This window comes from Lynx rufus, unplaced genomic scaffold, assembly GCF_022079265.1.
Source record: "Lynx rufus isolate CCGP_SWC_20201006 ecotype Redwood Valley unplaced genomic scaffold, mLynRuf1.p SCAF_1, whole genome shotgun sequence".
In the NCBI taxonomy this organism is placed as follows: domain Eukaryota; kingdom Metazoa; phylum Chordata; class Mammalia; order Carnivora; family Felidae; genus Lynx; species Lynx rufus.
In genome coordinates, this window is record NW_025814823.1 from 193,314,254 (window position 1) to 193,458,432 (window position 144,179).

At 43.6% G+C, this 144,179-nt stretch overlaps 2 protein-coding genes across 6 annotated transcripts; one reads left to right on the forward strand and one right to left on the reverse strand.

Annotated features, from left to right (window-relative positions):
* Positions 1–64,372: 64,372 nt before the first annotated feature.
* MFAP3 (microfibril associated protein 3) lies at positions 64,373–82,942 on the reverse strand. Of its 5 annotated transcripts, none has more exons than XM_047092183.1 (3): positions 82,904–82,942; positions 70,958–71,421; positions 64,373–68,705 (listed from the first exon to the last, which is right to left on the reverse strand). In XM_047092183.1, the coding sequence occupies exons 2-3, from the start codon at positions 71,250–71,252 to the stop codon at positions 67,912–67,914; spliced, it is 1,089 nt and encodes a 362-aa protein (XP_046948139.1). In that variant the 5' UTR covers positions 71,253–71,421; positions 82,904–82,942; the 3' UTR covers positions 64,373–67,911. The 5 variants fall into 5 exon arrangements, with proteins under 5 accessions (XP_046948139.1, XP_046948156.1, XP_046948146.1 ...); XM_047092200.1 differs by lacking the exon at positions 82,904–82,942 and adding an exon at positions 79,426–80,200; XM_047092190.1 differs by lacking the exon at positions 82,904–82,942 and adding an exon at positions 76,906–77,621.
* Positions 82,943–84,275: 1,333 nt separating this feature from the next.
* Positions 84,276–116,252, forward strand: FAM114A2 (family with sequence similarity 114 member A2). Its single transcript, XM_047092229.1, has 14 exons — positions 84,276–84,348; positions 87,851–88,095; positions 88,883–88,982; positions 89,416–89,508; positions 90,754–90,845; positions 91,903–92,037; positions 92,548–92,706; positions 93,318–93,441; positions 98,857–98,936; positions 106,666–106,788; positions 107,280–107,419; positions 108,948–109,020; positions 112,757–112,810; positions 114,915–116,252. Exons 2-14 carry the CDS (start codon positions 87,865–87,867, stop codon positions 115,014–115,016), a joined length of 1,506 nt encoding a protein of 501 aa, XP_046948185.1. The 5' UTR covers positions 84,276–84,348; positions 87,851–87,864; the 3' UTR covers positions 115,017–116,252.
* Positions 116,253–144,179: the final 27,927 nt, after the last annotated feature.

Here is a 144,179-nt window from a genome sequence, read left to right on the forward strand (position 1 = left end):
TCACTATTAGTCTTTCATGATACCTTTTGAATACAGAATGCAGGATAATTGCTTGATTCTTTCCATTTCTTCACCAATTTTCAACTTTCCAAAGTTGATGATCTTGGGGTGCCTGGGTGGCCCAGTTGCTTAAGCATCTGACTCTTGATTTTGGCTCAGGTCATGATCTCACAGTCCTGGGACTGAGCCCCGTGTTAGGCTCTGAGATGAATGTGGAGCCTGCTTGGGATTCTCTCTCTCCCTCTCTCTCTGTCTCTCTCTCTCAAAATAAATAAATAAACATTTGAAAAGAATTGATGATCTTGCCTCCTCCACGGTGTTCAAGCAGTCTTATTTTGTCTTAACGTCATAACGAATCCATGGATTTAAACATATGGAATGTGCACTAATCCATCGCAATTATTATCCTTATTAATGCCCTAATTATTCCATATTTGGCTGGTGGAAATGTCTTTGTCAAGTGGATTGCTGGTCCCTTTGACATATCCCTAGTAGTTTTTGGTAGTCTTGTTTTCAGGAATAAGATGTTCTAGGCTCATATTGTGCAGTTTTTTATTATCTCTGACCTGAATCAACCACTTTCCAAGAATCCCTAGTTCCTTGTGGTGGGAAATGGTATTTTAAGACCATAGTATGGTTATTAAGGGAGCTTATTGGCACTGGCTGGCTATTATTTTTAAGCCTTTTCAGTAGATAGAGCTTGAAAAACTTTTTAAGGATAAAGTACGTCATGTGTTCAAAAGCAATTCTTTCTATTTAAATTCAGTACTTTAGGATTTTTTTACTTAACCTTTTTTTTACTTAACCTTTTAAAAATTTTCCACCAGTGTGTCCTTTCTCCTAAGTTGAGAATCCAGGTCCTCAGTGACAATGATAATGATAGCATTAGAATATCACTTAACTACTCATTTTCTTTATCCCACAATACGGTTTGAAAATGACAATACCAACAGTATCACCAACAATGTGATCACTGGAGAGAGCTTATGGTTTTTCTCTTGCAATTATTTTTGTCCTTGGAGTGTATACTATTAAGGATGTAGAGTCAAATTATTGTATTTTAAAGTCACTTGGAATATTTCTCCATAAATGGTTATGCCACCAAATATATATTTAATTAAGTTCATTTAAAATTTTTATTTCTATTTTTTAAATTGAGCTATAATTTACACAGTAAAATGCTCAGATCTTAAAGTTTTTCAAATGGTCTTATGTTTGATGACCCTTGACAAATGCATATACCCGTGTAACTCATACCCCTGGCAAGATATAAATTGTTCCACAGATCAGAAAGTTCCTTTCTATCTGTGAAATAATAACTATATACAGATACATATATCTCTCTCTATATATTATATATATAGATATCTGTTTCCAGTTCATGAGACAGAGCTTTTAAAAACCTTCTAAATAGGGGTTCTAGGAACACCTTTTATTGTAATAATTTAGTCTTCAACCTCAGTTCCTAACACAGAGCTCCTAAATCCCTTGGGATTTTCTGGGTAATAGGAACAGCTTTTATCCTGGTAAAGCAACTCTTGGTGAGCTCCTTGATGGGGGGGGGCTTGTCACCCCAGGAAACATTTTAAATGTCACCCCAGGAAGACCAACCCATAATTAGAAGCTTGGTACTTGCCGCCCCATCCCCCATTCTCCAGAGCGGAGGGGGGCTGGATATTGAGTTAATAACTGATCATACCTATGCGATGAAGCTTCCATAGAAATCCCAAAAGTATGGGGCTCAGAGAGCTTCTAGGTTGATGAACACATCTATGAGCCAGGAGGGTGACACACCCCAACTGCACAGAGACAGAAGCTCCCATGCTTCCGGACCTTGTCCAAAGCATCTCTTCATCTGGCTATTTGTCAATATACTTTACAATAAACTGGTAAACATAGGTAGCTATTTCCCTGGGTTCTGAGAGCCGTTTAGCAAATTGTTGAACCCAAAGAGAGGGCTATGGGAACGTAAATCATAGCCTAGCTGTTGTGTCAGAAGTACAGGTGACAACCCAGGACTTGCAATTGGCATCTGAAGTGGAGGCAGCCTTGTGGGATCATCTGACACTAAATCCAGGTGGACGGTGTCAGAACTGAATTGAGTTGTAGGACATCCAGATGGTGTTGGAGAATTGGTCCTTGTGAGGAAAACCCCACATATCTTGTGTCAGAAGTATTTCAAGTGTGAGAATAAAGGAAAACCGGATTTTTTCCTAGACATCTGTCATTCCTTTACCCCATGCTCATCCCCAAGCAGCCATTGCTCTGATATCTTTCACCATAGATCAGTTTGCCTGTGGAATTTTACATAAATAGATTCATAGAGTGTGAACTCCTTTATTTTTGGCTCCTTTCACTCAGCCTAATGTTTTTGAAATTCATCCATGTCGTATGTTTCAGTAGTTTGTTCCTTTGTATTGCCGAATAGTGTTCCATTTATGAACATTTCATCACTTATTTACCCATGCTTCTGGTGATGGACAGTTGAATTGCCTCCCAGTTTCGGTTATCATAAATAAAGCTGCCAGGACATTTTCATGCATAGTTTTTTTGGGAGTACTCCTATGTATATACCTAAGAGTGTAATTGCTGGGTAGGTGCCTATTTACCTTTATGAGAAACTGCCAGACCATTTTCTCAAGTGGTTGACCAATTTTACAGTGTTTTCAGCAATAGATGGTAGTTCTAGGAACTCCACATTCTTGCAACATTTGAAATTGTCAATCTTTTCAATTTTATCTGCTTGAAGGACTTACAGTTATACCTCATTATGGTTTAAATTTACATTTCCCTAATGATTAATAATACGAGCACTTTTTCAGTTGTTTATCAATCATTTGTCTATCTTCCCTTGGAAGGTGTCCAATTGTTTTGCTACTTTAGAAAAACTGAATTGTTCTGGCTGTTGAGTTATAAGAGTTCTTTACATATTCTAGATAAAAATCCTTTGGTAGATATTTGTATTGTGAACATTTTCTCCTCGTTGTGGCTTGCTTTTTTATTCTCTTAGTGGTGTCTTTTGATGAGCAGAAGTTTTTGATTTTGAGAAAGATGAATATATCAATATTTTATGATTAGTGTTTTCTGTGTCCTGTCCAAGAAATCTTTGACGACTTCAGCTTGATTAAGCGTACTATTTGCAAAGCATGTCTTTCCAGATTTCTTTATTTTCAATCTTATCTTTGCTTGCTTATTTATTTATGCTTTTTATATTTAAAGAGCATTTCTTGATGACAGCATGTACTTGGGTCTTGCTTTTTTTTAATTGATTTTTAAAATTTCTGCCTTTGATTGGAGTGTTCGGTCTTATTTAAATTTAATGTAAAACATAGTTATCGATACGGTTAGCTTGGGGCCTATCATCTTGCTATTTGCCTTATATTTGCCCATATGCCCTTCCTTTTTGCCTCTTTTCCTGTATTCTTTTAAATTAATTATTTTCACTATTCTATTTTATCTCCTCTGTTGGCTTTCTAGCTAGACTTCTCTGTTTCATATTTAATGGTTGATTTATGAAAACAATATGCATCCTAACCTGTCATAGCCTAGAGTTAAGATTGTATCAACTTCACACGTAATATAACAAATTTACACCATGTATATTTCCACTTAACCCCTACTCATCCTTTCTGTGATTAGCATATGTTTTGCTTCCACATGTTATAAATTTCAGAACACATTATCGCTTTTGCTTTAAACCACCCATTATGTTTTTAAAAATTAAAAAAATCAAGGAGGGAAAGGGCTTTTATATCTCCTTACATATTTACCGTTTTCAGCTCTTTGTTTTTTTCAGCTAGATCCACGTATCATCTGAAGAACCTCAGTATTTCTCCCAGTGATGATCCACTTTGTTCTTCTGAAAATGTTTTCAGTTTGCTTTCATTTCTGAAGATTATTTCCCTGGATATAGAATTCTAGATTAACAGCCTTGTTTCTTCCCCTTTCTCTCAACACTTTCAATATGTCATTATATATTTTTTTCCTTGACTTACATTGTTTTTAATAATAAAAAAAAAGGTAGGTAGTTTTCCATTTTTATCCAGCATATAATGTATCTTTTGGCCTTGGCTGCTTTTAAGATGTTCTTTGTATCTTTCGTTTAAGCAATTTGATCCATATGTGCCTACATGCTCTGCTCCCCGTGTTTATCCTGCATTGAAGTTCAAGCTCTTTGAAGTAAACTGATATTTGACAAATTTGGAAAAAATAAATTGGCCATTATTTTTTCAAATATTTTTTCTTTCTTAGTCTCTCATCTACTTCTGGAGCCCTAATTGCACACATGTTAGACTGTATGATATTATCCCAATAATTAGCTTTTTAGGTTTACTTTGGATCGAGTCTATTGTCATAAATTCAAGTCCATTGATCTTTTCTTCTGCAGTGCCCAATTTAGCTTATCAGCTGAATTTTTTTTTTATTTCAGATATTTTACTTTTTGGTTCTAGAATTTCCATTTTTTTTAAGTTTCCATTTCTATACTGATATTCCTCCATAGTTTCACTCATTATATCTTTCTTTTCTTTGAAATAAAAAAAACACAACATTTTCTGGCTCCCGGGTGGCTCAGTCAGTTAAGCGTCCAACTTTGGCTCAGGTCATAATCTCGCAGTTCGTGAGTTCGAATCCTGAGTCAGGCTCTGTGCTGACAGCTCAGAGCCTGGAGCCTGCTTCAGATTCTGTGTCTCCCACTCTCTGACCCTCCCCTGCTTGTGCTCTCTCTCTTTGTCTGTCTGTGTGTCTGTCTGTCTCTCTCTCTCAAGAATAAACATTACAAAATAAAAAAATAAAAAAACATATTTATAATAGCTTATTTAAATTTTTTTTTCAACGTTTATTTATTTTTGGGACAGAGAGAGACAGAGCATGAACGGGGGAGGGGCAGAGAGAGAGGGAGACACAGAATCGGAAACAGGCTCCAGGCTCTGAGCCATCAGCCCAGAGCCTGACGCGGGGCTCGAACTCCCGGACCGCGAGATCGTGACCTGGCTGAAGTCGGGCGCTTAACCGACTGTACCACCCAGGCGCCCCTATAATAGCTTATTTTAAAGTGTCTACTAATTACACCACCTCTGTCATCTCTAGATATGCTTCTCTTAATTACTATTGATTATTTTTCCTAGTTGTACTCTCCTTTTCTTTTTTTTCCCACATGATTAATAATTTTGATTGTATGGTGGATATTGTGGATGCTATAATGTGGAGTCTAGGATTTGGTGTCTTCATTTAAAGGGTTTTGAAAAAAAATATTTTTCTGGCAGCCAGTTAATTTACTAGTGGATCAGCTGGATCATTTAAAAGCTTGTTTTTAAGCTTTGTAAAGGTATGTCTATAGGGGCGCCTGGGTGGCGCAGTCGGTTAAGCGTCCGACTTCAGCCAGGTCACGATCTCGCGGTCCGTGAGTTTGAGCCCCGCGTCAGGCTCTGGGCTGATGGCTCGGAGCCTGGAGCCTGTTTCCGATTCTGTGTCTCCCTCTCTCTCTGCCCCTCCCCCGTTCATGCTCTGTCTCTCTCTGTCCCAAAAAGAAATAAAAACGTTGAAAAAAAAAATTAAAAAAAAAAAAGGTATGTCTATAGCCATCCTTACTCTGGGGCTATGGTAGCCCTATACTCCAGGGGGTGGCTTTGCCAGTATCTCAGTTGAATGCCGGGAGGGTTCAGTAGGGCTCTCTGCTCTGGATGATCACACATCGTATGCCTCCCAGAAATGACTTTTGGAATCTGCATTCAGCTCACTGTTCCTTTGTAGCTGTTCTCTGCCAGGATTTCTAGAATCCAGTACTGTGCATTTACTCTTTGTATTTAGCTAAGACTTAAGGGGACTCCTATGTAGATTTCAAAGCTCTTTCTATGCATAAGGCCCTCCTGTCTGGTACCTAGTCCTGCAACTCCCAACTGACTCAGCAGCTGAACTCTAATGTCTACCCCCTCATCTCAGCAAGACTGCTTTGCTCTGCTTGGAGTCCCCCTCCCTGTGCTGCATGGTCTAGAGCAATACCTCCAAGCAGAGAGCCAGGGCAATTTCTCTAATGGATCCCAGTCCTCAGCTGGCTGGTGTGCAACATCTAAAAACAGTTACTTTGTTTCCTTTCCGTTCTGTTGAAAGTCTGGTCCAGTCTCAGTTATACTGTCATTGCCTGAAGCAGAAGTCGTATTTAAAAAAAAAATTTTTTTTTAATGTTTATTTATTTTTGAGAGAGAGAGTGAGACAGAGCGTGAGCGAGGGAGGGCCAGAGAGAGGGAGACACAGAATTGGAAGCAGGCCCCAGGCCCCGAGCTGTCAGCACAGAGCCTGATGTGGGTCTCCAACCATGAACCGTGAGAACATGACCTGAGCCAAAGTCAGACACCTAACGGACTGAGCCACCCAGGCGCCCCGCAGAAGTCGTATTTAAAAAAAAAATTTTGGAGCTTCCTTTTCTAATTCAATTTGTCTTACAATTATATAGAATATTTACATGATTATAAACCAAATATACAAACCAAGATTTGTTCATAGAAGTCTAGCTGCTGCTATTCCTGTACCTTCCACCCTATAGCCTCCATTCTGCTATACATCACAATTAGAAATAATATTTATGGTTTATTTTCTATTCTTTCTTTTGATAACATAAGCAGGTATGTGTATGTGCATGTTGGTGCATGTGTGTTTTGTGTTCACCCCTTTTTTAAATAAGGAGTAGTATACTCTACATACTTTCCTCCACTTTGCTTTTTTTCATGGAACCATGTATTCTGATGATCACTCCCTACTCGTATAAAGAGATACGCTCCCTCCTTCATCATGGTTGCATATCCTCAATTGTGAAAGTGACTAACTTGTTCCCATCGGCCTATGACTTTCCAGGTCTTAGCACTGACATTTCCGTGTCTTCCAAATGGATTGGTTGGTCACCCTGTCATGGTAGGAGTATACTATACTTTTTTCAATCAGTCTTGGATGGATTTTTGGGTTGTTTCCAATCTTTTACTACTCCAAATGGTTCTCAATGAATAGCCTTGTGCATGTATCTCTTCATATTTTTGCCAGTGTATTTTTGAGTTTTATTTTTAGAAATGGGATTGCTGGTTCAAAGGTAAATATAATTTAGGTGTATGCAATTTTTCCAGATATTGTGAAGTTCTCCCTCACAGGGATTGTACAGTATGCATTTCCACCAGCAAAGCTTGAGATCCTGTTTCTCCAGAGATTCACCAACAGAAAATTTGTCAGGCTTGACTTTTTCCAATTGAAGAGGTGAGAAATTATACCTGTCTAGTTTGATTTTACATTTCTCTTAGAATGAACAAATTTGAGCATCTCTCTCTCTCTCTCTCTCTCTCTCTCTCTAAGTAAGCTTCATGCCCAGCATGGAGCCCAACCCAGGGTCTGAACTCATGACCTTGAGATCAAGACCTGAGCTAGATCAAGAGTTGGACACTTAGCCGACTGAGCTACCCACGCACCCCTTAGTTTTTCAAGAGAATAAGCACTTGCATTTCTTTCTGGGGACTTTGGTATAATTCTGTAGCCTCTTTCTCTATAGGCTTATTGGTCTTTTTCTTTTCTCATTTTAGAAGCTCGTTTATATATAGATGTGTGAACTCGTGGCATAAGTTGCAGTTATTATTCCCAGTTTGTTGTTTATCTTTTCACTTTGTCATAACTTTTGCCAAGGGAAAAAAATTTTTTTTGAATGTAATCCATTGATCTATATTTTCCCTATTTCTTAAGGATTTTGAGTCATAGTTAGGAGTGATTTCCCCCTCCCCGGGCTACAGAGGACTTCAACAATGTTTTCTTCTAGTGCTTGTATGGTTTCCTTTTCCACGTTTACACTTCTGATCCATTTGGGATTTATCCTGATGTATGACACGAGGAATGCATCCAAGTTTGTCTTTTTCCTATATGGTACTCCAATCACCTGGATATAATTTCAAAGTCCACTCTTCTTCCTCCGATTTGAGCTGTTGTCCTTATCACATATTAAATTTGTGTATGAATGTTTTTTCCCGAATCTCCTATTCTGTTTTATTTCAGTTATAGAGGCTTTACAGCATGTTTCATTATCCAGTAGGGCTGGACCCCCGCTCTCTGTTCTTCTCTTTCAAGATTTTCCTCACTGTTCTTATTTGTTCTTTCTTCCAAATGAACTTTCTAATCAACTTGTTCAGCTGTAGAAAAAATCTGAAGATATTTTTACCACCTAGATTTTATAAGTTAAGTTAGGGAGAACTGTCGTCTTTATAAGGTTGAGACTTCCCAGGACAAAACACAGTATAAGAGGATGTTCCTGACCACCCCCTCAGATGAGGGAGTTGGTGAGATGTTCTGTGCGATTATGTGGCTGAGGACCCCAGCGTCTCACAAATCTTCCTCAGCCGAGCCCATGCCGCCTCTTTCAGGAAGCCTGCCTTCTTTTCTACGGAAATGACCTCTCCAACCTCTGCAGCTATCTTGTGGTTCACATTAAAACCCATAGGATCTGCCTACATTGGTGTACCCTATTTCCTCGTCTGGGCTAAGAGCTGTCTGGGAACTGCGTATGTATTATAAATTAAATAATACTGATAAAAGAGAAGAGTGGAGACTCTGAACTGAGTTCTTCCTGTCAGTTACCTTACAGCCTTTTCTGGAGGTCACCAGCTAGGCCTTAGCGTGCCAGATCGTGCCCATGTGTTTGACCTACTTGGACATTTAAAAAAATTTGAATTAGTTTGACAACCTCTAAAAATTAGAAGATTTCACATAAAAGTATTGATTTTTAGATTCTCTAAAAGGAACAGAAGCCCTGACCATGCTGGGCCACATTCCCACAAGGCAACAACAAGCTAGAGTTGAGTATCTGCTGCCCCCTTTTGGCTAGGCATGAGCACTCCCGTTTCCCCCTGCCTCTCACTTCTGTTACCCCTGTGGGCCTTCGAAGCATCTGAGTCAGGATTTCTTCTCAAAACCACTGGAAAAGGAAGGATTGAAATCCCTGGCCCTGGCACATAGTGGGGGCTCAACAAATATTTGTGGGAGGAATGAATCTCCATTTCCCAATCCGGTGCTGAGAACTTAGCTGACGTAGCAAAGGTCTCTTGACCAGTGGGGAGCAGAGGAAAGGTTCTGCCTTGCTGTATAGCCCAGCGGTGTTTGACTGCCATCCAAGTGCTGGCCCACGTACTCTTTCTCACCTATTAGCTGGTTAATGGCCATGGACTTGGTCTCAAGTCCTTAACTATCTTGGCTGTTCTCAAATGGAATGTTAGTAACTGCTCCATTAACACAGACCCCAGGGAGGGAAGCTTCGGACCTTACAGGAGAAATGGGCCCTGGTTAACTTTATAGCTTCATAGAATTGGGTTTCAGTCTCTTTTTCTTTTTATTCTTCTTTCCATATAGCTCTCCTAGGCCTTATGAAATCTGCCGACAGCTGGCACTCTAGGGGAGCACTGTGAGAGGCAGGGTAAGGTTTGCCCTGGGCTAGGGGGTGCCTGCACCCACTGCTAGGGGTTGCTTTGCCTCTTTGGAGGGAAGAGCAGAGGGCTCCAAGCTCCCCAGGCCTTAAGTCTCCCAATCCCCCAGGATATCAGGGTATCAGAGCTTCACCAGACAATGGCCTTTAAAAAGAGGCCTTTTAAAAGGCCTTCTCCCCCCCCCCCCCCAACAAACAGGTATTGGGCTCCTGTTCTGTACCAACCACTGTGTCACTGGCAAAGGCCTGGGAGAGCTCAATAGACATGTGTTCAGATTCCAGTGGGAGAAGTAGAAAAATAAGCCTGTGAAAAAGGCCAGCTGTCCTGGCAACACCTGGTATGAATGCCTGACTCATGCAGGGATGGTCAGCAAGGACTTCCCTGAGATCTTCCGGCTGAGAGGGAGCTGGAGAAGCATTCCTGGGGGGAGGGAATGGTACATGAAAAGAGCCAGGGGCAGATTGGAGGAGCTGAGAGAAGCTCAGGGGGCTAAAGCATGGTGGGTGGGCGAGGGGCCGCGCAGAGGCTGGGCCCAGCAGCTAGCAGCTAAGCTGGGGGGAGCACTTACTATTTGCCATGTTAACATAACCTTTGGGGAGTGTTGGGGGAACTTCAACTTCACCCAAGGGCAAGTGCCTAAGGTCCAGAGCAGAGAGGATCCAGAAGTGCTGCTTTCTCCCTGTTCTGATGAGGACTGCCAGTGGCAGTGGCCAGCCACCAACACCCCCTGCCCCACCCTCACTGGCCCCAAGGAAGGCAGCAGATTAGTCCTGCCCCAGGCTAGCCCCAAATTCCCCTTCTGGTTTGTAATTGAAAACCAAGGAGAGAGGCAGAATTGTAGCCTTGGCAGGGAACAGTGTAGTGACAGTCCCCCACCCCCACCCCCACCCCCGACCCAGAGACACGTCAAAACGGGGTGGGGGCGGCGGCCTCCAAGGGAATCCCTCCTGCAGTTTGGAGGAGCTTGCCGAAGGGGGAGACTGACAAGTCACTTTCAGCTGGACACTCAGCTAGACACTCGCTGAGTGGCAGAGCCCCAGGCCCAGTCTGCACTGCCATGGGAACCGTGGGTGAGCACGGTGTGGGTGTGGTCAGCAGGGGTCCTGGGAGTTTGGAATGCGGAGCACACAGGGCCTGGCACCTAGGAAGGGGGCAGTGAGAGCTGGAACTGCCTGGGCCAGCTGGGTGAGGAGGGAGTTCAGGACAAGCTACCCCAACATATGGCACCTTGCCTTACGGACTATTTTAAGCTGAAGGAGTCTGAGAAAACAGCAGAAGTGGGAGGGTCACCCTTACCCCTGTCCCTCTCCTCGAGGCAGGTGGTAAAACCCCCAGGTGAGAGTCCTCGCCCAGCCACTGAGCTCCCCCAGCCCCCTTTGGTTGCTACAATTTACAACTTGCTACAATTTAGGTGTGAGCTGCTTGACCTGGCCTCTGTCTGCCTGTACCTGCAGGAAAGGAGCGTTCTCCTCTCCGAAGAGCAAGTGACCAAAAGGATGTGGAGAAGAATCCAATGAACCGGGCTCACTGAGCTCCTTCCAGTTTGCTCCTCTTGACCCATCCTATTCCTCTACGACTGTCCACTCCCCAGCAAACCCAGCATAAAAATATCCAGGTCTAATAATCTCTTCGGGTCTTCGTTTCCTTATGAAGGTTTGCGGGTCACGTAACCCTTATATTAACGTTTGTATGCTTTTCTCCTGTTGATCTGTCAGTTTACATTTCAGACCCGGCCAGGGACCCTGAGAGGCAAACATTTCCCTCCCCTGCAGTGAGTAGGAAAGTAGTACGTGTAGTTTGTGCCTCAAGAGCCAAAGGACTGGGTGGTCAGGGGCTCCTGCAGTTTCACCTGAAGGAGCCTGGAGGTTTCCAGAAGGTGCTGCAGCTGGAGAAGGGTCATCATGGCCTCCCGGCAGGGCTGAAGGGTGAGTGGGGCTGCCCCTCTCTGAGTGGTCCTCACAGCTGCCATTACACTAAGTGAATGCCACCCCAGGGAAAGCCGACATACCGCTGATACAAAGACCACCATATCAGCAGGGACCACCAGCACCTTGAGGAAAGGCACTGACCCTCCAGGAGGCAAGGAACGCCTGCCCCCGACTGCCTGGATGTCAGATGGGTAGCATATCAGCCACCGGCCCTGGACACTGCATGTCAGAGGAGGAAGGAGAGGCCTAGAAGCAGAGAGGGAGGGAGGTGGCTATTGTTCTGAGGTGCAGGGAGGAGGGGGCGGGAATGGGGAGGCCGGGCCCCTGTCCCACTTCTGGTCCTGTCTCTTGACCCATCAGTCCAACCCATGCTAGGAGGAGGGAAGAAATGAGATTTAAACCGAACTTCAGGACTTCAAGTGGTCAGAATGTTTCAGTATCTGCTGAAGCGATCATTACCAAATGGGTAAGGCGGGGGGTTTGACTGGGTACAACTAGAGGCAGAAATAGGAACGGGGCGTCTGGGTGGCTCAGTTGGTTAAGCGTTCATCTCTTGATTTCGGCTCAGGTCATGATCTCGTGACTTTGAGCCCCACATGGGACTCTGCACTGATGGTGCAGAGCCTGCGTGGGATTCTCCCTCTCCCCCCCCACCCCTCCCCCACCTCCTCTCAAAATAAATACACAAACTTAAAAAAAAAGAAATAGGAAAAAACCCATCTCCTGTCAGTGGCTCAATAAATCACTTCTTCGCCCATTAAATCACTGAATTCTCTAAACAACCATAGAAGGCAGGTACCGTTTTTCTTGCAGTCTAAGAGATGAGGGAACCAGGATCCAAGAGATTAAGAAACTTAAAACCACAAAGCTAATGGATAGCTGATCTGGGATTTGAACTCTCACTATTGGATTCTGAGGTTGAGTCCCTGAACAGTGCCACCTTCCCAGAGGAAAGCCTAAGCTGGTACTCCACGCAAGCCTCTTCTCTCTCAGCTACTGTCTGCATAAACCCAGTGACAGGGAGCTTGCTACCTGACCAGAAATCATACTGCATTTTCAGATGGCTGTTGAAATAACACCTGACAGGAGCACCTGGCTGGCTCAGTCAGTTGAGCCTCTGACTTGTCTCTTGATTCCGGCTCAGGTCATGATCTCATGGTTGTGAGATCAAGCCCCGAGTCAGGCTTTGCAAGGGATGTGGAGCCTGCTTAAGATTCTCTCCCTCTGCCGCTCTCCCCTACTTGCTCGCTCTCTCTCTCTCTCTCTGTCTCAAATTAAAAAAAAATCAAAAAGAACCAACACCTTACATTTTGAAAGGGTTTTGTGATTAGCACAAACAGCAGCCATTCAGTATTTATGAGGCACCTCATAAATATGACTTTTCTGAGAAGGGGCCTCGGCAGGGCATTCTTTCATGCATCCTCTGCACATGAGGGATGAAAGACAGACTGTGTGACTTGCCTGAGGTCACACAGAGCTAGGAACACTACCATCTGTGAACATTTCTCGAGTGCCTGTGTGTGCCAGGCACCGTGCTAAGTGGTCTACACAGTCCCATGGGGCTTGAAAACTCCTGTCTAGTCCCCTTTCCACGGCCCCAGCTGGCTTTCCCCCACCCCTGCTCCCGCCTCCCACCCATCCTGTGTGGAGCCAACGGTTCTCTGGTCAAAGGATTGATTCCCTGGCATGGTGAAGGCTTTGTGCTGGGGGGTCTGGGAGTCTTGGAGAGAAGCAGAGAATTTGACTTCCTCCCCTAGTGCTAGCTCTTCGCACCTGCTGACGTGCTGCTGTAGGAGAAGGTGCTGACAGTTCAAAGGCTAGGCCCTTGATTAATATCTCATCCTCCATAAATAAGTGAATAAAGGCACTCCTTTGCGCCCTTCATCGCTCTCTGCATCTTGTTATTGCACTGGCCTGGGGATATCAGACTTCAAACTTGCAGCCAGACTCTCTTGGACCCCTTGGCTTGGCAGTGGTGTCCACCCCCGACCCCAGCTTAGGTCCTGCGGAGCCGTCTTCTCTCTGGACTCACCAGTTGCCTGCACAGCCCTGCCTTCCAGGCCGTCCATCACGTGACAGAGTGGCTAAGCACACGGGCTTGGTGCACGCTCAAATCCCAGCTCTGTCACTTCTTGCCTTTGTGATCATGGGAAAGTTCCCTAACTTCTCCAGTCCCCAGTTTCTTGATACATAGAATGGGGATGATGAGCTGTCACACGTTCGGGAACTTCAGTCAGTGCTGAGTAATGATGGGAAGTGACTGAGAGTGGCCAAGGGGACAGCTTCTCTAAAGAGGTGGCGTGGGAGATAAGACGTCAATGATGAGAAAGAGCGGATTTCAGGAGAATCTAAGGGCAGTTGGTTCGAGACAGAAAAGGAACAGGGAGCGTAATTCTGGGCCAGCCCTCTGAGGAGGGCCTGGTGAGGGAGGGATTGGCGAGGGGATGGGTGGGAAGGTTGGCCGGGCTTCTCAAAAGGGGTATATTAAGGGAAGATGGGGTCTGAAAGGCCAGGCTGGCCGTAATAAGTGGTTAAAGCCCAGGGATGAGAGGATGAGAAGGAGACAGTGGTGGGGTGGGGGGGACTCTGATGCTGTCATGGGGGCCCCATGCAAGTCTCGCCGGGCTGCTGGGTCCACCACAGAGTGGAAGTGGTGGGTCCTGCTTTCTTCCCACAAGGTCCCTTGTCTTCTGTCCCCCACTCCTAAAGTAAAACACTCTTCAGAGAGGGTCTGATTTCAGTCATTTATACAGTGGTACTCTGGTAAGTGTTTAATAACTGGCTGTCCAAACAAGTTAACAAAGAGGCACTGATTTGTAGTTTTTGACAATTGTTGTGATGTGAGTATTCCCGCAGTGGCAGATTTCAAGCTACCAACATAATGGCTCTCATTGCGGAGTTGGGAAGAAAGGACACGATCAGCTGTCATGGGCTGGGATATAGTGGCTCCAGCATGGCGCTTTGTCTACACCTTGAGTAACAGTGAGGAGTATTTATGAAGCACTCACTCTGTGTCAGGCAGAGTTGTGAACACTTTATTTTTTTAAGTTTATTTATTTATTTTTGGAGAGAGAGGGAGAAAGCATGCGCAAGGGAGGGGCAGAGAGAGAGAGAGAGAGAGAGAGAATCCCAAGCAGGTTCCATGCTGTCAGCGCAGAGCCGGACACGGGGGCTCAAATCCGTGCACCCTGAAACCATGACCTGAGCTGAAACCAAGAGTCGGAGGCTAAACCGACTGAGCCACCCAGGAGCCTCATGAGCACTTGATATGCACTAACTGACAGCAACTCCACGAAGCAGGAGCAGTTAATATCCCCGTCACGCAGGTGAGAAACACAGGCTCCGATAAGTTCGGTAACTTGCCCGAGGTCACACACGGGAAATGACAGAGCTGAGACGAACTACTTTGTAGGAAAGTGAACAAATCCTAAGTGTACCACACGGTGGAGTTCTACTCACCTACACACCATGTGTGACCAGATCATGGCACGGAACATTTCCCGCCCCAGCTGGCTCTGTTGTCACCTCTCCCTTTGATACTCTACCTACCAGGAAGAACATCATCGTCAGAATATCATTCTGATTTTAATCACCACGGATTTGCTTTGTCTGTACTTGGGTTTTATGTAGCCGGAATCATTCAGTTCCTAATCTTTTGTGTCTTGGCTCCCTTCTGTCCAGTGTCATGTCTGAGGGGTTCATCCATGTCATGGCATATTTTGGAGGTTTGTTCTGTTGAACGGTCATATGCTATTCCACAGCTATTCCAATGTGTCTCTCTATTCGCCTGTGGATGGTCTTTGGGGTTGTTTCCGTGGAGTGTGCTCATAATCACTGTGATACACGGCCACTCAAGTGTGGGTAGGACTCCGTGAGCCTTCCTGTCTCTGGGGGATTTGCATCATTAGCATGTGGGTTGAGGGGTACCACGGTGGTATTCATTTCTGATTGCTGCTATAACAAATGACCACGAACTTAGTGGCTTAAAGCAACACAGGTTTATCACTTCATAGTTCTGGAGGTCAGAAGGCTAACATAGCTTCGCAAGGCTGTGGTCCTTCTCGAGACTCCAGGGGGAAGGTCCCTTTCTTGGCTTTATCCAAGTTTCAGAGGCCACCAGTCAACCTCTCATCACATCTGCTGTCATCACATCTGCTCCTCTGACTCGGACCCTTGCAATTACATTGGGCCTATCCAGATAATTCAGGATAATCTCCCATCGCCGGATCCTTAACTGAATCACATTGCGAAGTTCTTTTTGCCGTGTAAGGTAGCATATTTATAGGTTCTAGAGATTAGGACATGGACATTTTCAGGGGGCCATTGTTCTGCCAATCACACTGAACTATCTACTGTGTAAGGAATCTTGATGTAATGGAAAGAGGTCTGGGGTAGGGCTCAGAAAACCAGGATTCCAGTCTGCACTGTATATAGGCTCACTATTGGACCTTGGACTGATCCTTCCCTTTCTGGGCTTTGGGTAAATATAAAATGAAGAGCTAGGCCGGATGGTCTAACTCATAGGTGCCTTTCCACCTCCACTTTCCATGATTCCCTACATAAGCTTTAGGCTTGGGGTTCTATCCGGCCTCACTTTTTATCTGCAATGTGGCCTTGCTTCCAGCCGGCAGGGTAAAGGTCACATGCCTTCTGAGGAGGCCTGGGAAGCCTGGAGCAGCTCACCCAGTGTCCACTCCTGTTCTCTTCTATCATATGGCCTCTGGGCCTTTCACCCAGAATGACTTTGAAACCCGGCTATTGATTTTCCTGTCATCTCAGGTCATACCTCCCCATTCTCCGTTTTCCTTGAAGTGGAGGTTTCAAAACCCAATTTAGGGTGGGGTGGAAGACTGCCCACATGATTTCAGGCGCTGGGCTGAAAGAGTAGCTCTTCCAGGAGGGCTGAGGCTGAAGTGCTTGGAAGGAAGTAATAAGGACGCCCTTCTATACTCGCTTCTGATAAGAGCCAGGCTGCTCTTGAATTTGTGGTTGATGGCTGTTCCAGCCATAGACTCCCAGCGGTCACTGAAAAGAGAAAGTGAGAAACCAAATGATTTTCTTTTTGCCCAAACAGGAAACCTGCTTTGTTGAAAGTGAACCAGCTGCGTGTTGGGCCTCCATATTATCTGCTAGCCAAGCAGCTGGTCTTTCCCAGCTGGTACTTTGTAACTGATCACCTCCTCTATCTAGTCTCTCATTGATGTAATCACTTATCAGCACCTGCTTTTTCTACCGTGCATCATAGCTCCTGCATGTACTTCGAAGTCCAATGTCCATTCAGCCAATAAATGTCTGTTGGGTGGCTACTTTACATTGGGCACTTGGCTAGACACTGGGGAGAAAATGACAAGCAAAACAGATAAAGGGCCTGTCCTCAAGGAGTTTATACTAATGGAAGACACAGATGGTAATCATAACCCCACGGAATAAGAAACTACTATGCTTTTTTCATTATAATATGTCATTTACATAATTTAAAAACACGAGCAAGCAAAACTCATTTTACAAGGCTGTATACACGAGTACTTGAGAACCTGCATCAAATACACTGCAGTGCAGGCCCATGACAAAGGCTGGGGAGAGGAAAGGGAGCAGACAGCAGGGTTGAAGGACAAAGGGGAAAAAGTAAAAGTGACAAGAAATAACAAATAGAGGGGCCTTGCTTAGGCCAACAAGAGTGTGCTGTGTACTGAAGAAGGTGAATAACTTACATCTGAGATCCCGTGAAAAATGAGAAGGGGCGCCTGGGTGGCTCAGTTGGTTAAGCGTCCAACTTCAGCTCAGGTCATGATCTCACTGTCTGTGAGTTCGAGCCCCGCGTCGGGCTCTGTGCTGACAGCTTGGAACCTGGAGCCTGCTTTGGATTCTGTGCCTCCCTCTCTGTCTGCCCCTCCGCTGCTCATGCTCTCTCTCTCTCTCTCTCAAAAATAAATAAACATTAAAAAAAATTAGAAGTCATACCTAAGAGTCTGGGCAGACCCGCAGCTCACTAGGCACCATGCAATCTGTTGGGGTGGATCACGGGGGTGGGTCATGGTTGGGGTTGGGGTGGGTGACAGGGGGATCGATCAGCGCTGGAAGAGTTAAATGCCATGAACAAAAAGCTGGGGAAGCTATGAGACCTATTTACGAGAGAGCATGGCCTAGTTTGGGGGTTAGGAGGATGCACCTTGGAGAGAACCTCTGAGCCAAGAATTAACTGGGTGAAGGAGGGGGTGTGATGTAGACAGAGGAATCTGCTCAGATAAAGCCCCGAGGCAAGAGAAGTTGGGTCAGTTTGAGGGCCTTGGAAAAATGTGGGAGGTGAAGGGAGAGGGGAAAGAGAAACGACACACATGGGAAGGTTGGATTTACTAATGCTACACTAAATCTATGAGCAAGTAAACTTCCAGGGTCCCTGTCCAAAAAATGGGTATAGTAATACTTTCCCTGCAGAGTGGCTTTGAGGATCCGCTGAGATAAAGCATGCCAAGTTCTTAGCCCAGACCTTGGTCTATTATAATCCGGATTAAGTGGCACCAGCTATTTTTATGACTGCAAGGTGCACCGTTGCTGGGGGGAAGCTTGTGGGGGAAAAGAGGAATGAGATCTGGTGCCTGCCTTGGAACCGCTTCTCATACAGTTGAGATCAGCAAGAGCTCGTTTCGAGGTGTGTGTTGTAGACTTCCCCTGCTGACAGTGCTGGGGGCGTGAGCCCGGAGGCAGCCGCACCGACTCTGGCGGGGAGTCGGGGAAGGCTGCTTGGAGGGGGAGGCATCTACGTGCACAATCAACATGAAGCACACATAATTCTAGTCAAGTGGGAAAGCAAGGAACATCTCCGCTCCCTGGGAGCATCTGGGATGCAAAGAGAGAGACAGCTGTGTTTCTCACTCTCCCGCTGAAGAGAAGGAACTTGAAGGTGTTGCTTCTCTTATTAATCCAGCTGCGAGTGTGTTCTTAGACCAGCTGTCCTCCCCATCCTGAGACCCTGAGGAACGAGCAGCGAAGCCTCTGAACAACATCATTAAAATGCTTCCCGGGAAGAGACTCAAGCTGAGCCGGTGAGAAGCTCACAGCAGCACCGGTACCAAGGGATGTGAGCTCAGAACGTGAGGCGGGAGTGGCTCCTGTCTAGCTCTGTGCCGGCTTGTGGAACAGTCTCAGACGAGTCCCCTCACCCACGGGCCTAGGCTTCCTCACCTGTGAAACGAGATGATTGGCCTAGATGACCTCTTGATGACCTTTGGGCTTCTGACGGTCTGTGTTTCCAAAAGGAAACTAGGAGAAATGGCTACCCGCCTCCTTTGCTGAGATTTTGGGGACAATCTCTATGAAGAGCAAAGGAGGAAATGGATGCAATCTCCAGGTAATTCTGACTCCCTCTCAAGACTTTTGCACCGGTAAAATCTATGCATTTTCAGCCCAGGTGAATTTGGGAGCCTAAATACAAATCTGGCAAGCTCATTAACTTCTTTACTTCATTTTCCTAATCTAACCCCAGCATGGATAGTTCCAGGAAATATGTGAGTGTGAACAAGTCACTTAACCTTTTCAAGGTTTCCCGGCCTTAAAATGAAGACATCTGGGGGCGCCTGGGTGGCTCAGTCGGTTGAGCGTCCGACTTCGGCTCAGGTCATGATCTCATGGCCCACGAGTTCGAGCCCCGCATTCGGCTCTGTGCTGACAGCTCGGAACCTGGAGCCTGCTTCGGATTCTGTGTCTCCCCCTCTCTCTCTCTGACCCTCCCCCACTCACGCTCTGTCTTTCTCTCTCTCAAGAATAAATAGACATTTAAAAAATTAAAAAAATAATGAAGACATCTGACCCAATCATCTCTGGGTCCCTTCAGCTCTCATTTTCCCTGGTTTTTTATTTATGGCTTTGACCCCTGTGCTGATCATTCATCTCCAGAACAAGTGAGACGCAGAAAAAAGCAACCCAGGTGGGCTACCGCCTCCCTGAACCTTAGCATTGTGATCCGAGTACAGTGATCTGAATACAGTGCTTGATGTACCCTTCGTAGGCCAGCAGAATAGAGAAGTGGTTATAAGCGGGGGCTCTGAGGCAAGGCAGCTTGGGGTCACATCTGGTCTCTGTCACTTGCTAGTTGTGTGGCCTTGAGCAAGTGGCAATCAAACTGAAACCTGCATGATTCTATTTAGAAAAGACTCAGTCTCCTAATCTGTAAAATGGGATTGAATATACTGCCTACTGCTTAGGAGAGTTGCTGTAAGAATTAAATACGCAGTGCTTTCCAAATTTCTATCTACTGCAGGGTAAAACAGAGTTTCCCTGCTAAATAGGCAACAGACCCTTGGCCCCAGGGTTTTGGCAAACAGGGAGCGGTGAGAATTGAGGCCAATGGAGCGTGTATTTTCTCTAAATTTAACAGTTTACTCCAGCTGACTGTAATGTGGTAGGTCTCCGTGTTGTCAGATCACATCCTTTTTCAAGAGAAACCAGAAACTTGGAATTTTATATGAAATTGCCTCATCTTAAAATAATCATGATTATTTTTCAGCACCGTGCAGGTGAGATACAGGGGCGGCATGTGGCCCACAGTTTGCCAGTTTGTTACCTCCATTAAGTGCTCAATAAATGATAGGAAAACAACCCCATTTCACAGATATGGACACTGAGGCCAAGGCACAGAAAGGTGAAACGGTGGCCCCATGTTGTATGGCTGGATTATATTAGAGCCAGGGCTCTGACACAGGTCTTTTGATTCTTAATTTGGTGCCCTTTTGCCAACCACAGGAATCCTTCTAGAACCTCACAGCCTGGATGCTAAGCTGCCTGGGGATAACTGGAAGTCCCATGGGCACTCAGGCTGGAGACAAAATGTTCCCGGCTTCTCTCCCATCTCCTTTCCTGCAGTGCTCGCAGACAGCAGTGGCTTGAGACAGCACCGAGGACCTCAACCACTGTACCTGCTTGAAACATCTGTAGCCCAACGGTGGCTCAAGTCAGCAGGCGGGCGTGTGGTGGGGGAGGTAGGTGGTGGTGATTTGGAGCTTCTAGGCACCAGATTTGTCTCAGATGCTCACTTCTCACCCCAAGTCTTCCAGCTTACCCACTTTTCCTGAAATCAGAGACAGAAAGCGTCTTTTAGTTGCAAGGTGTCTTTTTAAAAAGTTTACAGATCAAAATAATCCTCAATACAAAATAATTATAAGATCTAATCTCCTTTTGTGGTTAAATACTTGAGCTTTAGGAAATTTTAAGCTAAAAATGGATGGCTTTATTTTTAATAAAGATTAGCAAATGAAAATCTACCATAATTCTTGCCAGAAAAATCTAAAGCATTTCTGTCTCTAATTGAGCTTTCAGACGCCCTTCCCCAACCTGCTTCCCCTGGGGCTTCTTCCCCCACTTTGGGGAGGCTAATGGATGTACCTATATTCCTGTCTAATATCTCCCGCTTGGGTCTCAATTCTCAACCTTCATTTCCTTCTCTTTAAATTCTAGTGCAAACCAGCTCAGCCCTCCCATCAGCATCCTAGGCTCTTCCAGTCTCTCTGCCCATCAGGAAGTCCACTCTGCTCTTTCTAAGAACCTTGTTAGGGGTGACTGGGATGTGTGTCATTGGCAAATCACTTCTGGAAACACAAGTTTCCCACTTTGGCAGGAGATGAAGCAGAGACTATCCCGCTGAGGGACCAGCATGGCTTATCAGCCTCAGTCCCAACTCTGTGCTCTCTACTGGGGTTTTCATAATTTCTTTTCCCTCAATTGCTTCCTCTCAAAGGTATTTGCATTTAAACAAGAGTTTGCTCCCCCGCTGATTATTTTCCCCCTCTTTGATTCCATTGCATAGCAGCCAGAGTTGCTGGCGTGTTGGTGTCTGGACGGGCTCCATGGCAACAGCTGGGAGTTGAATGGTGTGAACTTCACCTCCTTCCCTTTGCAGATATGGTTGGCAGAGTAGGCACACTTAGGAGAAATTTCAAGGAAGTGAAAACGGAACTATTTGTCACCTCTGGGTCTCCCGGGCCTGCATTGAAAACCTCTGGCTAGATAGCAATGGGTAAGATTTCTCAGAGAGGAGGGAACCCTCCTGGGTGATGTTTTAAAGTCAAAAGCACACAGTTCTATCTAGGGAGAATGGTGCAGGAAGCAGGAGAAACAAGGCTCCAGTTGTCTTTCCTGACACAGATCTGGAGCACAACCTTGAGCAGACAGGTGATCTCTGGTTAATTTGGGTGCTTTGCACACTGCCAGATGGGTGAGGACCCTCGGAGGCTGTACTCCAGTTCCTTGTACGCTTGGGGGGTTAGCTCACCTTACATTCAAGCAGAAGAGTTCATCAGGATAAATATACAAGCTTTGTTTGTTGTCAAGCAAAGCTGGGTCCAAAACCCACCTGCATCCCATACAAGGCTGTGACTTTAGACAAATAGTTTAACTCTTTGAAGCCTCGGCTTCCCCATGGGATAAAATGAGGTTGTTAGTGGATGAGATTGCTGTTCTCAATTCTTCACACCCCTCTTCTCCCATGTGACCGTACAATGCACACACGTACACAGGAGGGTGGTGGTGGCCTTAGTGGATGGTGCCTTAGCCATGTGACTTGCTTGGGCCAATGGAATGTTATGACTCAATGTGAGCAGAGGCTATAAATGTGCTTCTAAGGTTTGGTATCGTTCTCACAAATATGATCTACCAGGGGAAGAACATGTACGTTATAGTGTCTGGTCAGAATAGAATGAGGGCACACATAGACTGGAACCCAGACATGAGCTTGGAGACAACCTATGACGTGCTGAGCACCTCCCAAACAGGTCTGCAGACCCATGAACTAGAAAATGAAGCTCTTTTTATTATAAGCTACTGAGTTTGGAGAATAGTTTGTTATGCAGCGTTATTGTGGCCATAGCTGACTAATATAGAGAAGTTCCAACAGTGAGGATTCAAGAATAAGCATGCTTATGTTACCTGGAACATGGTGCCTCTGCGTGTCATTGCTTTGTTCAGTCTGCACCAGCCCCAGGGTAGGACTTTGACTTTATCAACTCTCCCTACCCTGGCTTCCCACCCCCACCCGAACCCAGCCCGTGACCTCAAGAAACAACATAAATTTTGCTAACATCTGGTCATCACTATCTATCTGCCCCTCAACTCTGTGCTCTCTCTGAGACCCTCCGTATCACCTTTTATTTTCCAGGCAGTTAGCTCAAGCCTGCCCCCCTCAGTCCTGTATCCTATGCCCATTGCTTAATGTTGTCTCCAGGCACACCCAAGACCATCAACAAGCAAGACTTCAGTTATCAGGACCCATCCTCTTAGCTGGCGTGGCAGACACCATCATTGCTCTGCCAATACCTCTTGGCACTCATTGCTCCCAAACCGCCACCTCTCGTACTCCTTTATGAATACACCTGCGGTTTCTTGTCCAGAGAACTTGCTCAGACTATGTGTGGGCAGGACAGAAATGCCAGGGCGTTGGCTCTGTTAGGTGATGCACAGGAATTGGTAGATAGATCACTGTTTCTTCATCACTTAGATGGGGCAACTCTGAGGTTTGTTCTACACTGTGTCTCTGAGAACCCCAGCAGGTCCGAGCACCATGTGCCTAACAGTGGTCACCCTCTCAGAACTCCCTCTGGTCTTGACTTCTTCACTTCCCTGCCTTTCTTAACCCACTCTTATCATCACTTCCTGGGACCACCTCCCAAATAAGTTACATGCACTCTGATCTCTGTTTTAGGGTCTACTTCTAGAGGAAGATGGGGGTGTGTGTGTACACACCTATGTGTGTAACTGTGTACAAATGCATAGATGATATAAAGAGCAGGTCATTATTACTCTTACTATAAATAATAGTTTTTCTTTCTTTAAATGCAATGCCAGGCAGTCAGGAAGTATTCAATCAATGGTAACCATAATGATAACGATGATAACTCTGGCAAGGGCAAAGCTCTGTGCTTTAGCTGGGGCACACTTGACATTGTTCCCCAGGAATCTTCTTGGTAGACTCTTGTTCTCTGAACACGTGAGCTCATGGATATCTGGTCTGGTCTGGTCTTAGAGTCCCTGGTCTTGTCTTAACAGTAATAATAGGGGTGCCTGGGTGGCTCAGTCGGTTAAGCATCCAACTTTGGCTCATGTCATGATCTCGTGGTTTGTGAGTTTGAGCCCCATGTCAGGCTCTGTGCTGACAGCTCAGAGCCTGGAGCCTGCTTCGGATTCTGTGTCTTCCTCTCTCTCTGACCCTCCCCTGTTCATGCTCTGTCTCTCTCTGTCTCAAAAATAAATAAATGTTTAAAAAAAATTTTAAAAAAACAGTGATAATAACCCGTAACTTCTTTAAAAAATTTTTTTTTACATTTATTTATTTTTGAGAGACAGGGAGAGACAGAGCACAAGTGGGGGAGGGACAGAGAGAGAAGGAGACACAGAATCCCAAGCAGGCTCCGGGCTCTGAGCTGTCAGCACAGAGCCCGACACGGGGCTCAAACTCACTGACCGTGAGATCATGACCTGAGCTGAAGTCGGACGCTTAACTGACTGAGCCACCCAGGTGCCCCTAATTAATTGCTATTCTAAACAAATATTAAAAATTTTTTTTTCAATGTTTTTTATTTATTTTGGGACAGAGAGAGACAGAGCATGAACGGGGGAGGGGCAGAGAGAGAGGGAGACACAGAATCGGAAACAGGCTCCAGGCTCTGAGCCATCAGCCCAGAGCCTGACGTGGGGCTCCAACTCCCGGACCGCGAGATCGTGACCTGGCTGAAGTCGGACGCTTAACCGACTACGCCACCCAGGTGCCCCTAAACAAATATTTTAAAATACAATATTTTTCAAGCCAATAATTAAACAAGAGCTTCAACAGACTGTGATAAATGATACATAGAAAATAGAACAGATAGGAAGGGATCAAGAGGTACTTTTTAGACAGATGATGAGCACCAGTGGCTACAGTAGAATAGGTATCCAGGAGTTCAGGTGTTTAGCTAGAGTATGCAGATGATACATTTCATCTTGGAATCTTAAAACAACCTTGCCAGGTACCTATTTTTATTCCCCTCCTGTCCCAACGAGGAAATTGTGGCTCAGAAATCAGATTACTTGTCCTGTGTACAGAGGAAGAAACTGGAACTTGAAACTAATTGTTTGGAAGTTATTCAGACCTCATTGAGCAGCAGACCTCAAATGAGTAAGTTAGGACTCCAGATGATCACCCCATCCCACCACAACCCCCTAACTCCCATGTTGGGGTATGATTAAGCCAAGAGCCACGGATGACATCCCACCCATGTGCTCAGTGTTACCAGCCAATACATCCAGCAGGAGAAAGGCAACCCTCCCCAGTCCTTCTGACAGAGCCAGCTGGGTGCCTGGAGCAACAGACGTTGCCTGGCCCACCGTAGCAGCCAAAGATGCCAGCTGCCACCTGGCAGCCTTTGGATGATGCAGTGATTCAGGAAAGTGCCGTTGCTAACTCATTCACACCTTGCTGCATGTGGCAGCCCAGTACCACTGGGTGAGCACTTTACTTCCAGACACATTGACTTGATGGGCTGGGGCTGGGCACGCTGGTTCTTGAATATATCTTAAGATGCAGGTCTTTCCACTCCTTGGGTTCTGAGCTCAGGATTCCATCGATAGAACTTATCTGAGTTTGCCACTATGTGAAACGAGCCAGTGGTGGCTGCTGTCCAAAGCTTCCCTTCATGGGAAAACAGAGGCACAGACCAGGCAATGACTTTTTTTAATAGTCATTGCAGTCATGAGCTCTGGCTAGAACCTTCTAAGTCTTGGCCTTCAACCAAGCGTTGAAGTATCTGCTATGTGCCAGGCATTGTGCTAGGTGCTGACAAGCTCACTTCTGAGGAAGAGAGAAACATGTGTGATAGGATCTCCAGGGGGACCCCAAAGTAAGGAATTAACACGAAAGAAGGCAGGCGAGGTGTGTGGGGTCTTGAGGGTCTAATACAAAGGAAATGCTTGAGCTTTCTTCTGCTCTTACCAGTAAAATTTGAGTTTTCCATGTGTCAAAACTCCATAAAATATTAAAAATAAAAAATCTTCAGGGGTGCCTGGGTGACTCAGTCAGTTAAGTGTCTGACTTTGGTTCAGGTCATTATCTCATGGTTCATGAGTTCGAGCCCTACATCGGGCTCTCTATTGTCAGCATAGAGCCCACTTCAGATCCTCTGTCCTCCTCTCTCTGCACCTCAGCCCCCTCTCAAAATTCACCCTCTCTCTGCACCACCCCCTTCTCTCAAAATAAATAAACATTAAAAAAAATACTCACTTATTTACTTTCCGGTTCAGTTTTGTTTAAGTTTGAGCATTTAGTCGTGAAGAAAGGAAACATTATCATCAAGGTCGGTGAGTTTTAGCAGGTCCCTAAACCTCTCTGTTCCTCAATTTCTTCAAAGGGTGCTTAGGAGGACTGAATGAGTCAAAATATATGAAGTGCTTAGAACAGGTCCCTGCATTCTGCTGTAATTCTTTCTTTCCATCCCAGAGGACACCATTACATGGAAATTGCATATGAATGAGAGACTGTAGCAATTCAGACACCTGCAATTTCCAAATCCTGCCCATGGGAGCTACAGGAGCCCCATCTGGCCTCAGTGAGCTGGGGTCTGTGGATGAAGACTATACCACAGTTAATCTGCAGCGCTGCTGTGGGGATCACTGTGGGATATCCTTTTGGTGTCTGAACATGATGCTTATTGTTTCTCAAAAGACAACTATGTGGCCTGTGGGTTGTTGTTGTTTGCCACAGGCCAGTACTTGTCTTGTTTGCCAAAACATACATACCAATAATGCCCCCCCCCCAAAAAAAAGTCCACATTGCAAAACATTGCTATTGACAGGCAGGACACATGTTTAGGCAAAGCAGGGGATAGTAATGACCCATCAGAGTCATTTTCAAAGCCTACTGAGCTGTGACTGGGCTTGGAGAGGTTCTGCAAAGAAAGGTCACCCCTAAGTGGGTCTTGGGTCTTTGATGTTTACTGGCATCTCAGCAGGGGGTGGGGCGCTGACAATGACCTGGACAGGTCAGCTCTGAGTGGAAGTTTGGCTTTCAGAACAGAGCAATAGATGGAAACTTAGAGCCCAAATCTCACTTCCGGGGAGGCTCTGGTGCATGAAAGACCCAACAAGAAGCATCTGGGGGTGGAAGGACTGACAGCCAGCTGTTCCCAGGTATTGGAAGTGGCCACTCCAAGCAAATGAGGGAAATAAGTAGCATTTGGTTGGTGCTCAGGAGACAGAATATCTCTATGTTCTCACAGCCTGGGGGAGGCAGGAGAAGCTTGGTATCTGGGATATGCCAAGCAAAAATGAGTTCAAAACTCAGTTTCGGTGCCCACTGGAGCACAGTAGACTCTGTAGCTGCTCTGTTGCTGTGTCTTCAAGGATGTCATTGTCCCTCCTTCTTCTCAGGATCTTGTTCTCCAGAGAAGTCCATCTGCCTGCAGTTACCCTCCAAAATCCTGCTTAGGACTTGCTAATTGAAGCATGCCACTATTCAGAAGTCTTCAACAACTCCCCAGTGCATACAGAAGTCCAAATCCTAAGCTCAGCACCCACATTGTTTACCCTACTATGGCCCTTGTGTCCCACTACTTCCTTTGGTCCATTATTAGCCACAGCATATGTGCTCACTACAAATAAATCTGTATTTACTATCTTGGGGACTTTGCCAACAGTGTTGCTTCTGCCTGAAGGCCTTTCCTGCTCTTCCCTCATCCGAACCTCATCATTCATCTGACAAAATTTTATTTGGTGTGTCTAATATGTGCTAGACACTGTTCTAGCACTGTTCGAAATGGCGTCAGATTGCAAGAAAGGCCACAGATTCTTTCCCTCTTTCAATCCATGCCCTCTTGCTACGTACCTTTGAGTATTCTCCCATTGTGACTCTAGCCTAGGTCATGTGATTTGTTTTCACCCATAGGATGTTTGTAAGTGCAAACAGAGGCCTGAAAAGTGCTTGAACTCTTTTTGTCTCTCTTGGAAACCTTCTGCCACCCTGTGAATGAGGCTGGGCTAGCCTGCTAGGGGCTGAGAAAACTTGAGAAACAGGGATGATGGCTCAGCTGAGACCAATAAGTCCCAGTTGACCCTTCATCTGTTCATAGATGCATGAACAAGCCCAAACTGATAACCATAGAATCTGGTGCTAAATAGTGATTATTTTAAGTTACATTTTTGGATGGATTCTTAAGCACGATGGTACCTAAAGCAGCTATCAATTGTTCTTGTCAACCTAATATCTCTTACCCTTCTGTTGATAAGATTAACCTGATTTTACACTGATAAATGACACTCTTCTCCATGTTCAGGCTATGCTACATGTTTCTGCTGAAACTAACCCACCTGTTCTCCTGACTCCAGGGACAGTCAATGTATTTCTGACCACCTGGATGGGCACATGGCTTGAATGGTCCAATAAGACTCAGATCTTGAATTTTTGTTGGAATTCTTGGAATAACAATGCTCTTTTCCCAGAAGGGTTGCTAAGTTAGGAGAATGTCACACTCAAGTCCTCACACCCAAGTTCATACAGCTCGCACAGAAGAGAGAACTGACAGATAGTAAGTCTTATAGGCATCACGTGTACCCCTGGACCAGTCTGTGCCTACATTTCCATCTCTCCGTGGGTTTTTCAGTTACACAAGATCAAAAAAAAATCCTCTATTTCTGTTTAAGCCTGTATTAATGAGATCTCTGTCATTTACATCCAAAAGTTTCTTGCTTATACACCACTCAAATGCTACCTTCTCAAGGAAACTTTCCCTTATTTCCCAGTGAGAATGGAAGTTCCTATAGACTTTTGCATAGGGTCAAGAACACCAATTTCAAATCAGACAGACCTGTCCTCAAATTCTGGGTTTGCCATTTGCTAGCTGTAGGTATCTGCCCAGACATTTAATATCTCCAAGTCTGGATGAAACAGCTACTTTAATAGTACACACCTCACAGGGTTGTTGTGAAGAATGAATGAAACTGTGTGTATAAATCACTTGGTGCACATTTAACAATGGCCATTATTATTATTTTTTTTAAGCAGGCTCCACACTGGGCATGGATCTCACAATCTGAAGATCAAGACCTGAGCTGAGATCAAGAGTTAGGTACTTAACCGACTGAGCCACCCAGGTGCCTCTTTTCTTCCCTCTTTTTATGCTGCGAGTCAAATTTTATTAAGGAATCACCCCTGCTCTGTGATATTGGAGGGACAGGATCTCCTCAAGCTCCAGCTGTGGGCCCTTGAATCAGGCCTGGCAAACCAGGGCACTCCATCACCCTGATAATTTGATTTGTAAATAACTTGTGAGCGATGCCAGGTCAATGGGTGTCAGTTCTGGGACTTTTGTTGGAACTATTAAGGAACAGAAGCTCTCTGTACTGGAGTGGCTATGCTAGAAGGATGAGGCCAGGAAGAGTTTGTGACCTCTGTCTTTTAAACAGGAAAAAAAAAAACCCTGACTAGGGATGATGATAATACAGAGGAAAACCAAGGTAAGAGATAGACATCTTTAAGCTGTTCTAACTAGCTGGACTTGAAGACCAATTTACCCCTGGACTTTTTAGTCACTTGAGCCAATATTTTCCCTTTTTTTACTTAAGCCAGTAAGAATTGTGTTTCTGACACTAAAAGAGTGCTAAGCAACCTCTTTCAGTTTCAGGTTTGTCTTCTGCTAAATGGGGTTTAATAATACCTCTCCCATACATATAAGGTGTTTAACACAGTTCTGGAATATTGGGCACTCCACAACTGGTAATAGTCCTTCTCTCTTTAAACTCTGGGAGTGAGGGTGACCACCCCCCTCTCTTTAAAGGCAGCAGCTCTTCCTCTGTTGGCCAGCTGGCTGGAAATTGCCCAGAAGGCCAAAGAGGGGCCAGCAGCCTTTTTTTTCCTTGATGCAAATAGCATCATTTTATCCGGGTGGCTGGAGGAGCTCAGTGGAATGTATATTTGTCCCTGGGCTCTGGTTTCTGATTGCCACCCGGGATGTACCCAGCAGGCAGCCTGCTGTATTCTAAGCACCACAGCCAGATGATAAACCTTTGATTTTTGCTCTTCTCTGCTTCTTGGGAATAATGGGTCCATAATGAATTACATCCCCAAGAATAGCTATAATTGTAACAATGCCACAGAGAGGGAGCTGGCATATCAGCCAGTCCCATGAAATGTGCCTACTTTGTTCCAATCACTCTCTTTGGAATGGGTACCAACTTTGTTTTTCCATCCCAAACTTTTAATAAGCAGTGGGCTGTCTGTGGGAAGTAGAGAATGAAAGTCATACATCTGGGAGGTTTTATTCTTCGTTTGCTTGCTTTATGCCCTGCCTGTACAATTTTCCTGGGAATTTGGTCTCAGGGAAGGAAGATTTCTGAACCCCTTCTTTCCAAATACCTTAGCTGTCACCTGGCATTGTGTCAAAGAATTAACATCTCCCTGATTGTTGGGAGATGAGGAATCATTTGTATGCTGTCCAAGGTGCTGATAAATGGTATTCTTATGGAAGTCTCAGGGGAGACATCTTGGCCCAACTCAAAGACTGCATTGTGCACAGAGAGATGGGTGGTAAAGGCTGCGTAGGAAGCCTGCAAAGGTTGGCAAAAGGGGAGGTCCTTGGCCAGCCTGAGTAATTTCCTGTCAGCATGCCTTCTTGGAATTCCATTGCTATCTTGGTCCTCTTTGAGACCCTGGGGTCTACACAGAACCATATGATGAGTAGTCAAAAAGATGATAAATATGACTCCCTAATATTCAACAGAGATTGTAGGTAAACATAAGAAGAATCAGTATTAATTATATTTAGTAGCTATAGTAACTGCATACTAGCTATGTGCCAACTATGGTATGAAGTACCTGGTATCCATTTTCTCATTTTTTAAAAAAAAAGATTTTTATTAAAATTTTTTTAACATTTATTTATTATTGAGAGACAGAGAGAGACAGAGCATGAGCATGGGAGGGGCAGAGAGAGGAGGAGACACAGAATCTGAAGCAGGCTCCAGGCTCTGAGCAGTCAGCACAGAGCCCGACGCGGGGCTCGAACTCACAAACTGTGAGATCATGATCCAAACCAAAGTTGATGCTTAACCGACTGAGCCACCCAGGTGCCCTCCAAAAAGGTTTTTATTTTTTATTTTTTAATTTTTTTTTCAACATTTTTTATTTATTTTTGGGACAGAGAGAGACAGAGCATGAACGGGGGAGGGGCAGAGAGAGAGGGAGACACAGAATCGGAAACAGGCTCCAGGCTCTGAGCCATCAGCCCAGAGCCCGACGCGGGGCTCGAACTCACAGACCGCGAGATCGTGACCTGGCTGAAGTCGGACGCTTAACCGACTGCGCCACCCAGGCGCCCCAAGGTTTTTATTTTTAAGTAATCTTTATACCCAATGTAGGACTCTACTCACAACCCTGAGATCAAGAGTCAAATGTTCCTCTGACTGAGCCAGCCAGGCAACCCCATTTTCACATTTGATCCTTACAACCCAATAAGTTAGGTACCATTATTTTCCCCATTTTTTTAGTCAAGATAACTGGAACTTAAAAGAAAGATGTATTGACCCAGGGCCAGGGCTGGTGTTCGGCCCCAGAACCCATTCTTTTAACCACCATGTTATGCCTAATGAACATGTTTAAGACCGGGTTCTAGAAGACCCAGGAAGGCCAGTCTCCAGCTCACAGGTGACTTAGAGCAAGCCACTTCTCTCATCCAGGCCTTGAATTCTCCATCTGAGTTAGTGGGTAGCTCTAAGGTTCCAATTAACCAAGTAGCCCTAAGTTAGTGGTAAAATCTCTGCCATTGGAAGCAAGCTTGAATACACCTAGCAAAGCACATGGCAGCAAAGTCACAAAAGGGGATTCACTCACTGGATGCCAATAGGCCCACATGACGTTTACAGTTCTTTTTTCTATATGAGTCTGATGCCAATATGTTCTTTCACCTATTTTCAAATCCAAAGGGCCAATATTTGTGCTCCCTGGGGCTTGGTCTTGCTGATTGCAAGGCAGCTCTAGTTGCCTGCTGCAATTTGCTACAGTGACTCAGCAGGAGGCGGGGGGGGGGGGGGAAGGCACCCATATACTCAGCCTTCCTCTTGAAGACCTCACTTGGCTGAGCATGGGGACACTGGGTGGGAGGGCCCCAAGATAATTGCTCAAAATATATTTGTTGCTGATGCTCTCTTTGTCTTCTACAGACACCACATTTCCGCCCCCCGCCCCCCCTCAGCAGGGTTCTCACTTCATTGAATGCTGAATGCCCATTAGGGAAACTTGTCACTTTCTTATTTGTGGGAAATGTCTGACACAGAAGGGCAGGTACCACTTAAAATGTCAAGGCAGCAGTGCAGCTGGCAGGTAAATTTCTGTGTAAAAATCCACTTTCTTCCTTGGAGCAGGGAAATGATGTAAAATCCTGATTGCAGTTGGACATGAAGACTGCCCTGAGTCAGAGAGGAAGAGGCAAACAATCTCGGTAATCCCCCAGTTCTCTTCCCAGTTTATGATTCCAGTGTTGACTCCCTTGTCCTCACATTTCCAGTCTTCCTACAGGGCACCCAGTTCCCCTCCTAAGGCCCCTCTCTATATTCCCCCATTGAACCACTCCTCCTCCTTCATTACCTCTCCTCCATCTTTACTGCCATGTCTTCTTGGAACAATGTCCTGACTTGTCTTCCTGCCTCTAACTTCTCTGTATGACAATCCATTCTGCATGTAGCTATTGAGCAGCAGCTTCTCCACATATAACATTTCAATAGTTTCTTAAGTATTTACAGAAAACAATTAAACCACATCTTGACCCCCCCAACCCCCAAGCTTAATACTTATTGAATGCTTGCTTACATGGTGCCAGGAACATCACCAGGCACTTCAGGCATCAACTTGTTCTTCACATCAGCCCTATGAGGTGGGTATTAATAGCTTCATATTATAGCTACGTAAACTGAGGCTGAGAAATTAAGTAACCTGCTCAAGAGATCTCAGTTTTTAAGTGCCTGACCCAGATTTACACCAAAGTGGTCTGCAGTTTTTCTCTCTTTTATTGTTACTATTATTAGACTTTAATTTTTAGAGTAGTTTTAGTTTATAGAAAAACTGAGTGAAAAGTGTAGAGTTCCCATATATCCCCTTATCTCCACCCCCTCCCTCAGCAAGTTTCTCCTATTATTAACATCTGTATTATTGTAGTACATTGGATGAGTCAGTATTGATGCAATGTTATTAATTATAGTCCATTGTTTACATTAGGGTCCACTCTTGCTCTTGTACATTCTGTGGGTTTTCACAAATGTATAATGATATGCTTCCACCATTACAATATCAAACAGGATAATTTCACTGCCCTAAAAATCCTCTGTATTCCTCTCTCCCTGCCAACTCTTGGCAACCATTGATCTTTTTACTGTCTCCAACTCTAGACCCAACTGTCTACAGACTCTCAGTAGTTTCTAGCTTCTTCGACTCCCTGGAGGGATAATGCAGGGCAGGATTCAACAAAGTCAGACCCCACTAGGACCACCATTGGCAGGAAAAAGCTTCTTCCACTGATTCAGCCTGGTTCTTATTAGACTTGTGAGTGTCTCAAAACTCTTCATCTGTTTGTCTCGGTCCACAGACTTGGCAGGTGGCTGAGTGTGGAGAGATTCTGACTGTCGGCAGTCAGAGGATTCAGCATAGGGAGCAGGTGATGGGTTGAAGCAGCAAAGGGCTGTTGGGTCAGGGACTCACTTGGGCTGTAATAAGGTAGTCCATGCTTATTGTACCTGTCTGTGGCCAGCAAATCTGTATCATGCTCTTCAGAAGAGTGTCCCCCACAACTAGATATGTAGAGCCGTATTTCTGAAACTTTAATATGCCTGTGGATTTCCTGGGCATCTTGTTAAAGTGCAGATTCTAATTCAGTAGGTCTGGGAAGAGGCCTGATATTCCCCAGCATTCCTGCATTTCTAACAAGTTCCCAGGTGATGCTGAGAGTAGCAAGGATGTAGGAAACAGGAAATGAATTTATCTTGGGTGCACTGCCTGTTTTATCATTGGGCTTGCTGCCTAATTTCCTTAAAAGCTCTGATTGTTTTTTATGCTTCAAAGAAATCCTTGCATCTGGCTGAGTTCAATTCTAAATTCTACCATTAAATAGGGGCATTTTCAACCTGCAATGTGCTCAGATAAAGGCACCTGGGATGGAAAATGAGGCCAATTATTCAATAACCAGTTTTGTCTTTCAATAAATATCTGCTGAGCTCCTACAGTGTGCCAGACACGGTTCTCTTGGGACTCCCAGTCTAGCAGCCAAGGGGACGAAAACTAAGCAAACAATCAAAATAATTTTAAGTTGTGGTAAGTGCATGGAAGGATACTCACAAAGGGTTAAGCTGGAGACTGATGAGAGGGAAGGGAGTATTTTAGAATAAGTGGTTGTATTATTCTCCTACTGCTGCTGTAATCAATCAGTACAAACTCAGTGGTTGAAAAGAACACAAATGTTTCTCTTATGGAGGTCAGAAGCTCAAAATCAGTCTCACTGAGCTAAAGTCAAGGTGTCTTGGGGCAGCTTTCCTCCTGGAGGTTCTAGGGGAGAATCTGTTTCCTTGCCTTTGCCTTTGCCAGCTTCCAGAGGTCACCCAGAGTCCTTGGCTCATGACCCCGTCTTTGTATCATGACAAACTCTATGTCTGTTGTCACATCTCCTCTCTGACTCTGGCCCTCCCTCTTATAAGGCCTGCTATGATTACATCAAGTCCACTAGGATAATCCAGAATAATCTCCCTCTCTCCAGATCCTTAATCATACCTGCAAAGTCCCTTTGGCCATGTGGGCTCCAGGGATTGGGATGTGGACATCTTTGGGTGGCGGGGTTGGGGGCAGGGAGTAGATATTATTCTGCCTACCACAGGGGTCAGGAAGGCCTATCTGATTGAGGAAGTAATATTTAAGCTAAAGACTCAGCACAAATCAAACATGAGAAGCATGGAAGAATCGGCTTTCTCAGTGGGGGAAGCAGCAATATCAAAGAGCTTGAGAGGGAGAGAGCTCTTTAAGCCCAAACCCTGGAGGGAGCCCCAGTGCGGTGGAGCACAGGGGACAGACAAGATGGGGTGCAGCAGACGGAGGGCCAGGAATGTGGGACCTGTGGGCTGTGATGAGGACTTTGGAGTCTACCCCATGTGTCATTAGCAGCCATTGGAAAGCTGCAGCCAGTTTGTGATGTGATCTGTTTAGTGTCTGAAGGAGCACCTGCTACTCAGCTCCAGCTCATACTCGCCACGTGGAAATGTGCACAAAGCCCAGTGTGGCCAGGGCCTCTGACTTCTCAGGGAGAAAATGGAAATCTGGGTGTTTTCAATTACTGACAACCCACTGAAAACTTTAAAAGCACACATGCAAATGAGGTTTGGCCAAGAGCTGCCAGGCCACCATCGCTGAAGCACCTAGCTCGCTGCATGACCTGGAGTGAATGATGGAAACTTCTGGGCCTTGGGTTCCTAGTCTGTACAGTGGAGAGAATGATGGTGGCTCCTGCAGGGGGTTGTTGTGAGGATCCAGTCTGTTAATGAGCAAATCCATATAAAATACTTAGCACGGTGCCTAGAAGCATTCAGTGTGCACATATCCATGTGTGTATGTTTTTTAATTTGAGGGGATTAGAGGAAGGTTTGAAATAGATGACCTTTAAAATTGCTTCTGGCTCTGAGATTCTAAGACGATAAAAGATTCCTCATTAATCAGCCCATATATTTAATAGCAGGAGACCTGTGTTGTCTTTCCTCACTCGGATTTAATTTCCTTACCCAGTATGCATCTCACAGAATGCATGTTTTGTAAGATGACAACAGGCTCCAAGACAACTATGCCAATGGCCAAAACCATTGTGGTAAGGAACAAGCTTCCCTGTTGCTGACTATGCACGATGTTAAGGAGTTAGAGACCTCGTTAGAATTTTGAGATTAACACCTCTGGAGCTCCTGAAAATTCTCACTGTGGTTCCTTCCTTCTTTCTACTCAGGGGAGTAAAATCCGAGGAGGGGATGGGCATGTACACTTCATTGCCACTAGGTAGGTGAGCCTGAAGATTATAGGCTTTTGCTCTGCAAACGGCCTCCTCCCAGGGCCCAGGAGGTATTTTCCCACCCTCAGGGCCCTACACAGAAAAGCACAGAGTAGAGTCAGGCCAAGCCTCGTCCCAGACAAAGCTCCAGGGAGGTGTGGTTGTTACCAGGATCTAGAGGATGCCAGGGGTTTGAATTTTATCAACAAGAGCAATGCCTGCAAATGACAAATAAGTTGCATGCCTTCTCAGAATATCATCCAAGGACACTCAGCATATGCATTCACGTGTACATAGAACTTTGATTTCTTTCTTAAGCTTCAGAAGCAGCTTGGAGCTGGGAAGATAAAAAGCCATCTCTGATCACCAACACATCTCCCTCTAATTGAACATCCACAGCAGGAGACTGAGGTGACAGGGGTGGTCTGGGAGGTCCCCAGTTCTCTGAATAGCAACATTCAGTATCTCTATGGTAGGTAAAATGCTCCAACTGTGCTACTTTTCAGGAATGTATGAGGGAAATTCCCAGCACTGTATCAGCAGTAGGTATGGATTCTGACATTCTTCTTGCCCTGGGCTGGCATTCTTTTACCTTGGCCTGGTGCTCAAGGTTCTCTGTTACAGTTTTTTGTTTGTAAGCCACCAGACTGACTCAGACTCACTCAGGCTAACTCAGGCCCAAAGGGGAGCTAGTGGAAGGCTATGAGGCTGACAGAACCGAAAGAAAGGCTGAGGCCTTGGACAGGGTCAGCAGAGGCATCTCCAGGATCCAGGGCAGAGACGGACTCACTCCTTGGGGACTCCTTCTGGTGAGTTGGTGCCATGGTTTTCAGTCTCTGCATTACTTTGCTCAGGATTTAAAACCCTGAAAGATTTTGATGGTGTGGATCAGCTATCTCCTGGCTGGTGTGTGGTCCACCAGACTATATGCTATGGGGAAGCAGATTCCCCCCCCCCCACCAAAATATTGCTGTACTGCTACCCTTGGACTCCAAAAGAAAGGAAGAAGGCAGGCAAGCAGAACGGCAGTTGTCTATCACAGAGGTGCTACGGGAAGAGGTTCCAGTCCCTCCTGCTGGCCCATTCCTCATGACTCCCAACACCAAATGTCCCTTCTGCTTCACTGTATTCCCCATCTCTTCCACTTCATATTCTGCTCTCTCTGGGATTCTCTTCCTGCCTATGCCTGCATGTTTCCCAGGCCCATGTCACCTGATGCCCCTTCATGCATCAGGGTTTGGATTGAATTACACATGGGTTAAGGAATAGGCTTCCCTGGGGAAAGGGAAAACTTACAAAGCTTAGGGCTGCCATACCTCACAGAGAGAAGTCTAATGGCCTCATAGTGAAGGTCTGACTTCAGGAGGCACCCACTGGCCCCTGCACTTCTCCCATGTATGGAGCAAACGAGCAAAAAACAACCCTGGTAGAGGAACACACAGGCTGCTTGGTACCTTTAGTCCAGACATAGGATACCAACCACTTATAGCTGCCCCAGACTTGAAATTGAGGTACAGGGGCACCTGAGTGGCTCAGTCAGTTAAGCGTCCAACTTTGGCTCAGGTCATGATCTCATGGTTCGTGAGTTCGAGCCCCATGTGGGGCTCTGTGCTGACAGTTCGGAGTCTGGAGCCCATTTCAGATTGTGTGTCTCCCTCTGTCTGCCCTCCCCCACTTGCTCTCTCTCTCTGTCTCAAAAATAACTAAACATTAAAAAAAAATTGAGGTCCATAGAAGGATAGACCCCTCACTCCAGATGAAGGAAGCCATCAGTTCTGTGGGAAGCTGAGTTTGGGTGAACTGAGAGTGATCCTGGCCCTGCCAGCTTGTTACCAGGCAGCCCACATACCCAACTCCAGTGTCACTCCTTTCACAGCCCTTTCACTGACCCACACTCTCAACCCCCAAATCCCACAAACTAGATCTCTCTCATTTCTCTGAATTCTTTGATGGGGCTGCCTTGAGAAGTCATCCTCTTTTTCATGTTTCTGTCTTTACTCATCTCTGCCCAGGCTCAGACCCTTGATTTGAGAGGTCCATATTCCTGCCTCCTCCACTAGACCAGGATCTCTTCAAGGACATCTCCTATAGGTCTCTTATCTTTGCATTCCAGTCACTAATGGGAAGCTTGGCTCATAGAGGCCCTTCATAGAACACAAGGCTGACAAGAGAATAAATTGCAGATTCAGCTACAAGATAGAAATCTACTTAGAGGTGAAATGAGGACAGAACATGGAAGTGGATCCCTAGAAACCCAAGGAGGTTGCATGGAAGGCCATACTACCAGGAGTGGACCAATGGGGAAAACCCTTTATGATATGGGGGTGGAGGTGATAGAGATGGTGTTAAAAACATTGATTCCTCCAACAAATATTCTTGAGCGTCCACTACATATCAGGCCCTAAGCCAAGCCAGGGAAGTCACCAGTGAATTAGACATTTAGGGCCCCCCCCCCCGATAGAGGTAATAGGATATTCTTTAACTTCCTCTAAATCCTGGGAGTAAATTTCCTTTGCTTCACTAAATCCTTAATATTTCAAGATAAGCGGGGTCCTCTAGATTTACTGGTGCGTGGCATTGAATCAGAGGAAAAACTGTACCAAAACATCCCCATATTTCTTAAGAATTAAAAAAAAAATTCCCATATGTTCACATGGTCACATGGAAGTTGAGTCAGAGTTACCCTGCTTAAGCCAGTTGTTATGCCAGAGACACAACAGGGGGTGGCATTGTTTTGACAAACTTAAAAGGCTTCAAAACCCAAATGGCTTAAGTGTAACATGCTGTCTCTGTGAGCTGTCACTCAGAAATTGCTCCAACTATTGATCCTGCAAGAGTGAGGACAGATCAAGGTAAGGAGAGGTCTGGCTTTCAAGTTCATGTTTCTCTTACTCACTAGCTCTGGCCCTGGAGAGGAATGGGAGAGAGAAGGGACTGGTTTATTTTGAAAACCTTGATTTAATCACAAGGAATAAACCTTAGAGATTACAAAGCCCAGGGCCCTCATTCTACGCATATTATGGGTAAGGAACCTTATTAATGACTGCCCTAATCATGTCATTGGCTCAGTTCCCCACACATCTCCACCTTATTCACCCACTGGGATTAAGAAGTCCCAAAGGAGGGGAACATCTCCTTTTCCTACCGGGTCACTGACATATAGTGGTGAGAACTGAAGGCACACATCTGTCAAAACAATTCAGTCAGTTTAGGAATATTGGTTCTTAGTTGACAAATCCATGTCAAAGTCACAGCTGTTTGAATGAGACCAAGAACTACAGTTGATTTAAAAACCTAGACTGATTCCTTATATCTCAGGCCCAGTACCTACTCCTCTGGAATAGCTTTCTCTGTCCCATCAGCCAGAATTTGGCACTTCCTGCATATACCAACCCCATGCATACTTCTGGAAAAGCACCCCATGCATACTTCCGAAGCAATTGTAGTTGCACGCTGTGTCTATTGCTTGTTAGTCCAACTCTTTGAGAAAAAGAGACTATCTTATTCTCTTCATTCTCAAAGAGATAGACTCATAAGCATTTAGTAACTGTCTCGTGAGTTAAGCAGCAAACACTGATTATCACATGCACCCCCATATTAGAGCAGCTATGAGACAAAGTGATGGAAGTATCAGGGGTCAGGTGGGGGAGTTCAGAGGGCCAGAAGGAAAGAGGGCCACAGAAAAGAGAACAAGAAAGAGAAGCAGACAAGGAAAGAGAGGAGTGGAAGGTAACACTGCAGGAAGAAGACACAAACTTAGAAGGAGCTCAGTGGCTCTGAGTACGATTCCAGGAAAACATTGATCAGACCCTGCTGTTCCCTGGAGTTTGTTGCTGAGAGTGGATTCCTGTTATCGCTTCTCTCTGAAGTGCTAATTAGAAGATTAGCCATCGTTCAGAGCTCTTTAGCCACTCTTTATCTTCCACAGCCCCAATCTGAAGGGGAGGACTTCAGGGGAACTAATTTTCTGTACTGATGCCCAAAAGCCAGAATACTACTACAGGAGCTGGATGAAACCAGATTTGGCTCCTTCAGGTGGCTCACGGGGGTTTTCTTTGTTTCTCTGGTTGAAGAGCAAGACCCCTGCATCTACTCTGATCATCCATAGAACTGGATTTCATTCTCTCTGCTCAACCACATCTGTTGCAAAAAGAGAGATACAGAAAGGCCGAGGATGAGAAAGGGAGTTTTGGGTCTGCATCTCCAATTTATTGGACTTTTACCATGTGCCAGGCACTGTGCTCAGCAAATTACATGCATTGTCTTGCTTAATCCTCATCTTTGAAGTAGGCATTTTCATTAATCCCATTCACAGATGAGACAACTGAAGCCAAGAATAAATGGCTTGCCAAACATCAGATACCTGGTTCCCATTAGAGCCCATATTTGAGACCAAGATGGTCTGACTCTAAAACCCATTCCTTTTACCGTGATGCTGCTGAACTACCACCCACTGGGGGGCACAGAGTCACTAGTGAGTTTTGCATGATGATGATGGTGATGACACATGGTTGCTAAATGGTTATTATGGAGAATCAATTTTGTGCCCAGCACTGTACTAAGTGATTCAATAGTTCTATTGACAACCTCCCAACAACCTGATGAGGCTGGCTTTGCGGTTTATTTGTAGATGATAAACTTAAGGCCCAAAGAGACTCAACCAAGGGACTTATCCAAGGTTGCCTATTGAGTTGTGTGGTAGCAGAGCTCAAAATGGAGACAAAGTCTATCTGACTCTAAAGACGATGCTGCAACTCTGAAGAGTTAAACCAGAGGATTTCTTCACTGACTGGAGTTCACTCTGATTCACAAAACTTTCCTGGAGGAAGGGATCTCTAGTGTTCTTTTAGTTCATCCCTCTGCCTTTCGGTAGTTAAGTCATTTATTGTCTCCTTTTTTTGGGTCTTTTTTAAAATTTAATTTAGTTTTTTAAATTTACATTCAATTTAGTTAGCATATAGCACAACAATGATTTCAAGAGTGGATTCCTTAGTGCCCCTTACCCATTTAGCCCATCTCCCCTCGCATAATCCCTCCAATAACCCTCTGTTTGTCCTCCATATTTAAGAGTCTCTTATGTTTTGTTCCCCTCCCTGTTTTTCTGTTATTTTTGCATCTTAAAGTCCTCATATGAGTGAAGTCATATTATACTTGTCTTACTCTCACTGACTAACTTTGCTTAGCATAATACCCTGTAGTTCCATCCATGTAGTTACAAAAAAAGATTTCATTCTTTTTGATTGCCAAGTAATACTTCAGTGTGTGTGTGTGTGTGTGTGTGTGTGTGTATACCACATCTTCTTATCTTCTTTATCCATTCATCCATCGATGGACATTTGGGCTCATTCCATACTTTGGCTATTGTTGATAGTGCTGCTATAAACATTAGGGTGCATGTGTCCCTTTAAAACAGCATACCTATATCCCTTGGATAAATACCTAGTAGTGCAATTGCTGGGTCACAGGGTAGTCCTATTTTTAGTTTGTTGAGGAACCTCCATAGTGTTTTCCAGAGTGGCTGCACCAGCTTGCATTCCCACCAACAATGTAAAAGAGACCCTCTTTCTCTGCATCCTCACCAACATCTGTTGTTGCCTGAGTTGTTAATGTTAGCCATTCTGACAGGTGTAATGTGGTACCTCATTGTGGTTTTGATTTGTATTTCCCTGATGATGAATGATGTTGAGCATTTTTTCATGTGTGGGTTGGCCATCTGGATGTCTTCTTTGGAGAAGTGTCTATTCATGTCTTTTGCCCATTTCTTCACTGGATTATTTGTTTTTTGGGTGTTGAGTTTGATAAGTTCTTTACAGATTTTGGATACTAACCCTTTATCTGATATGTCATTTGCAAATATCTTCTCCCATTCTGTTGGTTGCCTTTTAGTTTTGCTGATTGTTTTCTTTGCTGTGCAGAAGCTTTTTATTTTGATGAAGTCCCAACACTTCATTTTTGCTTTTGTTTCCCTTGCCTCCAGAGATGTGTTATGTAAGAAGTTGCTGTGGCCAAGGTCAGAGAGGTTTTTGCCTGCTTTCTCCTCGAGGATTTTGATAGCTTCCTGTCTTATGTTTAGGTCTTTCATCCATTTTGAGTTTATTTTGTGTATGGTGTAAAAAAGTGGTCCAGGTTCATTTTTCTGCATGTCGCTGTCCAGTTTTCCCAGCACCACTTTCTGAAGAGACTGTTTTTATTCCATTGGATACTCTTTCCTGCTTTGTCAAAGATTAGTTGGCCATACATTTGTGGGTCGATTTCTGGGTTCTCTATTCTGTTCCATTGATCTGAGTGTCTGTTTTTGTGCCAATATTATTGTCTACTTTTGATAGTTGCAATGGGGTCAGGGACTTTTAAGGGGCTCCTTCAAGGTCACACAGCTTGGATGTTCAGAAATGTGTTTCCATCATCTCAAGTCCACCTATGGTGGTTGGGTAATTAAGAGTTGTCTGCTCTTGGGGCGTCGGTTAAGCATCTGACTCTTGGTTTCAGTTCAGGTCATGATCTCATAGTTCGTGAGTTTGAACCCTGCATCAGTCTCTGTGCTGACAGTGTGGAGCCTGCTTGGGATTCTCTCTCTCCCTCTCTGTCCCTCCCAGACTCATAGTATCTCAAACAAACAAAAAAACAAAGGGAAAGAAAGAAAAAAAAGGTTGTCTGCTTCATCTTCCCATGCTCTCTTGGCCTTTCTCCATTTCATTTTCCCACCTGATGCCCAGTGTCCTTTTGATGGTGGTGGGGTCCTAGGCCTGTTAATACTGCCTTACTGCCTTTCTTGAATACCTTTCTCTCACTAGAATTTATCTCTTTGTGTCCCTCCTGACCCTGTCAGGTGGCTAAAGTCAATTTGACCAAACTCATTTGCACTAAAGCATTAATGGCTTATTACAGTGATCTTTCTGGGTAAATGCTGCATTTTCAAATACCTCATCTAAATCCTGGCCCAATGCTGGACACTGCAGCACAGTGGCAGGCAGGCCAAGAGATATTTGGGTGAGGTGTTCTTTCTGATTAGGCAAAGCACTTGACCTACACATGAAGGCAAGTCTTTCCAGCATCTACCAGTTCAGAGAGGTCTTTCCCCATAAAGCTTCAGTTGCCTTAATCTGCAAAATGGGGATGGGGAATTTTGCCTGGAAGGAAGTTGTTGGGTTTGCTGCTCTCTTGCAGCGTTAAGATCAGTCTAATTCCAGAAATCAAATCTGGGGAGGTGGCGGCTGTCAGGCAGCCAGCAAAATTAATGAGAAAATTGGAGTAAACACAATGTGTGTTTCATCGACTGAGGTTGGGAGAAGGTGACTGGGTGCCAGTCTGCAGAGTCGGGCTCTCCGGGGTGTATATACTCAGTATATGTGCCTCTCTGGAGATGCTGTGTGCTCGAAGCTAATGAATTCAAAGGCACGAATGAGGGTTTAGAAAAGAATGCCTCTACCTGGAAAGCTTCTGGAGAACCTTTCATTTACTTGAATCACGTCTTAGATCTGCCCTCTGTGATCAAACTAATGAGGAGTAGCACACACAATAAAGCCCCTCGGTGTGGGATAAAAAAGCCTTCATGCTCAATAGGAATTGCAAGAGAGGAAAAGCAATAAGTGATTGAAGAGCTTCTGTGATTCACTGCCTGGCACAAGCTTTACAAAGCAAGGTTTCTTTTCTCTGCATTGGTGGCTGCGAACATCAGGAACGGGAGAAAGTTGCTCTTTGATTGAATCTCTTGTAATGAGGAGATTCTTTTATAAAGGACGTACACAGGAGGAGCGGCCATTTCCTGACAATCCCCTGGCTTTAATTGATCAAATATTTTTTTATTCTCTGCTTATTCCTTTGAGGGAAAATTGCTTGGCAGAAAACAGGTACAAAATGGGTGATGGGGACCTAGTCCATGAGTCTCGTGCTCCAAAAGTGGGAGCTGAGAGTGAGGAACAAGTGTAGACAAGATAAGAGGGGCACAGATTGTCTTAGTGACTGCAGGGGGTTTCGTGACCTAGAAGGTGAATTAAAAGGGCACGAATTACCTATTAATCTTCATTATCAAGGAATCACAGCACAGTGCAAGATTGCATATGCGATGCCCACAGGGGAAAATGAGTAATATAAATAAGTAAATTGGGCTGTGTTTAGGAAAGTCAACAGGACAAGCCTAAGACAAACAGTACTTACCCTCAGTGTCTGGAATTAATAGGGAGTGGCAGGGACCATGGTGAACGGCAAAGCAAGCTGGCTGTTACCTCTGGAAAGTAGTTGAAAGCATAATCTATTCAATCAGAAACACTTGGATTAGAATTCCAGTTCTCTCTCTTCTTGGTTTTGTGACCATGGGCAAATTATTTAACCTCATAAAGTGAAAATAGGGGGTTAAAAAGCAGCATGAGAAGGACAATCCCTGTACTGGTCGGTTTAGGCTCAGAAGGTATTGTAATAAACAGCCATTGTGATGGATTCAATTGTGTCCCTCCAAATTCATATGTGGAAGCCCTAATCCCAGTACCTCAAAATGTAACCTTATTTAGAAGTAGGAATTTTACGGGGCACCTGGGTGGCTCAGCCCATTAAACGTCTGACTTAGGCTCAGGTCATGATCTCATGGCTTGTGAGTTCGAGCCCTGTGTTGGGCTCTGTGCTAACAGCTCAGAGTCTGAGCCTGCTTCGAATTCTGTGTCTCCCTCTCTCTCTGCCCCTCCCCCACTTGTGCTCTGTCTCTGTGTCTCTCTCTCAAAGATAAATAAACATTACAATTTTTTTTAAAAAGTAGGAACATCACATATATAATGAGTTAAAATGAGGTCATTAGTGTAGGCCCTAATCAAATATGACTGGTGTCCATATTGAAAGGGGGAGGGGTGCCTGGGTGGCTCAGTTAGTTGATCCTCTATTTCTTGATATCGGCTCAGGTCATGATCCCAGGGTCGTGGGATTGAGCCCCACGTCAAGCTCTGTGCTGAGCGTGGAGCCTGCTCGGGATTCTCTCTCTCTCTTCCTCTGCCCTTCCTTCTCTCTTCTCTCTCTCTCTCTCTCTCTTTCTCTCTCAAATTAAAAAAAATAAAATAAAAGGGGGAAATTTGGACACAGACATGCACACCAGAAGGATGCCAGGTGAAGATGGGGGCAGAGACCAGGGTGATGCTTCTACAAGCTGAGGAATGCCGAAGATTGGTAGTAAGTCACCAGAGTGTAGCAGAGAAACACGGAACAAATTCTCCTTCACAGCCCTCAGAAGGGACCAAACCTTGCTCACATCCTGACATCTTGATCTTGGACTCTAATCTCCAGAGCTGTGAAACAATACGTTTCTAGTGTAAAGCCACTGGTTTGCATAGATAGTTGGGTACAGTAGCCCTAGAAAATGAATACATCCACTGAATCCCGATGGCTTAGGACAACAGGTTACATCCTGTATAGGCTGCATGCCCATTTTGGATTGACAGAGGGCTCTGCTCTCATAACCTTTCAAGTACCCCAGGCTGATGGAGTAACCACCATCTCAACGTGAAGCTTCGGGGCTCACCTTATAGGGCAAGAGGGCATGGAAAGTAGAATGTCAGCTCTTAAATACACTGCTCGTGCTTCCAATCAAGTCATATGACCCTGCCTAATATTGAGGGGGAAGGGAGGTCTAATTGTACCATGAATCTGGAAGGAAAAGAGAACTGAGAGTGCTCTGAAAAAGAATCTGGTGAGAGGCAGGGTAGCAGGATGGGATGAGAAGGGACCAAACAAAAGTGTGATTTCAGACTCCATCCCAGTCTCATCTGTGAGGATCCCTGGAGTGTAGATTACACCTTACAGTTGGCCCTGATTTGAGGCAGGAGAGCCGGGTTTTCATGCTCCTGCCCTCATCAGTTGTTGGCTCTCAGGCACTTCCGGTGCTCTGCGAGCCAGGGCAGAGCACATCCAGCAGCCCAAGGAAAGGCCTCTGGAGTAAGCCATGGGGGTGAGTCACTGGAAGTTGGCTGAGGGATCACAGAAATGGTAAAAGGGATACGAGGGGCTCTGGGTGGAGCGCGGGCAGTGACGACTACTACTGATGGCGGCTCCTTGAAAATGGAGGCTCTGGCCCATCAGACAACTTGAGCTGCAGAGACTGCATACAGACAACGTGGCTCTTAACCTGCTCCCTGCTGGCACCAGTGGGAGGCACCCAGGTGGCTTTTGGAGATAGCTCCATCAGCTGTCATTGGGAAGGGCTGGCGGAAGGTCTCAAATCTACATGAATGGCCGGGGGGAAATGTGCATTGTATTGACCATGTAGGATACCCAATGAGGAATGGAAAACAACAGTGTTGTTGAGTGGGGTCCGTGTCCTTATAAAGATGGACGGGGGCGGGAGGGGGGCAATTCCCCTTGACTCCTCTTGCTGTCATCTCCCTGGAATCTGCCTGCCTGCTTCTCTCTTTCTCCCTTTCCCCTTCTAAGTGCTAGAAGGCAAAAAGGCAGAGTTTTCCTGACACCTGCATGAGAAGAAGCACAGGAATAAGACTTGTGGCGTTACACTTGGGTTCAAATCCTGGCTCTGTCACTTACTAACTGAGTGAATTAATCTCCCAGAAGTTCAGGTTCCTTACATACAATATTTTTTAACATGTATTTATTTTTGAGAGAGAGAGCAACAGAGCACAGGCAGGGTGGGGGTGGGGGTGGCAGGGAGAGAGGGAGACACAGAATCTGAAGCAGGCTCCAGGCTCTGAGCTGTCAGTACAGAGCCCAACTCGGGGCTCGAACCCACGAACTGTGAAGTCATGACCTGAGCCGAAGTTGGATGCTTAACTGACTGAGCCACCCAGGCTCCTTACGTATAAAATAGGAAGCAAATACCTTTACTGATTAGGATTGCATTGAAATTGGAGGGGACTTTCAGAGTCTTAATTTCTTTGTCCATACACTAAATTATAATACGATTCATGATAAATGATGCTGGTGCTAAGAACCCCTGCCTCTCAGGATTGATGTGGGGGTTAAAGAACTAAATACAGCAGATTTTTAGCACAGTGTACTGCAGATGGGTTAAAGTACCAGGCCCATCCTGACTGCCTGGCACTCTTAAGTCTTCTTAGAGTTAAGAATGATCTTTCCAGTCTAGCCACTCCTGGTCAGGTTATTTTTCATTTAAGCTTGGAGCCCAATTGAAGTGCTACATTGTGTATTTTCTAATAAAAATCCTTCTCTTTTCCTTCCAGCCCTCGTGAGCTTATGACCACAGGTGTCTCTGGGTAAACAGACACAGGCCTGTCCAGAGGGAGAGAAACCCCATCAGGCCCGGCCTGCTGGGCCCAGGGGGAGGAATAACTACAGACGAGAAAATGTCAAGGAGCTTCTCTTTCTCTTGGTAAATGCCCTGGACCAACCTGGACCTGTTTAATTTTGAGGCCAGAAGCACAAATTGAATCCTGCACCTTATGCATTTGTCTCCTCACCTTTTCCTGCAGGAATCTAGATGGGGATTAATAGGCTCACTCTAAGAGCGAAAGACGCAGGAGTGCCATCGAGTCCTTTGTGTTTACAGGGTTTGAAAGGATGGATCTAATTTAAGTCTAATTTAATCTTGGCTCTGTGAAAGTACGGTAAATTCCAAGCCGGGAAGAATAAACTGGAATGCCATAGAATGTTACAGGTAATTTAAGTCAACTCCCTCACTCAGTAGATAAGGAACCCCAGGCCCGGGGTGGAGGGGAGGGGGCCCTGATGTGTCCACAGCCACATATCAAGCTGCTGCTGGCTGGAACTGGGGCCAGGCTGCCAGAGTCCTGGGCCAGTGCTCTGAACTGTCATTCATTTCTGTGCTGTTGTCATGATTTTGTCATATTTGCATGCCATCTGCACCTTTATTAACATGGTTTCTTTAATAGCTGAATGGACTTTATTTTTTATCCCTAAACAAATTTATTTTGAAAGGAAACTGCTGTGAAGGGAGACCAAGGATCGTTGGCCACAAATAGAAGGCGACTGTAAAAATAAGTGCCAAGAAACGAAGCAATATTGTTAAATTTTAGCAAGGTATGTGAAGAGACCACCCACTCTCTCTGTTGAAAGGGAGATTCATAATGTTAATGAGAATTTTAAAATGAGAGCTTAAAAGGGAATAGCTTTCTTACCAGGGAAGAGGATGTTTTTAAGTGTGTTTGTGGACCAAGTCACATTGTCTCTCATCTCATGAGGGGCTAAATTGATCAGGAAAGAAATTAGGTGTGAAAGTTTCTAAGGGTTCAAATCCCCACTGTGCCATTTACCAGCTACACAGCCTTGAGCAAGTTACTTAACTGCCTTCTGCCTCAGTTTCCTCACTCATAAAATGGGAATAGTAGTGTGTGTGGACCATGGGATTGTTGCAAGTATTAAATTAGATAGTATGTACAAGGTCCTCAGAACGGTACTTGGCACAGAGCAAGCACACAATAGTCTCAGGTATTATTGTAATTACTGTTATTAAAATGGAGATGGTATTTACTCTATGGCAGGATTGCAAACTTTCTTTGAAGGGTCACATAGAAAATATTTTAGCCTTTGTGGTCTATGTGGTCTCAGCTGCGACTACTCAACTCTGCCCTAGTATCCAGCAAGTGGCCACAAGCAGTACATCAACAAATGCGTGAGGCTATGTTCCAATAAAACTCTGTTTACAAAATAGGCTGTGGGCTGGATTTGGCCTGCAGGCTATAGTGTGGGATAGAGGCTGATGGGTATGGAAGACAAAAAGCCAAATGCTTTGTGGGCTATTTTGAATAAAATCTGCACCCATGTGAGGTAGCATCGTATCTCATACCTTTGCCCAAATCCCAAACTTTGGAAGTCACTCTCAGACACCTCAAGTTTAGTTTCTATTCTTACTACCTGCCACCATCTTAACCATCCCCCAAACGGCCATGGGCCTGAGCAGCTCCTGAACTTGAGGTGGTCGGCGTTAAAAGCATGGCCTTGGGAGTCAGGATGACTTGGGTTTGTCACTCACCCTGCAAGGTGGTCATTTTCTTCCTGCATGCGAGGACGTTGCACTCAGCTGGGTGGAGTCATCTGCCCACTTTCCTGCAGCCAATCAGTTGACATCAATTCCACAAGCCTGAAATTTGACTCTAATCCAGAAACCTCAGGGCCAGGGTTTTCTGGACACTTTTCTAGTCTCCATGATAAAGGTGGGGAGGGCTTGAGAAGGATTGATATTGAGTTGGAAATGATGCTATGGCTTGGGTCACCAGACACCCCAGGAGAAAGGAGGGTGTTGTGCTCAGAGACCTTAAGAGAAGGTGGAAAGCCCGCTGGGCTGATCTGCTCTGTCTTTCACTGGTGACCCGTAACTGTGTACCTGGGGAGGTTTTCCCACCTCCTTGTGCCTCACTTGCCCCCAGTGTAATAATAAGAAACAGCATTTATTGAGTTCATACACAGGGCACCGTCCTTTCCAACACTTTATCTCATTTTCTCCTCACAACAACGCTGAGAATTTCAGCCCGGTGGCACTGATGAGTTAGGCGAGGCTCCAAAAGCTCATTTGAATTGCCCAGGGTCGCAGAGCTAGAAGTAGCCCCGCTGGGATTTGACTGCTGGTGTCTCTGGTTACAAGTTTTTTTCAGTGCAAAATATTCCTTAGAGGAGTCTATATCCTCTCTGAGGTGAGTCCACAAATGAGGAGGACGCACATGGATGTTTTAGAATTCTAGAAACAGAGCTAACACATGTTGCACTCACTATGTTCTTGGCACTATGCAAGACTAGTCCTTCCAAATGACCCTATGAACCAGGGGCTAATAGTATCCTCTTTCAGCACATTTGGAAACTGAGGCTCATAGACTTTAAGTAACTTGTCCAAAGTCGCTCAGCTACTAAGAAACATGCTGTGGTTTGAATCCAGGTCAAACTCACTCCCAAACCCATGTTCTTTAAGAGTTTATTGTCCAGGCCAGAACACTTTTGAAAGTGAGTGTTAATAATTATGCCAGGACAGAGGCAGAAACAGGGATGTGTGGTCATCCCAGCTCTTGACCTCTTGGTTCTCCCCATGCCTCAGGACCACCGTAAATGAATCATCATGACACAAAGAAGAATCTACTACAGCCGGCAGCGCCACCATTCTTATTAACAATTAATACTTCTATTGATCTCAGGAAGCATTTTAGGAAAGAGGTAAAGTCCTGTGGAAGTGAGGCATTTGGGATTGGGTACTTAAGATTTTCAGGAAGGGGTGGTTTTAATTGCTTCTGGAGTTGCTACGTCACTGAACAGCTGGGACCAACTCCCCACTTTCATTCCGACTCTGACTGCAGGCAGGCACCTGGTGAAAAGGATAGGTGGGTTAAAAGACTGCTCCAAGGAAATGGAGACTAATGACTTTAAATTTGGTATGATAAGAAGACCACGGAATTTCTTAGATCCAGAAAAGAGACCAGATCATTATCAGGCTATTGCTTGAAACCACACGGGCCTCTAACTCAAGGTGATTATCACATGGGGGTAAGGCTGGTGGCTGTCTCCTCTGGACACCTGGAGGCATGCTGGGGGGGAACTGTCTGCATCAGAATTTCCCTAATTGAACCATAAGGGTCTTATCCCTTTGGGTAGAAGTTTCATTCTTCTACCAGATCAGTTTAAAAATATCCATAGAACCATTTGAGTTCATTATCAGTCATAAACATGGTGGAATTTATTACACATCAGATTTTCCTTTAAAATTTTACAGGTGGCTGGGATGTAGGAAAGGTAAGTTGTGGTAGAGAAATGGATAGAGGGGAAGCTTCAGGACATGGGTTTTTGCCTGAGGAGTTTACCTTAGTGTGAGGCTCCTCACAGCCAGGAAGCAGCAAAACAGGCTCTGGGGCCTAAGTGCTGAGGAGGAGACCGCAATGGGAGGGTTAAGTCCACCTCTGCTGCCTTGACCACGCTGGAGAGAATGGTGAGGTCATGGGAGTCAAAGTGGTACAAGGCAAAGAGGCTGGGGTGCTGTGGCGGCTCTACTAACGTGAGACTCCAGGCAAGTTAATCATCCTGTGACGCCTCATCTACCAAGCATGAAGCTTGGCTGAAAATGAAATAATCTCCGAGGGCCTGTGCAGCTCTAATACCGGATGGGGTTCTAGACTTTGTCACTAAGCGTGCCTAAGTAGGTGCCTTAGAGCTAAGAGGCATTTGATTGGAGTGCAGTTGTGACTCAAGCCAGTGTTCTCCCTCCACACTGTCCCTTCTCCTCACTTTAATTCTCTTGGTGACCAAGGGTGCTTTAAACCTATCCTGGTCCCATTTCTTCTCTTTGATTTCTGGAGAGGGGACGGGGAGGGAGGTCCAGTAAGAACGGAGGGTGACTGGGCAAAGGTTTCTGCTGGAATCCACTCCTAGGGTCCCACCCTGGGGGCATCAGAAATTGCCTAAGAGAGAGCTGAGAAAAGTAGTCAAGAAAAGTAGTCAAGACTACCAACTACAGCAAAGATAAATCGTATATGGACATGGCCCAAGGACTGACCACAAAGTCTAAGAGAACACGTTGGACAATGTCAACTAAGATTTAGCTTCTCAGTGCTTTGTTTTTTTTTTTTTTTTCCCCATCTTTAATGAGTAATCAGGGTGGACTGTTAATATTAAATGGACATCTACTCTGACAGGAGCTGGCTTGGTATGTTATGTATTATCTCATTTAGTCCTTACAAGAACCCTGCAAGGGAAATATTATCTTCATTTTACACAGGAAGAAACAACAGCTGAGAGAAGATAAATCATTTGCCCAAGTTTATACAGCTCAGGGGCAGCAAAGCTGGGAACACACCAGGTCTGTCTGACCCTAAGGCCCAAGGCTGGGCCCCTACCTAATGCTACCATTTTAGGAAGGAGCCAGATTTCACTATCCCTCTAGCTTACTCAACAGGCTTTAGTGCAGGAGGAGGGGGAAGAGGGCAGACTGCCTGGGTCCAAATTTCATTTATTAGCCTGTTACTTGGGGCAAGTTACTTAACTTCTCTGAGCCTTAGCTTTTTTACCTAGACTGGAGGGATTAGAATAGCCCTCATCTCAGAGATGTGTTATAAGGATGAAATGAAAGTATGAAATGAATTTATAGGCCCATAGCAAAGGCTCCATAATTTTAGCCATTATTTTAATTCATGTTATTCTTTTTTAAAAATTTATTTTATTTATTTTGAGAGAGACAGAGACAGGTGAGTGGAGGAGGGGCACAGAGAGAGAGAGAGAGAGAGAGAGAGAGAGAATCAATCCCAAGCAGGCTCCATGCTGCCAGCACAGAGCCTGATGTGGGGCTCAAACCCACAAAGACCTGGGATCATGACCTGAGCTGAAACCAAGAGTCGGATGCTTAACCGACTGAGCCACCCAGGTGCCCCTGATTCATGTTATTCTTAAACGGCACACAAATCAAACTGTGGCTTCCTTGAATTCTACAGATGGGTGGGTCCTCTGATAAATCCTGGCTGTTCTCAAGTGCCATTTGTGAAAGCTAAGAAGTCAGTCCCATCAGCGTCAGAAAACCCGACCTGACATGCGGATGGTTTACAAGGAGCTTTCACAGGATTTCATCAGCACAATCCACCCTCAAGGTAGGGAACACAGACATGCTGACCACTCTTGGCAGGTAAGATGAGTCACACAGCTAGAGGTGGGACAAGAGGCCTTTTTTTTGGATTGGTTTGTTTTTAATTCCCAAACCCAGAGCTTTAATCTACTGAGTCGTAGAGAATGAAAATGGATTCTCTTGGAGCCTTCAGGTGTCTGTAGGTGCACGTGGAAAGATAGATGGCTACATTAATGAGGAATGGGGAAAGAGGGGGCCCTGGAACATCCCAGATTTAGAAAAGAAAGGGATGTATTCAAGCTAGGCTCCTCACTTAACCCCTCTGGAATTCTTGGAAATTTGGTGTCTGGGCTTGAACTTGGAGTGACTACCCCACTCGATCTAATTCCCACCCTGGGCTGTGTCTACCCGGACCAGACTAAAGCCCCTCCCTCAGCCCTTCCCCAGGAGCTGGTGACTATCAACCCCCACTGGGGGCTTGTGGAAATGCGCACACCCTGATGTTTTCCCTTCCAAAAGCTTACTGGGGACTGGTTGCAGCTGATCTCCAGGAGCGGCCTGCCTTGGTGTTGGGCACGCGGGTTTAGGAGATAATAATGTTTCCATGTCTCAGCTGGGCCTGCTTGGCCACCCAGGTGCCTGTCTGCTGTCTCCCACTCAGGACTCTGTTATTAGAAGGGCGGGCTGTGGGAGGAGGGGCAGCTGCTGGCCTTCCTGTCCCTCCTGCAACCCAACAGCGGCCTCTCGTGTCCATCAACAGAACTGCAGGCACTCTTGTCTCGCTTCCTTCCTGGGTTTTCTTCAGTCTTTCTGATTATATTTATTGAGACCTACTGTGTCAGCCATGGTTCTAGACACTGCGGACACACCAGGGAACCAAGCAAAATCCTTTCGCTCGTTACACTTTAACGTATCCGTTGGGGAGGCAGAAAATATACATACACGTATGTGCATATAGATGCTGGATGTTCAGAACTATGGAAAAATTAAGCAGGGAAGAGGGATCCTGAAGGGGAGCAGGGTAGCACTTTTCAATAAGGTGGTCAGGAAAGCCTCACTGATAAGGTGGCATCTAAGAAGGACTTGAGAGATGGGGTGGGGCATCCCGGTGGATGAAACAGCAGGAATGCAAATCCTTGAATGAGGGGGCTCCCTGCCTATTTCAGGGACAAGGAGGCCAGTGGGCTGGAACAGACTGAGTAAGAGAAAAGCAGCAGTCAATACTGTCTGAGAGGCTGTGGGGCCAGATCGGGTGAGGGTTGGGTCCCAGCCTAGCTTCAGTGTCAAGTGGAGGCTTATTAGAGATGCAAATTCCCGGGCCCTGACCCAGCCGTGCGTAGCCAAGAGCTCTGTGAGGGGGTTCCAGCGGTCCATGTTTTCTCACAAGCCTTCCGGTGGAGTCTGATGCTGCTGCCTCTTTGAAACACTGACTGTGGACCTTAGAGGCCATTGCTTTGTCAGCGTGGGCAGAGAGAGACTCTGAAGCAGGCTCCAGGCTCTGAGCTGTCAGCACAGAGCCAGATGCGGTGTTTGAACTCATGAGCTGTGATATCATGGCCTAAGTGGAAGTCCGATGCTTAACCGACTGAGCCACCCAAGCGCCCTGATTTTGAACGTGTGAAGTGTGAGATGTCTATTTGAGAGCCAAATGGAGATGGCTGGGCTGGACATCCAAGTTTATGATCCATCAGGGATAGAAAACGTTTAAAGCCATACAGCTAGGTGAGACTTAGGGAGAGTATAGATAAAACAGAGAAGGTTGAGGAAGACCTAGAGGGACTCTGATGTAGGAAGGAAGGAAGTAGGAAGAGAACCCAGGAACCCCAGTGAGAAAATATTTCAAGAAGGAGAGCAAGGTCAATGGTCACAAGCTGCTGACCGTCCTACAGGATGAAGACTGAGCATTGGCTGCTGGACTTAACAGCATCTAGGTCATGGGGGTCATAGCAACTGGGAACAATGTCAGTGGAGGGGCTGGGAGAGGGTGAAGGCCTGTTTGTAAAATGGGAAGAGAGGAATTGGAGACAGAGGATAAGCAAGTCTTTTGCAAGATTTTGCTGTAAAGGGAGGGTGTCAGAGGAGAACAGGGTCAAGAAAGCCCCCCCCCTTTTAATATGAGAGAAATAACAATATATTTCTACCTTTGTTAGGAAAGATCTTCTAGCATGGGGAGAAATTAATAGATATTTTAATAACAATGAACGTTTATTAAGCACAGTTTCATGCTCCTCGCACTGTGTTTAATGTTACACATGAATTATTTCCCATACAACATTTCCTCCTTGCCGCAATCCTAGAGAAGGTGCTGCTATTACCTCCAATTTCTAGACAACAGAGCTTGAGTGCTGAAAAATGAACTAATGAACAGCCAATGCGATGGGAGACATCCTCGAGTCACCTCCAGAACTCAAGCTCTTTATTCCTGCCTGGCAAACCTAGCTGTCAGGCTCCCTGCACGTGGGACACTCTTGCAAATGCTTCAGAATTTTTGGTGCTCAACTAGAAGAGATGAAATGACTCAGAACTGCCCCAAAGAAACCCACAATCAATTAAAAGTCGTCATGATGATAGCAGTATTGTAAAGTTTCCCTGCCTACAACCGAAAGAAAAGCTTCTGGATATCTTGCTCTTCGCTCTGTCATTCCCAACACAAGATTGCTGTTGCACAGAACTGCGTATTGCCTGGAACATCCTGGGTGTTCAGTCTGGCTGTGTGCATCCTGTTGCACTGTCTGCAAGGCACAGTCTCTTTGATTCCTTTAAACATGCTCCCTTCCTTTGCTACTGGCCTTGATACTCAGATGTCTTCCCTGCCTCTTTCTCTTAGAGGTCCCCCCTCTGCACAACCGCTTTAGGATGCATGACCGGTCCAGCTCAGTATCTGCTGGTGGACATTGCTCTAACAGTCTGTATCCTTGGTAGAAGTAAAAGGAAATTGCTGAATAGTTTCCCCCCAAACTTCACATCCACCCCGAACCTTAGAATGTGACCTTATTTGGAAATGGGTCTTTGCAGGTAGAATGGCAAAGTTACAGATGAGTCATATTGGATTGGTGGGGCAGGGTGGTGGTGGGGCTACTCCAATGACTGTTGTCCTTGTAAGAGAGAACAGAGACACAAGACAGACCCTCAGAGAGGATACCATGTGACTATGGAGATAGAGATTGGAGTGATGGACACAGCCACAAGTCCAGGAACACCAAGGATTCCTGGCAACAACAGAAGCCCAGAAGAGGCAAGGAAGGGTCCCTCTGTAGAGTCTTCAGAAACCCTGATTTCAGATTTCTAGCTTCCTGAGCTGTGAGAGGATAAACTCCTATTGTGCTAAAGCACCATTTTTCTGGTAATGGGTTATGGCAGCCCGAGAAAACTAATCAAGTACCCATTGGTCAGAATTTGGTAGCACAGCTGTGAGATAATGTAGGTCAGTCAGTTTATTTTAAAGATGTGGAAGGTAAAGCCCAAGAAGGGCAAGGGGTTTGTCCAAGATCACACGGCTACTGAATTTCAGGCCCCGTGTCTGTTTGGTTCACACTGCATCCTCTGTAACCTGGAACACTGCCTGGTACCTAATAGGGTACAAATGTTGATTTGTTGAATGAATGAATGAATGAATGAATGAGTCCCTGGATCAGGGTTCCTTCAAATCATGTTCTCGTGACTTGCTAAGCTTAAAACCAACACTACTTTTTCTAAATTGGCAATTCCTTTTCTCCCAGTGTTCAGAATAACACCTATCAGCTATGGATTGATTTTTGTTGTTGAAAATATCAAGGTTTCTTGGAGAACTAGTCAGAGAAAATTTCTAATATTGAACCATAATGCTTTGTAGGTTTCCCTTTACTACCTAAAAAGGACTTTCCTGTTCTACCAGACATTCCTCTTAAATAAGGGCCCAAGTATCCTAAAAACAGTGCCATCTAAAATTTACTAATATTGTACCAACCCATTGAGTCTAGTTATATTTAGCCTAAGGCCTTGGGGATAAATTCTTGACTGGTTGTTCACAAGGATAAAGGCAATATGACTGATAGCCTCCATCTAAGGTAACCATGCTATGTCAGATATTTGTTAAGGACTTTGCTATGTTATTACCTATCTTCACAATAAAGATTAATGATACCTTTCGAGGTATTGATTGTACCTATGTTGTCCCATAAGACAGCCACTTCATGGAAGGAGCTCTTTTTGGAGGTCTGGCATCAGCAGTGACAAGCTTATGGCTTCGTGAACATATAGGAGGATGCTATTCTGTGTTTTAAAACTCCTGAGAACTTATTTTACAGATAAAGTCCTTCAAGTGTGCAAAGATATATGTCCAGAGATATTTGTTACAAATATGTTATAAGAGCAAAAGCTTGGAAAAAACTAAGATTCCCATCAACAAGGAGTGGTTAAAGGGTAAATTACATTAATATAATACCAGAGTCATTTAAAAGAATGAGGCAGATCGATAGGTATTGCTACAGAAAAATGTCCGAGATATAGGGTCTGAACAGTTCCATTTGTGCATGGTTCTATTTTGGTAAGATAAACACAATGATATAAAATACAGATAGGAAGGAAGATGATAAAGAACTCTATAATCTTACTTGCGTAAACTCAAGACAATTATGTAGAATAGAAAGGGAGGAAGGGATAGAAAGGAAGGAAGGAAGGGATAACGTTTCTGGAAGGGTGTATAAAATACTGCTAATATATGGGGAGTATTACCAGGAAGCAGGGTGTGGGAAACAAAGAAAAGATACCTTTTTTTTTTTTTTAACTAAAAGGCTTCTATACTGTTCATATTTTAAAATAATATGCATGCATTAAACTTATCATTTAAACCGCAGTTATTTGAAAATAATAAGAAAAATAGACAGTGTGTGACTTGTTATTAACACCCTCGGGGTCTGCAAAGAGAGCATAAAGAAACCAAGCAAGCAGATTTCTGCACTGATGCTCAGAAATGAAGACAACGTTGGCTCTTAGCAGAATTTATACTGCTACATACAAGCTCAGGTTAATAACATGCTCAGAATAGATAGACCAGGGATAGCAGCACAGCATACATGCGAAACAGAGTTGGCCAAGCTGTTAGAGGAAAGATATTCCAGAGCACAAATGTTGGACAGATGGATGGTGCAAGATGCTTCCCAAAATGTTACTAAGTCTCAAAAGGATCCAGAAAAGTATAACATGTAGCATGAGTTCTTAATTCATAAGAGGTCTCTTTTTTTTTTTCCAGAAGGAAGCACTCACACCCAAATTCTTTCTCCTGTTTTATTGGGCTAATGAGTGAGCCATCCGGTATTAAGCTATTAAGAGTGATCTTAATATTTACTGACTGCTTTCTGTGTGCCAGGCGTTTTAGCCATCACAGCCATTCCTTGAGGCAGGGTTTTCACAAATAGGTAAAGTGATGCCCAAAGGAGTTGAGTAACTTAAGGTCACTTGGTGAGTAGGTGGTGGGGACCCCTTTGGACCTCCTGCCCTCTAAGTTTTGTGCATCTCAGCATTCCCGTGTATGGAGGGCATCATCTTATTCTGGAGGAGAGGAAACTAAGGTCCATAGTAGGGAACAGAATTCCCCAAGGCCAGGGTACAGGTAGAGGCTGAGACAGGCCTGGACTCAGGCGTTTATTCCCAGCGCATGTTCATCCATCATCACAAACTTCTCCTTAGGCCTTAGGTAGATAGCAGATATTTCAGACAACGTTGAACGGAATTCAACTGGTCTCTTACATGAACGATATGTTAATAGGCTTCCAACAATGAGGTTCCTTTCTGAAACTTGCACCTTCCAAACCTGAATATCTACCTCTCGATTTTTGCACTATACCTATGACCCTGAACACCAACTGCTAATTCCATAGTTTGTGGAAGGTGGATTAACATGGCACCACGCTATTTTAACTTCGTCTGAACCAAAAATATGTGTGAAAGCACAAATGGGTTTAGTGGTTACTTAATTTTCTTATAACACATATTTTGAAGGGTAATGTTGACCAGGTTTAAAAACACTTAATTTGTTTTTAGAAGGAAGACTCGAATTCCTAGCCTGGGCCTGTGGGAGGAGGGACCTACAACCGGGCCCATAGGACTCTCTCTGCAGCATTATCAGGAGCGATGCTGGTGTTCTTTTGTCTGCTCAAATGCACTTTGGCTCTCACCATTCACAGCCCCTACACCTGTTTCCCCATCTTCCAGCAACACTCTTGCCCTGAGCAACTTCTTTGTAGGAATCCCCTTAAAGACCCTATCTTTGGGGGGGGGATGCTTTCTAAGCACCAGGGGAAGAGTTTGAGACTCCTGTCCTACTTGTACTTACTTGATCACCGTCATCTTCCCATCAGACTGTGGGCTCTGGGAAGGCAGGGACCACATTCATCTTGTTTATCACCCTGTGGGGATAGTCCCCAGTAACCAAGTTGCTGGTGCTAGATGTTGATTAAATCAGTGACAGAAGAGACAAAACCCTTGCAATACAAGAGATCTCAGAAAGCATAATAGTTCTACATTTCTGTGATTTTGGAGTATATCACTATTTTATATCCAAATATAATAATATAAGCTTATAATGATGTCCCCAAGTTAGTGACAAAAAAGGCTCTGTTTAGTGTGCTTGCTGGAGAAAGTGGCACTGAAATTCATTTGAAGACTATTTCCATTAAAACAGTCAAATTGAAAAAACTCTTCTTACAATGGGAGCATTAACTATCTTAAAAAAAAACCAAAACACTTAGCAAAATACCTATTGATGCCAGATAAACAAAGTATTACTCTACTTTGAATTAATGTAAGCTGTATTTATGAATTTTTATATTACAAATGGGTACATTTCATTTTCCCCCATCTTACGCAGTCCCCAGGAGGTTCACGGGTAATAAAACAAATGAATTTCTTTCTCCATTAGGCTGTCATTGCCACATTCAAATGGCTCCTTGCCCATACACTCCAACATTTTTCTCATAATAAGTGGTAAGGCCTTCAGCTTTCTCATTTATCTTAACCACCTCCTTTGTGTTTTAGGAGAGACAAGTAGTATAATACCTTCAATCTATATCTGGGAAGGAGGTAAGTTGAGTCAAAGATGCCAAATGATTTAACTTCACATAATCATTCAGTATTCACTCATCCATCTTTATCAAGGATGCAACAAATATTTAGTGATTGCCAACTTGGTGCCAAGCTCTGTTTTAGTTGCTGGAAATATGATAGGAAAGAATATACGTAAGGTCCCTGTTTTCATGTAATGGAAACTCTAGATGGAGGAAATAGATGATAGACAAGTAAACAAAGAAATGAAAAAAATTAATACCAAATAGTGCTGAAGACTGAATGTTTGTATCCTCCAAAATTCATGTGTTGAAAACCTACCCCCTAACGTGATCATACTAGAAGGTATAGCTTAGGGGAGATGATTAGGTCGTGAAAGTGAAGCCGTCATGAATGGAATTAGTACCCTTATAAAAGAGGCCCCAGAGAGGTCTGTCACCCCTTTCCACCTCGTAAGGACACCGCAAGAAGGCAACCATCTGTAAACAAGAAAGTGTGTTCTCACCAGACACCCAATCTGCTGGCACCTTGATCGCAGACTTCCCAGCCCCCAGAACTGTGAGAATTCCTGTTGTCTAATCCACCCAGATTATGGTATTCTGAGACAAACAATGATAAACACTGTGATGAAAATGAGAGTTATGTAACCCCAACTCTAACCCTAGCCCTGGGTGGACCTACTGTTACGGGGTCAGGGAGGCCTCTCTGAAATGGGGACAAATGAGCTGAGATCTGAATACCAAGAAGAACCCAGTGAAGGGACCATGTGGGGGAAGATCATTGTAGGTGGAAGGAACAACAGGATCAGAGGTTTGAGGTGGGAGCAAGCTTCGTGTGTTTGAGCAAGGAGGTCAGGATGGATGGGGTGTAATGAGTGAGTTGGAGAGTAGTAAGTGCTCAGCCCAGACACATAGGAAAGACCTACCTCATACCAGGTCTATAGGCCATGGTAAGGAGTTTGGATTCTTTTCTAGAATTTTCTTCTAGTGATGGGAAACACAGTAAAATATAAGCAGAGGATGACATGGTGTAATTTATGCTTTTGAAAGCTCATTCTGGTTGCAGTGTGGAGAATGAATGGCCTGGGGAAAAGAGTAGAAGCAGGGAGTTCAGAGGGGCCCCAAATAGCACAGGCCAGAGTTGATAGTGTCTTGCATTAGGATGGTGTCAATGGAAGTAGAAAGTAGTGGGTGGATCGGATATATGTTTTCTGAAGTGACACAACAGAACTTGCTGATCTACTGGATATGAAGAGTAAGGCAAATTGAGTCAAGGATGACACAGGTTTTTGGCTTGAGCAAATGAGTAGATGGTGCCATTTGCTGAGAGAAGATGGTGGGGGTAGAAACTGATGTGTTCTTTTGTTATCAGGGCAGGGAATCAAAAAATGTTTTGAGCATATTAATTTTGAGATGCCTTTTAGAGATGCCTGGCCAAGTGGAGATGCCAAGTAGGGAGGTGTTAGATCCATGAGTCTGGAAGAGAGCATTGAGAGCTGAAAATAACCATTTGGGAGTCACCAGTGTGAAGATGGCATTTAAAACTTTGAAAGTGGGTGATGCCACCAAGAAGTGTTGGAGAAGGGGCAGGCACACCTCCCAAGCCCTCATCCCTGAGTCCCAAGCTGACCAATGGTCATGGTCAAACACCATAACACAAGAGTTTCACCCCTCCTGTTGCATTAAATTAAACATTTACTGTCTCTCCTACATGAAAGGTGTTACCCTAGGGAATAGGGGCTACAAAGATTGGTGACTAATACATGATGCCATCTCTCAAGTTGCTCACAAACTGGCAAGGAAAGAGTAACTATAATATAAAGGGAAGGATATGTTAGCGTATCTCTAAGGGAGTGGAAGGGTCCTTAAATGATAGAGGAGACAGATTGGGAGCAGATCACGGAGGGTCAAGAAATTGGATTTGTTTTCTGCTTAGATGATAGGACATCAGTAAAGATTTCTGAGTTCCACGATCATATTAATCCATTTCCTTCCCATCCTTGACTCCTTCACCCTTCTGCTTCTAGCCCAAATCTCACCCCAACCACCAAGTGCTGCCTGTCCTCCACTACCACTGACTTTTCGTCTTTAGCTCTTTTGCATTTCTTACCTGGTGCTAATCCATTTAGCAATTGATGACACACTCTCTTTCTGGTGGTTTATTGTAGAAACATCTGACCTTTCTACTGATCTTTAAATTCCTTCTCAATGGGATCTGTGACTTAGATCCATAGTTTCTTGCTCAGGGATAGGAACATAGTAAGTCCTCAATCAATGCCTATTTTTTTAAGTGTCACTTCTTTAGGGAATTCTTCTCTGACCTCTGATTAGATCAGGCTTCTCAGTTCTAGGCTCTCATGGAATCGTTTGCTAGCACACTTCCCAGTTTTTAATTATATACCCTATGTGTAACTATTTGAATAGTTTCTGTCTTCCCATGGGCTGAACTTCCCAAGAGCAGGGATCGTCTCTGATTTTGTTTATGGTAGTGTCCCTACTTTGTGTGCAACAAACATTTGTTGAAAAATTGAAGAGGCATGGCCTTTTGTGCCCAAGGGGTCACGGAGTTTGAGTAGAGTAGCCTCAGGCTTGGTCCAATTGTCTGCCTGCAGTTTCTGAAAGAGCAGAGATTCACAGAGCAAAACTGCTGCACAGAGGGAGTTTCTACTGATGAACTTCCCTTCTGCTTAGGGACAAACTATTTCCCAGGGGGTGGCTCTTCTATTGGAAGGAGGCCCCTCGAAGGCTGATGTATCATCACTTAGGGCACTTGAGTCCTGCTCTTGCACGGCTGAGCAGGAGGCAAAGCAGAGTTCCCAACTGTCAGGAAGAATAAGCATGCTGGCAGTGGCCACATATCTTCCAGGCAGATGGAGCGACATATGTATATTTACATATATATTTCCTAATCAATAGGTTCCAGCGAAAACATGAAAACTCAAGAACATGATTGGCATTTAAGGAACCCTGAAGGAGTTTGATTCCTTAAAGAAAATTAGCACAGTCGTTTTTTTGTTTGTTTTTGTTTTTGTTTTGTTTTGTTTTTAGCTGCAGATGACTTCAGGACAAAATAGTGCTATTGGATGATCAAACATTTCTCCCTAAATATGTAAAATCTCCTCTTCCAAATTAGGTACTTCTAGCATTTCTTCATTAAAAAATGCATTTCTGGGACCAGCCAAAACAGGCTTTGAAATCTAATCATATTTCTGGCCCCTGCCTTCTTCTCTCTCTCTCACCTCACCAGCCACACAGGCCGGCCTATTTCTTCTCTTTCTCTAATAGGCCAACCTTGTTCCCTAGGACCTTTGTCCTTGCTTGTTCCTTTAGCTGGAATGCCTCTTCCACTAACCTTTGAATGTCTGGATCCTCATCAGTTGGGTCCCAGCCCAATGCCTTCTTTGGAGAGGGTTCTCTGACTCTGATTAAAGATACCACTTGCCAGTCACTATCATTGTGGTGTCTCTGGCCCCTGGAGGCGCTTGCAAATAGCAGGTAGTTTCAGTTAACATGTTAATGAATAACTAGATTAAGACAATTATGCCTCAGTAGAATCTTATAACTTGTCTGCCTGCCATTTGAGCCATGTGTATTAGAGACAATATAAGTGATGGCTTGAAGGTTTAGACTAAGATTTACTGCTTCTGATTCTTGCTTTGTTGATGCATGTGAATATCTTCAAGGAACGTGGCTTGCAACTTTATCCACTACAGAACCACATCTTGTTCCTGTAATTCATGGAAAGGTGACCTTGCCGCATATTACCAGCTGCCTACAGCTTCCATTCTTACCCTCCTTTCTTAGTAATAGAACCCTTTAAGGCAATGTATCCAGTTAAAAAAAATACACATATGCATCTCCCCAGGTTTTCTGACAGTTATGACAGGTAGCCATGTAGTCCAGATCTGGCAGCTGAGTAACAGGAGTCAGGTGAGGAGGCTTCAGGAAAGCTGTCATCTTGATAAAAAGGTAGACTCACTGCTATGTGTCTTTGCCCTTTGCCCTTCTAACCTTCCCCCCTGCCTGCAATATAGACATGTTACTGAAGGTGAAGGAGCTGTCCTGTGTAGCAGGTGTTGTCAGTGTTCCATCCATAACCCCTTGACACTCACCATTCCTATATTCAACAGGATATTAGGTCTTTGCTCAAGTTCTTTGCCTCCTGAAAGCTCCTGTGACTCTACTGAGGGCTTTTGCTGGTTATAGGATCATGCCAGCCTGTGTGTGGCAGGTTGAAAGTGCCAGTTAGTGAACTTGGGAATAGCCCTCAATGACAGGTAGGAGCGGGTGCATACATATCTGAGCTTCTTGGCTTTCAGGTGGGAGCTTTGAGGCATGAACTACATACACTGGGGGCAGACAGAACTCCCTGAAGTCCCCAGTGGGACTTAACACCACTTGCCCAAATCAGTAACCCACTCAATGCACCCTGGATTGGCTTTCTTTTCCCTGTCTCACTTCCCTACTCTCCTACCTTCTTGGGATCACCTTCCAAATAAACTACTTGCAGATGAATCCTGGTCTGAGGCCCTCCTGGGAACCCAATCCAAGACATCTTATGACCATGTGGATGAAAGCCACATGCTAAGGGTGAAGAGGAATCTAAAACTAGCCTGAGTCCTTAGTGCTGGACTTGAGCCTTGGAACGACTTCGTCTGGACTTGTTATTTGAGAATAATAAACCTCTTATTTGGGTAAGCCACCACAACTGGTTTTCTATGGCATGCAGCCACATGTTAACTGTGACTGAGAGAGAACTGGAAGAATTTTTAGTTGAGTCTAAATGTAACCAGTCATGGCTACTAACAAGGCTGACACTCTGGATGCATGATTATTGGCCCCTTACACTCTATGGCAGGTTACAGCTAGCACAGTGTTTGCTTACATGTTGCTTTATTTAATCCTGTTAATTTTGTGAGCTAGGTATCGACAACTCCAATTCTTAAGTCCAGAGAGGCCAAATCACATTGTTACATGGCTAGTGGTGGTATCAGGACTCTAAGTCCAGTGACCTTTTGCCATGGGGAGGTAGGAACTAAGTTTTCATCCTAAGAGTGACAGATCTGTGGTATTTAGGTAGTGAGTCGACCTTTACCTGTTCCCTTTGCCTGTCTCCTGAGATCCTGTGCTTTTCTGTCATCACCTTTCACTCCCATGGGACTGCGGGCATTTGCCTATACCAGAGGTACCCTTCCCACGTGCCAAATCTCACCAGACCTTACATATTAATCATGTTTTCCAAAACGTGCTAAACCCTCTTTAGGTCTTTGCTCAAGCTCTTGTCTTTGTCAGGAATGCTTTATCTCAGAAGTGAACAATTGCTACAGTTGGTCTGGTAACTGCATCTCCATGTAACTGTGGGCAAGACACCCATCTCAATATGGCCCATAGTATCAAAAACATGTAGATGCATATTAAGTATTTGTAAAATTAAAATGCAGAGCCATGGTAGAATCCAAGTTGAATTCATTTTGACTCCTGTTTAAAATCATTAACATCAAGTTCCATCACACATAAAAATGAAGATGATAGAAGATTTCAGACAAATGAAATAACAGTCCGTTGAACATTTAATAAATTATATTCAAGCATGACTTTTTTTAAAGAAAGGACAAAATTATAATGTAAGTATTTATTAAAATGGTGACCATTCAAACATCATCTGAACCATACGAAATAATATGCACTTTTATGAAATGTTGAGAACATTGAGAAGCTAGGAGTTTATGTATAAACATGAGCATTTTCAAAATTCCCGACTTACATGAGAAAAGGCTGTGTTCTCTTACTGGTGACTCAGGAATTATGATATACTTGTGTGAGAAGTGCTGGTGTGTGGAGACAAGGCTAGCACCCATGACCGGCTGTGCTCTGGAAAACAAGCATGCCATGCTCCCGTGACACTCTGGGACAAGGGAGACAGAGTCTGATCTAGGGTGAAACTACATGCAGGGAGGACATGGAGAGGACTGCACCAGGGGTTCACTGAGGCTGGAGGACTACACAGAAAGCAGCGTGCTTTGACTTCAAAATGCATGCTAAGCGAGGCAAAGAAGCCAGGAACCTTTTCACCATTCCAGATCAGCAACTCCTAAGGTATTTATATCAAGGTAATTGGTAGTAAATATAAGTGCTCACTGGTTCTGAATCAAGAGTTTAACTATCAAAACAGATTCAACTTTGAGGATAGGCTAAAACTCAACGGGGGTATCAACTCAAAAGATGCCTGTCTGGTTTCAGCTGGCAAAGAATCTATAAAAATGTTGACATATCTATTTTTGGTAAATTTATTTCACAAAGCCATCCTGTCATTTCATAAGGACAATAAGGTAAGTCACAATACAAAATTTATAAATGAGATGAGAGAACTATTTAAATACATTTGTTGAGTAAAGACATTTTCACTAACCATAAAATCCAGTGAAACAAAAGATTAATTACACCACAGTTGTTGTCAAAAGACTTAGACTGTAGTTTAAGTTCAAAAGGTGAAGGATTTTATAAAAACAGAACATGAGACTATTAATTATATATGAAGAGTATTTGATTAGATACAGAAAATATTAATGTGTCGTTTTCTTCCTCTTGGAAGCTAGCTTTAGAAAGTAAGACCAACTCCAATTAAATTCTGACTGCTGTTAATTCTTTACCACTGGCACCATAATCTGGAATATCCAAAGTGATCCAATTACTTTGGCCACCAAATTAAATCACCACTGTGTTTCTAAAATAATCTAACCAGAACAAACTGGAGTAGCCTATACCTAATTGTTATACAGTATTTGTGTAAACATATCGATTTTTTTCATTATTTGTTATATTTTTCCAAAGTCCTATTTCCCAGGGCTGTGACCATTAAATATGTCTATGGTTCCAGACACTCATGTCCATCATGAGAACAGGTGGTGGGATAAATCCATTCTCTTTTTTAACATGAGTCTAGATGACTGCAAAGTCGCTATACTGGGATGGGGCTGGAGGTACTATCTGAAGATTGGAGGGATGTTCAGGGAACAGACCTCAGACAAGGGACTTTTAGCATTTTTAATTTCTCAAAAGAAACAGCCTGGGAAGGCAAAAAGTGTTCTATAATCTAGAGTACGGTGAGGAGCCCTTGCTCTCACAGCCAAATGTATGAAAACAGCATTCCTTAAAGACATGCAGGTTTACGAGCCAAGGCAAGCTTTGGCTAAATGATTGGTAGCTTTTGTTTGGCTCTGGAGGTTTCCATGGAAACAGCCTGAGAGACAGAAAAGGCAGCATTATCATCTTTATCCGTAATGCCATCTGATAAAACTACACATTGATTCATTCACGCTATCCAGAAGAGATGTATTACTTCCGATAAGCCTGGACAAAGGGAGGTATGAGTTCTATCTGGTTACGCTCTCTATCTCTTCGCTTTCCTCCATACGAAACCTTAAATTAAAATCCTGATAAAACCTCCTCTGAACATTTCCCTCAGGAACCTCTAGTTCAAGGAATGCTTCGATAATCAGAAGCCAAATGAAGACACATGAAGCACCAAATGGAGCTCCACAGCCAAGTTCTTAAAAATCATATGACACCAAGCTTCCTGTAGCTGAGGAAATTATTCTGAAGAGTATTTACAATTCTATTGTATCAGGCCTCAGCCAGGCAAGAAATACGGTCTTAAGTGTTCATTATACACAGCTGAATCAGGTGGCCCCATCCATAATTTTTCTCCCTCTTTATATCTAGATCATTTGTGTGTTTGTATATATCTATACACTGGTACCTATATCTATGTCTACATATTTAATATACTCACAGATACCACACACCATTATCTAATCTTATTTCAGGTTAGTGCTTCTCAGAAAGACCACAAAAGCAGTCCTAGCTCAGAATTCTGTATCTGAAATACACAAAAATAAAAACATCAACAATATTAAAAAACAAACCAAACAAGGAGGCATGCAGCCTTTAGCACCATATTTACGATCAAGGAGGGCAAGAGTGTTGACAGAAGTCTCAAGAGGAACCCAGCTCTGAGTTTCCCCCTGGAATGGGATCCCAAATACAGAACCCTATTACAGAGTCCAGAACTTTCAAAAATGGAAAGCCTGAGAAATTCTATGAACAGAAATGTCAAAATCCATGATTTACCAGAAATAGAGGATAGGTGATCTGATGTTGTTCCTTATTCTAAAAGCACTGAAGACATTATTCCTTAAGAACAAATTGCTCACTTTTGGAGATCAGTTGGGAAATCACTGCCAGCTCAATAAACTAAATGCTGCTTCGATAAGTTAAAAAGACATGCTACACTCCCCAAAAGGACCAATGTACTCATGGAAAGTAGTTTATTAATGAGCAGTTAGCTCCCTAATATCTGTGTAATACAGACATGGGTGACACTAAAGAGATTCAACCTAGCACATACAATTGCACACTCCACATGGTGAAATATCTGAAAAACACCCAGACCTCTATGCGCCATGGCATCGGTGTGGGAATCTAAATCACAAAATAAAGTCTAAGCTTGGTCCTTTCCATAAAAAGGACTTAAAGTCTAGGGAAGGGTTTATTTAGAGATGTGCTGATAATTCTGTTGGTTTAAAGGGGACAGGTAAGAAGTTACAAATGACTTTAGATACCTAATGCAAATCCCTCGTCTTATTGGTGGGAAAACTGAGGCCTCAAGATAAGTGTCAGCCCTAACCGCTGGATGAAGCATGACCAGAAGAGAAGCCATGGAACTTTTAGTGTGGTACTTTCTCCATTTTGTTTCTCTCTCAGGCTCCTTTAAATCTTAACACGTGTCACTTAATCAAGCTCCAGAAACATGACTAAGAAATAGATATGAAAAACACAGAAAATTTTACAAAGATTTTGGCAATAGTTCACATTCTGATGTGCTTAATATTAACAAGAGGGAAAACCCCAGTCATCTTTTGGTAAAAATGTTACTTCCTGCATGAAATAAGTTCCTCTTGTGAGAGTTTTCGTAGGTACTGGGATAGCTCACAGCTGATGGCTTTCATATGTCCCATCTTTGGAGTAAGAGTTCAATTCGGCAGATCCTGTATCATCAGGTGGGCTGAAATGACTGCTATCTTGGGAATCTGTATCAATACTTTTGGTTTCTGACTGAAGGTGGACAGAAACCTGAACTGCTATTTCCTGGCCTTGTTCATTCAGAGAACCGTCATCCGAGTCTCCTCCCGGTGAATTACTCCGGCCCATCTCTGGGTTAATGACATAGATGCCACCTTGAGCGTTCAAGGCAGGTCTCTCTTTAATTCTTTCTCCCATGTCATCAGGGTCGTCCACTCGCACGGCCTCGAACATCTCCTCAACGAAGGCCCGACAGTTTAGAATAAGGGGCGGAAGAGGGACGCTTCTTGCCAGCTCTTCGATATAACGGGCAAACTCCATGGTCTTAAATTGTGTGACTTTGGCGAGCTCCAGAGTTTTGGCTGACGTGATGATGGGGATGCGCTTTGCAATCTCAAAGGCCTTCTGCAGCTTCTCGGCCCCTTCAGTTCTGAAGAATTCGTTGATGGCCTTCTCTGTCTTACGAAGATGGCTGCTCATCATGCACAGCCGCGTGACGTTCAAGATGAGGGTGATGGTAAAGGCAATGAGGCAAACAACCATGTAGTAGACACTCATGTCTCCTGAGGTGAAGATAACGCGCAGGGTGACGGAGTAGGAGGCACGAATTGGAGAGGCAGTGAAACACGTGTAGAGCCCTCGGTCATCGAAGGCTACGCTGGTGATATTCAGGAAGTTATCAGAAACCAACCATTTTCCACCTGATAACCCAACAGACACAAAAAAATTACAGCATAAAGAATATTACTGCTAAATATGCCGACCACCTTACCAATACTCCGTCTCTTCATGAGAGTGCCTTAACTCAAATCTTCTATTAGGTTCTGCTACTTGTATACATCACGTAAGAAAGGGCAGACTTTTATGTCCACAGTAGGAATTTAAACAGCCCGGAACTTAAAAAAGGGAATCAAAGTCTTCCTTCCTGACATGAATGGCAAATCAATTAGTAAGCACTCTGGATTATGCCCATTTTTATTGTCATCAAAATTTATCTAAATTCTACAGTTACATTTAGGAGCCATCACTACACTAACATAAAAAAAAAAGAGAAATATGTAGCTATGAATATATTCATTATTCCACAAGCTGCTGTTCTACGAACTTGGGAGCTATGAGAAGGATATCCTATGAATCCAAAGTATGATGAAGTACATACACTCCATTCATCAGCCACTGTACTACGACCACAATGTAAACTCTCCAGCTTACTTGCTGATAATAGCTCAAGATTTATGAACCTTATACTAGACTGACATGCTCTTTAAACTCCTCTCACTAGAGATTCATAAAACTTAATAAAATTTTCCAGGGCTGTTACTGAAAGCATCAATGATAGATGCTAGTGGTTTTCAAAGTAAAGGCAAAACAGGAAAATGAAACTGCCATTCCACTCGGCTGGTCTCCTGCTAACCTAGGCTTTGTTTATGCATTCAGGCTGTAATGATCACACTGACTGAATAATTCAAATCTCACACGCGTTTGGTTTGGATCCTAGAGCCAAAGGAAATAACAGTCTAGACGAATGGGTCCATATGTGAAACCCTAAATCATGTTCAAAATACACATTCTGGGCACCACTCTAGAGATCCCGATTCAATAGATCTACATTCTTCAGAAGCTGATTAAAAATGTTCTGTTCTAACAGTTCAAACTCTTCAATCCCTTGGTGGCCAGTTATTCAGTTTATAGAAAGGTAAAATGTTTAGCGTAGACTTTAAAAGAAAACACCATCTGTCTCTTCTTCCATTTTCCATTCTAATATGAATAAGCAAATATCCTTTATATTCCAAGAGGTGAGAGTAGCTTTCTAGCAAAAAAGACAAGAAGGGCCTTTCCTGAAAGTGTAGCTTGTGAGTATCGCAGAATTTAATCTTTATCCCATTGATTTTCATGGTGATTTCTTTTTGAGGTACTTTAATGCAAGTAGTCTTTAAAAAGATCTTTCCAGCAGAATACCAGTTAAGGAAATAGTGCTCTAAGATGTGTTCACAGGTTTACTAACAGTACAATCAAATAAAAACCTGTCAAAAATGACACCTTGGTCGATTATGCTGTTTGGGCGATTTTTAAGACTGAGAGGCAAAAAATACAAGAGAAGTTCTCCTGTTTTCAAATAAATTAAGGTATAGCATGAAAAAAATTGAGCTGGAAGGGCTTACAGAGCTCCTCCTCAGTGCCCTTCTAATTCTCAGAGGGACTTTAAGTTTTATGCACAGAGCTATAATCTTTAAAAAAAAATCCTGGATTTTCTCTAAAATATTTAGTAACTCATTTCCAAACAAAATTTTAAAATTTATGACAAACTTACTTAAGCTTAGCCAACCCCCTTCCTGTTGTATGCACATAGGGCTACCACACTGTATTGTGCACAATACAGTCTAGGTCAACAGGGTTGTGCGGTGCGTAGCCTGTACAGCTGTCTACAGCAGCCCTGATGTAGTCTACCTTCAATGAATAAGGAAACCAGCTCAGCAAGAGGAGAGACAATAGCTCCTTGTCATCAAGTGAACACCTTAAAAAAAATTTTTTTTTAATGTTTATTTATTTATGAGAGTGTGCACAAGTGAGCATGAGCGGGGGAGGGGCAGAGAGAGAGGGAGACGCAGAATCTGAGGCAGGTTCCAAGGTCTGAGCTATCAGCACAGAGCCGGATGTGGGGCTCGAACTCATGAACTATGAGATCATGACCTGAGCCAAGTCGGACGCTCAACTAACTGAGCCACCCACATGCTCCACATGTGAACACCTTTTAAATTTACAACTATTCTTTCTTCTTCTGGTTAAGCAATTATAATTATTTTGCTTTCTCTAATACCTATCAGAAATACTCCAGGCCTTCCAAAAGTTTTAACTATTCCCTTGGCACCTCATCATTGAGCTTTCTTTGTGGAACATGTCATACAACCAAGAAGACAGAAGTAACAGGAAATGAGTAACCTTGATTAGTTACCTCTGCCTCTGCCGTCCAGTTGCTGTCCTTTTGAGTTGTACCAACGGACATCTTCATAGTGGTCGACTGTGAGAAGACACTCAATTGAAACACTAGTTCCCTCTTTGGCTATGATAACATCGTCTCCTGAGTGGGAACCTGCTGAGAGTTCAAAGCTTGGAGGAAATGATGAATTGAAAGAGCTATGATTTGCTCCCAGTGGGGCCATTTGGTTGAAGCCTACATCTTCCAAAACAAAAGCTGCTGGCACAATAATACTCGCCACTAAAGTGAATAAACAACAATGTGGCTTCATGGAAAAATGGGAGAAAATCCTGTTTAGATTTGGAGAACTCAAAAGCTTCTATACTATAACAAGAGCACGGTGGGTAATTTATGGCTTGGTATTGGAGTTTTCCAAAAAAGTGGGAGATTCCGCTGTATTTTGAAATCTTCAAGATTAAAAGATGTGAGTGGAGACCAACCTAAAAGAAAGCCAGATATAAAGTTTAGCCAACAAAGACTCACAACAGGGTGAAATTCTATGTTCTAGAAAAGAAGAGATATGAAATTGATTAGAATGATTGGCACTGACATCAGAGAGCAAAACAGAAAGAACACCCACCTAAAAATCTCAGAGAGACAGTAGAAAAAAGCACTGAATTAGGAAATGGCAGGCAGACCTAGATTCTGGTCCTAGCTTTGCTACTAACAAGCAATAAGACCTTGGCAAGTAGTATTCTCCCTCAGCCGTTTTCTCATCCGTCAAATCAAAGACTAGATGAGACCTCTCTAAAGACTCTTCTAGTTCTGAAAGGCTGTGATTCTATTTCACTCTGACAAATCTCAGGCAACAGGGAGCCAATGAAAGCTAAAATATTTAGCTTAATGATCTTTTATTTCAACCTGCGTCATTACCATCTGTTGTTATATCAATAATGTAAATCAACTGGTACATTATAATCATGAGCCTGGAGCTCAAAATTTGAGCAATCCAAGTACATAAAGTATTAGCTTTAAATAATGCAGGGATACTTAAGGTAGTTTTTTCGTTTGTTTTAATATTAGAAAGAAAACCGTACTACTACATACACAGTTAATGACTTCTGAGGCTTTAGGATCTCCCTCTTGAGCAAGAATGTTAGACAAAAGAATTTTCCATTAATAGTTTCTTTGATATCAAGAGACAAAATACAGCATATTTAACAGTTTGTGAGAATACCAAGTTTTAGCTCAAAGTCTGCCAAATAAGCTAAGGGAGGAATTGACATCTTAAATATCTACTTGGTAGAAATGCAAATATAAAGTACAGGGAAAGATTGCCAGACAAACAAAATACCATGAACAAAGAACAAAATATCCCAGTCTAAGAGTTTATGTGATTATGATCATCTTCCTGTTAATCTGGTTCCTCTTTTAAATCAATGACTCTCAAAGAAAAATTTCAACTTCTATTTCTTTAAAAGACAGGATGAAATGCCTAGCTTTATTTCTTACAAAGGCCCCAAATAATTAGTTTTGGAAATGACTCCCCTTTATACTTACACAAAGGCTGCTTGATCACAGAACATAAAAAGCAATGGATCATTGTATTTAGCCATTAAACTCCTCAAAGTCTGAATCATAGTAAGTTGTAAATGTCATTTAATTTTCATTAGCCCTTGAAAGGTTGGCTGAATAATAATAATTTTCTAAATCTTGCTATATCTTTAACATTTAAGAACGGACTATTTAGAGTAAAACGAAGGACTTCAGACTTTGCTATACATAGATTGAACACATGTGTTTACTTCTATTTCCTTCCCAAACCCAAGTAAAATGACACTAAAGGAAACACCTTGGGCATTGGAGGGGATTTTGGAAATTATGTGATTTAATCCATTCATGTCAGTGACGTGCTCCTTTAGGCTATCCTATATGTTAGCAGGAGAATCCTGTTCTCTAGTGGGACAGAGTGGTGAGTAGAAACAATGGAAATCACATTTATTGAGTGACTGTCATAAGCCAGGCACTGTGCTGGGCCCTGACGTGTGAGCTCCCAAGCTCTTTTTCAGTACAATACATACAACAACCAGTGGACATGATTTTTGTCCTTTATTCTAGATGATGGGTTCTCAATGGTGATAGGAAACGACTGTGCTGAAAAAGTGCTCCAGTCTTCCCTAGGACTGTCATCAAGAGTTCCTGTGGCTGCATCCAAGTCAGCATTTTCCCAATTTCATTCCTTTCTTCTACTGGCCATTTCCAAAATGTTTTTTTTTTTCAACATCAGTATACAAAATTATTATTATTATTTATGCTTTTTCTTTAAGTCAACTCATTATTTTGCTTTCATACATTTTTTTAATTATTTTTTAAATTTTTTATTTAAATTCTAGTTACTATATGGTGTAATAATGGCTTCAGGAGTAGAACCCAGTGATTCAGCACTAACATATAACACCCAGTGCTCATCCCAACAAGTGCCCTCCTTAATGCCCATCACACATTTAGCCCATCCCCCCACCCAACACCCCTCCAGCAACCCTGTTTGTTCTTTGTATTTAAGAGTCTCTTATGGTTTGCTTCCCTCTGTTTTTATCTTATTTTTCCTTCCCTTCTCCTATGCTCATCTGTTTTGTTTCTTAAATCCTGCATATGATTAAATCATTTATTTTAAAAGGAGAGTCTATATCACATCTGTAAATAAAAGTAACTGTACACATAAACGTGATGAAAACAAAGCAGTGTTATTAACTGCTGTCTGCTAAAGGCTCTGAGCCAGAGGCCTCCTCTCTTTGTCAGGAAAAACAAAACAAATAAAACACCCACAACTCCACTTCATTCTAATACTACCTCATTTCTTATCCAGCCATCCTCCTCCTCTTTCCCACTGGTTCCACCACTGAGTTCAGAACCACAATTTTAGACTAGAGGTATACATTTTCATCTATTCTCTTGCATCCATGGAGCACTTTCTATGTATTACAGACACCGCCTCTGACTTCATGGAGCTCAGTCTGGCAGGGGACATAGACACTAATTACATACAAAATATGGTAAATGTTGCCCAAGAGAAAGTACAGGATGCTACAGAAGTACCCAATGTGGGGAGCTAACCTTGTCACGGAAAGCCTTCTTGAGAAAGTGAGGTGTGCAACAGTACGTGAGGGATAAATAGGGATTGTGAATGGAAGAGAAGTGTCCTAGTAAAGGGAAAGGGAAAAAGCAGAGGGATCACTGGTTAGGAGGTGTTCAGGAGAAAGAGCTACAGGTGGTGTAATGAGAAAGGGTGGACAGTGTGCTGGGTCAGCTTCCTGATTCGGGAAGCAGTCTGGGCCAACAGCAAAACTGGAGGTGGACTTTGGGAACTGGAATAGGAGCCTGAAGTGAGTGAAGAAGACCAGTGTCCAAGATGAAGGGATCAAATAGCCTGGAAGCTCAAGAGTGGGGTAGATCACCTGTAGGAAAGGTCATGTCTGCCCAGGATCAAGGCAGCTAGAGTAGAAGACACTGGAACCAGAAGAAAATGGATTTCCTCTCCCTACTGAGATGCAGCAGCTTTGGAAGAATAAATAGCCTCTATATGGAGGGCTGTGGGGCAAGCGGTGTCCTGGCAGTGTTATTGCTGTGTGGAATCCCTTCATGCAGCTTCCCTGGGTCTCCTCTCCAGTGCTGGCTCTCCATTCCACATGAATCCAGAGTATGCCTGGACGCAGGGTGGCTTTCCCCCAAGCCCCTGTAGCTCTCACCATTACACTACTCACCGGCTTTGGTATGCGCTGCTTGTATTGCTAGGGAGTCCACCCCATCTCACCTATGATTCAGTTCCTTAAGCAAAGGACTATATTTTTATTGCTATACCTCAAAACTAGCACATGTTCAATACATATTTACTCATGGAGATTAGTTTAAATTTGATAGTGCGCGATGTATCTTTGTAAATTGAAGAATGTTATGCAACAGGGATAATTATTCAAACTGACGTGCATTTACTAGCACTTATTATATTCTGAGACGGCCGATACTAACAATGTCCAGACTACTTGAGAGGCATAGTGCCTAAAGGCAGTCCTTAGGTCAACCCCAACTCCCAAAGTCTTCATCGCCATCTTGTCCTAGGAGATAATAGTAGGGATAAAAGATTATAAGCCCACAGTATCTAAGCCAGGTTGACTACTAATATCCACAGAGCTTGTTAAAAATACAGATTCCTGGGTCCCGCCCCAGACCTAGTAAGAACCTCTGGACTTGGAACTTGGAATTTATGGTGTCTAATTAGCTCCCTGGATGATCTTGAGGCAGAGGATCCATGGACTGGCATCCAGAGACTAGGACTACACTTCCTTATTTCCTCTACGACAGCATTGCCTAATGGTGCTGCAGGCTGTTTGAACACTTCCAATAAGAGAGAACTATTACTCACTTTCTGTTACCCTGGATCAACATAATTGCAGGCTTCTGAGAAAGGCAGGATAACAGAGAGAAGTTCAGAGAACAGTCTCTAGAGCCAGATTTCCTGGATTTGAATCCTGATGGACTCTAACCAGCCCTGCAACTTTTGTAAATGACCTAATCTCTCTGTGCCCCAGTGCCCTCATCTTTAAAACAGGGAAAATAATAGTACCTGTTCTTATTGGACTATTGTGAGGCTTGAAGAAAATAGTACATATAAAGCAGAGTCTGGTAGCAGTAATTACTAAATAACCTCTAGTTAATTTTTTTTAAGTTTATTTATTTATTTTGAGAGTTAGTGTGCAAGTGGGCAGGGCAGAGAAAGAGGAAGAATCCTAAACAGGCTCCATGCTGTCAGCACAGAGCCCCATGCTGGGCTTGAACTCAGGAAACTGCGAGATCAGGACCTGAGCCGAAATCAAGAGTCAGACGCTTAACCATCTGGAGCTACCCAGGCGCCCCTCTAGTTATTATTACCGATTGTCCTTTCAGATACTGTGCTAAAATCTACAGCTGATGGTAAAATCATTGTTTAAGATAAATGAAACACTTCTACTCAGAATACTATGCAACCATTTAAAAATCTTGGAGAGGTGGGGCGCCTGAGTGGCTCAGCCTGTTGAGTGTCCCTCTGTTTTCTGCTCACGTCATGATCCTGCAGTTCGTGAGTTTGAGCCCCACATGGGGCTCGCTGCTGTCAGCCTGTCAGCGCAGAGCCCACTTTGGCCCTCTGTCCTCCTCTCTGCCCCTCCCCCACTTACGCTCTCCCAAAAATAAATAAATATTAGAAAAAATAAAAAAAAATAAAAATGTTGGAGAGGGGAAACATTATTATGTAATTTCAATCTGTAACTTTAAATTTCACATTTTTCTTCTGCTCATGGCAAATACTATTCTGCAATAATATGGCTCAAACAGGCACTGTAAACTGAACTTGGAGTCCAGCCAAGATACATTACATTGTTTTTATGCACTCTGAGTTTGTGGCCAAGAATCTTGGTTGTGATGTGCCTAGCTTACCCTTCCCTTTTGTGAGACCTGCCTCTATGTTCTGGGGCCCTGGAGGAAGTCAACCCTTCGGCTGACTAACTAACGAGAAGCTTTGATCTTGGAATTTAGAATTGAGACACAGTGGCCGGGTTAGGGCCAATGTGAGGAAGAGAAGGGGTTGAGGCAGTCCAGTTTGGGCCACATACAAAGAAAAGCAGAGAGACAGGACAACAGGGATGGAGAAAGAGAGAGATGGGGGAGTGGGGGGTGGGGGGTAGTGGAGGGGGAGGGGAAGGAGAGCAGAGGGGAAGAGAAAGAGACTGACTGAAGTGCTGCTCTGGCTTCTGACAAAATTCTGCTTCCTTCCTCCAATGTGACTTTTTTTTTTTTTTTAAAGAAATAAAGATCTTTATTCAGTTTCTTTCAAAATTAAATCCACAAAAATTAAGACTGAGTGTAAAAACAAGAAAGGAAATGGAGAAATGGTTAAGTAGGAGAAAAAAGATTAAATTCAGCAAAAGTGATTAAAGTGTGGCTGTGGCTACCTGGTAATCCTCATTGTGGATTTCCACCTCCTCTCCTCTTTGTACACCTGAGTGCAGTGCTCCAGCTGCCCATGTGGCCACGATTTATGGTTCTGTTCTCTACAGACACAACCATTTGCCTTTACTAGAAGTTTCAAGAAACCTACAGACAGGGTTTAGAAAAACACTATGAACACCCTTAAACTGCCCTTAGGTCAAAGTCTAAGGTGGCAGAAGTAGCCTGGTACGCTGATTTTGTGCCAGGAGAGCAATATGTCTGGTTAATAAAGGCAGACTCAGCCCAGGCACTTCGTGCTCCTACCATGGACATCCCGAACACAAAGTACTTCTAGTCTGAGCTACTAAAAGACACAACCCATTTGCAAATAAGATGCTGTTGAGCAGCTGGGAGAGAAAAAAGTGGCAAAGGTATGGATGGGTCCAAGACGGTGACAGAAGCAGAAAAAAGAGTAAAGGAACAAATCACCCTTAGGATCAGAATAACTCTTCATATTAAATTTCCTTTTACTTGTGTCAGAATCAGTCTGCTACTTTCAACAAAAATTACATTGACTATGACCATGCTACTCATTCTGGTGCATTTTCAAACAGCTAAATCACAGGCCCATCATGTGCAAGATGAAATAAATACTGGGTACTGCAAGGGATGTCCAGGAATTTACGAACTAGTTTTGGGACTTCCCATAATAATATCATACTTGCTATTTCATTTTTTTTAATTAAAAAAATTTTTTTAATGTTTATTGGGGGGGGAGGGGCAGAGAGAGAGGGAGACACAGAATCCGAAGCAAGTTCCAGGCCCTGAGCTGTCAGCACAGAGGCCGACGTGGGGCTCAAACTCATGAACCTGTGAGACCATGACCTGAGCTTAAGTCGGAGGCTTAACTGACTGAGCCACCCAGGTGCCCATGTCTACTATTTCTTAATGCTGCAGCTGACATTTGGAGGCTAAGAGGAAAGAGTTCAAAAAGGAAAATCAAAGTGTCACCTTCTTACAGTTAAAAAGGCCTATGCTATGCTTGTGGGTGAAGTCACTTGGTAGAATGTTTTATTACCTTCCTTCAGCATTAGTAAGAATAATAGAAAGTGATACTCAAATTTAATCTAACTCCTTTTTCATCTTTTAGATACAGTAAAATATCAGCTTTTCTAGGATCATGAATAATCAGAAATTTAGATGATTTTACCTGACAGAACCATTCTCAATATGGCTATATCATAAGAAAGAAAAGAAAAGAAAAGAAAGCGTTTAAGCTGTCATGACTAACAGATTGCCTTGTTGCTGTTTCTGCCAGCTTCTGAGAGAAGAAATATTTCCATCCTGCTCCAATTCTCAACAGGAGTAAATAGGGAAGTAATGTGGCTGATTTCCGTTCTCGTGGCTCAATATTAAGTTGGCTGAAGAAACTGCTATTTGTACAAATAGTTCTGAGATAACACAAAGCAGGGAAACACTGATGCCCAGATGGTATTGATTTTAAGTATACGGAGATATTAATGCTTTATTCTCCATAATTAAATGTGCTCTAGCTTGTATTTACAGCTCATCCACTCTTCTCTGCCTGCACTGTTACACTGGAAAAATGGAGAAGTTCCCCATGCCTGGCACACAATGGTCAAAGTGGCATTCCAAATTGGCAAGGGGGAGAAAAAGCAAATGAAGAATAGATTTTTAGCACTCTTCCATCCTTTGCAAAAAACAAACATAAAAAACAGAGATCTGAAACATAGAAAGGTTAGTAATATTCAAAAGAAATCACCATGGTGAGGGTCATTTTCTGAAAAGTTCCTAATTCAAATGGCCCTTATGCTCCCAAGGATATCTTAGTGCCATCACACACCTCATAGCTAGCATTTGGGCACTCAGCTCAAACTTCAGCGTATTTTCTGGCCCACTGAAAAACACCGTCCTCTGTACTTATTGGAGCTTTGCTTTAAACCCACAATTATTTTCTGTAACTGTGACTTACATCCTTCTGCCGTAAGCATTTGCTGAGCTACTGGATGCAAATGACAAAGATCAATGTCAGGGGCCTAGATTTACGATCTCCTTACCCAATTTTTTTTTTCTATAGTCCAAAAAATCAAAGTCCATGTAACTAAAATAGAACTTCTCATTCTCGCCCTTACATCTACTTGTGCAGTGTATACCCATTTTAGATGATAGCCACACGATATAATCCTTTCAATTTTGCAAGATCAAAGTTATAAGATCATCATGGCTCCTTGGTAGGAAGCATGGACTGACCTGCCTGATCTTATCCCTGGATGAAGCCATGGCTTGAGAGGCCTTAGTTTTCACATCTACAAGGTTATTTTAAGAGTCATGACCTCATACAGTAGTTGTGAACGAATGTGGGTATATTATAAATACATGCCATTGATATTATTTTTCCACTTCCTAGGCGTTTTTCAATTAAATCATACGGTGTCCCACCCAAGGTCACAGTCCTTTTACCTTACCTGGGTACCACACTATTCTTTTAATTTCTAAATGGGTCTCATTAACTCCAACCCTACCCCAAACACTGCTCCTCTCAGAACTGGTCCTGAACACACATCCAAGAAAGTCAAGATGATTTAAAAATCTATTGATTTTCCACTGCCCAAGAGATAAACTTCAAATGTTGGTCAGGCATCCGTAATTCTCCAGGAAGTTTCAGGAGGCAGAACAGAAGTTGCTGGATGGAGCCCAATAGTGCCTGTGTGCAGAATAATTGTTTGCTGAAGGAATGAATGGATCTAGAAGTCTGTTTTTTAGTTACACCTCTGTCACCAATCAGCTATGATCTATAGTGGTCTGCTTCCTCATCTAGAGGCTGATTATCACTATCATTCCCTTCTTTGCTTAAATCCTATTATCTTCCCAGCTTCTTGTCATGGCTCAAAGCCTTAACTATATTTGTTTTACTCTCCAATGTCTCCAAATAACTTTTTATTTTAAAGGTCTGGTTCTATATTGTTAAAGATTCCTACGTATTTTTTCTTTTTGATACTGTTGTAAATAAAATTGTTTTCTTAGTGTAAAAAAAAAAAAGTTCTGGTTCTAATTGTCCCCTTTGCTTAAAATTTCCTGCCCCTCCCCAACAATATCTTCCTGCGGAAATTCCACCCTCTACAGTATCCGACTCCAATTTCACCTTGTTCAAGAAGCCCTCTCACTTAAATTGTCACCATTACCATCTTAATTTTGGATGAATTCTTTTGCTCTGTAAGTCACCTACACACAGAGTATTCAATTGTAAGACTTATCAGTTTCCTTCTTCTATCAGATATGTATCTATCCAAAAGACTGTAAGCGTAAAGATGAGAGTCTAAAAACTTTCTCAGCCTTTGACATAGCATGGGATTCAACATTTTGAATTCCGATGCCCGATCAACTTGGCGGTCAGGAAGGTACTTGTTACAAATTTCTTACTGACTTTCCAGAGTCCCAGACTTACGTTTAAGTGACTTACTAAGTCACTTTTCCGTATGTACACCCCCACTTCCATGCAATTGCTATTGCCACAGAAAATCAGAGGAAACTACCTATTTTACACTTCTTTGGTTTTGTTTTTTTGTTTGTTTTTTGGTCTCAGACTCTGGGAAGCATTAATGGAGATTTTTGAAGATATGGAAATACAGCTTTTAAAATCTTAGTGGGAGAAACACTCTAGCGTGGATTTGGTCTTTAAATGGTTTTCCCAAACTGCGATTTTTGAGAACTTACATCAACTTAATCTGTGGTGCTTGTTAAAGATGAAGATTTGTTGGTCCCACTCAGATTTACTGATTTGGCATCTCTAAGGGCAAGGCCTGAGCATCTGCTTTTTAATGTGCATGTAGTTTTAATGACTTACAAATCAAGCCCATATTTCCTTTGATTGTCCTAACAATATTGCAATCCAGTGATTCTCAAAGTGTGGTACAAGGGCCTCTGGGGTACCTAAAACTTCTCCAAAATGATTTTCCTAATAATACTAGGATCTTATTTCCCTTTACATTCTCATTCTCATCCAATATGGTGCAACTGTCCAGAGGCTACATGATGAGTGCTATGACAAAAGAATGAACGCAGAAGGAGATATGAGAATCTAGCTATCTTCTATGAAGATATTAAAAAGAGCTGTAAAAATGTAAAGCAATGGCATTCTTAATGATTTTTTGTTTTGGAAAATATTGTTCATAGAAATACTATTTACTTTAACACATAACACATTTTTTTAAATATACTTTTGCAAGTTGTCTTGATATCTAAAACGGTGAATATTGATAGATACAACACACACACAAACTCCTTGTTCTTAGTAAGTTTTAAAAGTGTAAAGGGATCCTGAGACCAGAAAGTTTGAAAGCTGCTGCTAAAATTATCAGTGGCAGCATTTAAAATTTTTTTTTAAATGTTTGTTCATTTTTTTGAGAGAGAGTGCATGCGTGAGGAAAGGGCAGAGAGAGAGAGAGAGACAGAGAGAGACAGAGAACCCCAATCAGCTCCAGGCTCTGAGCTGTCAGCACAGAGTTCGACGTGGGGCTTGAACCCACAGACTGTGAGATCATGACCTGAGCCGAAGTCGGCTGCCTAACCAACTGAGCCACCCAGGCGGCCCCCATCACTTTTTTTTTTGGCAGCAACATTTTAAGTGTAAGATTAAAGACATGGTTAAGTGACTTACCAATTCACTTTCGTACCTAAACCCCAAATTCCATGCAATTTCTATTGCCACAGAAAATCAGAGGAAACTACCTATTTTATACTTCTATGGGTTTTTTGTTTGTTTTTTGGAATAGGCATTTTTAAGAAGCTACCAGGTGATAGCGATGCCCTTAAGTTTAAAGAACTACCATCAAAAGCAAAGGAATCTGAATGGTTTCAGGAAGTGACAATTATATATGGACATTGAGATGTTAATTCTGAAGGCAACAAGATGGAAGCTGGAAGACGGGTTGTTAAAAAGACCACATCCCTTCACCTTTCTGGGACTTAATTTTTCACATCTATACAATGAAGGTGTCTATAATGCTTTTCTGGCTTTTAGTCCCAGTTTCATGCATCCTCCCGCTCAAAGACAACGCAAGAGATGTATCTTTCTGATGGTCAGTTATAATCTTAAAGTCATAAATCAGAACATATCACTCTTCTGCATAGAAACCTTCAATTGTTGGGGCGCCTGGGTGGCGCAGTCGGTTAAGCGTCCGACTTCAGCCAGGTCACGATCTCACGGTCCGTGAGTTCGAGCCCCGCGTCAGGCTCTGGGCTGATGGCTCAGAGCCTGGAGCCTGTTTCCGATTCTGTGTCTCCCTCTCTCTCTGCCCCTCCCCCGTTCATGCTCTGTCTCTCTCTGTCCCAAAAATAAATAAACGTTGGAAAAAAAAAAAAAACTTTAAAAAAAAAAAAAAAAGAAACCTTCAATTGTTTCCAAATGTTCTCCAAATAAAAGTCAAACTCCTTGTACTGGCTCATAGACACTACAAGATTTGGCTCATTCAAGTCTCTGGCCTCATTTTCCTTCCTCTTTTTGGGCCCGTAACAGTAGCCTTTTTTCTTTTCCTTGACCTTGCTAAGTTTGTTACCACTATAAGGACTTTGCACTTGCTATTCCTTCTGCCTCAAATGCTCTCGAGATCTTCATAAGGATTACTCCCTTTGTTCCATCACATTATGCTGTTTAATTTTCTTTAAAGTACTCACAACCATCTTTTTATTTACTATTTTAGACATGAGTGTTGCTTGTTGACTTGTTTAAGGTCGGCCTCGCTCCAGAATGTCAACTACTAGGGCGCAGGGCCATAGTCGGCTTGAAATCCAGTGTGTCCCAGGCCCCCAGGGTGGTACCTGGCAGGTAGCTTATGCTCAGTAAACATACGATGGCTGAACTCCCGCAGCTCAGGCCTGGCGTTCAAAAGGACGGCGAACATCCTATCCCCCTTCACGTCGGACCCCGACCCACCGGCTCAAACCCATGCCTCAGCACCTCCAGTACCTCCGTCGCACGACCCCGACCGAACCTTCACTTACCAGACTGGCACTCAGCTTGTTCCTGCCCGAGCGGTGGCTTGACCCGGAAGTGCTCTCAAGCAGGCGGGACCAACTCCGCGCTGAGAGACTACTTCCGGGGCAGCAGGAGCAGCTTTTCGGCAGCCGTGGTCCGGGTGAGGGTGGCTGGGGAGTGGGTGTGGATTTCTAGGGAGAAGGCAGGCGGGGTGCGGGGTTTGGGGGTTCGGGGCCGGGCGGTCTAGGTGGCTGGGTAGGGGCAGGAGGTGGCCTGGGGCTGGGCGGCCGGCCCCCTCCACGGCTGGACGCGGAGCCTATAAAGCGCTTTGGTTGTTGAAGCGCTACGTTTGTGTGCGGAACTCTTCGTCGTTTTCAGCGTCGGAGAAGTTGGGAGTGCTTGTTGATCCCAGAGCTCCGGTTTGGGATCTGGTCTTTTGTGTGCGAACAAGTGAGGACGTCTGCTGTCTGTCCGTCTAGAGAAAGCTGTGTTAATAATGACAGTAATGACACAACCACCGCCTCCGTCCTAATAGCAACTGTTACCTATGTGCCAGTCTCTGTTACGAGAGCCCTTCGCTTACCCCGTGTGGAGGAACCTTTGTAGGAACCCTGCCAGGCAGGTGTTGTAGCCTGTGTTACTGTTGAGGAAACGGAGACGCAGCTAGCAAGGTGAACTGACTTTGTCGCAGTTACCGCCCCCCCCCCCCCCCCAAAGTTGGAAGAAAGTCTAATTCCGGAGCCCGTACTTGTAGCTGCTAAGCTAAACCCTTTCCATTTTGGTAACTGTGCGGCTGGAAGTTTCCAGGGAAAATGGGGAGAGGTATATATCTATATATGTGTACATGTAAATGTGTACATTTATATTTTTAAGAAATATGAGTCAGCCATTTAATTTTACTTGCAATGTTTCAGCTCTTGGAGTCTTTTCACTCCAGTTTTGAAAATAACACATTACAGGATGTTTGGAAAACTTACAAAAACATTAAATAGTGCAGTGCCGTATACCTGAAATTTATTCCCCCCTCCCTTTCCTGTTAGAGTATGAATCCATTACGAACAGGGATAGCACAGCTATTCTAATAATGAAAGCGATGGTAATGATAATGTGAACAGCCAGCGCCTTTCCACCTAGCCAAATGTCTAGCAAATTCTAGGTGCTCATTAAGTCGTTGTGGCACAAGTGAAAGAATAGAGATAACCAGTATTTAATGTTTTGAACTATGTCTTTCCAGTCTTTTATAAAATCATATAAATTACTTATGTAATATGTTTGTTATGTATACTGTATAGTAGTTGCCCCTTATCTGCAGGTGCCCTGTTCCAGGATGTGAGATAATAAAATGCCTGTGTGGTGAGGTGAGGTGAGGTGAAGGATGCAGGCACAGTGATGTAGCTAGCATTAAGCTACTATTGACCTCCTGACAACTCAGAAGGAGGAGCATTTGCTTCCATACAGTGGTTGACCGCAGGTAACTAAAACCTCAGATAAGGGGGACGACTGTATATGGTATACTATTTAAAAAACATATATTGTTATATGTTGTACCTTGGAAAAAGCATAAGGAAAGTGAAATGAATAGTGTAAAAAAGGTACATATTTAGGTACACAAAGCATTGAATTTTATGCAGCAAGTGTGGCAGCTTTCCTGTTAGGCTCTTGGAGTAAATGGGGTAGAAACCGTTTTCTAAATTAATTCTCAGTGTCCAAATCTTGGTACATAGTAGGTACTCAAAAAATGTTTGCAAGTGAACGAATGGTTATTTCAGAGTGGGCTTGTATGTGTGTGGGTAGTTGCATCTGAATTTTTTTTCTGTGTGTTTTGGGAATGTGTAATATATGTATATCATATACCCATATGATCTAGGCTCCATGGTGTTGTATAAATCTACCTTTCTAGCCTTATGCCTTTCCATCATTCTCCATGCTATATTAACTACTTTTTTTGTCCATGTTCCATGTCCATTCCGTTCACACTTCTTCCTGTGTGTTGTTTCCACACCCTTGAATTTTCTCATTGACACCTTCATCTGTCACAATCCCAGGTACTCTTTTTTTTTTTTTTATATATATATGAAATTTATTGACAAATTGGTTTCCATACAACACCCAGTGCTCATCCCAAAAGGTGCCCTCCTCAATACCCATCACCCACCCTCCCCTCCCTCCCACCCCCCATCAACCCTCAGTTTGTTCTCAGTTTTTAACAGTCTCTTATGCTTTGGCTCTCTCCCACTCTAACCTCTTTTTTTTTTTTTTTCTTCCCCTCCCCCATGGGTTCCTGTTAAGTTTCTCAGGATCCACATAAGAGTGAAACCATATGGTATCTGTCTTTCTCTGTATGGCTTATTTCACTTAGCATTACACTCTCCAGTTCCATCCACGTTGCTACAAAAGGCCATATTTCATTTTTTCTCCTCAGAAAATTAAAAATAGACCTACCCTATGACCCAGCAATAGCACTGCTAGGAATTTATCCAAGGGATACAGGAGTACTGATGCATAGGGGCACTTGTACCCCAATGTTCATAGCAGCACTCTCAACAATAGCCAAATTATGGAAAGAGCCTAAATGTCCATCAACTGATGAATGGATAAAGAAATTGTGGTATATATACACAATGGAATACTACGTGGCAATGAGAAAAAATGAAATATGGCCCAGGTACTCTTTAAGGGAAGCGCTGCAAGCTCAGACGCCTACAGGGTCTAATCAGGTAACAAATGAGTCAAGTAGATTTAGGTGGAGATTGTAGGGAACTAGATAACATTTTGACTAAGAGGCTCAGCAACTCTTTGGCTTGAGCTAATTATTACCATGTCAAAAGTGGGCCCGGTGCTACCAGATATTTCAACTTTAAGGGAAGTTGAAAATCTATATTCATATATATATATCATATCTGATTTTTAAGTGTTAGCAATTAGTAGTACAAATGTTTAAACACTGTGCAGGCCAAATAAAAACATTTATAGGCTGGGTTTAGCAGTCATTCCAGTTTGTGACCACTATTCTATGCTTATTTCAGATACTTCGTACATGAATCATATTGTCTGATTCCAGCAGACTTTTTTTCTCTGTTCTTTTAGTATTTTATGTGTATCTCCATTATAGTGGAGCTGCCTTAGTTCCAAGCTGCCTTAGTTCTTAGTATGTGTGTCTTTTCTAGCACATTAGAAATGTTTTGATGGCTTGGGTTGGGTCTAATTCTCTATTAGTAAATACTGGTATAAAATAAATACCTATATATGCCTAAGGCTTTGGTATGTGTATAAGTATGTACTTGTGAGATACATTGATTTCTCCTCTGGGAATATTTGGCTATCTTGGAAACCAGCATCTGCTTTTTGTAAAAATACCAGTAGCATCTTGGCTTTAATTGCCAAAGAGATGTACTTATGAAAGGGACTGAATTGGTTAACATTGTTATTCAAAAGCTGATTTGATTTAGATGCTGTCTGATGGCTTAAATTTCATCATTTTATCTCTCAGAAGTTTAAGTAGAAATAGTTAATACTAAGAGTTTTGAGTGACAGTCAGTAAAAGGAAAAATTGATACATTGGATGTCATTGAAATGAAAAACATTTGCTCTGTGAAAGACCCTGTGAGGAAGATGAAAAAATAAGCTACAGGCTGGGACAAAATATTTGCAAACCACATGTCTGACAAGGGACTTGAATCTATAATACATAAAGAGCTCTCAAAACTCAACAGTAAAAAAAAAAAAAATTGAATTAGAAAATGAGCAAAAGATACAAATAGGTATTTCACTGAAGAGGCTATCCAGATGGCAAGTAAGCACATGAAGAGATGTTCTAAATCATTAGCCTTTAGAGGCATGCAGCTTAAAGCCACAGTGAGATTATTATTACACACCTATCAGAATGGCTCAAACAAAGATAAACTGCCAAATGCTGGTGAGAATGCTAAGAAACTTGGATCACTCACACATCACTGGTGGTAATGTAAAATGGTACAGCTACTCTGGGAAAGAGTGGCAGTTCTTATAAAACTGAACAAGTACTTAACGTATGGTCCAGCAGTTGTTCCTTGGTCATTTATTTCAGAGAAATGAAAGCTTATGTTCCCGCAAAAAGCTGAACGTTGATGTTCGTAGCCGTTTTATTTGTAATAGACCCAAACTGGGAATAGCCCAGGTATCCTTTGATGGGTAAATGGTTAAGCAAACTGAAATACATCCATACCGAGGAATACTACTCAGCAAAAAAGGGAAGAAACTATTGACACAGTAACTTGATGGATTTTGGGGGACTTAGGCTGAGTGAAAACAATCTCCAAAGGTTACATATGGAATTAATCCATTTATATAACATCTTGTGTAGAGAGGGAGAACAGATCAGTGGTTACTATGGGTTGGTGAGGGTGGGGTGGGATGTGTCTAAGAAATGATAACCTATGGGGCGCCTGTGTGGCTCAGTCGGTTAAACGTCTGACTCTTGATTTCGGCTCAGATCATGATCTCGCAATTCGAGGTTTCGAGCTCTGCGTTGGGCTCTGTGCTGACAGTGTAGAACCTGCTTGGGATTGTGTCTCTCCCCTTGCTCTCTGCCCCTCCTCTACTTGCTTGCTCTCTCTCTCTAAGTATATAAACAGTAAAAAATGGATAACTTGGGATCCTTGTGATTGAACTGTTCTGTATCCTGAGTGTGGTGATGGTCACACAAATCTGTACATATGATAAAATTTCATAGAACTGAATACACATACACGAGTGTCTATAAAACTGATGAAATTTGAATATGGTCAGTGGGTTGTATCAGTTTCCTGGTTGTCATATTACACTGTGGTTACACAAGTTGTTGCCATTGGAAAAACCTGGGTGGAGGATATTCAGATCTGTCCGTATTTTTTATACCTGCATGTGACTATGATAATCTCAAGATAAAAAGCTTAAATAACTTACACCAAAAAACCCTATAGAATTAATTTTTCCTTTGGCTTTTATTTTACCAGGCAATGATCTAGTCATGTCGGATAAAAATGATATTGAAACTCCAGTGGTAACTGAAGCAACCTCCATCCTTGAAGATGAGAAGTATGAGCCAGCCAAGAGTTCTGAGTCTGCTGACCAAAGTGTCGAGCCAGAGGATAAATCGGAACCTGTAGTTTTCACTCGGAAAAGACCAGAATCCAAACCTTCCATCGATCTTGAGACTTCAGAAGTTCTCCCTGTTGAGACATCACAGGCTGCAGGCAAAGTAAAGTGTTTATTAAAACATTGGAATTAAAAGTTTGGGTTAATGGGGCACCTGGGTGGCTCAGTCGGTTAAGCGTCTGACTTCAGCTCAGGTCATGATCTCACAGTTTGTGGGTTCGAGCCCCGCGTCAGGCTTGTGCTGACAACTCAGAGCCTGGAGCCTGCTTCCGATTCTGTGTCTCCCTCTCTCTCTGCCCCTCCCCTGCTTGTGCTCTGCCTCTCTCTATCTCAAAAATAAACATTAAAAAAAAATAAAAGTTTGGGCTGAAAGGGATGTGGAATCAAAACCAACTTAAGATTACCTATTTCTTTTCTTTGAAAGCCCTAAAACACAATTTTCTCAGTTTTATAAATACCTTTAGGAGTAGTTGCCTTTGCTACATGGTGCTTAAATGCATACATCTGTCAACCAAGCAATACATTTTTTTTTTTTTTTTTTTTTTTTTTTTTTTGAGAGAGAGGGGGAGCACACATGTGCACAGCGGGGAGGCGTAGAGGGACAGGGAGAGAGAATCTTGAACAGGCTGCATGCCCAGTGTGGAGCCCAACGTGGGGCTCCATTTCAGGACCATGAGATCATGACCTGAGCCGAAATCAAGAAGTTGGACACTCAACTGACTAAGCCTTCCTCATTTTGCCACCAAGCAATGTGATTGTTTAGCTAAATGTTATGTATTTGTTCATCTGTATGTTGGGCTAATAATTAGATACCTTGCCTATATACTCTCTTATTCTCTACTTTTCCATTTTCTTTTGCCTTTTGTTTTTCTGCCTACTGGGAAGAATAGGAGACTGTTTCCAAAGATGTACCTCAGACTGGATGGGGATATTGGGGCAGCTGGGGCAAATCCTTACTCTCTTCAGCTTCAGCTACAGTAGCTACAGTAGGTAAGGTCATCCATCGTTTTATTAATTTTTGCGTGTGTTTGCTATAGATCTGTGTTAAAAATGACTTTATTGATAATTCCTCTTCCATCTTTACTTAAGGGCTTTGTAGTTTAAAAATTGGTCAGGAAGGATAGGCTGGTTTATAGTACACCCAGAGTTTGCAGCAGCCTTTTCTCATTAGCATTCTTTACTTAGAGTTTTTCATTGACCAAGAATTGTTAATATGAAACTATCTGTGGTGGTACTGAATCAAGTTTGTCGTTTTGTTTTGTTTGTTTGGTAAGATTACACTCCCAAACATTAGTTACGTATGGTCAAAATAGCGTGTCTATGGCTATGGTGATTTTAACCATCTGCAGGTTTGTTTCTTCAGTTTTGGTGACTAATAGTAAGTAGTATTCAGGCATAAAAATGTTACCATTTTTCTCATTAGGCCAAGGTATTTCAAATGTCATTGAGAAGGCAGAGACTTCTCTTGGAATTCCTAGTCCCAGTGAAATTTCAACGGAAGTCCAGTGTGCAACAGGTCAGTATGTGGAAACATTAAGACCTAGAACCATGGGTCAAAATAGAACAGTTGAGCTTGTTCTTCGGTATATATTTATTGAGTGTCTGATATTCAGGGCATCATGGGACTGGTGAGAAAGGGGATTGGACTTTGACTAACAGGTCTGTGTTCTTTAACCACTTTGCTGACATGGGATGATATTTTATATGTCAAAGGATGGTTACAAACATTAAATAAGGCCATGAGTGTAGAATATAAAAGTTGCTTAGTGCTGTTTTTGGCACAGTTGAGTATGACCCCAAGAAGAGTTAGCTGAGTTGGACCCTGTTGTGGCACAAAAAATATTTTAATGTGTTTCGTTTGGGGATTTATTTTTTTGTGTTTGAATATTTATGAGGGTGAAATTTAATTTTGGACACCTGTTTTGATCGTTGTACTCTCAGTTAAGCCACAAAGGGAAGAGTTTTGAACCGGGGATCAAGATGGCCTAGGACAAGAAAATAGAAAACTTTTCAGGCCCTAATACTGCTTTCTCCATCTCTCAGGGGCTTTATTGTCTCCCACTCTTCTCTTTGATCATCTCATTTTTTTCTCCCAAATATGCATACTTTTCTAGGACAAAATTTAAAATATGCCATATTTTAGAAAGTTAGATTTATGGATTTTATGATTTATTTGTATGACTAATTAAATGTAAATTAGATGTGGATATATAATTTACATCTTTATAAGAGTAAAGTTTACTCTTTTTAAGTATACAGTTTATGTGTTTTGATGAACATACAGTCCTGTTTACACAATATACTTGCAGTCCACTGTGATATACAGTATAGAATATTTCCTTAATCTGTATAGATAATCAAAATATAAGAATATTTTCATCACTACCGAAAAGACTCCTCATGGCCCTTTGTGGTACTCCCATCACTTACTCTTGTTTTTGGCAACTACTAATCTGTTTTCTGCCTAAAGTTTGACCTTGTCCAGAAGATCATACACATGGAATCATACAGTATATAGTGTGTTATGACATATATCAGTAGTTTGTTCAAAAGACTAGATTTTATTTTTTAAATGAAATGAAGATGAAGAAAAGCCATGTTAGCTTTCATTTAAAAATGAGTAGTTTAAAATAATAAAAAGCGCTAAGGCTATCCTGTGTGTAGGAAACAGGATCTAATTTTTAAAGTCTCATACATGCTGATAAAGAAAAACTATTTATAGACCATCCCTTCTTGTTTACACATCCCCTTCCTCTTGTAGGACAGACAAATGCCAAAGATAATGCAAACTCCTCCCCGTTGACTGGGCCATTTGGTGTATTCTCAACCATCTCTACTGCTGTTCAGACCACAGTGAGTAAAATGCTTGGTGGACTCTACCTCTCTGAACACAGGGAGTTTCTATCTCTTTCTCCCTCTTTTTCTTGAAAAGCCATGAGGACTGATTACTCTTAAATGAGTCCAAATTGCTGAAGATCAATTACTTTGATCTTAGAGGTAGAGTGGAGCTACTTGGAAACTTTCTTTAAAGAAGTAAAGGACAGAGCAGAGGATGAAGAATAATAGAGAGACAATGTACATAATATTTTATGGACTATGAATTCTGAGATTGGTGGCCTAGAAACTCTGCTTTACAAAAATATTCTTCCCGTAATTGAGTAACTGTAGACGATTAGAAACATTTTTTTAAAGGATTTTATCAGAAACTTAATGTCTTTCTTACATGAGAATAGATAACTAGTACTTAATTTTAACTTCTTATTGAAGTAAAACATGTAGAAAAGTGGAATCCTAAGTGCTCAGTTGAATTTTCACAGCATGAACACAGACTAAGGAACAACATGATGGTGCATTGTATGTTCCCCTTGTGCCCTCTCCTCGCCATCTCTGATTTTTCCTTTTGCCCATGGTGACCACAATCCTGACTTCTACCATCACAGATTAATTTTGCCTGCTTTTAAACTTTACATAAATGGAATCATACGGTATAGACTCTGTTGTACTTGGTTTCTTTCACTCAACATTATGTTTGTGTGATTTCTTCATCGTGTAGTTTGTATGGTGTATTCCGTTTTCTTTGCTGTATTCCATTATGTGACTGTACAGCATTTATTTATTCCATGGTTGGTGAGTATTGTGGTTGTTTCCAGTTTTTAGCTTTTACAAATAGTACTGCCATGGACATTTTGTACGTCTTTTGATGAACCTCTGTACACATTTGTGTTGAGTACTGACAAACAGCTGGCCACAGTGGTTGTATCTGTTTACATTCCCACATGCAGTAGATGATTGTTTTCGTTGCTCCATATTCTTGACAGTGCTTGGTATTGTTAGCCACTATTTTATATAATCAAACCATGCAGATGTCTTTTTTCAGTATTCTTGCAATGAAGTTGCATGTGTTTCCTAGGGAAAGAGCGTAATCAGTGGGGGTTTGGATGCCTTAGAATTCATTGGGAAAAAGACAATGGATGTAATAGCAGAAGGGGATCCTGGATTTAAAAGAACGAAGGGTCTGATGAACCGGAATTCTACACTGTCTCAGGTACCATTTATCTTTACCTGTGTATTTAATGTGTCTGTTTTGATCTGTATTTTTTGCCTGTAGTAGACCTTGTTAGTGTTTCTTTCCTTTTGAAAACTTTTCAATGATATGTTCATTAAGGCTTTTTTTTGGTGAGGGGATGAGAGCTCTAATGGTTATAAAAATGCCCAGTTCTTTTTTCCCTACTCTTTATTTTCTGCAGGAGCCTCTTGTCACTGCAGTAGAAGATGACAAGCCCTTTCAGAGCTGTTGAGTAGATTAATATTTAAAGCACTTTCAAAGAAACACCTGGTTCCTTGGGTGTTATTTACCCTGTCCAGATTCGAATTGTGTGTGATCATTTTTTTTTTCCCAGCAGCTCCTTAGCTGATCAGATTTGAATTGCAGTGCCAGGAAGGAAAGGGCAGTGTTCTGTATGGTTCCTGTCTCAGCTCTGCTTCCCCCAGCTCTTGGAGCTCACCCTTGAGCTCTCATTACTTGCTGCAGTGTAATCCTCCATCTATTTGCCAGGTTTTACGAGAGGCAAAGGAGAAAGAAGAGCTATGGACCTCCAATGAGGTTGCCTTGGAAACAGACAAGAAAACTCATTATGGGCTACTCTTTGATGAATTTCAAGGCCTTTCGCATCTGGAAGCTCTGGAGATGCTTTCCCGAGAAAGTGAGATGAAGGTAATTCCAAACCCCAAATTTCAAATGGTTGGTCTCCAAGCAAAGGAGTGCTGCATAGCTGCGTCTCTTTTTGCACAGTTGGAAGATGAAATGTATTTCACATGGAGGCTTGAGACTCTTTGAAAATACTATACCAACACAGACAAACAAACAATGTTTGAACTAACCGCTACAAATAGAATGAGTCAAGTGTTACTTTTCAAAATTTAAACAAAAGGAAGACAGATTAACAAAGAAGTTTTAATAGCACATCTGTTACTTTTCCTTTGCCTTGGTCTTTTTCTTTTTTTTGGTAGTCTCTCTGGCTTAAGCTGCCAATTGGATATGGTTACCTGTTAGTTTTTAATTGATTCAAGACTGTTTCATTTCCCCCTAATTTATCAGCCATTGTTAAACACTAATAATTTCCAGATGTTTCTGGCTTATATTATTTTGGAAGTATAAATTCTCCCTACCTTTATGTAATGACTAGCCTCTTGTATTATTCTTAAGGAATAGTTTGTATCAGCTGGTGTATCATAATTTTTATTTTAATTTGTCCTCTTCTCCACTTGAAAATGTTTTTATTTTTCTTTTGTAGTCTCACAACTTTTTATTTTATATCCATTCAGGTGAAATCTATTCTTAATTCTCTAAGTGGAGAAGAATTAGAGACTCTAAAACATGAGTTGGAGCAACTCAAGGAAGCATGTTCCCTAGCAGAGTTCTGTGAGGAAGAGGAAGAAGAGAAAAAAGGTAATATGAAAATCCAGCATTTGAGTGGAAAGCATGTAGCATGTTTATATGCAGTGTATTGCTCTTGAAATATATTATTTTCTCTCCAGTTATACTAGCCTGACTTTACTTTTTTGCTGCCTTGCTCCTGACCAGGCGTTGATACGAGCAGTCGGCCTTATGTGCATATTTTTGTCCCACTCCCCCTCTGCTCTGCCCTTGACCCCCAGGATCGTTGTGGCTTCTCCAGGTCTAATCTTGTAGCTCACATCTCTGCCTGCTTTTTTGTTTAGAGAGTTTCCCTTGTTAGATTTGTGCCTCAGTCTGGCTGGTCATCCCTATGAGTTTTATATCCCTAGATACTGCTTCTGTGCCTCTCTGACTCCTGTGATCCCTGTCCTCATCTTGAATTCAGGCATGTAGGTTGGGAGTTATCCAAAATGCAGGTGATAATTTGTCTTTTTATTTTCAAAAGTTTTTTTGTGTGTGTGCCATATTTTTAATATCTGCATATTCTCCAAAGTTTAAGTGTAGTAGCTACTCATTTTTGCAAAATTATCAGGAAACAAGTTTGTTTACGTAAAGCCTAATCTCTAGTCAACAGAATCTTAACCTTTGAGAGTTTTATTTTAAAGATTAGATGGAAATGTTTCTAATATGTCTTACATGCTACTTTTTTAGTAGAATCTAATGAGTGTAGGTTTTTGCCTCCCCGCCCCCCCTTTTCCTTTTAATGAAGCAATCAGTTAACAAATATTAAAAGTGAATAGAAAAATTCCCTCAGGGTCCATCAAGACACATGGGCCAATCACCCATGTGGTAGATTAAATCAGTGCTTTGGAGAGTGTGGTCTGCAGAATCTTGGGTCTCTAAGATCTCTTCAGGGAATCCATGAGTCAAAACTCTGCATGATAAATTTGACAATAAATTTCATATTAAAAAAAATAAAATGATTAAAAAAACCCTGCATACTAATACCAAGATGTTATTTTCTTTTCTGTTTAAAAAATGTATCATTTTGACATTTGCACTGATGGTGCAAAAGCAGTGGTGGGTAAAATTACTGGCTTCTTAACATAAATCAAGACAGTGGCACCGAACTGTACTAATACTGTATTTTCACCACCATGCATTCACTGCCAGTTTCCTTTAATCTTGTTCTCATGTAGCAATTGTTAATCTTATTAAGTCTTGACCCTTGAATATATTACTTTTCGTATTTTGTGTGATACATACTGAAGTCTCAAGGAAAAGCACTGGTATTGTTTAAGTTGTAAGCTGAAGTAGCTGTTTTTTTCATGGAACACCTTTTTTTTTTTTTTTTTTTTTAAATATTGCAGTAAAAAAAAAAAAGATTGCAGTCACAGACTGTTCAGAGTAGGATGTACTTAAAACAACATATCACCACAGATTAAATGTAAAAGCAGACAAAAGAATCCAGTTGTCTTCAAGCTAGGCATCAAAGAGATTTGTAGAGATATAAAACAGTGGCATTCATCTCACTAAAAGTTTTCTTTTTTGGAAAATACAGTTTTTCTTAAAAATTATGTCAACAAGTAGTGGGTTTATTGTTGTTATTTTTAAACAATTGATAAGTATTTCAAACATTTTAATTTTAATTTTTAATATGATAAATGTTGAGATCTATAACTTACATTATAAAAAACTCTTTGGAGTTATCAAAAAGTTTTGAGTGTAAAGGGATCCTGAGACCAAAATGTTTTTGAGAACTGCTATATTAAATTATCTAAACTGCTTTGCTTTTGGAAATGTCTCTGTTACTTTTTAGAATTGTGTGCATCTTTATTTTCTTCTGAATGTCCATCTTTTAATTCTCTTCATTATCAGTGAGCTTGTGTTTCTAATATCCTTTGAATCTCATTTTCAGTTTTTTTTTTTAACATTTGGTTTTGAGAGAGAGAGAGAGCACACGTGCACATGCATGCACACGCAAGCTGGGGAGGGGCAGAGAGAGGGAGATAGAGGATCTGAAGCAGGCTCCACGCTGTGAGCACAGGGCCCAATGCAGGGCTCGAACTCACAAACCGTGAGATCGTGACCTGAGCTGAAATCAAGAGTTGGCTACTTAACTGACTGAGCCACCCAGGCACCCCTGAATCTCATTTTCTGTGTCTAATCTGGTGGAAAACCGTTAACTAGCCATATTCAAGCTGTGTAGTGAAAGCAGGGCACTTTGAGTGAGAGTCTTAGGGTCTTTCTTTTGAGAGAAGGAAGTAAAGTGGAATGCATGGATTTTATACTGAGTGCCTTTTTCTTTTTTGTTCCCATTTGTGTTCTGCATTGCATTCTAAGAAGTCAAATTGGCTGGTTATATAACCTCTTACTATACACTCTATGTAAAGATACTGGTCCTGATATGAAATGGCTCTTGAATATAAGTTTTTAAATCTTACCTGCAGCATTGAGAATTCAGTATAGAATGGTGGGTTTATAAAGGATGGGTTTTGGAGTTAGATCTGGGTTCAAATTCAAGATCTGCTGTTTCCTAAGCCATGTGACCTTGGAGAATTACTTAACACTGAACTTCTGTTTTATCAGCTATAAGAGGATGCTAATTCCTCTCAGCTTGTTATAAGGCCTAATGAAATATTTAATATATGACACATAGTAAGCACTCAATAAATGGTGGCTGCAATTTTCATGATTAGGATGGCATAAGTAAATAGATGAAGGTCTATACTTAGCAGGAAACCCCTAAATTAAACTTGATTTACTTAAGTTGCTCTGTTGTTCTCAACTAAGCTCTAGAGTGACAATCCCCAGTTATTTATAAACTTAATTTATTTTTACATAGTACCATTAACAGTATTTGTTCAATTTAGTCAACATCTGGCTTTGCATAATAATCAGAAAACCTGATCTTTAAATACCATTCTGAGGACTCTAATGGAGTTTCTGAACAGATGGATTTGTATCTATGACTTTTTTCTCCCCTACCTGTTTGCCAGAGATCAGGACTCTGAAAAGAAAGCAGTGTAGTGCTATTCCCAACAGCTTTCTCCAGTGATTTTGGATGAAAATGCAACACTGTCCTTGGTATTTAATTACAGCTCAATGAAGATGTTAAAAACAACAACAACAAGAACAACAGCAACAACAAAACCAAAATGGTGGTAGCGAAGGGGAGAGAAAAACACAGAATCTGGTTCTGGTGACATTGGTCATCTTCATTTTCTGTCAGCATCCTTAGCTCTTGCCCCTCTGTCTTATGCATCTGATCCCTTTGCCTCAGCAGGAGAAGACCCCAGCCTCTCCAGGGTCCCTCCAGAGCACTAGCCCTGCCTCCTTCCCATCCTCCCACTTTTATTCTAATGCAGCAACTACTTTTTATACTCAGGTCTGTAGGGAGTACATGACAGGATCTCCAAATGTTTGTTTATTTTTGAGAGAGAGAGAGAATGAATGTGAATGGGGGAAGGACAGAGAAAGAGGGAGACACAGAATCTGAAACAGGCTCCGGGGCCTGAACTGTCAGCAAGGAGCCCGTTGTGGGGCTCGAACCCACAAACAGAGATCATGACCTGATCTGACACTTAACAAACTGAGCCACCCAGGCACCCGTCCAAACATTTTTTATGTATTTATTTTTTATCGGTAATCTCTACACCCATTGTGGGGCTCGAACTCATGACCCTGAGATCAAGTCACATGCTCTACCCACTGAGGCAGCCAGGTGCCACCTCCAAATGTTTTTTGATCAACACTTAGTAAGCAGTAAGTTTTTTTGAGCACTTAGAACTAATGTATGTATATTTGATGATTATAAATTATACACATGTAATACTGTAATAACATATTTACATTTTAAAGTATACCCTCAAATAGAATTAAAAAAAATGAGACAAATATCTATAAATAAAAGTTCTGTTTTCCCCCTGTACTCCAATTGGATTATTTCCTGAACCCCTTGAGATACATGCATCCTAGCATGGATTCAGAATCCTCTCTTGCTCCCAAATAATTTAGGAGCATTGCTAGGAAAACAAAATGCCTGTCAGACTTTAGGTTTTTAGATAGTAGGATTTGATTAGGAGTTGTGTAGAGGACTTACATAGGTTACAGCTGTAATATTTAGTGAGATCAACTTTCCTCAAACTATAGTGTACCTGGGATCACCAGACCATTTGCATTTTCTGCCTTGAACACCAAGAAGACAAAAGGATAGCAGATGGAGATAAAAGAACCAAGATGGAATTTTTTTTCTAAGGGTTTTGGGGAGAAAACAGGTATGAAGAAATAATGATTTGCCCTAGTAAACCATGAACTGGTGACTAAGAAACACTTCTGTAGATTGTAAGTGCTAAAAGATTTCTATAAATAAGAGTTCTCCCTACATTGTGTGGTTACAAGAAGCTTTGGTCTGAGAAAATGAAGTAGGATTTAGATGAGTAGAGCAGAAAATAGCATTTCCTGCCATTTGGATGTGTTGTTTTTCTGTTTTTTTTGTTTTGTTTTGTTTTTTATATATCTTACGTATTTGCTCCTATGTTTCTCAAATATAAGTATTACGTGTTCCCCATCATATCTTACCAGGCTTATTTAACCAACAGCTTTCTTACCATCCTTCCAACATTCTGGAATCCCTTTCCTCTTCCCTTTCTTCTTATCCATCATTATTTCTTACGTGGACCCTGGATTATTACCTCAGCTTTTCTGCCTTCCTTCTTATTCCCACCTCCACCCGGGAGCCAAAGTGGATCTTTCTAAAATTTAAATTGGACATAATCTGTGTCTGTTTAAAATCATTCAATGTCTCGTCACTCCCTCAGTAAAAAGTTTGATTTCCTGTCCATAGGTTTTAAGGCCCTCTTTTGCCTAGATCCTACTTAACTTTCTAGCTTCACTCTTATCTCTCTTCTCTCTCTTCTCTCTCTGAAATTAAGACTCTCCCAGATATATTAAACGTGTGGTCATGATGTTTGTATTTGTTTTTGCTACCTGAAACTCTTCTTTTTCTCCTGGCTAAATTGTACCCATTTTTTATGTCCTGACTTGAAGTCCACTGTCTTTGAAGCACATGCATGGTACCTGCTTAGTACTCTGCTTTCACCTGTTCTCATTCATACTTCTGGAATAGAACAGAGAGCACTGGATTTGAACTGGGGTGGGAAGGCCAAGGTTTGACTCTTAGTATTTGCTATTAGGAGAAATAACCCCTCCAAGTCTTAGTTTCTTTATCTCTAAAATGGGATGATGACCCTCTTTACAAGCCCATTGGGAGAATTTGTTGGTGCATGTAGAAGGATTCTGTAAGCACCAGAGCACCGTGCTCATGTAAATTGCTGTTGCTATTCCTGGTGCTGCTGCGGCTCCTCCCTTGCCTCTCCTCTGCCTCCCCCTTTCCGCCCATCTCTGTCAGTCTTTCTGCAGGGTTTACATGGCTCTGTGTTTTCCTTTGTTTGTTTATTTGTTTAGGGGATGAAGACTTTACCAAAGAGATAACAGAGCTATTTTCCCAGCTTCATGTCTCCTCCAAACCTGAGAAGCTTACCAGGGTAAGTTATGCTTGGTGATTTTCACTTTTTTTACTTGTGTCAATTTAATGGATAAAGAATGTAAGGTTATAACTTTCTGGCAAGGATGTCACCAAATTGGGACCTGTATTCTGAGTTCTGTGCCTTCTGCCTGCCTCCTGCTCTCACAGGTTAACATGCAAATTTCACATCTGCCCTGCCTGCCCCCCACATCTGCCATCCTCACCTGTTTTCATTTGGAACGCTTGCTTATTTGAAAGCTCAAATCAGGTCACAGTGTTGGCAGTACGCACCGGCCTTCGTGATACCAGTGGGTTCGCCTTTATGGAGGCCTCACTGTTGTCAGGGCTCTGAGTGATCCAAGGATGATGGAATGTGGCCTCTGCCCTTATAGGGCTGGATGGAAGGTAATGATTTCCCAGAGCCCAGTGACCAGTTAGCATGTGAAAATGAGCCTCCCGTGGCCTATGCCTGGGTCTTTGATGGTGATGCCTGAGCTGTTTTTACACGTATGAAACATGGAGGGCCTTTAGTCAAAGTGGGTAGGGAGTGCCTGTTTCCAGAGCAGTACTCATAGAGCATACTTGCCAGTCCAGCTCATGGGACACTATCCACTTGGTCTCGGGCTGCTTGCCATCTCTTCACCCACCTCTCCCAATCTCCAGAAACATCTCTGGACCAGGTAGCAGCAGATGCACATTGCTTCCTGGCCAGGATAGCCACCACAGTCACCTGCATACCGTAGGGTAAAGAATGTGATGCTTGATTTTGTTATCTCACTCTCCTTGCCCAGTGAAAAGGCTGCACTCCCCAAGCTATGCAGTCACCCCCCAGGCAGCTCATCTTCCTCATCTCCACTACAGCGCTTGACTATAGCACTTTTTAGCTTGTATCATAGTGTTTTTTTTTGAGTTGGAAATAATATCAAACTTAGAGAAAAGTTGCATAAATAATGCAAAGAAATTCATATGTCTTTTATGCAAATACGCCTATTATTAACATATATATATATACACACATATATATATATATATAATTTATACATTTAATCATTCGTGTTTGAGCATTTGTTCTCTTGTTACCTCTCGCTCTCCTCCCCCCCCCCCGTCCTTTCCCTTTCTTTACATACACATGCACCACATGCACATACACACGTTGTTATTATTGGGACTATTTTGGGGAATAAATTGCAAACATGATAGCCCTTTACTCATAAATATTTCAATATGTATCTGCTAAGAATATGGATATTCCTGTAGGTAACCGTAGTAATTATCACCTGCAGTAAATTTAACATCGATAAGATATTTTTATTTAATCTCTTGTCCACATTCTGGTTTGGCAATTGGCCCAACAATGTCCTTCATATCCTATTTTTCCCTCTAACGTTGAAGCCAGAACATAATCACGAATTGTATTTAGTTGTCATATACTTTGAGTCTCTTAATCTGTGGTAGTTCCTCACTTTTCTTTGTCTTTTGTGATGAGAAATAAAAACCGCTTTCCCCCGTATAAAAACGGAGTATTCCTGATTTGGGGTTTGTCTGATGTTTTCTTATGATTAAAGTCATGTTATGCATTCCCAGGCAAGAGACTTAGTAAGCAGTTTTATATCCTTCCTAGACTACACAATGTCCATCTTCCCCTTAAAATGATGTGTTGTCTGATTTCTCACTGTATGGTTATGAATTTTTTACTGCTAATAAACTTTCTGTGGGTAGACATTTTAAGACCAACAAATATCCTGCTGTTCATCATAATGTCCCTCCAGATTTAGCATCTATCCATGATTCTTGCTGCACCAGTGTTTACTGTGATGGTTGCAAAATGATGATTTCTCTTAACCCCAACACTTGCTCCTTATTTATCAGTTGGCTTTTGGCATTCTACTATAGTTAAGAGCTCTTCCTTCTTCTATTTATTTATTATCTATTTGTTATTTAATATCTCATGGAATTCTGTTTTTTCCCTTTGGTTTATAGTTCATTACTGTCCTTAATTATTTTGGGATTCAAATTGACCTTCAAACTGACTCTTGTGTGACATGCACTTACCATTTTTTGGAGTATTTCCTTATTTTCTGGCATAACGATATTCTGGACTCCTCTTGTACCTTCTGTACTCTAGCCCTGGAATCAGCCATTTCTTCAGGGAGCCATAGCTCCTTTTTAGTATTACAGGCTAAGACGTGGGTGCTAGGTGTGCTCATTGATATTGGGGTATCTTTGCCTCCAGGTCCTGTGGGCAGAGCTAGGAAATATACTTAATACACACACCCCCATATTTGCACATGTGCACACATACATATGCTAGAGATCGTGAATTTATGCTGGTAACTCCAGTTTCAGTCTGTCCCTACAGGAGTCTTCCTTGCCTTTCCTCATTACAGATTTGTATCTCCCATCTTCCACAATAATAACCCTGTCTCCCGACATTAGCACATTCCCTTATTTCCTCAATTCTATAATGCATCTGAAATAGTTTCATTGCTTTGCCCATGCCTACCTACTATAAAGCCAACCTATGAAAAGAATTTATGATTTATTTGCTTTCCCCATACATTAAATATTTGAATATATAGAGGCTTATGCTTCTAAAAGTCAAAACTAAACAATTCCTATCCACTCCCTTTTCGTTTCTAATACTAACTTTCTTGTTTTCTGGCATATCCTTCTTGTGTTTCTATTTTTAGATAAGTAGATAGATTTTGAAGATAAGCAGATCTATTTTCTTCTTATATAAAAGTTAACACACTGTCTATGTTCTTGAGCACTTTGCTTTATTCACTTAACCTTATACATATGTATTTTTATAAATTTATCACAGGTTATTTTTGATTTTTTTTTTAATGCGTGTATTTTACTTCCCATCCTAAACCTTAAATTTCTTCAAAGCTGGATCTGTGCTTTATTGGTCCTTAAAATCCCAGATCTACTGTCTCTTTGTGGTGTTGAGCAAGTTGTTTAACCTCTCTATGCCTTGATTCCTTTAGCTGTGAGATAGGGTGATGTGGGGTTCTTTTGAGGATTTAATGTGTTAATGCATACAAAGGTCTTGGGAAGTCCCTGGCTCATAGTAAATGCTCACCATTGATGGTCCTATCTATAGAAGCTAGCCCAATATATTTAGGTGTTTGATAAATATACATATGTTAAGTAAACTTTATGTTGCTAGGTGTTGGAGAAATACTAATGAAAAAGACCTAGTTTCTGTGCTCAAGGAGATCGTAATAATAAATAAACGATTTTAAAAAGGCAAGTAATCCTTATCTATTTGGTAGTTGTAGTCATTCTCTGCAAGTTGTGTTCACATTGTTTACATTTCCTGTGTTGAGTCATAAGATATAGAGTAGTTAAGGAGCAGGACCTGATTATTCCCAAGGATTTAATGGGAGGCTGTGTGATGTAGGGGAAAAGCAATGAAGCAGGAGTCTGAGAAAACAGGTCTGATTCTTACTCTGATGCATGTGATGTGGGCAAATCCCATTTCTTTTCTAGGCCTTTTCTCCCCGCTGCCCCCCCCACCCCCCCCCCCCCAGCTGATGAAAACTAAGTGGTTGGAGAAGCTAAGCTCAAAGGTGTCTTTAAAAATTTTTTTTTTTTAATGTTTATTTATTTTTGAGAGAGAGATAGAGTGTGAGTGGGGGAGGGTCAGAGAGAGAGGGAGACACAGAATCTGAAGCAGGCTCCAGGCTCTGAGCTATCAGCACAGAGCCTGATGCAGGGCTTGAACCCATGAACTGTGAGATCATGACCTGAGCTGAAGTTGGATGCTTAACTGACTGAGCCACCAGGCACCCCTCAAAGGTGTCTTTTAATTCCCAAGTCTCCAGGTCTCACCAATGGGAAGTTCCAGACTGAATTCTGGGTGTGAGGCCTGGGTAGTGTTGCCCAGTTTTCAAAAGGTATGATAAATTACCTTGAGTTGGCACAGTAGTTCATAATGACCTCACTTAGTGTATTTATTATAAGAAAGATCATTTTGAGTATGTTTTATGCCTACTAAAATATCTCCTTCAAGTATATTACATTTATGGTATCAGTTTTCTTTTGCATGGCCTTATGTCTCCCCATTTTTCTTTTTTTAATTTGAGATAAACCAATCCCTGGTTTTTCTCTCATTTTCTCTCTTCAAAAGCTTTGCAGAGAATTTCACATACTATGTAGACTGTTAGTCAACTGTTAGGATTCTTTCCAGCTTCATCTCTCACTATTCTCTTCTATAAAAATCTCACCACTCCAGCCTCTTCTCCCATGCTTCTCCCATATTGGTCTTCATTCTGTTCCTTGAGTACACCCACCTGATTTCCCTCTGCTTACAACTCTTGTCTAAATATTTGCATGGCTGACTCCTTTTAAACTTTAGATTTCAACTCAAATATCACTCCTCAGAGACCCCTCCTGACCACCCAAACCAAGTCTGCCTTCTGCTCATCCAGTCCACACTCTCTGTCTCTACATTTTATTTTCTTCACTTATTTGTTTCCTTATTAATTGTCTTTCTGCACTAAAGAAGAGCAGGGCCATGGTTTATATAGGTACTTCCAGCACCTGGACAATGTGTAGTAAATATTTGTAATGAATGAACTAATTAATAAATGTACCCTCTGCTCTGGTCCTACTAGTTGCTTCACAGTTTTCTCAGCATACTTTGAGTTTTCTGTTTCCAGTCTTTTATATAGTTAATTCTTTTTTTTTTATTTTATTTAATTTGAGAGGCTAATGTAGTTAAAGATCAGAGCCAAATTATTCCTGAGGGTTTTTGTGAGAGTTCCTGTGGTAGGAGGAAGAACCTTGAGATGAATGTCTGGGTACATAGGTTCTGCTGTAGCTTATTCACGTTGGAGCCTCGGGTGTAGCCCCATCTATTGATCCTTAAACCCTCAACCCCAGTGCTATATTTGTAAGAAAACTTGTGATTCTCACTTCTTAGCTGGAATGGCTCTCCTAGTCTTCTCTGAATTCGTATTGCCTGGTTACAGCTCTGAACACATTCTGTCTATATAAAGTTTCTCAAGTGGATGTCTTCATTTAATGACAATAAACCTTTTCTTAGAAGTCGGGGCAGTCTCAGTGGCAAATGACAGAAACTCAAGTCAGACTGGCTTAAGAACAAAGGGGCACTCATTAGCTCAAGAACTAGAAAATTAAGAGCTTCAGGCATGGCTCTCTATCCAGGAACCCCACCTACTACCCCCAACCCAATCCCCACACCAATCTCTTGACTCTGCTTTCTTCTGTTACAGCTTTATTCATAGAGAATCTTTTCCACATGGTGGTAGGATGACTACTGGCAACATCAGGGTGACTTTTTTCCAGTTGAGTAACTCTAGCAGGAGGAGGGCCTCCCTTCCCTAGTAGTTTCATCAGATGTCCTGATGCTGATGCCCATTGACCTGGGTTGGGTCACTTTTTGAAACATCATGAAGTAATCCCTGTATGGAAGGGGGATTAACATTCTAGTAACTAAATCTGAATTGTTTGCCAACCCTTGGAGCCAGAGGATGGAAGCAACCCTACCCAAACCACATGAACTAAGAAAAATCTAGAACCCACTACCAAAAGAAAAGAGATAGGGATGCTGGCTAGGTAAAAACAGTAGCTGCCCTCCATAGCATGCCAGGCACAGGGTGTGCAAATCCAAACAAGACAGTCTGTAGCTATCCTATGGTAATGTTGTTCATGTATAGGAGATAGACACATTTAATTTCAGTGTCTTTGGTAAATACTAAGTTGAAGGGGTGCTCAGGGGACCATGGACATACAGGGAAGGGTTGTTTACATGCCTTGTCTCCTGGAAGGTCTTTGAAAGTTACTTGGAAGAGACAATGTCTGGGTGGATGATTGAAAGAAAACTAAGAGCTGCCTTTATTTAGAAAAAAGAAAAGGGCGGGGAAGGGCATTGTAGCCTAAGGGAATAGCATGAATGAAGAACAGGCATTTATAGGCCATTATTATCAGATCTTAAAGTGGAAAATGGTAAGAGATGAGGCTGGAGAAGTAGGTAGGGACTAGGTCATGGGTACTTCTTCAGTCATGTAAAAGACCATCATCTGGTTGAAGGGGAGCCATTGAAGGGAAGAGGAATGATCAGCCTACAAAATATCTTGATATGTATGTCCAGCAGGCAGTTGGGATACATTGTTTTCAGGAGAGGTGAGTGCTGGAAATAAGGATTTAGGAGCCAGCAGCAGGTAGGGAATACTTAAAATTACAGAGACAGGATGGGCTGAAGGAAGAGGGAGTGTGGTGAGGCTAGTAGAGAGCCAGGCTAGAACCCCAGGTAATGCTGGTGTTTAAAAGGCTGAAAAGAGTATCAATACATACAGAAGCCTGAGGAGGAATGCCCATAAGGGTGGGGGGAGAACTGGAAGAAGGCGGTATTTTGGAAGTCAAAGAAAACTAAAAACAACTCAAAGGCCCATCATCAGAGAATGGTAAGTTATGGTATATGTATAAAATGAGCTACTACATAGCAAGAAATAAGAATGAGCTACTGATATTTGCAACAACATGGATAAACCTAACAGACACTATATTGGGCATAAGAAGCCAGAAACCTAACAGACACTATATTGGGCATAAGAAGCCAGACACAAATTAGAATGGACTTAAAGTTTCATTTGTGTGCATTTTAAAGGCAGGTAAAATTAATTGAGACAGTGAGGCAGAAGACTGGGTTACCTTTGGGCAAGGGAAGTGTGACTTGGTTTGAGCAGTATTTTTTTATTTTATTTTATTTTTTAAATTTACATCCAAATTACTTAGCATATAGTGCAACAATGATTTCAGGAGTAGATTTCTTAGTGCCCCTTACCCATTTAGCCCATCCCCCCTTCCACCACCCCTCCAGCAACCCTCTGTTTGTTCTCCATATTTATGAGTCTCTTATGCTTTGTCTCCCTCACTGTTTTTATATTCTTTTTGTTTTACTTCCCTTATGTTCATCTGTTTTGTCTCTTAAAGTCCTCATATGAGTGAAGTCATATGATTTTTGTCTTTCTCTGACTAATTTCACGTAGCATCATACCCTCCAGTTCCATCCATGTAGTTGCAAATGGCAAGATTTCATTCTTTTTGACTGCTGAGTAATGCTCCATTGTACATATATATCCCACATCTTCTTTATCCATTCATCCATCAATGGACATTTGGGCTCTTTCCATACTTGGGCTATTGTTGATAGTGCTGCCATAAACATGGGGGTGCACGTGTCCCTTCGAAACAGCACACCTGTATCCCGTGGATAAATGCCTAGTAGTGCAATTGCTGGGTGGTAGGGTAGTTCTATTTTTAGTTTTTTGAGGAACCTTCATACTGTTTTCCAGAGTGGGTACACCAGCTTGCGTTCCCAGGTTTGAGCAGTATTGACTAGGAAGGGGCAGGGGGGCACCCTTTATACTGATGGGAATGTTCTGTATCTTGATCTGGGTCAGTTATAAAGGCATATAGATGTGTAAACATTTCTTGAGTTGTGCTCTGAAGATTTGTGCACTTTATGTAAGTTATGCCTTAGTTTTAAAAAAGGTAGAAGGGTTAGAGAAGCTCAAGAAGGGGAGTGAGTGGATGGCCGTGTTAAGTGTTGTAAAGAGAAGTGGTAAGGTAAGTAGATGGATGTATGGTAAGTGTGTGTTTGGGTGAGACTGACTTACATGATGCTAACGTGTTCCTGGTAGGTGCACAATATGTATGATAACCTTTTGGTGAGCTGAATTGAATTGTTGATGGGCAGTAATCTTCTTCTTGTTTAGGCAAGAAATAATGCCTATGAATGGATGAGTGCATCTCTGGCCAAGCCATTAGAAGAGAAGGAAGAAGGAGAAAAACAGTTGGAAACAGAAAAAACTGAGCAAATCAGTAAAAATTCAATAGAGGTACTAAAGCAACTAAGCCTTTTTTTTTGAAATGGTTTTGAGATGTGAGTATTACAATCAGGGGCGTAGGCACCTTCTGTTTTTTTGTACCACTGTCTGTAATGTCAACCTTGTAACCCAAGGTTATAGCAACCTTGTTCCAGACTGTAGGGTGAAAGGAGTGAAGAAAAAGAGACTAAGGGTGTTTGTGTGTTGTATCATGAAGAAAGTTCCCAGAAACTGCTACAAGACACTTTTTATCTAAATCTTTTGGCTCAAACTTAGTTACGTGGACACACCCGACTTTAGGGGAACTTCTGTTTCTGCAGTTATGAGCCCAGCTGGAAAATGACATCACTACTGTGGTAGAAGAGGAGGTGTATTGAAGGGCAGCCATTGTCTCTGTTGCTTTCACGATCTGGAATCCTCCAGTATGCGAGAAACAAGGAATTCTTCATTTCCTCCGGGGTAAAAACAATAATAACAATGCTTTGTTTTGCTTTTCTTTTCAGGATATCCATGCATTTGCTATCCGGAGCCTAGCAGAATTGACTGCCTGCTCAATTGAACTGTTTCACAAAACAGCGGCTCTGGTTCTGCATGGCCAGAAGCAGGAAGTGACAGCCTTAGAAAGGAGCAGAGCCCTTTCCCAGTAAGTGTAAAGAGTATCCATGTAAATGATGCACATTGGTTCAAGAGTTTTCTCAGCCTCTTTTTACTCTCAGCCTCAGAGTTTTAAGAAACTTTCCTCTCAAGAAGATGCCATTCACATTGTACCATTCACATGTTAGAGGTTTGTTCATTTTGGGTTTTAGTTATTAAGTAGTCAGAAGTGTTGTTTCTTTTCGTGGAGCCATAAGTCTACATTATAAATTTTTTTTATTAACCGCCTGGTTGTTTTATTAATTCTTTTTTATTAATTGGTAATCTGAAAACTAGTTCTCAGGTTATTGGTTTTAATAAAAGTAGAATTTTACATAAGTAAAAATAGAGAGTAGTTCTACGAACCTTAGTTCTTAATAATGGTGATATTTGTTAATGAGTGCTAATTTTGTGCCAGGTACCATGCTAAGGGACTTACATGTATCACTTCTAATTTTTACAACTCTAAAGGTAAATGATTAGTCCAGCTTTAAAAAAATGAGGAAACACAGACTCAAGAGAAATGTGATAATCTGTCCAGGTTGTGCAGACTGGGATTTAATCCCACGTCAGGCTAAGTCCCCAAACCCCCCTTTCCCTCCGTCTTGCTGATTTTGAATAAAATTTCAAAAATATTATAAAGTAGATAGTCATAAGGGACAAAAAAAAAAGACCTACTGCTTTCTGCTTTCTAAATAAATCTAATTAATGAGAATGTAATTGGGAAAAATTGTGTGGGAGTGTCTAATGTGTTAGGGTTGGGAGGGGCCCTTGATGTTTTCCAGACCTCCTCTTTACCTGCAACTTCACCACCCCTCCACAACATCCCACAGAGGGGGCTGGTTTTGTCTTCACCATCCTTAGGATGAGGGACTCAACCCCAAAGTAGCCTGTTCTTTGGAAAAGTGGCTCTTTCCACTTTCCATTTATACATCTGTGTTTATACGTATACCTACGCATATATATGTACCTGTACAGGAGGGGTGTGTGTGTGTATGTGTATAAGCATACACATATATATAGTTTCCCTGTTAATTATCAAGTGAGTTAGAATCCATGGAAACTGGGCTTTTGCTTGTGTACTGATATATCCCCAGTGCTTAGAATAGTACCTGGTACATAGAAGACTTCCAGTAAATATCTGTTGAATGTATGAATACATACTTACTTTACCTACGTTTGTAAATGGAATGTAGGATTTTTAAGTACTGTCTTATCTCCTGAAAATGTACTTTAGTTATTTCCTTTAACTTGGAAGTCTAGTACTTTCTAGAGGACTTTGCAGTAAAATGTTTTTCCAGGGACTGAACCTCCTCTTCCTGTAACATGAATGTCTGCTCAAATGGGTCCGCAGATGCATTAGGTAGTTGATGAAGACATATTTACTCCCTTAAAAAAAAAAAGCTTTCTCCTTTCACATTTACTACCAAGAGTGATTTGTTTTCTTCCAACAGTTGTTAAATATAGCTTATTTTTAAAAAAGAGAGAAAGAAAAACAAAAAGAGGAGCCCTCCTGACTTGCCTCACTTCTTTCCTAGGATGACAGTTGTACTGTGTAAGGAGTTGTCTTCTCTGTCTAAAGAGTTCACCACCTGCCTAACAACTGCTGGGGTAAGAATTCATGCCTGTTCTTGCGCTGATGTCTGTTCTGTGGGGTGTTTTTTAGAGAGTTTCACTGAGGTAATTTCATACCATAACATTTTCCCATTTCAAGTATACCATCCAATGGTTTTTTAGTATATTCACAGAGTTGTCCAACCATAACCATATCTAATTTTAGACCATTTTCATCATCCCCCAGAAAACCTCCCGCCAGTGGCAGTCATGCCGATTCCCTTTCCCTCCACACTCTCCTAGCCCTGAGCAACACTCACCTATTTTCTGTCTGTAGATTTGCCTATTCTGGACATTTAATCTAAATGGGATGTACAATATGTGATATTTTGTGTCTGTTGTCTTTCAGTTAGCATAATGTTTTTGAGGTTCATTCACATTGTAGTATGTATCAGTACTTATTTTTATTACCAAATAATGTATTTTAGGGATCTGTACCACATTTTATTTTTCTGTTTATCAATTCTTAGACATTTGGACTGTGTCTAGTTTTCAGCTATGATGAATAATGTTGCTACAAACAGGCATGTGTGTTTTCATAGTAGGAGTGGAATTGGTGGATCATGTAGGTGACGTGGGCCTTGGAAGAACTGCCAAACTGTTTTACAAAGTGACTGTACCATGTAACATTCTTGCCGGCAATGTATGAAAGTTCCAATTTCCTAAATCCTCATCAGCACTTGCTATTGTCTGTTTTTTTTTGTTTTTGTTTTTTTGTTTTTTTTAATTAGCCATCCTAGTAGTAGGTATGAAGTGGTATCTCGTTATGGCTTTTATTTGCATTTTCCTGGTGGCTAATGATGTTGAACATCTTTTTACTTACTGTTGGCCATTTGTATGTCCTCTTTAGAGAAATAGCTTTTCTAGTTTTGCCTCCTTTTAAATTGGGTTCTTTATTTCATTATTAGTTATCTTTTTGTCATTTATTTATTATTTGCCTTTTTACTATTTACCATTTATTATTGAGTTGTAGGAATGCTTTATATATTCTGGGTACAATTTCATTATCAGATACCTGATATGCATGTATTTTCTCCCAGTCCATAGGTTGTTTTTTCACTTAATCTTGATAGTGTCTCTGCACAAAAGTTTTTAATATTGACTTGTCATTGTTCTCTTTTATGACTTGTACTTTTGGTATTGTCTCTAATGAATTATTGCCTAACCCAAGATCATGATTTACTCCTACGTTTTCTTCTAAGAGTTTTGTTGTAGCTCTTACCCTTAAGTCTATGATCCATTTTGAGTTGATTTTTTATGTAGGGTATGAGGGGTACAACTTTATTCTTTTGCATGTGCATATCCAGTTTGCCCAGCATCATTTGTTGAAAAGTTTTTCCTCATTGAATTGTCTTTGCCCTTTTGTCCAAAATCAATTAGCCATTGATATACGGGTTTATTTCTGGACTCTCATTTCTATTATTGATTTTACTTGTGTGTATCCTTACGCCATTGGCATATTGTCTGGATTACTATAGCTTTGTAGTAAGTTTTGAAATCAAGAAGTGTAAATCTTCCAATGTGGTTCTTCTTTTTCCAGATCTTTTGTCTTTTTGGAACCCTGTGCATTTCTTCTGTGAATTTTAGGATCAGCTTGTCTATGTCTAACTGATTTTTACACCTTATTTTTGTGTTCTTTTTATGGAGTCTGCAGTATATTTTATGCTGCCCTCTGAGACCTGTGCTGGAAATTTAGACCTTGATAAAATAAAAACTGCACAGTGACTACTGGTTTTAAGGAGCAGCGCCGTACTTAGACTATGGTAGTCCTCATATTCTGCGGTTGCCAGCCGGGAGCAGAGTTGTAATTAAAACAGCTAAAGTTCTTTTTTTTTTTTTTTTTTTCTTTGAGGAATTGTAAAAATGTACTTAAGGTGTGTAAACTATGGAACATGATTCAGAAATCAGTAATCATGAATTAGGATAGAATCAAGGGCATTTTATTTATTTATTTTTTTTAAACTTTTTTTTTTTTTTTGGGACAGAGAGAGACAGAGCATGAACGGGGGAGGGGCAGAGAGAGGGAGACACAGAATCGGAAGCAGGCTCCAGGCTCCGAGCCATCAGCCCAGAGCCCGACGCGGGGCTCGAACTCACAGACCGCGAGATCGTGACCTGGCTGAAGTCGGACGCTGAACCGACTGCGCCACCCAGGCGCCCCGAATCAAGGGCATTTTAAATGAGCAGATAAAAATCACTTTGTAGTAAAACCAAGTTCATAGATACAGAGAACAGGTTGGTGGTTGCCAGAGGTGGGGGAGTTGAGGATGGCTGAAATGGGTGTAGGGGATTTAAAGGTATAAATTTCCAGTTACAAATAAGTCATGGGATGTAATGTACAGCATAGTGACTGGTTAATAATTTTGTATTGCATATTTGAAAGTTGCTAAGAGAATAGATCTTAAAACTTGTCCTCACAAAAAATTTTTGTAACTGTATGGTGACAAATGCTAATTAGGCTTATTGTGGTGATCGTTTTGTAGTATATGTAGATAGCAAATCATCTTGTACACCTGAAACTCATATGGTATTGTATGCCACTTATACCTCAATTTAAAAAAATCCCTTAGTAGTAAGTATTTAAGGGTCAATGTGGCAGCAATTTCTGGGCCCTTAAACTTATTTAAGAGCATAGCCCAAATTAATTTTTCTTAGTCTATGAGTTTAGATTATTCCTGTAAGGGATAATCCTGGGATTATCTCTTTTCCCTTTAATATTGTCTTTAATAGAGCTTCTGGGATTCTTGAAGTTAATTGTGGGAGCTGGCTGAATCTTTCCATGTGTTTCATAAAGATACTTTAACCCAGCGAGTCAAATATAAGGTGCTAGCACATGCGAATATTAAATTTGCATTAGTTATTTCCATGTTTTACAGACGCCCATCTTAAAAACCATTGAGTATTTTGAGCGCATGTTACATATGCATATCTGCATATTTTGTTTTAAATTTGTTCTAAAGTTTTCTGGTCACATGTTTCATCATTTCTACCCTTTCTTCCAAAATGAAGATACTTTTTAAAGTCAATAAAAAACTACAAAGGAGTAAACTCTCAATTGGATGGCACGGGAAGATATAAAGGAAATTAAAAACAAATTTTTTTCTAATGTTTATTTATTTTTGAGAGAGAGAAAGAGACAGAGCACGACCGGGAGAGGGGCAGAGAGAGAGGGAGACACAGAATCCGAAGCAGGCTCCAGGCTCTGAGCTGTCAGCCCAGAGTCGGATGTGGGGCTCGAATTCATGAACCGTAAGAGATCATGACATGAGCTGAAGTCGGATACTTAACTGACTGAGCCATCCAGGAGCTCCTTTAATTTTTTTTAATGCTTACTTATTTTTGAAAGAGAGACAGTGCATGAGTGCAGGAGGGGCACAGAGAGAGGGAGACACACAATCTGAAGCAGGCTCCAGGCTCTGAGCTGTCATTGCAGAGCACCATGCAGGGTTTGAACCCACAGACTGTGAGATCGTGACCTGAGTCGAATTTGGACACTTAACCCAGCCACCCAGGTGTCCCTAAAGAAGGAAATTAAAAGCACTTTTAGAGATGATATTTTGCTCTTTCTCAGTCCAGACATTTTCTATACTTATGTTATGGGTGTGTATGTATACGTGTGTGTGTAATTTTCAAAGTGGGATCACAGTCTGCCTACTGTATATATATATATATATATATATATATATATCTTTTAATTTGCTGTGCTCACTTAATACTGTATCCTTTATTCTAGGTCCAAGAAAAGGCAGACATCCTTAATCCCCTAATCACTGCTGTATTTCTAGAGGTTAGTAGTAATTATGTGTAAGTCTCTAACTTTTAGGGCATTATGTATTATTAATCCACTCTTCTTAAGTCTTTATTTTTTGGCATTTTTGTTTTTTTCACCAGATTGGTAGTTTAGCCATGTTGATACAGATATGACCAAAATGGTGTTGATACAGATAGGACCAAATGCCTATCCCTGTTCATTATTTACAAAGCATAAAGGTGAAGCTGCTGTGTAAAGTTCAAGGAAGCAGTAGCCTGTCATTATTTAGTTTATCCATTGGCAGTTGATGGACAATCCTTAGTAACAAAACACCTTCTCTGGACCAGTGGGGTAAACTTGAAGGGCTGAAAATTGCAAACAGGCAAACACTGCTTCTCAAAGGACTAACATTTATACAGGGGAGATTTGTTACAAAACAAAACATTTTGTTGTGTCGTTTCCTTGCCAAGAAATTTGCCTTGTTTTGTCAAAGGTACCTGTGTTCACATAATCCTCATCAGTCTATTCGATTTAAGGAGGTGGGTGGTTTAAGTCCCCTGGGAAGGGGTTTGTCAGAAGATCACATGACCGATTATTGCCTGCTTGTGTGACACTTTCTGTATTCCATGTGTTAAAAACTCTATTTTGTAAATGGTGCCAACAATTTAGACATTTGATGATCTGTTTAAAATGTATTTATGTAAGTTGGGGGAGATAATTGGTTAGGTTTTAATCATGTATTGAAAATAATTTTTAACTACTAGACTGTTACTTCTTAAAATTTTTTTTTTTTTCGACGTTTATTTATTTTTGGGACAGAGAGAGACAGAGCATGAATGGGGGAGGGGCAGAGAGAGAGGGAGACACAGAATCGGAAACAGGCTCCAGGCTCTGAGCCATCAGCCCGGAGCCTGACGCGGGGCTCGAACTCACGGACCGCGAGATCGTGACCTGGCTGAAGTCGGACGCTTAACCGACTGCGCCACCCAGGCGCCCCGACTGTTACTTCTTTAGTTTTAAATTCTTTTAAAATTATCACTCAGGAAATGCTTTTTAATTCCTTAACTACACAGTTTTTCTTGAATATCAGAGTAATTATTCTGCTCACTTAGTTGTTTTTTTTTTTAAAGTTTGTGATTTAGTAGATGGGAGAGTGGTATAGGTGAGAAGTTTGCAAACCAGGAGTCCGGTCCAGGATCTTTCCTGATTTGCTGTATGACCTTGGACCAGGCATTTACCTTCTTGACAGTCTTCTTATCTTTATGTGCATTGTAAGAGATTTAACTAGATGATCTCTGGGGTCTATTTTGGTTGGAAAATTTGGCAGCAAATGTCACATTAAAGTTTAAATAGGAGTACATGCTATTGATAAATCCAAAAAAGGTAAACTCATTTGATGGGTGTTCCTTATTGCTATTTGGACTTGATTGTTCTTGTTTACACATTTGAAACACTCTTGTCCTTGAAATTATGCGTCTTTATCTTAATGTGATGAAGTCTCTATTATTCTGGAAGATCAGAACTTGTCAGATACAAGTGAAGTCTGGCAAACTCTGAGCATGGTGATTCTGTAATGCTTCTCATAAATATGTCTCTTGTACCAGATGGATATATATCTACACTGTATCATCTTTAAAAGCAGTTTCAAACTGAACAAATAGGAACATTTTTTTCCTATTTGTAGTACCTATCTTGTATTCATTAATTGTGTTGAGTCCACGAAAGAAGAGCTGTCATAATGGACTGGAAATCTGATTGGTGTAATATTCAAAGCCTTGTAAAATCCACTGAGGGATTGACTAAAATGCTGTGACAGAATCTGCCCAGTTAGTAAAGGAATAAATAAGCTTCAAATGCCGAATTGAGCAGGATGTCAAAAAACAGCTACCATTTCTGATGGACAAGTTGGACAGAAATGCTAACATTGTTTTTTGGTACTGTCATATCCTAAGACCTAGATCGTTCTTTCTTCTGTGGCTTTTATTAGCGTGGTTAGTTTGTGCTTTTATTTGTCAGGCTACACATTCACTTAAATTGTAAAAGTGAATCTGTTTTCTTGTTGTCTTTTGGTATATTTTCCCTTTTAAGCGACTGTGCTATTTATTTATTTATTTATTTATTTATTTTTCAATCTTGACAGGCATCAAACAGTGCTTCCTATATTCAGGATGCCTTTCAGCTGCTCTTACCTGTGCTGGAGATCTCTCTCATTGAGAACAAGACCAAATTACCAGAGGCATGAGCTGCAGGCTCAGGACCTTCGTCAGAACGTTGAAGAACAGAGAAGACTCAACCCAAAACTTGTAATGGCCAAGAATGCCACTCTCTCGGGTACCCCTGAAAAAGCGAAGGAGAAAGGATTATTTTTAGTGTATAGGACTTTGGCAGGAAAGCAAGTATTCAAAGGTTTGCTGCCTTCCCTGCTTGGCTGAAGTATTCAGGTCTTCACACTGCTCTTCCGAGCTGTTACAATTATTAAATTATTTGAAAAGAAACTTTTAGAGAAAGTTTAAGAATGATAGCTCTAGATAAAGGTTAATGGAATATTCAGGCAAAAATATTGGTCTTTCTTGGACATGATGCGAAACACTAATAGTTTTGTCATGGTTATATATGATTTTGCAGCCCACGGATATAATTGGTTTGAAGCAAGAGAAAGAACAATTTAGTATTCTAGAATTCATGTGCTCGATCTATTAATGCCATGTCCTTTCTCCTTTCTATAATAAAATCTGTGGCTTTGAGAAAACGGTATATAGAAACTGTAATGATCACCTTTAATTGCCTAAATTCTTGGAATTCGTTAGGAAGTTTCACGTGCTCTTGAATTCTCAGTAGGTATTTGGTACTGAGGAAATGTACTTGAAGCCACATGAATTAACTACAGCAAAGTGCCCTTTGGCTTCAAATTGTTCTCCTACCCTGAGGTGACAGGCTTCAGTTATAATTGAGCCCCACTCACCTGGGTTCCAGACCAATAAGTGCACCTTAGAGAAACAGTTTCGTGTTTGCAGGGATCGGTATTCCGAGTCCCTCCAGGATGTTTCTCACGCACACGTTATGTGCAGGAGAAATTCTGTAATGCCAGCTCCAAAGGAGTATGAAAGTTCTTTCAGTAATGGGGTTTTCATTATTTGAACATTGCTGAAGGGGACTATACAGTCCCATAGAGATGATGTTCATTTATAACAGGATTTAACCTGTACGACACAATTTGGTTTTCTCTAATCTTTTTTGTTTTGTTTTAATGTGTTCCTTAGCATGTTTATAAATACAGCTTTTATCCTTCAGATCTTAAGCCTTCTTTTGCTCTCTTCAACAATGTAAGAGGCTAATACGGTGTTATCTTCCTAAAAGTTATTTGGTGTCCACTCTTTTTAAAAAAGAAGTCTCCAGCTTTGTGGTTGGAGGTAATTTTTCTGAGTGCTACTGCTCATCTTCTAAAACCTTTAAATAAAATAATTGTGTTGGTCAGTCATTTCACTTTTCCATACATGAGCCCCAGTATCTTTTTCAAACCAAAGAAATAGCAAAGCAAAGCTCTTATTAGCGCTTGATCTAATTAGAGTTGACTGATCTCAACACTGTTTCTGTATAATCGCCGTATTTGGGGGTAGGAGGCAGGTTGTAAGTGAGGAGGAAATAGACTTGAGCTAAAAAGTTACACCAACAGCACTAAGATTTTACTGTGCTTATATTCTGTTCTAACATGATCAGAAAAGTTTTTGAACATTCCTTTTTTTAGATAAATTTCACCCTTCCCAAATATAATGCTGAAATTTCAGAAAAACAAAACAAAAAACAGTTGCCTGCAGCTAATAAAGCTGGTGTTCCCAGTCCTGGTTTGTTGCCTCAAGCACAGTTGCTGTGTCTGAACCTGGATCCTCTGAGTAGGGTATTCCTTGAGCGAGGTTTAGGAAATGGCCACACTGCCAACCACCCATCCGTACTCTTGTACAATGGCAGTTTACAGTTTTTACTTCCCAGTCTAGAAACCTAGCTAAGGATTTGCTTTCAAGAAGAGAGATATAGATACGGGGGACAGAGCAGTGACTCTTTGTATGTGCATATCCTGATTTTGACCAGTTTTAGATTAGACCTTCCAAAAGGCAGATGTGACTATTTGCCTCTTTTTTCTTACTTATCCCTTTCATCAGCTTCCCCCACCCACCCAAATGTTTTTTAATGGATTTAGGGGACCATCGGTGAAACAGTGATGAAAGGACCAATTAATTCTGAGTAACAATTGCCTTTCACCTGAAATATAATGAGAAAGAATGAAAGTTCATTGATTGAGTACAGACAGAAAAATAAGAGCATAAAAATTCATTGGCAGGTGAAAAGGTAAATTCAGGGGATACTTTGGAACCTATTGGATTATGGGGATGATTATTGGATGGTGTGTGCTTCATTATTCTGTGATGATACGTAGTCTCTTGGTGCTATTTCTTTTAAGTTTTTTGGTGTCTAAGGTTCACTGCTGTGTCTTTATATGTGCTATGCTCCCTCCTTCCCAATTCACTGAACACCGATGTGTAGTTATTACTGGGGTAAAGTGCTTCTTTTCCTAGTATTGGGATCTTTAAAGTCTAGGATTAAAAGAGACTTCATTAATTTGGTCCAAAAGAAATGAAACATCTACCAACCAATTCTTGTTTTTTCTTTATATAATACCTTGCAGATGTGTTAACGATAAGTTATATTTACCTTACTTGCTGTTGATAGTTTTTGGTTTTTTTTTTAAGGCAGAGATAACCTAGATTGACGGGCTTCTGAAGTCTGAAACTGTAATCATATGGCTGGCATTCACAGAAGTCTGAAGTCAGTGTTGATGCACAAATGTGGATTTTCTAGTCCTACAGTCAGGGAACAAGTCTTGTCTGTCCTACCCCGAATGAGGACCCTCTCCTTTGTACTTGTTTTTAATCTAAATTTCTATTTGAAAGAGAGATGTTTTATAAGTAGTTGCTATTGATGTCCTCATTTGAGAGAGATAGACATCTTTTGTATTTTTAGATGTAGTCTGAATTTTAAAGGTGGGACTGTTCCTCAGGTTGGAAAAACCCAGATCAAAATCGTGGGTAAAATTATACCCACAGGGGGCACCCAGCATGGTATTTCACAAATGTCAAAGATTGAAATCTCTTACTATGTCTTACCAACATAACACGATGTTCATTTTCATAAAAGACTTAAAATGAAGTGTTTGAGAAACAAAGTTCTAAAAACAACAAACCTTAATGTGTCATCAGGGTGTGTGGCTAATGTGAGAATTTTGAAAACCTGCCCAGTAATATCATTTTGCACCTAATACTCCGTGAGTACCGTGCACTCATTTCCCCATTTTACTTGCAGCCCATCCTTGATTGTTATTATGTCATCTGGCCAAACCCCAAAGTCCCTTCATGTCTGTCGCTTCCCCGATCAGCTCTTTAGGAAATATTTTTTTAACAATTGAAGTATTCTCTGAACTCATCGGTCTTAGAAGCTTACACTGGTACCACTGTCGGAGCAAAATCTCTGCCTTTTAGCTGCGGAGCTCTTCAGGAAAGGAAGTGGGGCCATTGCTCTGTTGTAATGAATTCTGGCTGAGTTGGGTGGACTTATCTCAAATCTAGTTGTAATTGTTGGGTCTTCAGCTTTGCAGATGTTTGCCAGATGCATCCATCGAGACTCTCAAATTGCTCCTTTTGGTGGCTCGTGTTTTAAGGGGCCAGTTTCTGCCATTTACATAACTACAGAATGATCTATTGTTCGTCAACTACGAGTACTTAGAAAGAGGAAACCAATGTGTGGAGCAGCTTGAGTACCAGACACCATGGAATATACTTTTGCTTGTAATTCTCACAACTGCTATGCCCGGGGTAGGCCACTGGCACCCTAGTTTATGGGCCTGCGGGATGGTGTAGAAGTTAGGAGCAAGACAGACTCCATCAAACATGGACCTCAGCTCCCTCATGTTCCAGCCTGTGGTCATGAACAGGTGACTTTAATCCCTTAAACTGCAGTTCTGTCATCTGTAGTCGATCTCAAACAGCACTTGTATTCTAAAGTCGCTGACAGGATTAAATAAATGATCTGGATACAGTGCTTCGGAAAGTGCCTGCCACATGGCAATACCAGCCGAACGCACATTAGCAGGACCCTGTTCTGAACGTTTTACTTGTACTAATTGAATCTGCACAACAGCTCCACGAGCTAGGCACTGCTGGCATGCCCATTTACGGATGAGAAGGCCGAGGCACAGAGGTTAACTAACTTACCTGCGATCACATAGTCAACAAGTGGTAGAGTCAGGCGTCAAACCCCGGGCAGCTTGGCCCCAGAGTTCCATTTTCAACTGGGGCGCCACACAGCCACCGTGACCTGCCAGCACAGAAAACCTTTAACAGAGATTTAGCTGCTTCACTATAATGGTTAGGAAACAGACTCAGAGGGTTAAGTGACCTGCTCAGGATGTGGCAACTACGAATGACAGCGCCTGCAGGGTGAGCCCAGGTTGTTTGGCTCCCAAACTCAGGTTTGTTCTATTTTATTTTTTTAAGGGGAAAGGCTTGGAGGTGCCTGTCTAGTGAGAAATACCTGGGGCGGGCATCTGGGCACATTATCTAATGCCCACCAGGAGTTGGCACGGAAAGGATAGTGTGCTGACAAGTCATGTTTGCCACAGCAAGAACAGAGATCGCCATGAAGTCAGAGCATCTGTATCAATTAGTGATCAAAAAAGGAGAGAGGAGTATACGGATGGTCATGGCAGTCTGATTTTGTAACAGCCCCAAACTGGGAACTGTGCAGATCTCCTTCAGTGGGTGGATGCTTAAATGGTGGTATGTCCATACCACAGATAACTACTCAATAATTAAAAGGAATAAATTATTGATGCATGCAAGAACTTGGGTGAATCTTGAGGGAATTATGCTGAGTAAAAATAATCCCCAAAGGTTACATTCTGTATGTTCCATGTATATAACATTGAAATAAATTTGTAGAAATGGAGACCCAATTAATAATTGCTGTGAAGTTAGGAATGGAGATGAGGGAGGAGATAGGTAGGTGTGGCTTTAAAAGGGCAACAGAATCATATGACTTCACTCATGAGGACTTTAAGAGACAAAACAGATGAACATAAGGGAAGGGAAACAAAAATAATATAAAAACAGGGAGGGGGACAAAACAGACTCAAATATGGAGAACAAACTGAGGGTTACTGGAGGGGTGGTGGGAGGGGGGATGGGCTAAATGGGTAAGGGGCACTAAGGAATCTACTCCGGAAATCATTGTTGCACTATATGCTAATTTGGATATAAAATTAAAAAAAATAAAAGGGTAACAGAAGGGATCCTTGTGGTGATGGAGTACCTTGACTGTGGTGGACACAGACCTACTTGTGATGAAGTATACAGAATTAAACACACACGAGTACAAGGAAAACAGGAGTCTGAGATAGGTGGATTGTATCATTGTCAATATTTTGGTTGTAAAATTTAGTTTTGCAAGATGTTACCATTGGGGGAAATTGGGTGGATGATGCACAGGATCTGTCATAATTGCATATACATCTACAATGATCTCAGTAGCTATTTCAATTAAAAAAAAAAAAAAGGAGGGAGAGGGCTTTGGGTCCAGGGAGCTGAAGAGTGAAAAAAGTCTGGATTTAACAAAGCTCTAGGGCACCTCTCTCTCACGTGAACATCCCTATCACAGGCACTCCACTCAAAGCAGGGATGGTGGCAGATGTGGTTCTGTCAGGCTCCTCTCAATAGGCAGGCACTTTGGTAGCAGGTGTCAGGATGTATTGAAGTCCAAAGTGGGAGAGAGAACTAAGATCCAACATGAGAGAAAATATACAATAGCAACCAATCACAAATAAATGCTGCTGAGTTTTTCTTCTGCATTTTGTAATTCTTCGGGATCAGAGGAGACCTTTGGGGTGGTTCTTGGTTTTCGTAAGATTAGGGTTTGCATGGCTTAAAACGGGGGCTGCTCAAATGGAATTGGGATGGGGGAACATTGCCACCTAGTGTTGGTGGGCCCCTCAATCGTCAGTGGCCGTTTAAAATCCACTTGCGTTTGTGATCCTTCCTCTGCTCATTTCCCCTGAGAAGGCAGAACAGCAAAGCATTTTAAGAGCCAGGGCGAGGCTCTGGAGTCAGCCAACCTCTGTTCAAATCCCCTCACCGCCTCTTCCTGGATGGTGGAAGTGACCTGCAGAGCTGGCCAACCTCTCTGCACCTCGCTTTCACGATCTGTAAAACGGGGCTGGCACCTGCCTCACAGAGTTGGGTCAGGTAAAGTCCTCATGTGCTTGGCACAGAGCCTGGCCACAGCAATCACTCCATACACGTCAGTTCTGAGGATTATGACTCTAAGATGTCAGAGGATATTATGAGGCTCCAAAAGCTTTCTGACACTCTGCAAGCCAGATTTGTTTCTGTCTTCATGGTGAGACTCTGGGGCCTCTCATAGGCTGAGAGCAGAAAAACTGGGCTTTTTGCCTTAGTCCTTTGGCGTCTCTTTTTGAGTCTCTGTTTCCTCACCCACAAAATGGGAGTAAGTAATTACATCCGCCTCTGTTTGCCTCATGGCATCTTCTACATGTGTTAGGATAATGTATATGATTGCACTTTAAGGAGAATAGGCACCATAAGGCCTAGAATGTTGAAAGATATTCTGGAGTAAAAACTTACTACTCTGAGACTGTGTAATGTAAATAGTGTCTATCTCGCAGAGTGAGGATTGATGTGGAACACAGTCTGGCATCTCCTCCCTCTCTACCGCCTCCCCTTCCCCCCCAGGGCTGTCCTCACCATGGTCACATGTCCTAGCTACAGAATCCTAAGTTTCTGGTCTGGGAGTGTGAGACCCAACAGCAGGAAAGGAATGTAGTCGAGGGGGGAGATAAACCCCATGACCAGCTTCATTCTAGCCCCTCCCCCCCAGCCAGTTTGAACCTGTCAGATTCTGCTTGTTTCCTTCATCCTGGAGTCAAAGCTATGGGCTGGGTTTAATTTCCCCACCGCACCCGCATCCCCTTTGTGACATCCCCTTTGTGACTAATGAGCTCTGCTTAGAGAGTTACTTTCGAGAATGGCAGGAAGGGGTCTGGGATCCTGAACAGCTTGGAGGCCTGGTGATATTCCTCTGTGTAGTTGGTTTCTTGGGGCTCTTTCTAGCTACAACCCCACAGAAGGCATGATTGCTCACATTTCCAGTGCCCAGTGCCCATAATACGTCAGCTCTTGCATAGACAAGTCAACAGTACAGTAAAAGGAGACAACCGCTGGCCTGTCCTCTCCAATCAATACAGGTAAAGTCCGATGCTGTCTGCGGATAACTGTAAGATGGGGCATTTGAGGTCTGAGGGAGTCAAGAGGAGTGTCCAATCAGCTGGTAGGTGGCTCTAATCAAATGTTCTCCCTGTGGGTCTTTTCTGGGGCCACTCAGGTTCTCAAGAGAGTGGCACCCCTCTTCCCAGTGGATCAGGTAGTCACCTCTCAGCTGACAGAAGAAGATATTTCCTGTCACCTCTCAGCTGACAGGCCTTCTCCATGCAGGGGAGAGGCTGACCCTGGTGTGAGTCGTAATGGCCCTGATCGTGATTGGAGGGCGTCTGGAGCTACTACTCTGGAGGGAATACCCTGACTGTGCACTCACCTGACTTCCTGTAGCACAGTGTTGAGACCACAGACTTGGGGGGTCAAATTGATCCGAGTTCAGTTTCTGCCGAAGCCACTTCCAGCTGTGTCACCTTGGGCATCGTACCTTTTAAGCCCAACTTCCCTGCCTGTAAAAAGGGTTAAAATAAGCACATTCCTTGTTGGGATGTTTTGAGTTTACTCAGGATGGGCTATTCGATTTGCAAAATGAAAACGCAGGGTTCCTTCTTCAAAAAGCAAGAATAAAGCTTATCTGCTTCCCCCACAGTCCCTCTCTTGGCCTGTTGCAGTGTTCTTTATTTGCTATTGAATGTTGTGCTTCCTCAGGCACAGGGGTACTTTCCGGGTAAGTGCAGATCCTTACAGGTGCCCAGGGTCCCACCCCGAGGGTGAGTGTAAGCCAAGGCTCCAAGCCCCCAACACATATTTCACTGTCCTACCAGACTTTACTTACTAAAGCTAAATTCAAGGGAAAATCATTGGGCATTTCAAGATGGTGACCACAGAGCTTTAAACCCCCAAATGTAGGCCCTTCTGAGTGTGGGCCTTATGTGACTGTATTGGTGGCAGGTCCTGAATCTGGCCCTGAACCTGCTTGTGAGCATTTAGCACAGCCTCTAGCCCGTAGGAAGGACTCAGCACACGGTCAGTAGAAAAAGCCCTAGCTTTGCTCACCGGTCACCTCAGGAACCCCACAGCTCAAGCCTTCACTTGAGCTTTGCATCTGCAACCTGGCTAATGGGAGAGTCAGGGAAGGTGTTAGGACCCCCTTCATAGCAAGGGGGAAACCGAGGCCCAGAGAAGAGATAGGACTTGGCTATGTTCACCCTCTAATTGGTTTCAGAGTCAGACACGAGTGATAATTTCTAGACTCTCAACCAGTGCTGAGCATCTCAAGTTCAGTGTCCATGCTGGGCTTCCTTACGTTACCTGGCGTACACAGCTCCTGCCCGTGCAACACCTGCCCCAGGCCCCAGCACAGCTTCCTGAACCTGCTCAATACCAATCTCCTCCAGAAAGCCTTCCCTGCCAAAGACCACCCCATAGGACTTTTTCTTTCATGTGCACACTCGTCCAAAATTCAATCACATGGATTATAGTTTTATTTTCTGTGCTTTTAAAGTTACCAAACATGATGAGCATATTTCTGGCTTATGAAATATTTTTCAACCTTATTTATAATAGCTCCATAATATTTCATTTTAGGGAAGTGCCATAATTTATGGGACCAATCCACTATTATTGGACACTCAGGTTATGTCTAATTATTTGTCAGTTTCTGAAAGGTGATGTGTCTAGTTCTAAACAGGACAATCATCGTACCTGGATCATGGGTCATTGTGACGATTAAATAAATATGGGAATAGCATTTAAGAAATGAAACAAATCAGTACTATATATGTGTCACTAATGTTCTCTTATTTGGATAATGCTACAGTTGCTACCATTTTATGCACATCTTTGAACTTGTAAGTGATGATTTCCTAGAAGGTGCATCACTGAGTCTGAAGGGAGAGCATTTCAGGGCTGGCATGGAAGGTGTCCACAATTTATGGAGGGTGTCCCCTGCAGCTGGCAGGGAGAACAAGGGGATGGAGGGATGGTGGCATTGAGCCCCCGGCTTTGGCTGGAAACATTTGTCATGAACTGACTGTGGTGCCTGACGACATGTAGACAAACAGTCCACTTCAGAGCTGAAAACAGAAAGGTCCACAAACCCGTAGGGAGGGACCCAGAAAAGCTCTGCCAGCCCGGCAGAGAAAGAGAAGTCTGCCCTCCAGCTCCAGAACATTCAGTGAATATTTTCCTGTGTTCTCTTCCTTGGTTCCTGCGATGACTAAGGAATTTGGGCCTTGGGTGCAAGGGAGTTGAGATGAAATTGGATGGGATAACTGGGTCTTAAATCACCAGGGATCTGTGATAACAGGCTGTCACTTCAGGTCAGCACTGGGCAGAGGAGCAAGGGAGGATTAACAGCTGTCTTTGTGGTCTGCCCGCCCCCAGATATCTCCTGTCAACTGTCTTCCATCATGGGTTTCTGACTTTGTAACTTAAGAGTAATTGTCAGGGTCCCAGGGTAGCTCAGTCGGTTAAGCGTCTGACTCATGATTTCAGCTTAGGTCATGATCTCATGGTTCATGGGATCGAGCCCTGCATCGGTCTTTGTGCTGACAGCACAGACCCTGCTTGGGATTCTCTCTCTTCCTCTCTCTCTGTCCCTCCCGCACTGGTGTGTGCACACGCTCTCTCTCTCTCTCTCAAAATAAATTAATACATTAAAAAAAATAAAAAGGTAGATTCCTAAACCCACACTCACAGTTTAATTCTGTGGGTGTCTTGAGTGGAATCTGCCTCTTTAAGAGTCCCCTCCCTTCCCACCCCAGATCATTCATGCTTATTCAGGGAAGCTACACTTGGAGGAACTCTGTTCTATAATATCCCTAGCAAGTTGGTTGCCTCTAGTGTTGAGGAGCTCACCACCTGAGGAGATAGCCGGTTCCATTTTAGAACAGCTCTAACTGTAAGAAAGTTCTGCTCTGTGGATCTGGAATCTGCCTCTGTATAAATTCCAGCCACTGGATTACCCACCAGGGCTATGAAGAGGAAGTCCGATTCCTCCCGCCTTCGATGGGCAGTTGGACTTGATAATTCTGTGACCATCGGAGTCTGTGAGTCAAGGTTGCGTTGGCAGGGAACACCTATGTCTCTGAGTTGGCTGGGCTTTGGGAAACTCCTGTCTCCTTCTTGGTGGGGTGGATGCCCCCTTACGTTGAAATGGTTTTCAAACCAGAAGGCAGACTTCCTGGGGAGCAGGAAGGGCGTCGTTGGACCAGTCAAGGGGTTGTGACAATGAGTTCTTGTGGTCATGGAGTGGGGGGTGGGGGGGCGGAGCAGAAGCCTGGCCGGACATCGTGCTTGGAGACCTGGCTCCCATCAGCTCTGCCTCTAGCCCCCCGGCAGAATCTGAGCAAGTCCTTGTCTCCCCCATTCCTGGCGGGGGGGGGGCACGGTTTTTGCATCTGCACAGCCACCCTTTCCAGGCTTCACATCCTGGGGTCCCATTTTCAAAGCCTGGCTTGCTCTGATCTGGACTCCTCTTTGCTACTCCGGCAAGTTTTCTGGCGGGGGCAGCAGGAGGGGAGTGGTCCGTGTTCTGAGGAGAGAATCACGAGACCAAGGCTGAGAAGGGGCACATCTGGCTCATCCAGCAGCATGGGTGTCATTGGCGCAGGGCAGGAATGGAGTCGGAAGCTTGGAGGCGTGGGCCATAGCGGCTGTTGTCCCTGCTCTGCTATAGGTGTCTGGGGCCATGGGTCCCTGGGGCCTGTGCTGTGGGCCTTGCTGAGGGAAACAAGGAAGGTCTGTGGATTGTCAAAGGGTCCCTCCTCTGCACCCATCCCGGGTCTCCTCCTTCTTTAGTCAGGAGACACCTGAGGTTTGAGGCAAAGAGAAGGCTATGCATGCGAGCACTGACTCTCTGTGGGTTCTTGGGACATTCCTCTCACTTCCCTGGGCTTCTGTTTCCTCATCTGTCCAATGGGCTAACAGCGCCGACCTCCCAGGGCTGATGTGTGCCTCATAGAGGACAGCGGCCCTACCTAAACACGCTCTGTAAACTGTAACATGCCAGGAAGAGGCGAGCTGCTGTTACTTGTTTGTTCTCAGGTTGGTGTGACAGAAGCCAGAAATCTCATCAAGATGGTTTCTGTCCTAAAGTGTGAGTTCCTGGGCTTCTGCGGACATGGGCTTTTCCCTTTGTACCCAGGCACCTTGTTGAGGAGGCCATGACCGGGGGGGTGATGGGAAAAGGGGCCAGCTCAGCAGGAAACTCCCCCCAGAGTTGCCAGAGAGGTCTGATCAGTATTTACAGAGAAAGAAAATATCTCACAGGAAACCTGCAGGAACCGACCGACGATACTGGGGCGAGAGGCCACGCCAGCTGTGGGCAGAGATGGCCACTGGGGAGCTTACACATGGGGGTTGTAGAAGCTGGAAAACACGTGCTCTTTCATGCCATATGCACATACCTCCCACGTGGCCACTCATCATTACCCACACCAGGCGTCACACATCACTTCCCACAGCCCACACAAGCCCCAAAGGCTGACCCCAGCCTATGTTGTGCTTAGTAGAGGCTCCAGGTCTTTCCTGGAGGGCCACCATCCAATGTTGATGGGGGAAGCTAGGATATTTCCTTCATTGATAGTCATGCCCTACTTGCTTGGGGAAGGACTCTGAACCAGAATGATGCAATCCCAGATTCTACTGCCCTCATGGCACTGACTTTCTGATATATTTTTAGAGGTGCCCTTTCCTTCTCTGGACCTCAGCCTCCTCTGTAAAATGGGTCTATAATCTCTTCCCTACCAGTTCCGAAAATGGCAGTAGGGTCCAAGTGGAAGAATGGATGTGAACGTGATTTCCATAATGCCTGGGGAGCTTGAGAAAGCTGGAAAAGCTTTGCCATGTCCTCTTTGCTGGCCTTTGCTGTACCAGGTTGTATTTGTTCCCCAGCACACTCCATGGCTCATCTTGTTTGGTGCCCTATGCATATTCCACACCTAGCTGAGGGGATGGAGGAGGGGGAGGTCCTCTGAGGGCAGTGAGAGCTCTAGACAATGTGGAGCCCCCCAGTGACATTGTGTCTCTCTGGCAGGAGGGCGAAGGCAGTGAGTGTGACAGCAACAGTGATGAAGACCATACAAATGCCTGTCAGAGGCACCAACCAGACTATGGTCTTGGACTCAAGCACCGAAAGCACCAGAAGAACTGAGTCCTAAAGGGGAAGGGACTTGTCAGAGGTCACACTGAGAATCAAAGCAGAACAGAGTTGGTCTTCAAGGCTGCTGAATCCCAGAGCAGAAATGAACTCTGGGGAGGCTCTGACTGAGGGCTGATGTCATCTCAGGGTGGCAGAGGCAGTGCCCAACATCAGGCAGGTGTCAGAGCAGGGCCAGACCTCAGACAGGATCTTTTGACTCCTAGTACAGTGCTACCCCCTACTGCCCTAAGCAGCCTGAGTTCCTGGCCTTGAGCCCCAGGCGTTATGGAGACAAGGAAAGAAAGTGACTCCTCTGTCTCCAGAAGGAACTTTCAGTCTTTCTGTGAAGCAGAAGCCAGAGAATCCTCCATGGGAAGGCGGGGATTAACGCCGGCTGTGAGGAGACAGGAAGTTCTCTGGCTGGGTCCTGAAAAATGTGCAAGAGAGGGTCAGAGGCATGGAGGGATGAGAGTGCCTCCCTGGGAGTGGAGAGGGATATGGAAAGAGGGACTAGCAATTGAATTCTAGAGAAATTCAAGGTGTGAAGAAGCAGAGTCTGAGGTCAGGGCTTGGGACCCCTATGACCAGCCTGGGAGCTCCCCTGTGCTCTGGCCACACAGCCCCTGCCACCTCCCTTCTGTCTTGTCTCCTTGGCGAGATCTGACTTCTCCTGTCACACAGAACCAGGAGGTGATCACCGTGAAAATGAAGAAATGCTTCAATCAACTGCAGAAACTGGCTGACAAGGGAGCCAGGAGCTGGAACCCAGGAGAGATGGGAGGGAGGGTGGTGGGAGGAGCCTCGGTGAAGGTGGAATGTCACAAAATGGAACTGCCCTCTTACACTAGTAGAGCCTTTCGTGTTTGTCTTTGTCATCTCATTTAGGTCTTTTTTTTTTTTTTAATTTTTTTTTCAACGTTTATTTATTTTTGGGACAGAGAGAGACAGAGCATGAACGGGGGAGGGGCAGAGAGAGAGGGAGACACAGAATCGGAAGCAGGCTCCAGGCTCTGAGCCATCAGCCCAGAGCCCGACGCGGGGCTCGAACTCACGGACCGTGAGATCGTGACCTGGCTGAAGTCGGACGCTTAACCGACTGCGCCACCCAGGCGCCCCATTTAGGTCATTTTTGACATAAGCGTCCTCACAGCAATAAGACCCTTGTATTTCCTGAGCATCTGCCATACCAAGTCACGGTGCTCATTTATTTAATGCAACCCTGCAAACAACCCAATAGGTCTCTAGCATCATCACTGCAAATTACCGACGAGGACCCAGGTCTAGAGAGTTTATGAATCTTGCAGAGAGTAAACATAGCGGTGGGGTAAGTAGGGTGGGGATCTTGGACCGTGTGGCCCGTGCACACGCGGAACACATGAAAGCCCCACCCTCACCCACTTAAAGGCTCACTGAATCTCCCTCAGGGTGCTCCTCAGCCCCATCAACCTAACCAGGTGAGCTGTAACTAGATCAGGGCATCCTGGAACGAACTCGGCTTGAGCGGAGTCCTGAGGCATAAGCAGGGAGGAGAGTGGAATAGAAGGGGGCTTGCTGGCCCCAGGGGCAGGAGATGGGGTTTGGTTTCCAGCCTGAACACGGAGCACATCTCTTACCACCTCTGGGGTTTAGTTTCTGCCCCTCTAGCCCCGGAAACAAAAACTCACAAAGTTTCAGTTTCCAGGGTATTTGGCTCCATCTTCTGGTCAGTTCTTATCACTGCAGCTTTTTGCAGTGTTACTCTCCACCGTGGACCGCAGGTAATTTTGAGGCTTCTGGGAAACTTCTGGTCGCCGTGGGAGTTGGGGGGGGGGGAGGGTGGTGGTGGTGGTGGGGCAGAGCCAGAGCTGACTAAAAATCCATGTGGTCTCTGAGCTGCATTGGCTCTCTGCTGCTAGTATATCAGTGGAGACTCAAGGAAGAGCCCGTGACGGGGAAGCTCCAAATGCCAGACTAGGATGGGACATTAGAGACCATAGAGTCTAACCCCACCAAAGTACAGAAGGGGAGACTAAGGTCCGGGGAGAAGCAGGGACCCACTCCAGGCCACATGCATAGGCTCCAGATCTTCCAAATTCCCTGGCCTCTCCTCTGCCCCTCTGCCCAGTTGCCTCCCCTTTCTCCAAGGTGTCCATCCTAGTGGGTCACTTCTCCCCTTGCCTCTGAGACAGAACCATCTGCTTAATAAGTGCACTGCTCTGTCCACCTGCTGCCATAACAGCCCACCCTTTCCTGGTCCTAGCTCCAGCCCTGATGCAGTGGGGTGGTCCCTACACCTCTCAAAGCCAGGACTTTCCTGAAGGAACGGGGACTTGGAAGGAAGAAGGAGGTAGAGACATGCACTGTCCTCCAGCCCTGCCTCTCTCCCAGGCCAGCCTTCTGAACCTCAGTTTCTCCATTTGATACACAACAAATCAGCCCTACAAGGTGGCTGAGAAGATTAAATGGACAGGTTGTGTGAAGGTGCATTGTGAATTCTTGAACCCTCTATTAACGTAGTAAATTTCCAGATGTGTCTGGGTCCCCCTCAAGCCGCATAGGTTCCCACATGTTTGCCTGGCACCCAGTGAGTCCACAGGCTGAGGGAGATGCATGGAGAGCTAGAGAAATTTGAAAGTTGTTGATGCAAAAGCAGGACTTGATCTTCCAGCACTGATTGGGGAGGACCCGAGGAGGCCGTTCTTCTCAGCCTCTGGCTTTGGAATCTGGGGTCTCTTGGCAGAGTCTAGAGGTGAACTCCCTCCTCCTGCCCAGATCCCACTCATTTCTGGAAGATGAGTGAGCTCAAGTCCAAGAGAATATCTTGGAGGCACTTCTACTGACCCAGAATCCAGCCTTTAAAAGCCCAGGAGGTGTAATGGGGGAGGCAGAGGAGCATCAGTTTGCTCTGTGTCTTCTCTTCCCTTGTTTGGACATCAGATCCATGGCCTCTAGTGTACATGAATAAGGCCCAGAGAAGCAGCTTGAAGAGGCTGTAACCCTTCCCTGCTTGGGTCTTGGGATCCCAGGGCAGTCTTGATTCTGTTTGAACTTCTGAGTGTTGGAGAAACAGGAGGTGAGAGGGGTGGTTGGGATCATCCATAACAGCTTGGCCTTTCTTGTATGGTCCCAAAGCTGCGGGGTCACCGCCTTTCCTGGGAAGCCCTGTTCCTCCTGAGGCAGCTCTTTGAAGAATTGCCCTCAGTGTCTTCAGAAGGTGGTGTTGAGACTGCTTGCATCAGAGTCACCCGGGGTGAGTTGTTGAATCAGACCATGTGGGATGGGCCTGGGAATCTGAATCTACAACAGCGTCTGCAAGTGAGGCTGACGCTCAGAAACCATTGGTCCACTTCTGTTGCACTGGGATCGACACCCTCCCCCCTCACCCCCTGCCCTGGGGACAGTTCCACCAACTGTTTCTGAAAGGATGTGTTTTTCTCTTTTCTCAGTATTCTGCTCCTTCGCCACTTCTTAGGTTCTCTCTGGTCTCCGTGCCTGTTTTGTAAACAGAACATCATAGAATTTTTGGGCTACAAGTGTTCACAACAGAATACCTCCTCCAATTCCTCATTTTATAGAATGGGGTGTTTGAGACCCAGAGAGGGGAGTGTCTGGCTGCAGGCCACACTGCTGTTCCATGAGAGCTAGGAGAAGATACAATGCCATGACTCCTACTGAGTACTCTTCCCATGGTGCAGTTCTGTTCTGCTCTAAAAGCTGCCCTATAGGGTGAATGCCCATCCCAGGCCCCTTCTTAGATGAAATCACCATACTGTCATCACATGGCTCTCCCTGGCCAAACTGATGGGACCAGGAGTAGTCATCTGACCTCATTCTTTCTCTCAAAAGAACGTTGTTGCTGAGGTCCACTGATGCTATTAAGCACTGGGGCTAAGAGGTCAAATAGATTCCGGAGTTGGGAGGGCAATTTGTGTACCATGCATGCTGAGAAGCCAGCAGAGAGGGATGACCGACAGAGAGAGATGTGGGAGATTGTGCAATGAGAGAGACGCTCAAAGAGGGAGATTGGAATAAAGGACACAGAGAGACAGATACACCCGGAGGTAACATATACACATACATACACAGAAATGTGAGAGACAGAGGGATAGAAATGCAGGAGACGCATAGACACAGAGGGAGAGTGGGATAGAAATTGGAAAGAGAGAGAGAGAGAGAGAGAGAGAGAGAGAAAGAGATGTTTAAAGATACAGAGATACAGAGATAATGAAAGAGAAAAAGGGAGACAGAGATAGTGCCCCTGCCCTGGCACTGGGTATTCCCTCACTTTTTCCCAAGGTCCAACTTGACCTCCTTGCCCTTGTCTTCCCAGAGATACCACTGAATTTTTCCCTCAGCCACCTCTACACTTGAGCGAACTTCAATGGGTCCCTGCTTCTTGCAAGAACCGGTTCCCAGCGAAGCCTGGAGGAGGATTTGGGGAGGGGGTAGGGGGCCCGCAGACCTGCCTGAGAAACACGTTGCAAGCTGGGGAAGCAAGCGCTCCTTTCTGCTCAACAGACCATCTGTCACTTCTAGTTACCTCCAGGACCTGGAGATGACTCTATTCCTCGGCAAACATCAACAGAGCTGCCAGCTCCCTGTGGTTGGCCGGTCTCTGGCTGGTGGAGCGGACTCCCTGCTCACCCGGAGCCGAGTTAATGAGGCCCTGGCTGTGATCGCTGGTACCTCCAGGCCTGCGTTCACATGATGTTCTTCCCTTGCTGGGACTGTCCCTGCCGACCTCTGCTCAGGCCAAGCCCCACGGTTCCCCTCCTTCAGGATGCCGTCCTAATGACCGACCCTGCAGCGCACACAGATCCTTTCCTTTCTAAACTTTCTTAGTACCTATTGTCTCTCTTTTGTCCTTTCGTGCATATGTCATGTGCTTATGTCACCTAAGAGGCTATTACGCTAAGTTATAAGTCCATGAAGCTTGCCGTGAGAGAGGAAAAGGAAATCACTAAATCCATATTGCTTCAGGTAACAAGAGCTCTTTGTGATGTAGAATGCTATTTGGGTTCTGGGAATCTTCCAGGTGCTATTCTAAGTGCTCATTATCTAGCAGCTCATTTGGTCTTCACGGCCTCATACAGAGCAGGAACGTGGGTGCAGGAAAGTTGTCTCATGCTAGAGGTCATGTCTATGGTCAGACAAAGGACAAAGAAGATTTTGTGGCAGATTCCTTCCCCTCCCACTCGGCTGGCCAATGCCTAACTGTCCACCATTGGAAGCTTGTCCTGTTATCTTAAGCAGGAATGTGGGTGCAGGAAAGTTGTCTCATCCTAGAGGTTATGTCTATGGTCAGACAGAGGACAAAGAAAATTTTGTGGCAGATTCCTTCCCCTCCCACTCGGCTGGCCAATGCCTAACTGTCCACCATTGGAAGCTTGTCCTGTTATCTTAAGCAGGAATGTGGGTGCAGGAAGGTTGTCTCATCCTAGAGGTTATGTCTATGGTCAGACAGAGGACAAAGAAGATTTTGTGGCAGATTCCTTCCCCTCCCACTCGGCTGGCCAATGCCTAACTGTCCACCATTGGAAGTTTGTCCTGTTATCTTAAGGCTGTGAACCCATAAAATCAGGATTTTTTTTTGGCAGAAGGAAAGCTGAGGAAGAATGAAGGAAGGCCTCCCAGACCATCCTAAATGACCTCCTTGAGCCAGAACATTTGCATGACCAGCACCCTTACGTTTTCTAAGTGCATCCTTTTAAGTGCTAGTTCCTTGGGATATTAAATAGGATTTACTTAAAAAAAAAAAAAAAAGGTTAAGTATGGAAAGCCTCAGGTTAAACAGTTGTCTGTGCAGCATGACTTCTCAGAGCCTTAACATGCTGGGGAGCACTGAGCATTTAGAAGAAGAGGAATGTGCTGTACTCACTAAACAAATTTGACCAATCGGTTCTCAAATCAGGCTTCCAAGGACACTTCTTTGAGTAACACTGCCCGTATCCACTGCATAACCATATCACCACTGACCCCAGTTACTCGTATTTTTACTGCTTCCTGTGGACATATAACTGGCTGCTTTTCATTTGCGTTTGGTGGCCTTGCCTGCCAGTACTTTCTCAGGTAGACAAGATAGACTGGCCCATATGGCCCACCTTTTCCTTCCTCCAGGATTTTAGGGTGCCCCGTCACTAAGGAGCTGCATTTACAGGGTCAGGAGCATGGAACAGCCGGCTCTCTTAGTCCCAGGTCCTTGCTTGGCCTCGCTCACTTATCCGCTCACTCGCTCAACATTTTGGAAGATGTTTCTAGCACCTCCCTGGTGCCAGGCTCTGGAGGGTTCCCTGGGGGAATCAGAATGTGCCCTGGTGTAGGGTCTGTTTGGGTGGATCACATGGGCACACAGGGAAGGGGACAATGGGCAGAGGGACTGCAGAGGAGGGACAGTTCATGTTCAGCTGGGGGCAGAGTGCTGTGGTCATAGAGATGGGCCCTGAACGGTGACAAGAAGTGACAGGTGGCGCTTGTGGTTGAGAGTGGGCAGAACTATTGGGGCAGTGGCAGAAGATCAGGCCCTGACAGGTGCCCGGACCCCCTTCACCACTCTCTCACTGCCTGCACAGGGGCTGCTCTGACCATCAGGATCCCAGGCTGGCAGGTGCCCTCCCTCCGTGGCTGACCCTCAGCGAACTTGGGAGGGAGGAAGCATTTGTGCCCGGGACTCCAGGGGGCAGGGGCTGTGTTTGTCCTGTTCTCACTGTACCCCCAACACCTGCAGGGGGACCCCCAGACCTTCGCTCCCTCTTCTGAGCCCTTGTCTTCCCACTCTGTGTTCTGTGTGCCTGGGACCTTGTTTTGGCACCTGTCCATGAATCTACCGAAGAATGAGCCACTCTCGAAGCAGGTTTATTTTCAGATGGAGCTCCTGGAAAGCAAAGGAACTTTTGAAAGTTCACGAGTGATTCTTCACGGACTCCAGTTGTGGAATGTCAGAGTCAACTGAGAATTGAGAGGGGCTGAATGGTGGCAGGTCCGGCACTGTGACAGAGGGCCAGGGCAGGAGCCGAGGGAGCCTTTGATGTCAGTATTTCTAAGTAATGTGGTAAATAATCTGTCACTTGTGTATTAGAAAACACACAGATTCTGGAATCCAGCTTTCTGCAGGTCGCAGTCCCACCTCGGACTGTGTGCCTTCGTCAGGATTTAGAGACTTTGGTTCCTTCCCCATAGAATGGTGCTATTGTCTGTCAAAAGGGATTATTGCATTAAATGAGACAAGGCTCGACGAAGTCCTGCATTCGTTAACGACTGCTGTCACACAAGGGAAATGACCCCCCTGTGGGTCAATCTGAGACTGGTTTCCGCACCTGTGAGACGGCCATACCACCGGTTCGTGCCCCACAGGGAGGCTTCAGGACACGCGGGGGAATGTGTGTACATGAGCACAGTGTGCAGTGCTTGGCACACATGCTCATTCCATGGCTGGCGTTTCTGACCCCGCTGCCCTGGTCCACACCAAGCCGGCTCTATTTCTCAGGGCGGGGATTAGGCAAGGCTTCACGGACCAGGTGGGAGTTGAGCTGGGCTTTGAAGGACAGGAGCATTTTCACAAATATGCAAGAGTGGGCCCGAGATTGGATGGGGTGGAGGGGGGTTGGGGCCAGAGGAGAACATGTGGTGAGGCTCGAGATTTGCTCAGGAGTCAGAGAGGAGGCCATCTGGTTTCTTTCTTTCTTTCTTTTTTTTTAAATTTAATTGTTTATTTTTTAAAATTTACATCCAAATTAGCCTATAGTGCAACAATGATTTCCGGAGCAGATTCCTTAGTGCCCCTTACCCATTTGGCCCATCCCCCCTCCCACAACCCCTCCTGTGACCCTCAGTTTGGTCTTCATATTTATGAGTCTCTTCTGTTTTGTCCCCCTCCCTGTTTTTATATTATTTTTGTTTCCCTTTCCTTATGTTCATCTGTTTTGTCTCTTAAAGTCCTCAGAGTGAAGTCATATGATTTTTGTCTTTCTCTGACAAATTTCAATTAGCATCATACCCTCCAGTTCCATCCATGTAGTTGCAAATGGCAAGATTTCATTCTTTTTGACTGCCGAGTAATGCTCCATTGTATATATATATCCCACGACGTCTTTATCCATTCATCCATCGATGGAAATTTGGGCTCTTTCCATACTTTAGCTATTGTTGGTCGTGCTGCTATAAACATGGGGGTGCATGTGTCCCTTTGAAACAGCACACCTGTATCCCTTTGATAAATGCCTAGTAGTGCAATTGCTGGGTCGTAGGGTAGCTCTATTTTTAGTTTTTTGAGGAAGGCCATCTGGTTCCTTGGGGAAGCCAGAGGGAGACAGATCTGCAAGAATAAGGCGGGGCTCTGGAGTCATAAAAGGTAGAGCCGGAGGGGCCACAGGGGGCTACCCGGCCCACTCTCTTACCTGCAGTGGGAATACAAACATGTGACTTGGTGGCAATGAGAGCCTTGGTGGTCTGAGGCTCTGCTGTGTGTTCTTGAGTAAATTATATATCATCTCTGAGCTGGATTTCTCTTCTGTGTCATGAAAATACTAATTCTTGCCCTGCCTACTGAAGGGGAGCTGGATATGCCACTCCCAATTATACACCTTTGGCCTCTGGATTACCTTGAATTAGAATTATTTGAGAAACAGCCAGTACAATAAGGATTCTCTAACCCTCCTCTGTCCCTCTGAAGGCAGGAACTAAATTTCCCAAGTTAAAGCTAATCTCCCAGTACCAGGAGGAGGAGAGACCTCCTCACTGCCAGAGATAGGGAATTCAGGGCTGCGGAGGCTGTATAAACAAACCTTGTTATTTCCTCACTAATTTAATACCTCAAGCCCAACCTTCTCTGCCTTGCGAATTCTTTAAAAATTTATTGTTTCTTTGTGTAAAAGGTATAAACGCTGCCTGCTTTGGGCACTTCTCTGAGTCTCCTCTTTTCTCTTTTTTGAAAAAAAAATTTTTTAAATGTTTATTTATTTTTGAGACAGAGAGAGAGTGTGAGCAGGGGAGAGGCAGAGTGAGAGAGGGAGACACAGAATCTGAAACAGGCTCCAGGCACTGAGCTGTCAGCACAGAGCCCGATGCGGGGCCGAACCCACGAACTGTGAGATCATGACCTGAGAGGAAGGACACTTAACCGACTGAGCCACCCAGGCGCCCCCTGAGTCTCCTATTTTCAGTCAGGCTCTGTCTGGTTCCTATGAAATTAAATTTGTTTCTCTCCTGTCAGTCTGTCTTATGTCAATTTAATTATTAGACCAGCCAAAGCACCTAGAAGGGAAGAAGGAAAAGTTTTCCTCTCCTACACTATGTTGTAGTTGTCCTGAGGCTTTCGTGAGCCTGGGGGGTTAAAGATCATCCCCCCAGGCAGGGGAAAGGGATCTTTTCATGCAAATCTCCTTTCCTGCCAACAGGTGGCAGTGCTGGACTGAGTACGTGTTAAAAGGCGGGAGAAGCTAGTTGGACAACTATGATGATCTTTCATTTTCCTCAACCAGTTTTATAGGCTCTTCCCCTCCCGCCTGCTAGCCATCCTAGGCGGTTAGATTTGCAGTTGCTGAACCGGTTCTGTTTGTTCAGTTCTGAGCTCTGGGGCTGGGACGCCCCAGGAATATCAAGTCTCCCAGAACCGCAGTCTGGTGGCTGGCTGGAAGCCGGCGACAACAGCCTGTTTACATTTGCCAAGTAGGTTCTTGATGCCCTTAGGTGCTTCCCACGCATGACCTGGTTGGGGCCTCCCTACTCCCCAAACCCTCTCCAGGTTAGGTGCGATCGTTCTATCCACTTGTTCAGAAGAGAAGATTGGAGCTCTGAGAGGCTAAGATGCTTGAATCTAGAAGTTTCTGGCCATAGACCTGTGCACATAACATTATCATCTCATTCATATAACCCTTTAACCATTGTTATCTCACCTCTACTGGCAGGGAAACTGATGTCTGGAGAAGGAAGGAATTCCCTCTTGGGAATGGGAGGAAGTGTTGGGAGGAGGCTCCCGGGCTTCTCAGAATTTGGGGCAGCTACTTCATGCCCTGGAGCAGCAGGGAATCTTCAGGAAGCGTCCCTCCTTTCCCGGCTCCAGGCACAGGGCCATTGGTGTGTGCTGTGCTCAGGGCCAGGCTAGCGTGGCTGGGAGTGTGACAGTGTGTGTAGGGCAGGAACTCTGTCTGTCCTGTTACCATGCGGACCCAGCTCCTCGCATGGTCCGGTAGAGAGCTGGCACCCAATTAATATTTATGGAGGAAATGGACATTCTTCTTCTTCATCTTCTTAAGCTCTCTTCCTTGGTTGTTCAGCCAGCAGGCATTCCGCATCCTCGGGATCCTCTAACCTTGCTGGGGACAAACTTTGAGCTGCTTAGCACAGACTGTCTGCTTGTTCTTCAGCATTCCAGGTCGGTCCTTTATCTGTCCTGCCTCCACTCCAGATGGAAAGACCCTAGGGGACAGCGTCTTATGTTCCTGTGCATGCTTCGTGGTGTTTATCTCAGGGTTGAATATAAAATAAGCTCTATATGAACACAACAGTCTACTGTTTTATCCAAGCAGTTGTGAAATAGAAAATAAGCCCAAAGAAGAAAATTAAAATCATTCCCATGATAATAGCATCCTTTTCTTCAATGATATTGAATGGAATTGAGTTTTCCCCTTTCTCCTTTTATTATGCAAGAAATACGTATTTATTGTACAAACGTAAAGAATACAGAGAAGCAAAAACATTTTAATTCACTGGAAATACCACTTCATAAGGCTGTCGACAATTCCATTAGCAATGATAATGGCAATAGCCACCTCCGTGTGCTCGCAGCTCTACGTAATTTTTTAAGAACTTTATTGAGGTATAATTTATATACCATAAAATCCCCTTGTTTTAATGATTAACGAATCATTTTAATGCAAAGATTTTTACTAAATCTACAGGGTTGTGCAACGATCGGTATAGTTCAGTTTTAGATTTCCATTGCCCCTGTAAAATCCCTCGGGCCCATTGACGGTTAATCTCCAGCCCCAGGCAACCCTAATCTATCTGCCATCTGCACAGTTTTGCCTTTTCTGGACATTTCATATAAATGGGAGAATACTCTAGGTGATCTTTTGTGTTTGATTCATACACTGGTGATGGTAGGCACAGCTTCTCATTTCCGGGCGAGGAAACTGAGTCTTTGCGGGGGTAGGTGATTTACTGAAAGTGGCCACCTGGGGAGTAAGTGGAGGGCGTAGCCTGGATTCAAAGGAGGTTTCCATCATCCTTCACCACCTTGTCATTGTGACACGGCTTTTCATGTCCCGGCCTCTGCAACTACTTGTTTATGTGTGTGTGTGTGTGTGTGTGTGTGTGTGTTTCTCCCAAAGGGACTGCATTTTATGTATTCTTCTGCCGCTTTCTTTTCACTTAATAAGGGACTGTGGGCCTGTCTCCACGGGGTTAAGCATACATCTACAACAGCCACAGCAGATTCTTGACAAGTACAGCGCAGCATTTAAGGCTTTGGGGGTCTCACTGTCCCGACGTCAATACCAATTCTGCCACTTAACAGCCATGTGACTTTGGAAAATTTACTTAATCGCTGTGTGCCTCAGTTTCTTTGTCTGGAAAAGGGAAATGGTAGTGCTGACCTCACCAGGCTGCTGTGAGGCTATGAGCTGATACAGGCAAAGCAGCTGGCCCCCAGGCACGGCTCAGCCAGCGCCAGTGTGTTTGCTGGCAGCTGTGGATGAACCGACAAACCCCCTGCTTTTGCACGTCGATCTCATCTTGGAAGCCGGCATCCAGGATGGGGCGTCTCTGCGCTTGGCTGACCAGCTGGAGAGGGTCACGCTGTCCGTGTCGTCTCCCCCACAGCTGGAATCTCGCCCAGCTCTCTGTGGATTAGTGGAAGAAGGGCCTGATGGGGTCCGCAGGTTGACAGCCTTTTTCTGGCTGGAAGTCCCTTCCCGGGGAGTTTGGGAACTGAGCTCCAGGGCGGGGCAGAATGCTGGAATCAGCCCCAGGCTACAAGGGCGCAAAGGACCCCAGGTTCGTGGGACCGGAAATGGGCTCGGCTCCCCACCCCAGCCCGCTGGGGGCTGAGGCTCCGGTGTGGGTTCTGCTTGCAGGCATCCTGGAGCCAGAACGCAGTTCCGGCGCCGTCAGTCAGCCTGCGATTAGTGAGATGGAGGCACACAAGCTGGTTTACAGATTGTGGGTGGGAGGACGGGATGTGGTGGGAAGTAGCTCACCGACTCCAGGGGCGGGGGTGGCATTTGTCTCTGCTCCCTGGTGCTCTGGCAACAGAGGCTGCTGGGTACTCACAGGGGGCTGGCGGCCTTTGAGAAACCCTGCCAGGGCCCGAACCTTTCGCTCTGTCGGGTCAGAGGTAGGGCCACCAGCGTGCCCTCTGGGCGGCAGGGTCAGCAAGGCTGGAGCCGGAACACTGGGCGCATCTCGGGGGGGGGGGTGCAGCGTGCAGCTGAGGAGAGGCGCGAGGAAGGTCAGGCCTGACCTTGGGTGTGGGGTGGGGACCGGGAGCCGGGCGAGGGGCGCGAACCCCAGAGGGGAGCTCCGGCTGCAGTGGATGGAACTCAACCACAGGGACTCCGAGGAGAGATCTGGGCAACCTGCGGGTGCCTCTGGCAGTGCGTGGAAGCTGATGCAAACAGTCTGATGAGTTTCGGTGGAAATTCAACTCTGGCTTTTCTTGGTCGACTAGAGTCTCAGCAGCACAGCTATCTTCCTGCAAGGCAGCGCCCCACCTGGGGCTACACAGCAGCTGCCTCCTTTGGGTGGGACATCCACTTTCCAGTCATCCAGCCCAGAAGCCAGTCCCATAGCCATTCGCCCACCTATGCAGTGTGGGTTTTAATTCTTTTTTTCTGAGTTTGTGACCTTTGGCTTGGCAGTGCTGTGCTCAAGGTCTGGTTCCCTACTTAGGGTGGTCAGAAGGCCCCGGAGGTGGTGACGCCATGCTGAGACCCGAAGGCCCAGCCTGCTTTATGATGAGAGCTCCAGGCAGAGGGTACAGTAAGTGCAAAGGCCCTGAGGCAGGGAAGGGCTTCCTGTTCTCTTGGTATGCGTGGAATGGAGTGCTCAAGACAGACTACACATTGGGAAGAGGAAAGAGAATATGTTGCAACCAGCAGGAAAGATATCCCTGCTGGGGCAACCAAGAATAGCCCACTGTGGATGGCCAACAGAGGATAGAGCTCTGAGAGGGTGAATGATCGGGGCAGCCAAGAGCTCCCCGGGCATTTCTGCTCTGAGCCTGACCTGGTCCTCGGGGATAATGGAAATTGCTGGGTGCTGCCCACACCTGTTTCTAACCATAAAGGAAATTTCTACACTCCCCTCTCAAGGGAGCTCTCAGTAAATTGTCCTCATTCAGTGGAGTCTGAGCCTCCTTCACCCGTTCTCATCTGGACTCAGGAGGGGCAGGTGGGGGGTTCTCCTGGGCTGGGACCTCACATCAGGGCAGGGGCTGGGATGCCTTCCAGCCTTAGGGCTGGGAGGGCAGATCCTACAGAGCTCACTCTTCCACAGCCTGACAGATCTCAGGAGGCTGCCCACCCGGTGAGCCAACAGATTCAGGGCATTGGGTCTGAGGGTCTGGTGGAGGGAAAGGAACACTGAGGAGCTACCTTTTGGAGTCCCTTTTGGACTCTCTGACAGTGGGGAGAAGGCGCCTCAGCTAACCCCTATGTCTGTGTGGCTCCCTCCCCTGAGCCCCGAAGAGGCAGCTGGGCTCAGTCCTGCTGGGTGAGAAGCAGGGTCCGGAGCCGGCCGGGGGCTGTGCTGCAGGAGGACTTACTGTCCTTCGGGGGCCCCTCTGAGCTTTGGGAGCTTCTCAGAACCTCAGGGAACACAGAGGCCTTTCTGTTCCGTTTTAAACACAATTTTGTTTTTTCTAATTATGAAAGAAATGAGTGTTAATTGCAGAAAAGATGCGCAAGAATGCAGAGCAAAATGATCACCACCAAGGGTATGCTATGGAGATTTTAGGACATGTTCCTCTTGGATGTGTTCTCTGCGCTCACACAGTGTGACATGGGCAGTGGGGGCTGGGGAAGACGAGGGACACCCGGACCTGGATGACCTGGATTCACACCCTCATTGTGTTGCTTGTGAGCGGCATGGCCTTCAGGGAGCTGCTTGGCTTCTTTGTGCCTCAGTTTCCTGCCCTGGAAAATGAGACTGGGGGCATTGCCTTCCTTATGAGTTGGTACAGACCACACCATTTTGTGACCTGTTTCTTTTCATGTTGTTCCTCCAGTCAGTGTGGGTTCCGTTCCACAAACCTGTCATGGAAGAAGGGGCAGATTCGCTCTAGAGATCAAATGTTTCTTCACTCTGTGCATCCCCTCTGCCTTCCTGGTGGGATCTCACTAGAACGGGCCTGGAGTTAGTGACAGCCTGGTCTCAGGGCCTATGCACGCGCCATGATGTGAGCTCAGTGCCACTTGTGCGGGGCGCCTGCTGCAGGTTCTTTGTCAGGTTGGGGAGGGGCAGGGGCTGCCTCTTGGGCAGAGCCCCCTGGGACAGGCCACTGCTCTTCCCCTGAGGACCACCATCTGCCTCGGGTGCGGTCTGGGGATGGACCCAGAGAGGGCGGAGGGGCAAACTGTTCCCTCAGACTTTCTCAGGCCTGTCTCTTCCTTCAAGTCTTTCTCTCCCCATCCGTAGCGTCTCCCTTTCCCCTGAAAATTGCCCCAGTGAATTTAGAATTTAGAACCAAAACCCAGAAGGGAGTTCGCCGCGTAACACATATCTCCCCTGAGGCCAATGAGCACGGGTCCCGGCTTGTACGGAAGGAAAATGCAACAGCCTCCGTTCTCCCTGATTCTTCTACGCAGTGACAACAAACACCGATGAATATCTCAACTTACTATTACACTGTGACTGTTTTCTAAATGCCATTATGAATTCTTTTCCAGGATAAACTTCATTAGCTGCAGGAGGTCCCAATGCATAGATATTTCCGGTTTTCTCAGGCTTTCCTATTGCATGTAACTAGAATAAACTTTCTTATGCCTACATTGCAGATGGATCTCTGATGTTTTCTCAGAGTTACTGGAAGTGGGATGACTGGGTGAGAGAGTCTAGGTTTAAAAATATATGTAGGGGCGCCTGGGTGGCTCAGTCAGTTAAGCGCCTGACTTTGGCTCAGGTCATGATCTCACAGCTCGTGAGTTTGAGGCTCACGGGTTCGAGCCCCGCGTCGGGCTCTGTGCTGACAGCTCAGAGCCTGGGGCCTGCTTCAGATTCTGTGTCTCCTTCTCTCTCTGCCCCTCCCATGCTCACGCTTTCTCTCTTTCTCTCTCAAAAATAAACATTAGAAAAATATATGTGTTTTATGTGTTTAATTTTTTTCATCGTGCTAAGAACAGGTAACGTGAGCTCTACTCTCCTAACAAATGTTTAAGGGTACGTATGGTGGTTAACTATTGGTCCAGTGTTGTACAGCTGATCTCTGGAACTGTTCATCTTGCAGAACTGAAACTTTCTGACCTACGGAGCAATACCTCCCATGTCCCCATCCCTTCAGTCCCTCCTCTGGCCAAAGTATTTGGTCTTTTTTGTCCTCCAGACTGTTGTGCAAATTCCAGGTCAATCAGCAATACATCAGAATCCTAAGTTCTTCTCGTGGACAGGAGGGGATTTTTGATTGGCTCCAGGGTCTGCACCAGGGCTCTTTTGGGCACAGCCATTTCTTTCTGTGGGTTCCCTGAATGCTTCGTGGAGCCCAGCAGTAAAATCCTCCTGGGCACGTAGCCCCCGCGGAACATGCCTCCTTTCCTGGATGGCTTTCTCTGACGTACTACCAGGAGCTCATCTCACTTGGGTCTAGCGATGGGGAACAGACACACATTAGGTCCCTAGGAATGGATGCTGCTGGCACAGCTCTGGGCTGGTTTCCTAGCCAGGGGAGAGGCTCTTGAAGGCTGCGCACGGATGCATAGGAGCCCGTGTCCATGCACGCACCACAGACTTTCCTGGTGAGGCTGGCAGAGGATGGGTGACAGGGATTGACATGGCAAAGATCTCTGGAACATCCTAGCAGTGCTGTGGGTCTTGTGGAAGAGACAGTATTTGCGAGAGGCAGAAGTGGACAGAGGTTGAGTTGGTCCCAAGAGACGAGAAGCCTGAAGGACAGAGGCTGGAGGGAGGGGTCCATGCTCTCTGATATCAGCGAGTCTAATGTCATGGGTGGCAGTCCCCAGGGGGCTCCTCACTTTCACTTTCAGTGGGTCCGTCACAGGCTGACGCCATGGGGTTCCGATGGTCAGTTTGGGGCTTTCTGGGAAGAGGGGAGGCTCTCTGAAAAACAGATTCTCATTCCTTCATTCTTAGAATTAGGTGGCTTCTTCTCTTCCAACAGTTTTTTTCTTCCCCCGTGGTTGCTTCCAAATGTCTATTTTCAAAGTGTGTGTGGAATTTTCATTTGTCTGTGGCAAACTGAGAAAGCAAAAAAAAACAAGACTGACGCGAATTTTTAACAAGGCTAGATTTACTTAATTTAAGGACTCTCCTTTATTCTGAGGCGATGACCTTCCTTTTAGTGTTAATGTGTTCTTTCTTTTATGAAATGATAATGAAAGTAAATGGCATTTTCTTTCACTCTCCTCACTTAGCAATTTAAAAAGCTGGAAGTTCAAAAAAATAAAAAATAAAAAGCTGCAAGTTCTATGTGGATACCTTTCCATGCGTGCCCTCCCCACCCCGCTTTGCATTGGTGTGTGAATTTAGTCAATAAAAATCCAAACATGTAGGGTCCACTGGATAAGTCCTCTCAAGAGTGAAAGTAGCCCATGGTTTTATTTGTCATAATGTTTGTTTCTATCCAACAAACTCTTTTTTTTTTTTTTTGACAAATATCAAGAGCCCACTCTGTGCCACGCGTGGTACTGGGAGCTATAGTGGTGAGCCTGGCTGGTGGTGGGGTGGGTCCCACTTGGCCAAGCTTCCCAAGGCCTTGACCTGCCCGTGGTAGACTGCAATGCCTCCCCAATGTCAAATCTCTGGAACCTGTGAAGGGAACTTTGTTTATAATCACTGTGAC

Coding starts and splice junctions, on each gene's coding strand:
- MFAP3 (XM_047092183.1), bottom strand. CDS start 71,252: ATGAAGCCACATTGTTGTTTATTCACTTTAGTGGCGAGTATTATTGTG. Junction 68,706..70,957: donor ACTGGACGGCAGAGGCAGAG/GTAACTAATCAA, acceptor TTGGGTTATCAG/GTGGAAAATGGTTGGTTTCT.
- FAM114A2 (XM_047092229.1), top strand. CDS start 87,865: ATGTCGGATAAAAATGATATTGAAACTCCAGTGGTAACTGAAGCAACC. Junction 98,937..106,665: donor AACCTGAGAAGCTTACCAGG/GTAAGTTATGCT, acceptor CTTCTTGTTTAG/GCAAGAAATAATGCCTATGA. Junction 109,021..112,756: donor CCTGCCTAACAACTGCTGGG/GTAAGAATTCAT, acceptor CCTTTATTCTAG/GTCCAAGAAAAGGCAGACAT.